Here is a 144179-nt window from a genome sequence, read left to right on the forward strand (position 1 = left end):
TTGTGTAAGTGTTGATGTGCATTAAAGTACTTTTTCTATTGGAGAAATTGCCATCAAGCATTCAGAAATGAAGAAGTGCTGGAAAACTCTCCTCCTTATCTCTGGCACTGTAATTTAAATAGAAATCATAGAAATCCTATAGCACAGAAAGAGGCCATTCAGCCCATCGAGTCTGCACTGACCACAATCCCACCCAGGCCCCACCCCATATCCCTACATATTTACCCACTAATCCCTCTAACCTACACATTTCAGGACACTAAGGGCAATTTTAGCATGGCCAATCAACCTAACCCGCACATCTTTGGACTGTGGGAGGAAACCAGAGCACCCAGAGGAAACCCATGCAGACACGAGGAGAACATGCAAACTCCACACAGACAGTGACCCAAGCTGGGAATTGAACCCAGGTCTCTGGAGCTGTGAAGCAGCAGTGCTGACCACTGTGCTACCGTGCCGCCCCTATACACAGCTTTGACTGGAAAGAAATCCCCTGATTTTGCAAGGTAAAAAAAAAATCCAAGCATCTACTCACCTCCATTTATTGACAAGTAATTGACTTTGAAGTACAGAATACGCTATTTCTTATTTGAATTTTAACCTTTGGACATGGGAAGTTAACGTTTTGATAGCTGTGGCCATTCTGAATGTCATAAATGTGTTCCAAAAGCTGCTGATATATTAACACAGTGGAATAACTGACAATTTCTGGAGGTTGTATTAACATACTTTATACTTGATGTGGTTTCAGAGCACACAGATGATTGTTTCCACCTACAGTGCTGTTAAGGAAGGAGTTCCGGGATTTTGAACCAGTGACAGTGAAGGAATGGCAATATATTTCCAAGTCTGGACAGTGAGTGGTTTGGAGGGGAACTTCTAGCCGGTTGTATTTGCACATATCTGCTGCCCTTGACCCTCTAGATTGCAGCGATTATGGGTTTGAAAGGTGCTGTCGAAGGAGTCTTGGTGAGTTCTTGCAGTGCATCTTGTAGATGGTAAACACTGCTGCCGCTGTGCGCTGGTGGTGGACAGAGAAAACGTTTATGGATGGGGTGCCAATCAAGTGGGCTGCTTTGTCCCGGATGGTGTTGAGTTTCTTGAGTGTTGTTGGAGCTTGTGCCTTGTAGATGGTGAAGTGGCTCTGCGGAGCCAGGAGTTGAGCTACTTGCAACAGGATTCTGAGCCTCTGACCTGCTCTTGTAGCCACAGTATCGATATTGCCAGTGCAGTTCAGTCTGGTCAATGGTAGCCCCCAGGATGTTGATAGTGGCAGATTTAGCGATGCTAATGCCATTGAATGTCATGGGGGAAGGTTGGACCCTCTCTTGTTGAAGATGGTCATTGTGGAGAGATTTTCCCTGATTCTCATTGACTCTAGTTTTGCGAAGGTTCCTTGGTGCCACACCCAGTCCAATGCTGCCTTGATGCCAAGTAGAAATGCAAGGTTCAATATCCAAATATTCCCCTGGCTCTGCATGTCTCCTGGGTCTGTACATGGTGGATATAGGATGAGTGGCGATGGAGGATAAATGGAAGGTATGGAGGGGGCATGGGGGATCTAAGGGCTTTGTATTGGCATGTGGGTGAGTGGGGGATGAGAGGTGTTGGGATAATGTTGGGAGCTGAGCTTCTGTCTCTGAGAACAGAGGTGGGCCTTCTAACAAGCCTGTCTCCGCACCCACACTTCATCGCAGCTCGCACAAGGCACTGCACACCAGAACCCAATGTGGAAAGGCAAAAATCCCGTGAAAATCACAAGTAGGTTGGGTTTGCGTTTTGGAATACAAACAAGTGCCCCAGTCAGGTCCCTCCAAGCCACATGGAAATCTGAGCCCGATGCCAACATGGCCTGACACAATTTTAAATGCAATATACATTATTATTCTATAGTGTATTTGGCAAATCTTCAGAGATTTGGTGAAGGAGAAGAACTTGTTTATCCTGGAGTCAAAAGAGCCAATGTTAAATTGGCTGCTGACTGTTTCCAGAAGGAACATCCCTGGTGTTTCATTGAGTGACTGTGGAGGTAGGAGGGTGGAGAAGTTGTGTCTGTTTATTCATTTATTAGTTTATTTATTAGTGTCACAAGTAGGCTCACATTAACACTGCAATGAAATTACTGTGAAAATCCACCAGTTGCCACCGGATCAGTTGTCCGGTGCCTGTTCGGGTACACTGAGGGAGAATTTAGCATGGCCAATGCACCTAACCCACACGTCTTTCGGACTGAGAGAGGAAACCAGAGTACCCGGAGGAAACCCACGCAGACACGGGGAGAACGTGAAGACTCCACACAGACAGTGACCCAAGCTGGGTCCCTGGCACTGTTAGCCAGCAGTACTAACCACTGTGCCGCCATGCCTTCCCTGGGGGGAGTGGGAAGGATGGAGGTTTGGGCAGGGGTGCCCAATATATCATTTTTAAGGCAAGGATAGAGACATATTTCAACAGTAAAGGAATTAAGGGTTATGGTGAGCGGGCGGGTAAGTGGAGCTGAGTCCATGAAATCATCAGCCATGATCTTATTGAATGGCGGAGCAGGCTCGAGGGGCCAGATGGCCTAGTCCTAGTTCTTATGTTCTTATGTACCCTGCTCCAGCAGGCCACGAGGAAATCATAAACATTAATCCTCTCTTCATTCAGGCCTCTTCAGGCCCTGGTGCTTTTTACAAACAGGTTCGCCTGGCAGCTAATCCAGGTGAAAACTGGTTAAGAGCAGTCAGGTCATGAGGATGTCATTGGAGCCCACTGTTTATATTTAAAGAAGGATTCTGCTGCCTTCAGAAGAACAAACTTAAGATCGCAACCTGCACAAAGACAATAAGAGCAGATAAACAGCATGGATTACTTTAACCCTCCCCTTGACACAGTTTCTGGTAGATGTGCAGTGTTGAAATTGGGCCTGAACCATAGAGCAGGAATTCAACATTTTTCACTGCTCTTTGCTTTTGACTTCTAGTTTTAAAAGTTTATTTATTAGTGTCACAAGTAGGCTTACATTAACACTGCAATGAAATTACTGTGAAAATCCCCTAGTCGCCGCATTCCAGCGCCTGTTCGGGTACACTGAGGGCCAGCACGTCTTTCAGACTGTGGGAGGAAACTGGAGTACCCGGAGGAAACGCACGCAGGCACGGGGAGAACGTGCAGACTCCACACAGACAGTGACCCAAGCTCGGAATCGAACCCGGGTCCCTGGCACCATGAGACAGCAGTGCCAACCACTGTGCTACAGTGCCGTCCATAAAATGTTCTAAACGTAATAAAGAGAATATCGGATGCAAGTGCCTCTGATATAGCTGTAACATGAAGTCTTGTTTGTTAGAGTGTAACCGGTGACAACTTTGCATTCGTTGTAATGTGACCAATGGGGACAAGATGTAAGAGTCAGCTGACCCAGTAAACCATGGAACCAATGACAGAGTGATGCAATAGTCAGCTGATTCACTATAAATAAGAAACCATATAGAATTGCTGAGAGCTTGGAGTGGCCCAGGATGAGGCCTCAAGTTTGGAGTAATGATGTTTCTTTATTAAACCCTTTCTTTGATTTATAAGTTGGAGTACGTTTTGTTGTATTTTCGTTACCTGCACTTCTGAAGAGTTCCTTCTGAAGAAACATTGTTTGTCTTTCAATGATTTGCCCCACAGTGTGGAATGGACCCAAGAGATAAAGGTCCACAACTTCTACTCAGGTTCTACTTTCTGACCTAACTCCGGTCAAAGATCTACAGAAAACACAGGGACTTTTGGAGAAACTCAGGGCCAAATATTCAATGAACGCAGCTTGCAGAGTAGCATCCACTCCTGTGCTGCTGGAATAGTTTTAAGTTGCACCTTGGCTAATCTAATTCAATGGTCACATATTGCAGTGCATTTTAGGCCGCGTTCTAATTCTTACAATCTTTGACAAGGGCGTGTTGTGGGGGGAATTTTCCAGGAGCATATTGAAGAGCTCAATATGTTTTAACCACTTGGAATGAATGTTTGGACGATCTCATGCCTTGCACGCCCCCAAGTCTCCAATGTGCTCACAATGGGTGAGAATTCTTGCTGCGATTAACTGCTCCCTATATTTAATATACCGTTTGGGTTCCGATAGACACATTACATGCTTGCTAGCTTTTACCAAAAATGTTTTTTTGGTGCAGTTCACAATGTTAAGGTCTTTAACGGTTCATGGCGCTGTGACAATTTACAGGCAAAACCTCAATCATGTTGGCTGAAATATTTCACTTCATATTTCATACAGTGATAGTGTGTCGGACAAAATGAAATCGAGAGCATGTCAGTATCCAGCTGGGCAACCCCCTTTCCGCGTGGAGTCTGAAACAGCATGCCAAACGCTCCTTTCTCGTATAATAACCTGGACCACCGAGGGCATATCGGCAAAACCACTGACGTGCATTTTCTTCCTTAAGTCATCTTCTATTTCCTTACGGAACTGGCGAAGCTGCGGAAATCAAACACATTCGTCAAAAATGGCTTAATGTTAGAATTATCCAGTGCATATTAATCTTAAGGTACCAAAATCATAGAATCCCTACAGTGCAGAAGAAGGCCATTCGGCACATCGAGCCTGCACTGCCTCTTATCCAAGCTTACCCCACAACCTCATGTATTAAACCCCACATCTTGGGACACAAAGGGGCAATTTAGCCTTGCCAATCCACCTAACCTGCTCATTGTTGGAGTATAGGGGGAAACCGGAGCACCCGGAGGAAACCCACGCAGACATGGGGAGAACGTGCAGACTCCACACTGACAGTCACCCAAGGCCGGGTCCCTGGCCCTGTGAGGCAGCAGTGTTAACCACTGTGCCACTTAGAGACTTTTGATTTTTAAAACTATCTTTGAGAAACTATAGTGAAGGACTAAAGCCCTTTCTCAAGACCATCGATATTGAAAATAATTAAATAGACAAATAAATCCAGAAGAGAAGTTTTAAAAGAAAAAATAATCTGGAGGAAAATGGTGGGCAGGGGAGGGGAAATAACCAGCTTTATAGTTTGAGCGAGAAAAGGTAAATTCCAAACACAGAAAAGGAAATCAACTTAGAAAAACAGATATTCTCACCAAAGTTAATTCAACAGAAAAAGACTAGATAAATTGCAAGGTGATAGAGTATAAAAGTTGGGGTCTGATGTTGCGGATGTATAGAACGTTGGTTCGGCCGCATCTGGAATACTGCGTCCAGTTCTGGTCGCCACACTACCAGAAAGACGTGGAGGCTTTGGAGAGAGTACAGAGGAGGTTTACTAGGATGTTACCTGGTATGGAGGGGCTTAGTTATGAGGAGAGATTGGGTAAACTGGAGTTGTTCTCCCTGGAAAGACGGAGGATGAGGGGAGACTTAATAGAGGTGTATAAAATTATGAAAGGCATAGATAGGGTGAACGGTGGGAAGCTTTTCCCCAGGTAGGTGGTGACGTTCACGAGGGGTCATAGGTCAAGGTGAAGGGGAGGAGATTTAACACAGATATCAGACGGATATATTTTACACAGAGGGTGGTGGGGGCCTGGAATGCGCTGCCAGGCAAGGTGGTGGAGGCGGACACACTGGGAATGTTTAAGACTTATCTAGATAGCCATATGAATGGAGTGGGAATGGAGGGATACAAAAGAATGGTCTAGTTTGGACCAGGGAGCGGCGCGGCTTGGAGGGCCGAAGGGCCTGTTCCTGTGCTGTATTGTTCTTTGTTCTTTGACAAGCTTTTTTCTTTGATCCTGTCCATGATATGAGAGAAATTATAAAAGATATGATGGAAACAGTGTTCAAGTGCAGTGTGCAGTAGCTCGTTAGATCTTTCTCTGGAGGCTGCTGTATGGGAGTCAGAAGGCAGGTACCTTTCTGTATCTCTGTCCAGAAGGGGTTAAAAGGCTGGAAACATAGCACCCAGGTGAGAATATCTGTTTTTGTGCTAATGGAGCCTGAGTGAGGAAGCACGTCTGTAGGGATATTGCTTACATTGGAACTATTGAGACAGACTGTTAATTGTTAAAAATTATACCTTATCATGTTCAACTGGTAAAAGTTATGCTAATTATTTTTGTTATATTGTAACTGTGTTGTTAAAATAAAGTTTGTTTTAATAAAAGTGTCCTAGTGGGTGAATAGAATCACACCTGGTGTAAAACATCTTATTCTCGCACTAATGCCAAAATAAATAAGAGTTAGGTTCCAGGCTAACTTCATAATACCCCTTGGAGTTTCTGATCTGGACCTGACATTAGTGATCAATAATTGGTACTGCCACATTCTTCGTGTTGACACATCAACTCCATCAGATCCACTAAATTTGAGATGCTCATCATTTGTAATCTGTGTCACAGGGACTGAAGAAACTAGAAGTTTCAAGTGAATTGACTCATCACTGGGGAGAGGAGCAGGACTTCAATAAAGACCAGAGAGAGAGACCAGACTGCGATAAAGGACAGAGAGAGAGAAGTAAGACTTCAAAAAAAAGAGTGACATCACAGGAAAACCAAAGAAGAGTAGCAGCCTTGGTCATTAGGACCTGGTGAATATTTCTATTATTCGCTAAACTAGCAGAAGTAAAAGTTAATGGAGGAATTTGAGGTAAGTTATGGCAGGGTATCTTGGCCATATGGAATGCTCCTCTTGTGCAGTGTAGGAAGTCAGGGACACTCCTGGTGTCCAGAATGACCACTTGTGTAGGAAATGTCTCCAGCCGAGGCTACTCAAAATCCACATTTCGTAGCTATTGCTGTGACTGGAGTCACCGTGGAGCATGTGCAAGGAAGAGATCTTTGTGGATAGCACAGACAGGAAGAAGCGATCACACTGCAGGTAAAGGGTGCCCAGGCAGAAAGGGAATGGATGACCATCACAAGGCAGGTAGTGCAGGATTCCCCAGGTCCATCTCCCTCTCCAGCAGGTTTTTGGTTTTGGATACTGTTGACGGAGGTGGTTTCTCAGGGGAATGCAGCAAGAGCCAAGTCCATGGCAACACGCGCAGGAGAAACAAAAAGAGTGGGAGAGTAGGAGAACAATAGTGATAGAGGATCCGATTGTAAAGGGAACAGTGAGATATTTTTGCAGCCACAGGCGTGACACCAGGATGCTCTGTTGCCTCCCTGGTGCAAGGGTCAAGAACGTCATGGAGCAGCTGCAGGATATTCTGAAGGGGAGAGTGAACATTCAGAGATTCTAGTCCATACTGGTATCAACAAGGTAGGCAAGAGGGATGAGGTCCTGAAATCAGAATATAGGGTGCTAGGATATAAATTAAAAAGCAGGACCTCAGAAGGTAGTAAGATCAGGAAAAGGAGAATAGACCGGCATGGCTGGAGCAACAATTTAGGGAGGAGGGATTTGGGTTCCAGAGGCATTGGGACTGATTCTGGGTGTGTTTCAGTCCCGCGGAACGCGCCATGGACTAAGTGCAGCACCAAGTGCATTTCACAAGATCGGTTGCTCAGTCTTGTTGGATGTTGAGGGGAGGCTCAATCTACTTGATGATGTTGTTGTCCATGGAAGGGACAAAGCAGGACACGATCAAAGGCCATCAGCAGCCCTCCCTCAACTCGTGGGACACAATTTGACAGTCAACAGGGACAAATGCACATTCATGTCACCCAAGATTGACTTCCGAGGATACAGAGACAGCAGCTGGAGTAAAGCCTACACGCAAACAGTAGTGTAAACATTCACACACCTCCAATAGTTTCATTTGAAATAATTGACATTGTTCCTCGGTACTAACAAATTTATCACAAATTCATGCCTCAATATGCAGAGATTGTGGAGCCTCTGTGGAAGCTACTGTATAAAGATGCAATATGGGAAGGGACAATTGCACAGCAAGAAGCATTTGAAATGTTGAAGGTGAAGATACTATCTCTGCCAATCTTCACGCATTTCCAGTCCACAAGCGGACTGTCACAAGTGATGAATTGGAAACTCCAGTTGGAACTGTACTGACTTATGCATCACATCCATTGTCAGAGACAGAACACAAATACTCTACTGGAGAGCAGGAAGCACTAGCCTGCAGATATGCATGTGAATATTGGCACATGTATCTGAAAGCTCACTCTCTGCACTGATCACAAAGTACTGACTACATTGCTAGCTATGTCAGGATCTGATTTATTGACCTCTGTATATTTACAGATGGTCAGATTGTCTTCATCAGGAGGGGGTTGAGTATCTTGCAGATACATGCAACCGAGTAGCTGACATGTTGAGCTGTGCTACTATCGCAGACAGTGCCAGTGATAGCAAAGCAACTTGCAATGTTGAAGACAATGTGATTGTGGTGACTTTGTGCGTGGCTGCGATCTTGTTACGCGAGAGGTGTTGGCAGCTGAATCGGCGACAGAGAGCTTACTGTAGAACGTAAGCATGTACCTTAAAACTGAGCGACCTCGTGAAACAGGGGGAGAACTGATCCCGTATTACAGAGTCGACAGTGAGCTCTCATTGCTTAGTGATGACTGTAACACACACACAACTCCAGCATTTACCTCAAATGCTCCACTGCAACTTATATAGATAGCATCGTGGCACCCGGGTATTGGTAAAATGAAACCTGTGAAGCAGATTGCTGTATAGGAGAGTTCATTAGAAACTGCATAGCTCATACACTCAGTAAAAATCCATGTCCTCCACTTCTACAACCAACTCCATGGCCAACAAAACCATGGCAACAACTGCAAGTTGATATTTTTGGAGGAATGCCAGCAGTCCACAGGAATCAAACATTTTCTGCTTGTTGTTCATGATCTAAACAGCAAATGGCCAGAAACAGCTTCAATGAATTCCACAGCAGCCACTCCAGTCATTGACATTCGAGAGAAATTGTTTACAAGTAGGGATTTGAGGCAACTGTCACTACAGACAATGAACTGCCATTAGTATCAATCAGTTCATGGACTTCCCAGCAAGCTACAGAATTCATCACCATCTGACACTGCGCTACAACCCACAATCAAACGGTGACTTTGAACAATTTGACAGGGTGATAAAGGATACTCTGAACCAGTAGGTCAGAGGGGAAAAGCAATCCAATAACCCAGTCACTTCCAACTTCGCACATATTGATCCGCCCCACGAACCCTGACTAGAAAAAACACCGTCCGAACTTACGATAGATCATAAGGAAATTTGGCATGTCAGCTACGACTCTCACCAACTTTGATAGATGCACCACAGAAAGCATTCTTTCTGGTTGTATCACAGCTTGGTATGGCTCCTGCTCTGCCCAACAGCACAAGAAACTACAAAAGGTCATGAAGGTAGCCCAATTCATCACACAAACCAGCCTCCCATCCATTGACTCTGTCTACACTTCCCGCTGCCTCGGCAAAGCAGCCAGCATAATTAAGGACCCCACGCACCCCGGACATTCTCTCTTCCACCTTCTTCCGTCGGGAAAAAGATACAAAAGTCTGAGGTCACGTACCAACCGATTCAAGAACAGCTTCTTCCCTGCTGCTATCAGACTTTTGAATGGACCTACCTCACATTAAGTTGATCTTTCTCTACACCCTAGCTATGACTGTAACACTACATTTTGCACTCTCTCCTTTCCTTCTCTATGAACGGTATGCTCTGTCTGTATAGCGCGCAAGAAACAATACTTTTCACTGTATACTAATACATGTGATAATAATAGATCAAATCAAATCTAAAATCAAATCAAAGTTTGCATGTCACTGGTCATTCTTAAATTGTTAATACCAGTTAGTAAAACTGAAGGCAGATGAAAATGCGAAGCAACAGGGTCAAGCAAAAGCATTCTTTGACAAATGAACAAACACAAGGGAACCATGACTTGAGGTTAGAGATTGGGTTCAAATCAAACGGCCAGATTGTGACCAAAAACTGGCATAATCTCTATCAGGTCCTAACCAGGTCAAGTGATTGCTCTGGATACCAGTACTTTTCTGTTGGATGAGAACACAAAGTTAAAGGCGAGAACCTTGATCGTGAACAGACCACAATTTTTTGAGAGCAGCAATAATGAGGATGCATGTTCTTTTCCCATGAGTGATGTTGATCATCAGCCTCGTCAAGTTGCTCACTCTGAACCACAACAACAAATTGGTAAATTTAATCACAGATCAAAGAGGCTTTTGTATCTCAAGAGCGATGTACTTAGAGAAACCAGACAGGTTGAACTCTACTCGATATGACTTAATGTTTGTTGTTTGCAAAGATATAATTCAAAAGAAGGTCTTTAGTTAAAAAAGGGGAGAGATCTTGGGTGGAATTTTCCCGTCCCACCCGCCATGAGAATCGTAGCGGGCGAGACACGGACCACGCAAAGATCTGTTGACCTCGGAAGGGATTTTCTGGCCTTGGGGGTGAGCGTGGCCAGAAAATCCTAACTGTTGTGTTCAGTGGATTTTTGTTATCTGTGGTTGATTATGTTAGTCTAGTAACTCATCCTTGTATACCTGTTTGATTACGCAAGTCTGTGGGTGGAGCGACAGAGTTGAGAAATCAGAGAATGCTCCAAAATATCAGCGTACAGAAAGATGCAAAGACCGTGTTTATTGGAAATTCAGTTAGTTTTGAGATGTTTCGATGTTCTGTAAATAAACTGCATAGAATTAGAACTAGAATCATCTCTGCAATATTCGGGGATTAGATACAGTGACCCAATGAATACATAACAAGGAGGTATTGGATAGGCTGTCCATACGTAAAAAGTTGATTAGGTGCCAGGATCAGATTAAATGAATCCAAGGATACTGAAGGAAGTGAGAATGGAAATTGCAGAGGCACTAATCATAATTTTCCAATCTTCCTTCGACTCAGGGGTGGTGCCAGAGATCTGGAACATTGCAAAGTTGTTCAAAAAAGGGTGTAAAGATAAGCCCAGCAACCACAGGCCAGACAATTTAACGGTGGTGGTGCGAACGTTTTACGAATGCTAATTTAGGACAAAATTAATAGTCACATGCAAGTTAAATTAAGACCACCATGGGTTTGTTAAGGAAAAATCAGGTTTAACTAACATGGATATGACATAGGCTGAGCGTTAGGAAAAAAAAGGAGTCGTAGTAAATTGTTGTGTCTCAGACTGGAGACCATAAGACATAGGAGCTGAATTAGGCCACTCGGCCCATCGAGTCTGCTCCACCATTCAATCATGGCTGATATTTTTCTCATCTCTATTCTCCTGCCTTTTCCCCATAACCGCTGATCCCATTATTAATCAAGAACCTATCTATCTCTGTCTTAAAGACACTCAATGACCTGGCCTCCACAGCCTTCTGCGGCAAAGAGTTCCACAGATTCACCATTCTCTGGCTGAAGAAATTCCTCCTCATCTCTGTTTTAAAGGATCGTCCCTTTAGCCTGAGGTTGTGCCCTCTGGTTCTAGTTTTTCCTACTGGTGGAAACATCCTCTCCACGTCCACTCTATCCAGGCCTCGCAGTATCCTGTAAGTTTCAATAAGATCCTCCCTCATCCTTCTAAACTCCAATGAGTACAGACCCACAGTCCTCAACCGTTCCTCATACGACAAGCTCTTCATTCCAGGGATCATTCTTGTGAACCTCCTCTGGACCCTTTCAAAGGCCAGCACATCCTTCCTTAGATATGGGGCCCAAAACTGCTCACAATATTCCAAACGGGTCTGATCAGAGTCTGATACAGTCTCAGAAGTGCATCCTTGCTCTTGTATTCTAGCCCTCTTGACATGAATGCTAACATTGCATTTGCCGTCCTAACTGCTGACTGAACCTGCACATTAACCTTAAGAGGATCTTGAACAATGACTCCCAAGTGCCTTTGTGTTTCTGATTTCCTAAGTATTTTCCCATTTAGAAAATAGTCTATGCCTCCATTCCTCCGTCCAAAGTGCATAACCTCACACTTTTCCACATTGTATTCCATCTGCCACTTCTTTGCCCACTCTCCTAACCTGTCCAGGTCCTTCTGCAGCACCCCCGCTTCCTCAATACTACCTGTCCCTCTACATAGCTTTGTATCATCTGCAAACTTAGCAACAGTGCCTTCATAGCGCAGTTTCAGTGGGATTGGTGTTAGATCTCTTGTTTCGCCTGATATTTATTAATGACCACGACCTTGGTGTACACATAGCACAATTCCAAAATTTTCAGAGGAGCCAAACCTTGAAAGTATTGTGAGCCATGGGGAGGATAGTACACAACCTCAAAAAGATGTGGACAGTTTGGTGGGGTGGGCAGACAAGTGGCAGATAGAAGTTAATGAAGAAAAGTGTGAGGTGATTCATTTGGTAAGAAGAACGCAAAGAGACAGTATAATTTAAGAGGTACAATTCTAATGGTGGTGCAGGAGTAGAAGTACTTGACAGATATTTGCATAAATCATTGAAGGTGGCAGGAGAGGTTGAGAGAAGAGTTAATGAAGCATAAGAAATCACGGACTTTATCAAGAGGGACATAGAGTACAAAAACAAGGAGGTTATGTAAAACCTGTATGAAACATTCGATCGGAGAAACATGTCCAGTTCTGGGCTCCACACTTTAGGAAGGATGTGAAGGCATTGGAGAGAGAGCAGAAAAGATTCACAAGAATGGTTCCAAAGATGAGGAACTTCAGTTACGTAGGAAGATTGGAGAATTTGGGACTGTTTACTTTCGGGAAGAGAAGTTTGAGAAGAGATTTGAAAGAGGTATTCAAAATAAAGAGAAGAGAAGAAAGAAGAATCCCTACAGTGCAGAAGGCGGCCACTCGGCCCATCAAAACTGCACCAACAACAATCCCATCTATCTCCATAACCCCATGTATTTTACCCTGCTAATCCTCCTGACACTAAGGGGCAATTTAGCATGGCCAATTCACCTAACCAGCACGTCTTTCGACTGTAGGAGGAAACCAGAGCACCCACGCAGACACGGGGAGAACGTGCAAACTCCACACTGACAGTGACCCAAGCTGGGAATTGAACCCGGGTCCCTGGCGCTTTGAGGCAGCAGTGCTAACCACTGTGCCACCGTCCCACCCTGAAATGTGCAACCTGAGAGTGTGGTGGGGATAGGGTCAATTGAGGCTTTCAAAAGGGGGAAAGGATAAACTTGCAGAGCTACGGGGAAAAGGCAGGAGAATGGTACTAGGTGAGTTGTTCCTTCAGAGAGGCCAGCAATGGGCTGAATGACCTCCTCTGAACTGTAACCATTGACATGATTCCAAGTGACTGAATTATTTACATTTGTTTCCAAGTTTACGAACCTCTTCTGCATTTGCCGCCAGCTCCTCAGACTCAAACTGCACGAGATTCGGTAACAATTGGTGATGAATTCTTGGTTTCCTCACCGCCTCACAAGCATCATCTCCAAACCAAAGGGCATTGATTATAACCTGTTGAACAAGAAACACATCATTCAACAACTCCAAAGGACCCCAACTTCATCATTTGCCAGTCGTGTTAAGTAGTGTCATAAAATGAGCTTTTAATAATTTCTGTTTGGAGATGATACGGACAGAAATGGTTGGTGGAATCAGAATCAATAATAGCTTTCAAAAGGAAACTGAAATCACACTTGAAACTTAACTATGGGCAGGGCTATGAGGAAAGATTAATTGGCATAGCTGCAATGGCCCTCTTCCTAGGTTGTAAGTTCATATGATATTAGCCCAGATCTCCTGCTCAGTGGGATACGAGGATATCACCCCTAACTCTGAAGATCATAGAATCCCTACAGTGCAGAAGGAGGCCATTCGGCCCTTCGAGTCTGCACCGACCACAATCCCACCCATGCCCTATCACTGTAACCCCATGTATTTACCCTTGCTAGTCCCCCTGACACTAAGGGGAAATTTAGCATGGCCAATCCACCTAACCCTTTGGACCATGGGAGGAAACCGGAGCACCCAGAGGAAACCCACGCAGACACGGGGAGAACGCGCAAACTCCACACAGACAGTGACCCAAGGCCGGAATCGAACACAGGTCCCTGGAGCTGTGAGGCAGCAGTGCTAACCACTGTGCCACCATGCCACCCCTAGATAACTGTGATAACTGTGCCCTGAGCTTTTTTGTGCCCTTGCAGCCAGGTCTTCCTGTCCCATCTGTAGCAGTGATTCCCCAGTGCAGACATCCATGAGGAACAATGGCAAAGGGGAGCAGCGGAGAGGCCACGTCCCTCTAAGACATCAGCTGCCATGTTCAGGTAAGCTTTTAAAAGGTCTAAAGGAGTTTCATTGGGTTAGTGAGTGAGGGGTGTGTTTGAGAGTGGGTGAATGGGAGGCTGAGTATGTGAATGAGGGTGAATAGATGAATGGGTGGGTGATTGTATGACAGACTGGGTGGATGTGTAAGTGGGTGACTGTATGTTTGGAGGGGTGGGAAGTAGGCAGTTGTCAGGTTCCAGCCTACACTGCAATGGAAGCTGTGATATTGGCCACCAGACACTACATCATGTGTGGGTCCACGAGTACTGTTGTGGAAATGGCTACCACAGTGGAAAGAACTGGGAATGGGTGAATCATAGGAACCCCACAGTGCAGAAGGTGGCCATTTGGCCCATTGAGTCTGCACTGATAACAATCCCACCCAGGTCCTATCCCTGTCACCCCACCTATTTACTCCGCTTATCCCTCTAACCTATGCATCCCAGGACACTAAGGGGCAATTTAGCATGGCCAATCAACCGAACCCGCACATCTTTGGAGTGCGGGAGGAAACATGAGCAGCCGGAGGAAACCCACGCAGACACGGGAAGAGTGTGCAAGCTCCACACAGACAGTGACCCAAGCCGGGAATTGAACCCAGGTCCCTGGAGCTGTGAGGCAGCGGTGCTAACCACTGTGCCACCGTGCCGCCTGCAAAAATGAGGGGATTCTTTTCACACCACAAACCATAATAATCTGGACTGTGTTAACGGAAAGAGTGATGGAATCAGATTCAATAGCAACTTTCAAAAGATAATTTGATGTATATTTGAAAGGGAAAAGGCCACAAGGCCACGGGGAAAGAGCACGGAGTGAGACTAATTGGATAGTTCTTTCAAAGAGCTAGTACACACGATGAATTTGAATTCTGTAAAAACCTGTAATTAAAAGTCTAACGACGACCATTGTTGTGAAATCCCATCTTACTCAGGGAGGGAAATCTGCCACCCTATATGTGACTCCAAACCCACAGCAGGGAAGAAGCTGTTCTTGAGTCGGTTGGTACGTGACCTCAGACTTTTGTATCTGACCTCTGACCTTTGAAATGGTCAAGCAAAGGCAATTGGAGATAGGCAATAAACCCTGAGCTTGCCAGCGACGTCCATGTCCAATGAATGAATGGAAAGTGCAGCTCCCCTTTAAGAGGAGCAGTCTGCCTCAAGACATGCCGACACTATAGTTATAAAAACCCACCAATGCCTCTACTTTCTCAGGAGACTAAGGAAATTTGATATGTCGGCTACGACTCTCACCAACTTTTACAGATGCACCATAGAAAGCATTCTTTCTGGTTGTATCACAGCTTGGTATGGCTCCTGCTCTGCACAAGACTGCAAGAAACTACAAAGGGTCGTGAACAAAGCCCAGTCCATCATGTAAACCAGCCTCCCATCCATTGACTCTGTCTACATTTCCTGCTGCCGTGGAAAAGCAGCCAGCATAATTAAGGACCCCATGCACCCCAGACATTCTCTCTTCCATCTTCTTCCGTTGGGAAAAAGATACAAAAGTCTGAAGTCACCTACCAACCAACTCAAGAACAGCTTCTCCCTTGCTGCCGTCAGACTTTTGAATGGACCTACCTCGCATTAAGTTGATCTTTTTCTACATCCTCGCTATGACTGTAACACTACAATCTGCACTCTCTCCTTTCCTTCTCTATGAATGGTATGCTTTGTCTGTATAATGGGCAGGAAACAATACAAGGCTTATTTTACCATTTTGATTCTGAGTGCTGGGCGGACTTGAAACTGGGAGTGTTTCAGATCCGACTTTTAGACCCGTTCTCAGGCGCCCCCGTACACACTCTGCCTGAAAAAGTATCAGTGATTCCAAATCACGCTGCAGGAGCCTGTGGGCGGGGCTTAACGTGCCTGAAATCCTGCAGCTCCGATCGGAGCCTCCAACTGCGCATGTGCAGAAAAAAAATGACAGAATGCGGCTCCCCTGTCACGTCGTTCCCGGGCTGGATAATGCCTCCCCCTGGACCCCACAGACATTGCCCCACCCCCACAACATTACTGACCACCTTATCCCCCACCCCCTCCGCCACCCAGACTTATCTCAGGCAGAGTGGCAGCGGACTCCCCCTTTCCCCTCACTGATCTTAGGCAGAGTGGTACCGGACCCCGCCCTTCCCCCTCACTGATCACAGGCAGCGTGGCAGCGGACCCCCCCTTCCCCCTCACCGATCTCAGGCAGAGTGGCAGCGGACCTCCCCTTCCCCCTCACTGATCTCAGGCAGAGTGGCAGCGGATCCGCCCTTTCCCCTCACTGATCTCAGGCAGAGTGGCTGCAGACCCCCTCTTCCCCCCCACTGATCTCAGGCAGAGTGGCAGCGGACCTCCCCTTCCCCCTCACTGATCTCAGGCAGAGTGGCAGCGGATCCGCCCTTTCCCTCGCCCCACTGATCTCAAGCAGAGAGCCATCGGATGCTCGGCACTCACCTCCTCACTGACTGGAGTGCCCGAATGGGACTTTTGTGGAGCATGTCTGTTTTGCGCTGATTTTGGACGGGCGAACGCGGTGGTAAAGGGGGAAGTGCCGGTAAGTTTGGGTGTGCAGCCCATTAAGTCAATTTAAATGCATGCCCGTTTCGGGCATGGTCCCGATTGCGGCCATTTTCGAGCCTTGTTAAAGGAGGACCAATGCGGAGACGGGTGCGGATCATGTTACTCACCTCACGCCCGACTTTACCAAGTTTTCGCACCCGAAAATGGGCGCAACGCGATGGTAAAAATCAGGCCCTACTCTTCACTGTATACCAATACATGTGACAATAATAAATCAAATCAAAAGGAGCTAACTGATAGATGCATTATTCACACAGGCTGCAAGTTGGTGTGTTCGCAGTCCCGATCCGAACTCATTCAAATGAGTCTTTGAGCTTTAATGGTACTTGGTGTGGAGTAATCCTGGAGAGAGAAGTTTGGGGTTTTTCCCTCCTCTACACTCTTACAGCACGGAAGGTGGCCACTCGGTCCATCATGCGTACTAGCTCTTTGAAAGAACTATCCAATTAGTCTCACTCCGTGCTCTTTCCCCGTGGCTCTGCAGCCTTTTCCATTTTCAAATATACATCAAATGATCTTTTGAAAGTTACTGTTGAATCTGGATCCACCGCCCTTCTAGTTAACACAGTCCAGATCATTATAGCCCGTGAAATAAAAAGAATTCCATCATTTTCACCCATTCCCAGTTCTTTTTGCCAACGTTTTTGGTTTTCGATCATGTGGGTGGAAAGGCTATTTTCAGCCAAATCTCTGTGTGGGAAAAGAGTTTGGAGGATTGTACAACATTTGGAAAACAACTAAAATTGCCTGCTGCTTTCCCTATTTGTCTAAGTATTCAATATGGTACAGCAATGCTCATTTCCAAAGCTGCTACCTCTGCTCTCAAAATAGATAATAGGCAGTGCTGCTATTTATGGAGAAATATTTTAGCTACCTTAACAATACAAAATTCTGAATAACAGTAATAAAAGTCTAACTAGTTCAATTACCTTCCTCCAATGCCGGTATGTAATTTAAAAATCACTCCTTATTTAAAAGACAGGAATATCATTGCTGTTTCAATGTTATTATTCCACAGGCTCAGAACAGAGACTGATACTCCAATTACAGGACGATATAAAAGGAAATCAAAGCCACCCCAGGGAGTGAAGATTTGCCACAGCTTACAAAGGATATGCAGATATTGCAGCATGGACCAGAAGAGGAATAAAATTAGCTGTGGAAGGGCATAGTGCTGAGAATTCGCTTCGCTTTTGATCCTCATCAAAAAACTATCAATCCGTAGCCAGGCAAAAATGTTCAACACCACCCTGTGATCATTTGAACAGAGCAAACCTTTCTGGGGATCACTGCTTCTTAGTCACAGAGAACATGGAGGAGAAAGATTCCTGTGATTAAGTAAGATTGGCTGTTGCATCCAGATGGCCCAGATGACACTTGGGACAAATTAAGGAAACCAATTGAAAGTTTATTTATTAGTGTCACAAGTAGGCTTACATTAACACTGCAATGAAGTTACTGCAGTCAAGAAATTGACTAGAGAACCATGAGGCCCGAAGATATAGGAGCAGAATTAGGCCATTTGGCCCATCGAGTCTGCCCCACCAATCATGGCTGATTTTTCTTTTTATTCATTCATGGGACATGGGCGTCGCTGGCTGGCCAGCATTTATTGCCCATCCCTAGTTGCCTGAAGGCAGCTGAGAGTCAATCACATTGCTGTGGCTCTGGAGTCATATGTAAGCCAGAGCAAGTAAGGACGGTAGGTTTCCTTCCCTAAAAAACATTAGTGAACCAGATGGGTTTTTCCAACAATTGACAATGGTTTCACGGTCATCAGTAGATTCCTAATTCCAGATTTTTTTAAATTGAATTCAAATTCCACCATCTGCTGTGACAGGATTCGAACCTGGGTCCCCAGAATATTAGCTGAGTTTCTGGATTAACAGTCTCGCGATAATGCCACTGGGCCATCGCCTCCCCAAGTTTCTCAACTTGATAAATTTCTCAACCCCGCCTTTTCCCCATAGCCTTTGATCCCCTTACCAATCAAGAATCTATCTATCTCTTTCTTAAGTGCACTCAATGACGTGGCCTCCATAGCCTTCTGTGGCAATGAATTCCACAGATTCACCACCCTCTGGCTGAAGAAATTCCTCCTCGGAGGATGATGGTTGGGTGTGATTACTGACCATCTGATTGAAAGTCACCTTTGGGCGCATATAAAATGGTAAATGTGTAAAGCTGAATGTTTTGCAGAGCAAGAAGGATCAGATAGCCCCTCTTCCCTCTGATATGTGACTCTCTGTGGGCAGCAAGTGATGGATGGTAAGTGATGGGCAATGGGGTGATGGACGATTACGAGCGATGGGCTTGCTCTGCCCACTTGCCACCTGATCAAAATGCTGCCTGAAAGGTTATCGCTTTGTCTACAATCGACACATTACAGAATGCAAGTTTGCTGCTAACTATTTGCTGTCATCCTGTGTCATCTCGGCCCTTCAGCCATGACAGGTCAGTTAAAAAGAGACATTGGTATTAAGAGTTACACTTTGATACACTTGAAGGGGAGAGAGAAATTGTGTTGATTAATTTGAAATTTTCTTTGTGGTCAGTTATCTTCTGAACAGCCATCCCCACAACCCCAATCATAAGTTTTTTAGTAAGAAGTTTCACAACACCAGGTTAAAGTCCAACTTCACCTGATGAAGGAGCAGCGCTCCGAAGGCTTGTGATTCCAAATAAAACTGTTGGACTTTAACCTGGTGTTGTCATTCTTCTTACTGTGCCCACCCCAGTCCAACGCTGGCATCTCCACATCATAATATTTTTTAGAGCCGAGAAGGTTAAGGAGGGACATGATTGAGGTGTATACGATTATGAGGGGTGTGGACAGGGTGAGTGGGGAGCAGCCGTTCCCCTTGGTCGAGGGGTCAATCACGAGGGGGCAGAGTTTTAGGGTGAGGGGCAGGAGATTCAGAGGCGATTTGAGAAAAAACTTTTTCACTCAGAGGGTGGTGAGAATCTGGAATACACTACCTGGGAGGCCTGTAACCTTACAACCTTTAAAAAGTATTTGGATGAGCACTTGAAATATCATAACATTCAAAGGATATGGGACAAGTGCAGGAAAATGGGACCAGCACGCCTTTAGTGGTAGTTATTGTCGATGCAGACTCGATGGGCCAAAGGGTCTTTTCTGCACTGTATGACTGTATGAATCCCCCAAGTATGTTTATTGGGTTGGGAAGAATTGGAAACATTCATCCCTCATGGATGTGTTCATCTCTTCTAGAGGAATGGATTTGCTGATCTGACCAGCTATTTCTTGATCGATAGTTCTATACGTGCGACTTGAGTTTTCTTCAGCCCACATTGATTGTGTTTGATTTTATTTCCTGTTCTATATTCAGTACACACCAGAGCAGTTGCTGTGATGATCCTTGAACTACCTGAAGCTCCAACCACCATTTTCACTTTTTTATCTTTGTCCAGTATAATCACAGGGGACATCGCGGAGAAAGGTCTTCGGCCTAGTGGAAAATTGGGGATATCAATAACATTAATCAAGTCATTTTATTGCTAATTTATTCCATTCTCTCTGCTCAGAGTTAGAAATAATTACTGCCTAAAATGTAATAAACTTACGGGATTACTTGTTATTTAGGGACTATATATATTCAATGGGGTTATCTCTTCCCTTTATCTCAAGTTTATGATTTATTTATTCATTATTATTGTCACAAGTAGGCTTACATTAACACTGCAATGAAGTTACTGTGAAAATCCCCCAGTCGCCACACTCCGGCACCTGTTCGGGTACACTGAGGGAGAATTTAACATGGCCAATGCACCTAACCAGCACGTCTTTTGGACTGTGGGAGGAAACCGGAGCACCCGGAGGAAATCCATGCAGACTCTGCACAGACAGTGACCCAAGCCGGGAATCAAACCCGGGTCCCTGGCATTGTGAGGCAGCAGTGCTAACTACTGTGCCATCTTGCCGCTGGAAGATCTTGAATGTTAATCATATCAGCCATTCTGAACCATTTTCCGAAATGTATGATCTCACTAGACAGTAAGGGCATTCCAAGAGATGAAGTACAGACAATTATAGAAAGGGCTTGTAAATCTGCCAAGTTGTTCCCTCCCAGAGCTAAATGGGTCAATTAATAAATCCCCTATTTCATATTGGAATGTTCTTAGGCACAACTTGTCCATTCAAGCCTCAGGGTGCACAGCCAAGTGGTCCCAAGCTTTAGACATTCCACAATCTTCAGTTTAAGCGTGTGTGCCTGCAATTTTGATATATTGGGCGGGATTCTCCGGCCGCGCTCGTCTGAAAACCGGAGATTCCCGCCCAAGTTCAATGGATCTTTACATGCTTTCCCCCTCCCCCTCACCCGCTCGAATTCCAGTGATGGGCGGGGTAGGATAATTCCGGTTATTTTCTCCCACAGGCATCAAGCAATGAAGCAGTGCTCAAACTGTCCATGTGGCCTTTCGAGGCAGCTCATACTACACTGGAATCATAGAATCATAGAAACCCTACAGTGCAGAAGGAGGCCATTCGGCCCATCGAGTCTGCACCGACCACAATCCCACCCAGGCCCTACCCCCACATATTTTACCCGCTAATCCCTCTAACCTACACATCCCAGAACACTAAGGGACAATTTTTTTTACCTGGCCAATCAACCTACCCGCATATCTTTGGACTGTGGGAGGAAACCGGAGCACCCGGAGGAAACCCACGCAGACACGAGGAGAATGTGCAAACTCCATGCAGACAGTGACCCGAGCCGGGAGTCGAACCCGGGACCCTGGAGCTGTGAAGCAGCAGTGCTAACCACTGTGCTACCGTGCCGCCCTCTCGCCTCTCTGGGAGAAGATTGTTTGGCTAGAAAGAAGAATTGCAAGACTTTATCTTTAAACACCTGGGCATGGGGACTTTTAGGTGCACAGGTGCGCCCTTATTCTGGTGTTGTGTTTGACGCTGTGAAATTCACCCCACTATCCTAACGGAACAGATTCCACCGCGGCAGGTGTTCCAGCGTGTTCCAAAACTACTGTTCCTCAAAGCAGCTCTGTGACATTAAGGGAGCATAAGCTTTCACGGAATGTGTTATTTCATTAGCAAAATGGAAATTAAGTTCACTGGCATATGTGTTAAATTACATAATTAGAGCAAGAAGTTTAAATTGATGTCAGGAAAAAAAAAATTAAATTTTATTTACCAACAATCATCATGTGGCCGCCCCCTCAAAAAGTATAGATTAAAAAAAAATCACAGAACGTACCAGGTTGCACGTAGTTTTCAGAACATGGCGGTAGATTGTCGTCCTCTCCATATTGTGAGAAGTCAGCCATCTGATTATTGAATATTATCCCAGTCACATTGGAACGAACAAATGATCCAAAACTGAAAAAAAGACAAAATGCAAGTCAGAAGGAAGGATTCACTGTGCGGGCGCAGACATTAGTTTTCACTGCGTAGTATCTTTGGAAAGTGGCAGGCTATGCGATTGATTGTTGATAGTTTACTAATCAATTTACTTTCTTCAGTTGAGGTTGCAAGAGCTGAACTTTCAACATTCTGTTGCTAATGATTTTCTCCGTTTTCCCTTGTGGGGGGCGGGGAGCTCTGTGGAATTAAAATAGCTGCAAAGTCAATTGTTAAAAGGTACCTTTCCCCCATAAAACAAAATGTAGGTGATCCCACTGAATTTAACCATGAGCGATAAACTTGCTTGTTTTGCAACCCTTTCCTCACAGACCTCACAGAGCTCTGTCCGCTCAGGCTGGTGAATGAGCACTCAATCATTCTATCAGGGACAATCTCAAACACATTTAGAACAAAGAAAGGAACAAAGAGCCAGTCCAAAGATGTGTGGGTTAGGTGGACTGGCCATGCTAAAATTGCCCTTTAGTGTCAGGGGGGCTAGATAGGGTAAATGCATGGGGTTTTGGGGGATTGTGCTCGGTGCAGACTCAATGGGCCAAATGGCCTCCTTCTGCACTGTAGGGATTCTATGGTCTATGATCTATAAAAGTGCAGCACAGGAACAGGCCCTTCGGCCCTCCGTGCCGATCATGATGCCCTGACTAAACTAAAACAAAACCTTTTGCCCTTACTCGGACCGTGTCCCTCTATTTCCCCCCTATTCACAAATTTAAAAGATAGATTTTTGCTAATGGTCTGGAAAATCGGCCATAAGGACAGGCAGCATCTTTCTGATTTCCTGACTTGTTCAAGTTGGTGGGCAAAGTTCACTGAAATTTTAAAAAATTCAGGAGGGTTGTAAAATTGGCTGCTAATCCCGTTTTACTCGAGTACACCCGGTCAAAAGCAACCCCGCGGAGTTGAAAAGTTGTCTCGCTGGTAGACCCATCTCAGGCTGCCTCTATTTTAGGATGGCACAGATCCATCCCAGCATTCCATCTCTATCAGGTTTGGGTTTTGCGGGTGATCCCTGTAAATGCCATCCACCTTTCCCAAATAAACACAGGAATTCATCCTCTATTCTGGAATACGGGATGGAATTCATGGCAGCAGGCATTGAGTGGCACGGTGGCACAGTGGTTAGCACTGCTGCCCTCACGGCGCCAGGGACCCTGGTTCGATTCCAGCCTTGGGTGTCTGTCTAGGTGGAATTCTCCTGTCCTGCCTGCCACAGGAATTGTAGTGGGTAGGGGCGGACCATGCAAAGGTACATTGACCTTGGGCGGGAATTTTCGGCATTGGGGCGAGCGTGGCTGGAAAATCCCACCCTCTGTGTGGAGTTTGCACATTCTCCCCTTGTCTGTATGGGTTTCGTCCGGTTTCCTCCCCCAGTCCGAAAGATATGTTGGTTAGGTGGATTGGCTGTGCTAAATTGCTCCGTAGCGTCCCAAGATGTGTGGGTTGGGGGATTAGTGGGGTAAATATGTGGGGTTACAGGGTTAGGGCCTGTGCAAGATATTCCCTCGGAGAGTCAGTATAGACTCGATGGACTGAATGGCCTCCTTCTGCACTGCAGAGATTCTATGTTTCCTTCCTTTGCTCTTCTCGTGACAGAGAAGGTGCCACTGGTCCCACACCCACTGAAGAATTGTTTTCTTTTAAAGGAGAGGATTCCCTTCAAACCAACTGAAATAAAACAGGGCAAATAGGTTCTGGTGACATTGGACAGACAAAGCAACATGGCAACGGTGTTCCATAAAAGGCAGGAACACATTTTATAACCTTCAATTGAAACAAATAGTCATTAGAGTGTGGCCTGGAGGGTTTCCTGTAATCAATATACATCTGGGCCCAAAGGAGAAAACAGTTCCTGATTGATTAATATACTCTGCATTAGGACTTCACTCACAGCACAGGCTTAAATAAAGTAAAATGGTCTGTCAAGTTTGCAGAGTGGAATCTCTTCCTGGGATTTGATATAAGTGGCTAGTTTTCACTCAGTCAAAATTTCTTTTCCATCACATCCATCTCATTCTCTCCATGTTCACATAGCTCTTTAACTGTTCCTTCTCACACACCATACTGAATACATCAGCTTATTCCCCATGTTTTGTCCTTTACATTGCCTCATGGTTTAGACCATAAGACCATAAGACATAGGAGCAAAATTAGGCCACTCGGCCCATCGAGTCTGCTCTGCCATTCAATCATGGTTGATATCTTTCTCATCCCCATTCTCTTGCTTTTTCCCATCACCCCTGATCTCCTTATTAATCAAGAACCTATCTATCTCTGTCTTAAAGACACTCAATGACCTGGCCTCCACAGCGGCAAAGAGTTCCACAGATTCACCACTCTCTGGCTGAAGAAATCCCTCCTCATCTCTGTTTTAAAGGATCGTCCCTTTAGCCTGAGGTTGTACCCTCTGGTTCTGGTTTTTGCTACTAGTGGAAACATCTTCTCCACGTCTACTCTATCCAGGCCTCGCAGTATCCTGTAAGTTTCAATAAGATCCTCCCTCATTCTTCTAAACTCCAACGAGTACAGACCCAGAGTCCTCAACCGTTTCTCATACGACAAGCTCTTCATTCCAGGGATCATTCTTGTGAACCTCCTCTGGACCCTTTCCAAGGTCAGCACATCCTTCCTTAGATCCCTTGAATCACTCATCTCCCTCATCCCCATGCATCAAATCCATGTCACATTACAATTTGTTCAGCTCTCAAGTTGAGGCCTCAAATGGACTATTGTGGACAATTCTGGCCACCACATTGCAAGAAAGGCACAAAATCTGAGGAAAGATACAAAGAACAATACAGCACACAACAGGCCTTCTCCGATTCATAATCCCTATTTAGACCCACTACTTATTGCCCATACGCGGTTACGATCTCTCTGTTCGCCTCCGTTCAAGATGCACCTTGAACGAGGACACAGGTTTAAGGTGCTGGGGGGTAGGTACAGGGGAAATGTTAGGGGGAAGTTTTTCACACTGAGGGTGGTGGGCGAATGGAATCGGCTGCTGTCAATGGTGGTGGAGGCAAACTCAATAGGGTCTTTTAAGAGACTCCTGGATGAGTACATGGGACTTAATAGGATGGAGGGTTATAGGTAGGCCTAAAAGATAGGGATATGTCCGGCACAACTTGTGGGGCCGAAGGGCCTATTTTGTGCTGTAGATTTCTATGTTTCGATGTTGCTAACGTGCCTGCTTCCACCAACTCCACTGGCAGCGTGTTCCAGGCATCCACTGCCCTCTGTGTGAAAAACTTTCTCCGCACGTCACTCCTAAACTTTCCCCCTCTCAGCTTGAACCCATGCACTTTTGTAGTTGACCTTTCCACCCTGGGAAAAAGCCTGACTATCTACCCTATCTATGCCTCTCATAATTTTGTAGACCTCTATCGGGTTGCCCCCCTCAGCCTCTGTCTTTCCAGTGAAAACAATCCGAGTTTATCCAACCTCTCCTCATACCTAAAACCCTCCAGACCAGGCAACATCCTGGTAAACCACATTTGCACCCCCTCCAAAGCATCCACGTCCTTCTGGTAGTGTGGCGACCAGAACTGCACGCAATATTCCAAATGCAGCCTAACCAAGGTTTTATATAGCTGCAACACAACTTGCCAACACTTATACTCAATGCCCTGACCGATGAAGGCAAGCATGCTGTCTGCCTTCTTGACCACCTTATCCACCTGTGTTACCACTTTCAGGGGTCTGTGGACCTGTACGCCCAGATTCCTCTGTATGTCAATGCTCCTAAGCGTTCTGCCATTTACTGTATAATTTGCATCTGAATTTGACCTTCCAAAATGCATCACCTTGCATTTGTCCTGATTAAACTCCATCTGCCATTTCTGTGCCCAAGTCTGCAATCTATCTATATCCTGCTGTATTCTTTTGACAATCCTCGTCATTGTCTGCGACTCCACCAATTTTTGTGTCACCCGCAAACATACTAATCAGACCATTTCCAATTTTGACCAGATCATTTATATATATTACAAACAACAAAGGTCCCAGCACTGATCCCTGTGGAATACTGATCTCCATACTGAGAAGCACTATCATTATCACGAAAGAGGTAGTGTTGGGCAAGCTAATGGGGCCAAAGGTAGACAAGTCTCCTGGCCCCGATGGAATGCATCCCAGGGTACTAAAAGAGATGGCGGGGGAAATAGCAAATGCACTGGTGGTAATTTACCAAAATTCGCTGGACTCTGGGGTGGCTCCCGCAGATTGGAAAACAGCAAATGTGATGCCAGTGTTTAAAAAAGGACAAAAGATGGGTAACTATAGGCCGGTTAGCTTAACTTCTGTAGTAGGGAAAATGCTTGAATCTATCATCAAGGAGGAAATAATGAGACATCTGGATATAAATTGTCCCTTTAGGAAAACACAGCATGGGTTCATGAAAGGCAGATCATGTTTGACTAATTTGATGGAACTCTTTGAGAACATTGTGTGCAGTGGACAACGGGGAAACTATGGACGTGGTGTATCTGGATTTCCAGAAGGCATTTGACAAGGTGCCGCACCAAAATAAAGGTGCACAGTATTACGGGTAATGAATTAGCATGGATAGAGGATTGGATAACTAACAGAAAACAAAGAGTGGGGATAAATGGGTGTTTTTCTGGTTGGCGATCAGTGACTAGTGGTGTGCCTCAGGGATCAGTGTTGGGACCACAGTTGTTTGCAATTTACGTAGATGATTTGGAGTTGGGGACCAAGTGTAGTGTGTCAAAGTTCACAGATGACATCAAGGTGAGTGGCAGAGCAAAGTGTGCGGAGGACACTGAAAGTCTGCAAAGGGATACAGACAGTCTAAGTGAGTGGGCAAGGATCTGGCAGATGGAGTACAATGTTGGTAAATGTGAGGTCATCCATTTTGGTAGGAATAACAGCAAAATGGACTATTTTTCAAATGGTAAAAAATTGCAGCATGCTGCTGTGAGAGGGACCTGGGTGTCCTTGTGCATTAATTGCAAAAAGTTGGGTTGCAAGTGTAGCAGGTAATTAAGAAGGCAAATGGAATTTTGTCCTTCATTGCTAGAGGGATAGAGTTTAAAAACGGGGAGGTTATGTTGCAGCTGTATAAGGTGCTGGTGAGGCGACACCTGGAGTAATGTGTACAGTTTTGGTCTCCTTACTTGAGAAAGGATATACTGGCGTTGGTGGGGGTGCAGAGGAGATTCACTAGGTTGATTCTGGAGTTGAGAGGGTTGGTTTATGAGGAGAGACTGAGTAGACTGGGAGTATACTCAATGGAATTCAGAAGAATGAGGGGAGATCTTGTAGAAACATATAAGATTATGAAGGGAATAGATAAGATAGAAGCAGGGAAGTTGTTTCCACTAGCAGGTGAAACTAGAACTAGGGGGCATGGCCTCAAAAGAAGGGGGAGCAAATTTAGGACTGAGTTGAGGAGGAACTTCTTCACACAAGGGGTTGTGAATCTGTGAAATTCCCTGCCCAGTGAAGCAGTTGAGGCTACCTCATTAAATGTTTTTAAGGCAAGGATAGATAAATTTTTGAACAGTAAAGGAATTAAGGGTTATGGTGAGCAGGTAGGTAGGTGGAGCTGAGTCCATGAAACGATCAGCCATGATCTTACTGAATGGCGGAGGAGGCCCGAGGGGCCAAATGGCCTCCTCCTGCTCCTAGTTCTTATGTTCTTGTGTTCCACCACTACTCGCAGTCTTCTATGACCAAGCCAGTTCTGTATCCATCTAGCTAGTCCACCCCGGATCCCATGAGACTTTACTTTTTGCACCAGCCTGTCATGTGGGACCTTGTCAAATACAGAGGAGGTTTACTCGAATGTTAACAGAGATGAGGAAGAGTTTGAAAAGTTTGGGCTCGTTCTCGTTGGAGGTTAAGAGTTGACCTAGTTAAGGTTTTGAAGATTCTGTTGAGGTTTTCTGAGAGACAGAAAATCTATTCCCTTTGGCAAATGGGTCAATAGCCTGGAGAATTAGATTTGGAATCATTGGTAAAAGATCTAAAGGGGAGAGGGAAAGAAATGTTTTCACTCCAGCAGATAGTGAGATCTGGAATGCTTTACCTGAAATGCTGGTCAGAGCTGATTCAATAAATAAAAGTGAGCATCTTGAGGATGCGGATCGTACAGAGTTATGGACAAAAGATAGGTTGTAGCTGAAGCATGGCTGCTCTTTCAAAGAGCCAGAACAGAAAGGATGGCCTGAATGGCCTCTTTCTTCAATAATTTCAGGTTTCACTCTGCTATGCATCCCATCTTGGGTTGGCACCAACCAGAGTCCTTTAATTACCAGCAAAAACATCAAAATAATGTTTGAGGCTGAGGACTGGTAGTCACTGACGGCATGGCGGTACAGTGGTTAGCTCTGCTGCCTCACAACTCCAGGGATCCAGGTTCAATTCTGGCCTTGGGTCACTGTCTGTGTGGAGTTTGCACATTGTCCCGTGTCTGCGGGGGTTTCCTCTGGGTGCTCCGGTTTCCTCCCACGCTCCAAAGATGCGCAGGTTAGGTTGATTGGCCATGCTAAATTGACCATTCGTGTCAGGGGGATTAGCAGGGCAAACAAATGGGGTTACAGGGATAGGGAATGGGTGGGATTGTTGTCGGTGCAGGCTCGATGGGCCGAATGGCCTCCTTCTGCATTGCAGGGATTCTATGATTCTATGATTAATAAACACTTACCGACCATTTATAGTGCTGGTGACAGACACTGCACTGCCATCTTGTGCTACAACAGCCAGATGGGATGTTCCATCCTGCCCAGGTAAAAAGCACTTTATCCCATAATACTCAATCTTTTCATTGGTGTGATTGTCACTAATCTTTTCTCTAATATCATTCGCTTTTGCGATCATCTCGTTGACCTGTTTGATAATTGAAGCAAAAAAGAATTGGAACAAATGAACACAATTGGCACCTCTTAGACATACACACACAAATCTCTTTATAAAAAATATATATTTGGAGCATACATTGTACTTCATATATCACCTCTCAAAGTGTCCAAAACATGTTAAAAAAACATTAATTTCTTAACACAAACCTTCCAATCTGCAAGCTTCCCTTACGAAGCAGCAATTAAACTCTCAATGACCCAACACTATTGCCATTTACAAGATCTCCCTTGGTGATATCAACTGCATGTATGTGGTCAATTTATAAATTTTTATTTTTTTATTCCTTCATGGGACATGGGCATTGGTGGCAAGTCCAGCATTTATTGCCTATCATTAATTACCCTTGCGCTGAGTGGCTTACTAGGCCTTTCCTGAGGGCTGTTGAAAGCCAGCCACATTGCTGTGGACTTGAATTCACTCCAACAGAAAGAGAATCAAATAAATCTTACAGTGCAGAAGGAGGCCGTTCGGCCCATCGAGTCTGCACCGACAACAATCCCACTCCAAGGCCTACCTACTGTCATCTATATGGACTTTAGTAAAGCGTTTGACAAAGTCCCTCATGGTAGGTTGGTGCAAAAGGTTGGATCTTATGGGATAAAGGGGGAGGTGGCTAGATGGGTGGAGAACTGGCTTGGTCACAGAAGACAGAGGGTGGTAGTGGAAGGGTCTTTTTCCGGCTGGAGGCTTGTGACTAGTGGTGTTCCACAGGGCTCTGTAATGGGACCTCTGCTGTTTGTGATTTATATAAACGATCTGGAAGAAGGTGTAACTGGGGTGATCAGTAAGTTTGCGGACGACACAAAAATGGCTGGACTTGCAGATAGTGAGGAACATTGTCAGAGGCTACAGAAGGATATAGATAGGCTGGAAATTTGGGCAAAGAAATGGCAGATGGAGTTCAATCCAGATAAATGCGAAGTGATGCATTTTGGTAGAACTAACGTAGGGGGGAGCTATACGATAAATGGCAGAACCATAAAGGGTGTAGATACGCAGAGGGACCTGGGTGTGCAAGTCCACAGATCCTTGAAGGTGACGGCACAGGTGGAGAAGGTAGTGAAGAAGGCATATGGCATGCTTGCCTTTATAGGATGTAAGAAGTCTCACAACACCAGGTTAAAGTCCAACAGGTTTATTTGGTAGCAAATACCATAAGCTTTCGGAGCAATGCTCCTTCGTCAGATGGAGTGGTCTCTGTTCTCAAACAGGGCACAGACACAGAAATCAAATTACAGAATACTGATTAGAATGCAAATCTCTACAGCCAGCCAGGTCTTAAATGTACAGACAATGTGGGTGGAGGGAGCATTCAACACAGGTTAAAGAGATGTGTATTGTCTCCAGACAGTACAGCTTGTGAAATTGTGCAAGTCCAGGAGGCAAGCTGTGGGGGTTACTGATAATGTGACATAAATCCAACATCCCGGTTTAGACCATCCTCATGCGTGCGGAACTTGGCTATCAGTTTCTGCTCAGTGACTCTGCGCTGTCGTGTGTCGTGAAGGCCGCCTTGGAGAACGCTTACCTGAAGATCCAAGGCTGAATGCCCGTGACTGCTGAAGTGCTCCCCCACAGGAAGAGAACAGTCTTGCCTGGTGATTGTCGAGCGGTGTTCATTCATCCATTGTCGTAGTGTCTGCATGGTTTCCCCAATGTACCATGCCTCGCGACATCCTTTCTTGCAGCGTATCAGGTAGACAACGTTGGCCGAGTTGCAAGAGTAGGTACCGTGTACCTGGTAGATGGTGTTCTCACGTGAGATGATGGCATCCGTGTTGATGATCCGGCACGTCTTGCAGAGGTTGCTGTGGCAGGGTTGTGTGGTGTCATGGTCACTGTTCTCCTGAAGGCTGGGTAGTTTGCTGCGGACAATGGTCTGTTTGAGGTTGCGTGGTTGTTTGAAGGCAAGAAGTGGGGGTGTGGGGATGGCCTTGGCGAGATGTTCGTCTTCATCAATGACATGTTGAAGGCTCCGGAGGAGATGCCATCGCTTCTCCGCTCCGGGGAAGTACTGGACGACGAAGGGTACTCTGTCCACCGTGTCCCGTGTTTGTCTTCTGAGGAAGTCGGTGCGGTTTTTCGCTGTGGCGCGTCGGAACTGTTGATCGATGAGTCGAGCGCCATATCCTGTTCTTATGAGGGCATCTTTCAGCGTCTTTATAGGATGTGGCATAGAGTATAAAAGTTGGGGTCTGATGTTGCGGTTGTATAGAACGTTGGTTCGGCCACATTTGGAATACTGCACCCAGTTCTGGTCGCCACACTACCAGAAGGATGTGGAGGCTTTAGAGAGAGTGCAGAGGAGGTTTACCAGGATGTTGCCTGGTATGGAAGGGCTTAGTTATGAGGAGAGATTGGGTAAACTGGGGTTGTTCTCACTGGAAAGACGGAGGATGAGGCGTGACCTAATTGAGGTGTATAAAATTATGAAAGGCATAGATAGGGTGAACAGTGGGAAGCTTTTTCCCAGGTTGGTGGTCACGTTCACGAGGAGTCATAGGTTCAAGGTGAAGGGGGGGAGGTTTAACACGGATATCAGAAGGACGTATTTTACACAGAGGGTGGTGGGGGCCTGGAATGCGCTGCCGGGCAAGGTGGTGGAGGCGGACACACTGGGAACGTTTAAGACTTATCTAGATAGCCACATGAACAGAGTGGGAATGGAGGGATACAAAAGAATGGTCTAGTTTGGACCAGGGAGCGGCGCGGGCTTGGAGGGCCGAAGGGCCTGTTCCTGTGCTGTATTGTTCTTTGTTCTTTACCCCCACACATTCACCACACAAATCCTTCTAACCTACACATCCCAGAACACTAAGGGACAGAGATAGATAGGTTCTTGATTGGTAAGGGGATCAGAGGTTACAGGGAGAAGGCAGGAGAATGGGGATGAGAAAAATATCAGCCATGATTGAATGGCGGAACAGACTCGATGGGCCGAGTGGCCTAATTCTGCTCCTATGTCTTATGGTCTAATTTAACATGGCCAATCAACCTAACCCACGCATCTTTGGACTGTGGGAGGAAACCGGAGCATCCGGAGGAAACCCACGCAGACATGGGGAGAACGTGCAAACTCCACACAGACAATGACCCAAGCCGGGAATCGAGCCCAGGTCCCTGGAGCTGTGAGGCAGCAGTGCTAACCACTGTGCTACCCCAGATAGCAGATTTCCTTTTCTAAAGTGAACCAGATGGCTTTCAATTCCAGATTTTACTTATTGAATTTAAATTCCCTTAGCTGCCACGGTGGGATTTGAACTCGTTCTCAGAGCATGAGGGTCTCTGGGTTACTGATCCAGTGACATATTACCACTCTGCGACCATCACCCCAAATCTAATCCTCAGCGTATGTTTATATCCCGGCAACATGCAGCTTTATTTTTTCACCAATTCCTTTTACCCAATTGCAATCTCCTCCAACCCCCTCACAACTCCCCGCGGGAGAGGCGGCTTGCCATTGGCTGCTGGCAGGATCTTCTGCATGGCTCGTCTGCCCCGCTACCAAGGAACCTGTGGCGGGAATCGACTTTGGCAGAACTGGATAGTGCCACTGGCGGGCAAGTCTGGAAAATCCCACCCATTGTGGTCAGAATGTAGATGCAGAGGTCAGTCTTTGACATCACAGACTTACCTTCCTGTGGTCACTGGATGTTGGATATTCTAGCTTGCTCCTCTCTGCAAATGCAAATTTGAAGGATTCGATGATTCGATGGTATGTTAAGACTTTCTTTTCCCGAGTGGAAACACTTTCTCTGGAAAAGTGATACCCTAAATGAGATCAGAAAAGTAATTAGATGATGAAAAGATGGTGCAAGCAGTTTCAATATCCTACAGAAGAGAACTGGATAAATATTTGTAAAGGAGAGGATTGCAGGGTTATTGGGAAAGAGTAGGGAGTGCGATTAGTTGAATGGCTCCTTCAAAGAGCCACTTTTTTGCCAACTGGCGCCAAACTAAGCAAAATTGCACAGATTCATTTAATGCAGGATCTTTACATTTATCAGAGACTTCCATGATTTGATTTATTTATTCGTTCATTAGTATCACAAGTAGGTTTACATGAAGTTATTGTGAAAATCCCCTAGTCGCCACACTCTGGCACCTGTTCGGATACACTGAGGGAGAATTTACAATGGCCAGTGCACCTAACCAGCACGTCTTTCAGACTGTGGGAGGAAACTGGAAATCATGAGGAAATCATGTCTTACAAATTTAATTGAGTTTTTTGAAGGGGTAACCAAGAAGGTAGATGAGGGCAGTGCAGTTGATGTTGTCTGCATGGACTTTAGCAAGGCCTTTGACAAGATACCGCATGGTAGGTTGTTGCATAAAGTTAAATCTCACAGGATCCAGGGTGAGGTATCTAAATGGATACAAAATTAGCTTCTTGACAGAAGCCAGAGGTGGCTGTAGAGAATTGTTTTTCAAACTGGAGGCCTGTGACCAGCGGTGTGCCTCAGGGATCAGTGCTGGGCCCACTGTTATTTGTCATTTATATTAATGACTTGGATGACAATATAGGGGGCATGGTTAGTAAGTCTGCAGATGACACCAAGATAGGTGACATAGTGGACAGTGAAGAAAGTTATCTCCAATTGCAACGGGATCTTGATCAATTGGGCCAGTGGGCTGATGAATGGCAGATGGAGTTTAATTTAGACAAATGCGAGGTAATGCATTTTGGTAGATTGAACCAGGGCAGGACTTACTCAGTTAATGGTAGGGCGTTGGGGAGAGTTACAGAACAAAGAGATCTAGGGGTACATGTTCATAGCTCCTTGAAAGTGGAGTCATAGGTGGACAGAGTGGTGAAGAAGGCATTCGGCATGCTTGGTTTCATCGGTCAGAACATTGAATACAGGAGTTGGGACGTCTTGTTGAAGTTGTACAAGACATTGGTAAGGCCAAACTTGGAATACTGTGTGCAATTCTGGTCACCCTATTATAGAAAAGATATTATTAAACTAGAAAGAGTGCAGAAAAGATTTACTAAGATGCTACTGGGACTTGATGGATTGAGTTATAAGGAGAGGCTGAATAGACTGGGACGTTTTTCTTTGGAGCGTAGGAGGCTGAGGGGTGACCTTATAGAGGTCTATAAAATAATGAGGGGCATAGACAAGGTAGATAGTCAATATCTTTTCCCAAAGGTAGGGGAGTCTAAAACTAGAGGTTTAAGGTGAGAGGGGAGAGATACAAAACGGTCCAGAGAGGCAATTTTTTCACACAGAGGGTGGTGAGTGTCTGCAACAAGCTGCCAGAGGTAGTAGTAGAGGCGGGTACAATTTTATCTTTTAAAACGCATTTAGATAGTTACATGGGTATGATGGGTATAGAGGGATATGGGCCAAACGCGGGCAATTGGGATTAGTTTAGGGTTTTTTTTTAAAAAAAGGGCGGCATAGACAAGTTGGGCCGAAGGGCTTGTTTCCATGCTGTAAACCTCTATGACTCTATGACACCCGGAGGAAACCCATACAGACACGGGGAGAACGTGCAGACTCCGCACAGACAGTGGCCCAAGCCGGGAATTGAACCTGGGTCCCTGGCGCTATGAGGCAGCAGTGCTAACCATTCTGCCACTGTGCCGCCGATTGTGACAGCATCTCCCAAATCTATGACCTCTATCACCCACATGGACAAGGTCAGCAGGTGCAGTGCAACATCATTACCTCCACATTCCAACCCTCCAAAACACATATCATCCTGATTTAGACACACATCACCATTCCTCCATCATTGCTGAGTCTAAATCCTGAAGCTCTCTATCTAACAGCACTGAGGGTGTCTCCTCCATCACTCGAACCAGCCCAACATCACTCTCTTAAGCAGCAATTAGATATGGATAATAATGTCCGTCCAGTCACACACACATCCCAAGTCTTGGTTGGATTCAAACCCAGGTCCAGAAGATAAAAATACGGCAAACCAATCATCTGCACCACACTTTCATTTCATTTTAATATGGTTGTACAAAATTATACAAATATCATTGAATCCATAGAGTGCAGAAGGAGGCCATTCGGCCCATCGTGACTGCACTGACAATCCCACCCAGGCCCTATCCCCGTAACCCCATGTCTTTGGCCACTTTCTCTAGCCATCGGTTTATTCAAATCAGAAGAAGCTTGGCTGGAAGGTCTTTAAAGACTAAAGAAGAAAAGGTTTCAGAGCAGAATGTGGAGCCTCAAAGTTACCTTCAAGGATTTTCAGAATGAGGGCAAGCACTGGTCCACCAGATGGGGCACCTGGAACATACATTGTATATTCACCTAGAGTCACGTTTATCGGGGTCTCCTCGTTTGCCTTGTACTGTTTCAGGTCGTCTCGGGAAATTAATCCACCTAAAGAGGAAAGAGATAGGGAGGAAAGTGCACCAATCCAACTCAAGCTTATAAACCATTAGCCAATTGAACAAAATGAACTCCTTTTACTGAGAAGAAGAGGCCTACAATATCCCCATGGAAAAAAAAATAGGAATAATTCAGGGTGACACTCCTAATGCTACAGCTGTCTGAGGTACTGTCTTTTGGATGAGGTGTTAAACCAAGGCCCTTGGGTGGGCAAGAAAGATCCCACAACATCATTTTGAAGTGTTGGGGAATTCTCCCTGGTGTTGTGGCTAACTTTGGTCCTTCAATCAACATCAGTAAAACACATTATCTGGCCGTATATCTCATTGGTGTTAGTGGGATCTTCATAGAAATCATAGAAACCCTACAGTACAGAAAGAGGCCATTTGGCCCATCGAGTCTGCACCGACCACAATCCCACCCAGGCCCTACCCCCATATCCCTACATATTTTACCCGCTAATCCCTCTAATCTACACATCCCAGGACACTAAGGGGCAATTTTAGCATGGCCAATCAACCTAACCCGCACATCTTTGGACTGTGGGAGGAAACCGGAGCACCCGGAGGAAACCCACGCAGACATGAGGAGAATGTGCAAACTCCACACAGACAGTGACCCAAGCCGGGAATCGAACCCAGGTCCCTGGAGCTGTGAAGCAGCAGTGCTAACCACTGTGCTACCGTGCCGCCCAGGATCTGGATCTGGATTAGTTACATGGGTACGATGGGTATAGAGGGATATGGGCCAAATGCGGGCAATTGGGATTAGTTTAGGGTTTTTTTTTAAAAAAAGGGCGGCATCGACAAGTTGGGCCGAAGGGCTTGTTTCCATGCTATAAACCTCTATGACTCTATGACACCCTGAGGAAACCCATACAGACATGGGGAGAACGGGGATCTGTTCCTGGATCTTGCTGTGTACTTCTGTATTTCCTGTATTACAGCAGCGATTGTCAGTTGAATTTTAATGTCAAAGGAAAGGGCAGGTTTTGGGGTTTAGGTCATGTGGGCTGGGGGAAGAGAGCTTAAAGTCAGGAATCTTTTTCCCAATACAAACCCTTCTCCTACTTGTCCTTTTCAAGCTTCTGTGAGGCTTGTAGATAGGTGGACAACCAAACTTAGCCCGAGGAGGTGGATTGCAGCTTGAACGACAATGATGAGGCTGCCAGGCCTAACTGCCATGCAGCTTTTGAACTGGTTTTCTGAGCATTAGATACCCCGGCAGCTTCCTCAAGGTAGGGGATTGGTGGATTGAGGCTGAAAGTGCCTTGAGCCTGGCTCCTGGATCCAAGTGTCTGCCTGAGGGGCCTCTGCAGTCGAGGCTCCCACACAGCAGCCTTCCACACCAGGCCCCAATCCCCCCGCCACCACCAGACTCAGGGTGAATGCGACTCATGTGAAAAGAAGAATTATGAGACTGAAGGGCAGCGGACAGTTCTGTAAAAGGGGGGGGGGGGGGGGAGGGGGGGGAATGACAGCTAGAATTTGATGAATAGAAACATAGGACACAGAAGCAGGAGGAGGCCATTCGGCCCTTTGAGCCTGCTCCACCATTCATTTTGATCATGGTTGATCATCGAATTCAATATCCTGATTCCCCCCTTCCCCCATATCCCTGATCCCTTTAGCCCTAGAGCCATATCTAATATCTTCTTGAAATCAGACAAGGTCAATACACACGATCAAAAGCTAGATACTTTTCGAATGGACACTTCACAGATGTGTTGGGCAGAACCAGGAGGGAAGTGGATGCTCTGGTTTCCTCCAAAAATATGCAGGTTGGGTGGATTGGCCATGTGAAGTTGCCCCTTAGTGTCCAAAGATGGGCAGGTTGGGTGGATTAGCCATGCTAAATGTGCAAGGTTAAGGGGATCGGGCGGAGGGTCTGGGTGAGATGCTCTTTTGGAGAGTCAGTGCAGACTCAATGGGCTGAATGGCCTCTTGCTGCATGATGTGGAGATGCCAGCGTTGGACTGGGGTAAACACAGTAAGAAGTTTAACAACACCAGGTTAAAGTCCAACAGGTTCATTTGGTAGCAAAAGCCACAAGCTTTTGGAGCCTTAAGCTCCTTCTTCAGGTGAGTGGGAATTCTGTTCACAAACAGGGCATATAAAGAACAAACTCAATTTACAGAATAATGGTTGGAATGCGAATACTTACAGCTAATCAAGTCTTAAAGGTACAAACTATGTGAGTGGAGAGAGCATTAAGACAGGTTAAAGAGATGTGTATTGTCTGCAGACAGGACAGCCAGTGAGACTCTGCAGGTCCAGGCAAGCTGTGGGGATTACAGATAGTGTGACATGAACCCAATATCGTCGTGTGACAGCGCAGTGTCGCTGAGCAGAAACTGATAGCCAAGTTCCGCACACATGAGGTCGGCCTAAACCGGGATATTGGGAAAAATCAACAGATGGGAGGCTGGTTTGTGTGATGGATTGGGCTACATTCACAACCCTTTGTAATTTCTTGCAGTCTTGGGCAGAGCAGGAGCCATACCAAGCTGTGACACAACCAGAAAGAATGCTTTCTGTTGGGGGTAGATAAAACTGTGGAGTTGATGCTCCAATCAGATGAACCATGGTCTTACGGAATGACGGAACAGGCTCGAGGGGCTGAGTGGCCTCCTTCCGCTCTGAATTCACATGTTCGTCTGTAAACAATCCTCTTTCCGAATTGGAAACTGAGTGATTAATTCCAAACTGAGTGATTAATTAGCAGGGTTTACATGAGCTGTCAGCTTTACTTTTGACAATTTTACTCAAGTTGCCTCTACTCCATGGCAGCAGCAGTGTGGCTGCAGTATGCACAATCTACAGGATGCACTGCAGCAATTTACCAAACTCAGTTCAGCAGTATCTCCCTCCTTTGTACCCTCCACCACCCAGCAAGATAAGGGTGGCAATATCATGGGAACACCATCAACCAAAAGTTCCCTTACTGCGACTCACACCCTATCCTGACATAGATTTGGATTCTTTATTGTTCCTGGGTCCAAACCTTTGCAAGTTCTGGCTAACACCAGCATGTTGGGCAGCAATGGTTCAAAGAAGGATCAACCCCGTGGACAACTACAATAGAGGGACAACATGTGCTGTCGTGCCAACATCACCCACATCTCAGAAGCAGGGGCGGCACGGGAGCACAGTGGTTAGCACTGCTGCTTCACAGCTCCAGGGTCCCGGGTTCGATTCCCGGCTCGGGTCACTGTCTGTGTGGAGTTTGCACATTCTCCTCGTGTCTGCGTGGGTTTCCTCCGGGTGCTCCGGTTTCCTCCCACAGTCCAAAGATGTGCGGGTTAGGTTGATTGGCCAGGTTAAAAATTGCCCCCGAGATGCGTAGGTTAGTGGGATTAGCGGGTAAATATGTGGGGGTGGGGCCTGGGTGGGATTGTGGTCGGTGCAGACTCGATGGGCCGAATGGCCTCCTTCTGCACTGTAGGGTTTCTATGAGAGGAAAGGAGACTGGATGGAATTCTCTTGTAAGACCATAAAATGTAAGGGCAGAAGTAGGCCATTTGGCCCATTGAATCTGCTCTGCCATTGAATGAGATCAGATCTGATAATCCTCAACTCCACTTTCCCCATAACCCTTGATTCACTTACAGATTAACAATCTGTGCATCTCAGCCTCAAACATACTTTACGTCCCAGCTATCTGTGGTAAAGAATTCCACAGATTCACTACCCTCAGATAAGAAATTACCCTTCATCTCTGTCTTAAATGGGCGACCCCTTGCTCTGAGACTATGCCCTCTGGTCTTAGACTCTCCCACAAGGGGAAACAACCTCTCAGCATCTACCCTGTTAAACCCCTTGAGAATCCGATATGTCTCAATAAGGTGGACTTTGCATTCCTCTAAACTTCAATGCGTACTGGCCCAACCTACCTAACCTCTCCTGATAAGAAAATCTACACGGTATTGAAGGCGGGATACAGAGTGTATCCACTCCGAAGTGAGAAACAGAAAATAAAACACTGAAAACGCGTTGATTCAAGAAGCGAACTTGCATTTGATAAAACGGAATATCAACTCTCCAGTAATAATATGAGATATATCCCGGTGGTGGGGTATCGGGTACTTACCCGACTGACTGACATAATGAACAATGTCCTCTGCAATGGGTCCATCATAGAATGCATTTGGTCCTTTATCTGCTATCATCTGCAGTGTATCCGCTAATTGTGGAAAATATATCATCTCATTCTCGCTCAGGATTTGGCGGCTGTTTTTCTTACAGAACACATCACTGCGGAAATGAAAATGTTTTTAGCGATTATCAAAGAGCAATTTTCTTCATTGTTAACAATGGGGCAAGTTCAAATATAAAAGTAGAGAATGTTGTTGCAATTGTATTGGGTGTTGGTGAGACCACATCTACAGTTGAAAAATAGTTATTTTATTTATTAGTCACAGTAAGGCTTATGTTAACATCGCAATGAAGTTACTGTGAAATTCCCCTCGTCACCATCATCTGGAGTATTGTGTCCAGTTTTGGTCTCCTTATTTGAGGAAGGATGTTGCGGCATTGGAGGCAGTTCAGAGGAGGTTCACCTGATTGATTCCGGGGATGAAAGGGTTGGCGTATGAGGAGAGATTAAACAGTTTGGGTTTGTACTCGCTGGAGTTTAGAAGGATGAGAGGGGATCCGATCGAGGTATATAAAATTTTAAAAGGGATTGATAAATTAAATGTAGATCAAATGTTTCCCCTTGTGGGTCAATCTAAAACAAGAGGTCACAGGGTATAGGTCGAGAGGCGGGAGATTTAAAACTGAGATGAGGAGGAACGACTTCTTACAGAGGGTGGTGAATTTGTGGAACTCGCTCCCCCATAGCGCGGGGGAGTCTGAATCGTTGAATGGTTTCAAGAAGGAGATTGATATATTTCTAATGAAAAAGGGGATAAAGGGATATGGGAAGAGGTGAGGAGATGGATTTGAGACCAGGGAGCGATCAGCCAGGATCTGATTGAATGACGGAGCAGCCTCGAAGGGCTGAATTAGCCGACTTCTGCTCCTTGTTCCGATGTTCCTGTGTACAACAGGAATCCCTGCTCCAAGCGATTGTAGGTGATAGAATTACATCGTCGCCCAAAGCCATCCTGAGAATATAGGATTGGTGACTATCTCATCACATGGATGTTTTTATAATTCAGTAGCATCCATAAAAATATATGCTGTTGTAAATTGATGAAAATACATTCGCAACATCACTGTCAAAATCTGTACAAAGGATTTCTTCATTATTATTTCAAAATAAATCATCAAATGACGCAAAAAGTAAAAAATGTATCACCCAATAATTTTAGAAATTGTATCATAAGAGCCTTTTCCACCAGATTTTTAGTCAGTTTCTGCATTGGAAAGTAACCTGATGGATAATTAGTAGTGATGAGAAAGTCATTAATTAATCAATTGCTTTAAGTAACAGTGTGAACTTCAGAGTTCGATTACAATCCTGATACCTCTCCTGAGATTGGGGTGAATCCATACCAGAAGGCCGGGTTGTATTTAATATTCCCTGCAGGGTATCGGAGTTTGAGATAGGCTCGATCTCGTTCTAATAAGGCACAAGTTCTTGTGGCTAGTGGTTTGTTCTCAATCAGAATCAGGCACTTTCCTTATCCCCAAAACCTACTGGGTGGGATTTTTCAGCCGCGTTGGCCCCAGAACCGGAAAATCCTGCCCGAGGTCAACGGACCTTCCCATGGCCCGCCCCTCACCAGCTCCGATTCCCGTGGCAGGCAGGATGGTAAAATTTGTCCCCGTCTCTGGACAGGAAAGAGGCAGGTTCAGGTCAGTCCCTCATTTCATACCCATCCAATTTTGACTTCAATGAAAAGCGAGTTAAAATAGGTAGCGGCCTAAAAACTGTCAACTTGCTGTCAGTCAAGCAGTGTTGGTTACCCTGAGTCTATTTACCCGGTATGTGGTATGGAGACTCATGGGGTATTTTTTGAGATGTTGTATCATTGGGTGGTGTTCTCTGGCTGTTCATGCCAGCGGGACTCCCTGGTCCTGCTGCAGTGAACGGAGATTTGGCTGGGCACCAAATTCTCCGTCCTCGTTGCCAGTGGCGACAGGGCTGAACAGTTGGACAATTCCAGCCACTAGTTCTACCTACAGTTCAGCAAAAGTTAGCACTTTAACTGAGTAACCTTGTTCCAAGAAAGCCGGTGTCGGAAACATAGAATCGAATAATTGAAGATAGGAATAATCCAGGGTGGCACTAGTTGAACAAATAGTTGAACAAAACTTTTGTATAAGTGGGATTGGGTCACAAAACCCTCTGGGTATGATGGTGCAAGTCTATCCCACAAGCAATCCTCGTGAATTGCCTGGGAGTTAATCCCACTGCCTTATATCTATGTGTAAGAAAGTGGGACCTGGGAATGTAGTGTAGAGTAAAGGGTTGACACCAGAAGCACATGCTACTGATGTAAGGATGATGCACCACCATATCATTGAGTAAACTTGTGCAGAGGTCCCAATATGTGTATAGCGGCTGTAATTAAAGAGAATTGCTTTTAACAAACAGCAGTCTCAATCAAGCAACTTCCTTTGGGAGAATAGACAAGCCAAGATCCCTGTTACGAAATCCCACTTACCTTAAAGTTGAGAGTGGAGGTCAGGAACCTCAGGGCCCAACGAACCTCGGGAGTTTTCATGTTGAGTGGGAATTTGAACAATTCAGCATTTTAAGTTCTTTGGGCTGAAGGTGGGCCCAGTGCAACTGTGCAAAAAGGGGCGCAAGAACTCACTTCTATGGCTGAGAGAGGAAAGCCATTTCAGACAAGTGTCCCAGAGAGGGGACAGAGATATGTACCAGTTAACTTATGGGGAGAAAGAAAAAGAGATGAGCAGAAAAAGGGGTTGCAATCAGAGAAAGTGGCAGACTAAGTTGCGGGCAGCATGGTGGCACTGCTGCCTCACAGCCCCAGGCACCTGGGTTCGATTTCTGGCATGGGTCACTGTCTGTGTGGAGTTTGCATGTTCTCCCCGTGTCTGCGTGGGTTTTCTCCGGGTGCTCTGGTTTCCTCCCACGGTCCAAAGATGTGTGGGTTAGGTGGATTGGCCGTGCTAAATTCTCCCTTAATGTCAGGCGAACTAAGTGGGTAAATGCATGGGGTTATGGAGATAGGGCCTGGGTGGGATTGTGGTCGTTGTAGACTTGATGGGCCGAATGGCCTCCTTCTGTGCTGTAGGGATTGTGTGATTCCATTCTATGGATTCTATGGGCCTGATTCTCCCATCGTGACCTGCAACTTTTCTGGCGGGTCCGGTGAGGACAATCGCACCGTCGTCCTTTTTCCGGGATTTGTGCATGCGCCGGGAATGCATGCACATCTCCCAGAGCCGGAGAACAGTCGCTGGTCAGACCAGGCTGGAAACCGGCGGGAAGACAGGTGAGTAATTTGAATCTTTTTAAAATGTAGTTTAAATATGTTTTGCATGTCATTATTGGGCCCGGCATGCAACTTGCCGGGCCCGGTAGAATCTCCCACTCCACCAGGAGTACTTCATTCCAGCAGGGTTTAGAGTAGCTCCACACTTTCGGGGAACTAGCGGGAGAATCCGCCGGAATGAAGGGGAGGCAATTGGGGGCCCCCGGGTGAGGTGGCGGGGGATGGTACCCCATGGGCACCTTGGCATTGCTTACCGGGCATTGGGCAGTGCCAAGGGGGCAGGGCCTATTGTGGGTGGGGCTGAGGGACGATTGGTGTGGTTGGGGGGGGGTCCCGCTGCCACTCTGCATTGGGATCGGTCGGGGCTGGAGGAGGTCTGCCTCCCGGGGGGGGTCAGGGGGGGAGGGGGTCTGTTGGGGTGAGGGGAGTGGGGGGGGGGGGGGGAGTGGGATGGACATCGGGGCGCTCCAGGGCGGAGGGGGGGTCAGGGCTGGCCCGGGAATTGTTGTGGGGGCCGTGATTGGGCCGGGGGGGGGGGGGGGGGAAGCTGGAGGGGCAGTACTGTGGGGGTCCCGGGCTGGCCAGCGATCGAGCTGGCAGTAAACGGGGAGACTGACAGATCGGGGCCACTGCGCATGCGCAGCGTTCCGGAGCTGTCAAACTCTGGCGTGAATCGACCCCGTCCCCCTGGGTTTTTAATGAGATTCCCGATTGTGACCTCTGCAGTTCACAGAGTGCGGAGATTTGAGTCTGAAGCTGCCCTGAAAAAACAGTCATGCTCTAGAACAGTTTTCCCACCAACTCAGCACTTTTGGGAGAATCGCCCCCTATGTTTCTGTGCGAGTGCCCTGGAGGAGCCATGGGGACCTAAGAAGGCATCAGAAAGTTGGTAACTCTGTGCTCTGGGTCACTGGGGAAAAGGTACCGGTTGGGAACAGTAATGCTCTGTCTGTTGCAGCCGGAAAGCTGTTGGTGGTGCTTCTGAGTTGGTGTTTGGCTGCATATTCGGGAATCCAGCAGAATGGAATCTCGGAAAACACAACTGAGGTCCCGACGAAGTGGGCTGTCATTGATTCAATCTGAGTTGGCGCTCCATGTGGGAGAGAATTCCAAGATGTGGTACTGGAAGGCGATGACTGGAATCCCACGAGAGAGGCAGTTTCAATGGGGGATAGGATGATTCAGTGTTTACTGACAGCTGGGTGGATTGCGGAGAAATCCATGGAATCTGCCTTGGTCACATGTGTCATTTACTGTGCAGTGTGATGTGTTCATAAGAATATAGGAACCAGGAGCAGGAGGAGGCCATTTGGCCCCTCGAGCCTGCTCCGCCATTCAGTAAGATCGTGGCTGATCTTTTCGTGGACTCAGCTCCGCCCGCTCACCATAACCCTTAATTCCTTTACTGTTCAAAAATTTATCAACTACAGTTTGCCTGTCAATTCACAAGTATCTTATATTATCCCTGAATGTAAGAGTATAGGATAGATATTGTAAATAGTTATATCTTTCTGACCTTGTGTAATAAAATGTATTTTTATTTGTTGAAAACCCATGGAATCTTGTGACTTCATTCTCTCAATAAATGTGATTGGATCTCAAACTTTGTCTACTTAAACAAAATGTTACTGTTCCCTGAACGGATCTTATCAAAAGTTTGGAAATCTGGTTTAGGATCATAAGACTATAAGACATAGGAGCAAAATTAGGCCACTCGGCCCATCTGCTCCACCATTCAATCATGGCTGATACTTTTCTCATCCCCATTCTCCTGCCTTTTCCCCATAACCCCCGATCCCCTTATTAATCAAGAACCTATCTGTCTCTGTCTTAAAGACACTCAATGACCCAGCGTCCATAGCCTTCTGCAGCAAAGAGTTCCACAGATTCACCACTCTCTGGCTGAAGAAATTCCTCCTCATCTCTGTTTAGGATCATAACAATCCAAACACAGAATGAAAAATGGCAGCAGTGGACAGTTAATAAAAGACACAGAAAAAACTCCAAGAACTACCTATGTAGACTTGGCAAGTCAGGAGAATAAGGACAAAAGGAACAGATTCAAAATTCATCAAGAAACTGGAACATCACGGATGCAGCAGGAACAAACTGAGACACAGACCCAAAGTCCGGACAGCAGTGAGCACAGATCAGAATCAACAGCAGTGAAGCAACCACTATTCCAGAGCTTGGTACAAGAATTGAATTTATACTACCATTCCCAGAACCAATCTGCAACAGGCTCACCCCTGAGACAACTGGAAATTGGATTTTCCAGATATAGAACTGCTTCTTGTGTACACAATACAAGAACAAAAGCATCAGGTCAGTACATTACTGTATGCAGTTGGAGCTATTGACAATGATGTAATAGCAAGGCAGAAAGGCTATGATATTCCAGCATTTTATGATGAGGTCCTCCAGGGATTTAAGCATTCACAAAAAAAATGCAGAAAGGGTAATGTTTAATGAGCAAAAACAAAAACCAGGCAAGAGCATGGATTCATTAATCAACTATCTATACAGGCTGGCAGTAAACTGAGTGAAGAACTGATTTACAACACAGCTCCCCCGCAACACAGCTCCCCCCCATAACACAGCTCCCCCGCAACACAGCTCCCCCCGCAACACAGCTCCCCCCGCAACACAGCTCCCCCCGCAACACAGCTCCCCCCGCAACACAGCTCCCCCCGCAACACAGCTCCCCCCGCAACACAGCTCCCCCAGCAACACAGCTCCCCCTCAATACAGCTCCCCCCGCAGCACAGCTCCCCCCGCAGCACAGCTCCCCCCGCAACACAGCTCCCCCAGCAACACAGCTCCCCCCCCGCAACACAGCTCCTCCTGCAACACAGCTCCCCCCGCAACACAGCTCCCCCTCAATACAGCTCCCCCCGCAGCACAGCTCCCCCCGCAACACAGCTCCCCCCGCAACACAGCTCCCCCTCAACACAGCTCCCCCCGCAACACAGCTCCCCCCGCAACACAGCTCCCCCAGCAACACAGCTCCCCCCCGCAACACAGCTCCCCCTCAATACAGCTCCCCCCGCAGCACAGCTCCCCCCGCAATACAGCTCCACCCCGCAACACAGCTCCCCCCCGCAACACAGCTCGCCCCCGCAACACAGCTCCCCCCCGCAACACAGCTCCCCCCGCAACACAGCTCCCCCCGCAACACAGCTCCCCCCGCAACACAGCTCCCCCCGCAACACAGCTCCCCCCCGCAACACAGCTCCCCCCCGCAACACAGCTCCCCCCCGCAACACAGCTCCCCCCCGCAACACAGCTCCTCCTGCAACACAGCTCCCCCTCAATACAGCTCCCCCCGCAGCACAGCTCCCCCCGCTGCACAGCTCCCCCGCAACACAGCTCCCCCCGCAACACAGCTCCCCCCGCAACACAGCTCCCCCCGCAACACAGCTCCCCCCGCAACACAGCTCCCCCTCAATACAGCTCCCCCCGCAGCACAGCTCCCCCCGCAATACAGCTCCCCCTGCAACACAGCTCCCCCCGCAACACAGCTCCCCCTCAATACAGCTCCCCCCGCAGCACAGCTCCCCCCGCTGCACAGCTCCCCCGCAACACAGCTCCCCCCGCAACACAGCTCCCCCCGCAACACAGCTCCCCCCGCAACACAGCTCCCCCCGCAACACAGCTCCCCCCGCAACACAGCTCCTCCTGCAACACAGCTCCCCCCATAACACAGCTCCCCCCGCAACACAGCTCCCCCCGCAACACAGCTCCCCCCGCAACACAGCTCCCCCCGCAACACAGCTCCCCCCGCAACACAGCTCCTCCTGCAACACAGCTCCCCCTCAATACAACTCCCCCCGCAACACAGCTCCCCCTGCAACACAGCTCCCCCGCAACACAGCTCCTCCTGCAACACTGCTCCCCCTCAATACAGCTGACTGCCCTCACAGTGCAGCTGTTTGCAAAAGCCTTTTCCCTCACGTCCCTGACTCTTGTCTTCATCGCTCTGATCACAGACAGAGACAGAAGGACATTCTGACATATTGGCTGCAAGTTACTATTACCAACTCCAGTAATGAATTGTTTATTATTTAATCTCTAGAGAATCAAATTCCTTTTTGAACAAGAATCGCAATTCATTTTTCAAACTTGTGATAAACTATTTGCATCAATCACTTCCTCTGGCAGTGAGCTCTACATTCTCACCACTGGCTGGTACAGAGGTTTCTTCGGAATTCCCTGTTGGATTTCTTGGTGACTCTCGGCAGTATTTTGCTTTTATCCAATAATGATCACCTCGAGTTATGCCCTTCACCACCTGAGGATAATTTTAAAAACCTTCAACACTCCTCAACCTTCCTTTTTTCAAGGGAAAAGAGACCCTGGGCTGGACTTTCCCTCCTGAGGTCAACGGACCTTTGCCATAAGACCCGAAGACATAGGAGCAGAATTAGGCCACTCGGCCCATTGTGTCCGCTCCACCATTCTATCATGGCTGATAGTTTTCTCATCCCCATTCTCTTGCCTTTTCCCCATAACCCCGATCCCCTTATAAATCAAGAACCTATCTATCCCTGTCTTAAAGACACTCAATGCCCTGGCCTCCACAGCCTTCTGCGGCAAAGAGTTCCACAGATTCACCACTCTCTGGCTGAAGAAATTCCTCCTCATCTCTGTTTTAAAGGTTCGTACCTTTAGCCTGAGGTTGTGCCTTCTGGTTCTAGTTTTTCCTACGAGTGGAAACATCCTCCCCACGACCACTCTATCCAGGCCTCGCAGTATCCTGTAAGTTTCAATAAGATCCCCCCTTATCCTTCTAAACTCCAACGAGTACAGACCCAGAGTCCTCAATCATTCCTCATACGATACCTTTGCATGGTTTGTGTCACGCTTGTGGTGGGCGGGATGGGAAAATTCTGCCCCCTGTCTGTCAATCCTCTCCTGGTATGCACACCCACACATTTCTGATATTATCCTCGCAAAACTTTACTGCACCCTCTCCAGTGCCTTTTGTATTCTGAGGTTTCCAGATGGGTTATTTCTTGATGTCTAATTTTTGTTTCTCTTTGTTCATGTGATGTGGGTCCATCCCTGAGTCAACTACATTGCTGTGGGTCTGGAGTAGACCAGCGCAGGTAAGGATGGCAGATTTCCTTCCCGACAGGACATTGATGAACCAGATGGGTTTTTGCGACAATGGTTTCATGATCAACATTAAACTCTAAATTCCAGATTTTTATTGAATTCATATTTCACCATCTGCCGTCCCTCTCGAGCCAATTTAAGGCTGTGTTTACAGTTTTGATGACAGCTCTACAGTAGACAATCTGCCGTGGTGGGATTTGAACCCGGGTCCCCCAGAGTATTACCCTGGGTCTCTGGATTACTAGTCCAGCAACAATACCATTACGCCACTGCCTCCCCTAGGTAGGCTGATTGTTGCTGCCATTATTTAATCACAGGGTGGAATTTTACCGGCACATCCACCCGAGGTTCGTACGGTCCCGCCTGAGGCCAACAGAGATTGCTGTTCTCTGATCCGCGCCTGCCCCCAGAATCGGCGCAGTCATACCGATAAAATTCCAGCCTCAGAGTAACATCTTCCAGTTCCCACGTTGAGAATTTTGTGGCTCATTTCCCTCACGCCCTCGGAATGGTTGCGTCGGATTTGATTTGATTTGTGTCACTGTCTAACCTTTCCAATTCCCATTGTGAAGCAGATTCCAAGGCACCAGCAGCAGTCGAGACGTATCTGCATGTGAACAGTTCTTTAAAAGCCATGATTCGGGGATTTTGATATTCTGGCTACAGCCTTTCCCACGGCCAGAGGAAACAATGGGGGTGGCACGGTGGCACAGTGGTTAGCACTGCTGCCTCACAGCACCAGGAACCCAGGTCCGATTCCCGGCTTGGGTCACTCTCTTGTGCGGAGTCTGCACGTTCTCCCCGTGTCTGCGTGGGTTTCCTCCGGGTGCTCCGGTTTCCTCCCAAAGTCCGAAAGACATGCGGATTAGGCGTATTGGCCTTGCTAAATTCTCCCTCAGTGTACCCGAACAGGTGCCGGAGTGTGGCGAATAGGGGATCTTCACAGTAACTTCATTGCAGTGAAGTTACTTGTGACACTAATAAATAAACTTTAAACAATGTGGGCCTAAAAATATGTCAGCCAGAAAACTGGTGGCACCATGCAAGGAAAGTGCACTTCTCAAGGTGGCATCCTGTGCCAATATAAGCACTAGACCTGCCTCTTGTCTACTGTAGAACTGTCATCAAAACTGTAAACACAGCATTAAATTGGCTCGAGAGGGAAGGATTCTGATGGTTGGCTGTGTAATCGCCCTGGCATCCACCAAATTGAATTTCTTTCCTCAGATTGCAGTGTGTTAATCAGATATTCATGGAGATCAGAAAAAATAATTTGGGGCTGAAACTCGAATTAAATCGTTCACCTTTAGAGACTGGAGTTTAATTTTTGCTTTTGCTGTGTGTGCAGGCTACCAGATCGCACTGTTTCCAGTGAAAGCAATCGCATGGGAGCTCGGAAAACCTGTTCACAATAAAATTATGTACACTTGTCTTCCTTTCTTTCATGAACAATATCTCACTATGTTCCATGAATGAGGCTTTGAAATGCTCGTTGCTATGAATTGAGTTGGCTTGCTGTGTCTGACATTTATTTCAGCGGGGTCCAACTCAGATCTACAGCAACTGCAAGAATAGGACAAAGGCTCCCCAGGTCTCAACCATAACACTTTCAGTCTTATGTGAATATCTTTGGAAACTATGGGCCAAATCCTCTGTGGAGTGGCAATCACTGCTGGATTCTTACTCCCCCTCCTTGTTACTGGACTGGACCTGCACATTTTTCACTTGGACTTCCGACCCAGGCTGGTTGAGAAACGTACAATACGGTTGCTCCGGGAATCTGTGTACTGCAGGAGTATTGGTGGAAGTGAAGCCACACCCCTTTTTACAGCACTTGAAGGGCGGCACGGTGGCACAGTGGTTAGCACTGCTGCCTCACTGTGCCAGGGACCCAGGTTCAATTCTAGCCTCGGGTCACTGTCTGTGTGGAGTTTGCACATTCTCCCCGTGTCTGCATGGGTTTCCTCCGGGTGGTCCGGTTTCCTCCCACAGTCCAAAGATATGCGGGTTAGGTTGATTGGCCATGCTAAATTAATCCTAGTCTCAGGGTGATTAACAGGGTAAATGTGAGGGGTAATGGGAATAGGGCATGGGTGGGAATGTGGTTGTTGCAGACTCGATGACCGAATGGCCTGCTTCTGCACTGTAGGGATTCTGTGACTCTATGAAGTAACTCCTCAGAGGCCGTTGCCCCTTCACCAAATTCCCTTTATTTACAAACTCACTTCCACTCCTAGAATGCTTCAGGTACACAGTCAGAATCCGGAGTGGCAGTAGCCCTGACACTCTGCAATATATACACAGGTGACTCCCTGATTGGGCAGGCAATCATTACCTCAATCAGGGAGCTCATACTCCAAGAGGCCAATCTCAAGGGCCTTGTTGGAGTCATTACATCACTAGCTGCCATAAAGTGCTAAGTTTAAATGTTCTAAAAATTTTGACGACGGAAAATGTATAAAGTAAGTGGGTGAGGCTTGAGGTCAGTTGTTCAGGGAGTGGGGAATAGTCAGGTTGTTGCAGGTGGGAGATAGTTGGTTGGTGGAAGGACTCAGAAGGACAAATCGGGCTTGGCGGCAGCAGTGGGGGTGGGGACATTGAGAGGGTGTTTTGGGGAGGTAGGGGTTAATCAGAGGATTCATTGAAGGAGTTGGCCAGTAGTACAGAAACCCAGAAGTTAGAGCTGGTTTTAATCCTAACTTCCCTGGGTGGTTGTTGAAAGGATGTTTCCCCCCTCCCTGCTGTGGGAGCTCCAGGAGTAGGGAACACAGTTTAAAAATAAGGGGTCACCCATTTAAGAGGGAGATGAGAGTTGTTTTCTCCGCGGGCCATGAGTCTGTGGAACTCTCTCCTTCAGTGGGCGGAAACAGGACAGCTGAGTATTTTTAAAGGCCAAGTTAGATACATATTTGAGGGGGTCAAAGGATATGGGGGTAGAGAGGAAAGTGGAGTTGAGGCCATTTTCAGATCAACCATAATATTATTGAAGAATGGGGCAGGCTCAAGGGGCTGAATGGCCTTCTCCTACTTTGTGCGTATACATACCATTCTTGGTGGCAACTCCTGCGCGGTCATTTACAAACAGGCTAAGATTGAAAACATGTTGCCAATAATATCCACAGGGTCAATGTGAGCAGAAGGTTATCTTGGATTGCAATGGGATCTTGATCAATTGGGCCAGCGAGCTGATGAATGGCAGATGGAGTTTAATTTAGATAAATGTGAGGTGATGCATTTTGGTACATTGAACCAGGGCAGGACTTACTCAGTTAATGGTAGGGCGTTGGGTAGAGTTACAGAACAAAGAGATCTAGGGGTACAGGTTCATAGCTCCTTGAAAGTGGAAGTACAGATGGACAGAGTGGCGAAGACAGACAGACAGACAGACAGACAGAAGGACAGAACATTGAATACAGGAGTTGGGACTTCTTGTTGAAGTTGTTCAAGAAATTGGTAAGGCCACACTTGGAAGACTGTGTACAGTTCTGGTCACCCTATTATAGAAAGGATATTATTAAACTAGAAAGGGTGCAGAAAAGATTTACTAGGATGCTACTGGGACTTGATGGTTTGAGTTATAAAGAGAGGCTGGATAGACTGGGACTTTTTTCTTTGGAGCGTCGGAGGCTGAGGGGCGATCTTATAGAGGTCTATAAAATAATGAGGGGCACAGATCAGCTAGATAGTCAATATCTTTTCCCAAGGGTAAGGGCGTCTAAGACGAGAGGGCATAGGTTTCAAGTGAGAGGGAAGAGATACAAAAGGGTCCAGAGGGGCAATTTTTTCACACAGAGGGTGGTGAGTGACTAGATCAAGCTGCCAGAGGTAGTTGTAGAGGCGGGTACAATTTTGTCCTTTAAAAAGCGTTTAGACATTTACATGGGTGAGATGGGTATAGAGGGATATGGGCCAAATGCAGGCAATTTGGACTAGCTTAGAGGTTTAAAAAAGAAGGGTGGCATGGACAAGTTAGGCCGAAGGGCCTGTTTCCATGCTGTAAACCTCTATGACTCGATGAGCTAATTCATCCATTACTTCATATTTGGGAACAAATTGTTCTAACAGGGAATTATTGCCATCTTTATTTTCAAATCAAAGCACGATACTTCCACATCCAAACCGCACTTTGAATTCTAGTTTAGCTTAGTCGAAATATTAGCCAACAATAATAAACGTTTTTTTAAACTGTAGGTAAACTCATTCTCACCATAATGAAGCACTTGCTTCGATTTGGGCTTTACTTGTCTCAAGGGCTACGGCAAGACTCTTACCAACCGGAAAGCCCTTTCTTGCGAGTTTAATGGATGGCTCAAACAACTGTTTCCATGGTAACCGGCCATGCCGTTGGTGGGCAAGTGCATACCCTCTGATTTCACCTGGAACAGCAATCGAGGTCCCCCCTGCAACACAGGAAACATCAGAGAAATGGTGCGATTCTGGGACAGAACTGCAGTGTTCTAAACTTCCCTGACCAAATAAGTCAACAAATAATGCAGCTATGAAGAAATCTTTATCCGGTCAATCTCATCCCATAGACATTGACTTGCAAGTGTATTTTGATGGCCATTAACTCACTGTCTTTTCAGTCACAGTCCTCCATATCTAGATTGCCATCAATCCCATTCCTAAACCGGTTGGGATGTGTGGAGGAGGGGAGGGACATCGGCAAATATTGACACGTTGCCAGCCCCAGGTCTGTAGATATCGGCACGTTCTCAGCTCCCTTGCAATTGGTGCATTCCCAACTTTCTTATTTTCAGGAGGATTTTGATAAAGTCCCACAGGGCCGGACGGACTGGATGCAGGGATGTTCCTTCATCTGGCTTGGGGGGGTCCAGAACAAGGGGTCACAGTCTCAGGATACGGGGTAGACCATTTAGGATTGAGGTGAAGAGAAACTTCTTCACTCAGAAGGTGGTGAATCTATGGAATTCTTCACCACAGAAAGCTGTGGACGTCACGTCATTGAATATATTTAAGAAGGAGCTAAATAAATTTCTAGTCTAATGGCAATACAGGTATGGAGAGAGAGCATTGAGATAGAGGATAAGCCATGATCAGATTGAATGTCGTCGGAACAGGCTTGAGGGGCCGAATGGCTCCTATTTCTATGTTTTTATGTTACCCTTTAAACACAGGCATTCCCACAACACTGACTGCAAATGTTGACACATTCAGTATTCCTACGGAATATACAGTCTCCATCACCACCTACAGTTTACCCCGAACCCCCACCCCCAGCTCCACCATCCACAGTAGAGCCTTGCATTAGTCATGATCAGTGGAGACAAGCCCCTCACTGTCAATGTCCCCTTCAATGGAATCTTCAGGCATCAATTCTATGGTCAGCTGCTGGCAAAAGAACAAGAGGTGCTGAATGGACAACGTTACACAGATCTTGTTGGCATAAAGAATTTTGATTCTCAACCACAAGGGCCTGAACTGTGGGTCCACTGGGGGTGGGCAAGCAGAGGGTTTGGGAGTAGATGCATCTGCCACAATCGACCCCAGAATACGATTTCATGCTGAATGACCAATGAATGGGCAGCCAGTGTGAAACTGGTGCCGGGAGAGGCTCAGCACTGCCAGGGACGGCGTGAATGAGGGGGGCGGGGGGGGGGGGGGGGGGGTGGTGGTAAGGCTGACGCATCCCCCGGAGAGAGAGCTCCTGCAGACCTGTTCCGAAATAAAACCGGATGGAAAAACACTGCAACTAGTGCCGAGGCAGCACATTCACACACAAAACCTCAGTCCCCAGACACCTTGTTAAATTTTATTTCAGCCCTCACAGTTCATCCTGCCCTGGGTCACTGTCTGTGTGGAGTCTGCATGTTCTCCCAGTGTCTGAGTGGGTTTCCTCCGGATGCTCCGGTTTCCTCCCACAGTCCGAAAGACGTGCTGGTTAGAGTGCATTGGCCGTGCTAAAGTCTCCCTCAGCGTACCCGAACAGGCGCCGGAGTGTGGCAACTTGGGGATCTTCACAGTAACTTCATTGCAGTGTTAATGTAAGCCTACTTGTGACACTAATAAATAAACTTAAACCCTAAAACTTTAAGAGTTGATGGGCCATGTAAGAATGCCTTCAATTAGCCCCTTTAATGGGCGAAGTCACCTGTTTGATTGTTGGCGGGAGTGCTTCTGACTTTCAAGCCTGTCCGCCAACCAAAACTTTACGTGAGTGAGTGAAGACAACCGGGACACAGGTGCGATTTCACACACTCCTGGGTCGGACACATACCCGCCTGAACAAGGTAAAATTCTGGCTAAGGGCCTGTGGCTCTTGTTGATTTGACTTGGAGTAAATCCATAAAACACCTGTAAATATTTCAGTTGTGGAGCGGCACCTTAATTGCACTGACACTGGGTAGTGTGTCAACAAGTGAAGCACTTATCTCTAGGATGGATTATTTGAGGAGTTCTTGTTTTTGCTGCTTGCAGTACCCAGTATTTTCAATTTGGTTACTGCTGACTGTTCCTACAGGCAACGGGGGATAGGCGTCCCAGAATAACTGATATACGCAACTCAGGACACAGTAGGAATGGCAGATGGAGGATGCATCTGAGCCCAGAAACCTTTGGGATAAGTAAAGGACAGTCCAAAATGGAATTTCTAATGGTGACACCATTATCACTGACAAAGGGGAACTCTCTCCCTAAAAAACTGCAGAGGCTGGGTGTTAATTGAAAGTTTCAGAAGTGGAATTAACTGATTTTGGTTTAGCAAGGGTGTCAAAGTTTACAGAACAAAGGATGGCAGATGGTATCAATTTGATTTGATTTGATTTATTCTTGTCACATGTATTAACATACAGTGAGAAGTATTGTTTCTTGCGCACTATACAAAACGTACCATTCATAGAGAAGGAAAGGAGAGAGTGCAGAATGTAGTGTTACAGTCATTGCTAGGGTGGAGAGAAAGATCAACTTAATGCAAGGCAAGTCCATTCAAAAGTCTGACGGCAGCAGGGAAGAAACTGTTCTTGAGTCGGTTGGTACCTGACCTCAGACTTTTGTATCTTTTTCCCGAAGGAAAAAGGTGGAAGAGAGAATGTCCGGGGTGCGTGGGGTCCTTAATTATGCTGGCTGCTTTGCCGGGGCGGCAGGAAGTGTAGACAGAGTCAATGGATGGGAGGCTGGTTTGCGTGATGGATTGGGCTGCATTCACGACCTTTTGTAGTTCCTTGCATTTATTGGTGCTTGTACAGTCCTACAGGCTAACTGTTCAAGATGAAAGTCAACTAGGATCTAATTGAATGGTGGAACAGGCTTGAGGGGCTGAATAGCCTTCTTCTGATCCTATGTTTCTGTGCTTCATATTTGAAGAAAAAATAACACAATCACTGGCACTGGGACACATCACCAAAGAAGCTATCAGTAATAAACTGACACAAAATGAAATTTCCAGTGACAGTTTCCACCAGTTTCTTGACAACAATTGATAAGCGATACCATCGACTTATTGAAGCGGTCTGTCGCCCTGGCAACAATGACTAGGATAATGACATGACCGAAAAACTGGATCAGAAAGTGGATTTTGCTACTTCCGGAGATGTCGGCTCAGTCACCCATGACTGAAGAGTGGGAAGAGCGGAAGGACTGGTGTCAAGGAGCGGTTAAGCCTGAAAAATGACATTAGTGCTTCCCGCCCTCCTCCTCGAACTGAAGAAAAGGCAATGAGCAGAACCTGTAGGGCAGTTAGCCTGGAGGAACGTACAAGCACCAACAAATGCAAGGTAGAGTTAAGGTATTGGAATAAGTTGGAGTATCTTGCCTCACAATGTGTGGGCAAGCCAGTGCTGGCTTTTCTCGAGAACTTCACAATTCAAAATGTGATTCCCCCGCCGGGAAAAAGATACAAAAGTCTGAGGTCACGTACCAACTGACTCAAGATCAGCTTCTTCCCATAAAGTTGATCTTTCTCTACACCCTAGCTATGACTGCGACACTACATTCTGCACCCTCTCCTTTAGCACAGTGGTTAGCACTGCTGCCTCACAGCACCAGGGGCCCGCGTTCAATTCCCAGCTTGGCTCACTGTCTGTGTGGAGTCTGCACGTTCTCCCCGTGTCTGCATGGGTTTCCTCCGGGTGCTCCCGTTTCCTTCCACATTCTGAAAGATGTGCTGGTTAGGGTGCATTGACCCGAACAGGCGCTGGACTGTGGAATTTCACAGTAACTTCATTGCAGTGTTAATGTAAGCCTTACTTGTGGCTAATAAATAAACTTTACTTTTTTCCTTCTCGATGAACGGTATGCTTTGTCTGTATAGCGCGCAAGAAACAATACTTTTCACTGTAAATACATGTGACAATAATAAATCAAATCAATTATGTTTCAATCCAAAGACGTCTGTACCTTGCACCTGAACAGAAAGACAATGGGTTCAATCTCATGGTTTACCTGTTTCCAGGCTCCTGCTGAATTCTTGCTCTGGAGCCACCTCTCTTGAGTTAATAACCTCAACCTGTCCTGAAGAGAAACATGAAATCGTTAGAAATCAAATTCAATCTCTCCTGGGTTTGATCATTTTTCTATATTTTATGCTCTCTCTCCATTTCCTGATTGTGATCCCTTTACTTCGCTCCTTGTCACCTAACTTCTTCCATTGACTGGGAGAGTCAAACAGTCCGGGTTTTTGTCATTTAAACTATTGACTTTTTACCAATGCTCCATAATCAAGGTGATATACAGGGGCTGGGGAAACCACATAAACCCCTTTGGAATGTATACTTAACATGAAAGGTAAAGTCGCCATTGTCCCAGATGACCATGGGCTGCTCTCCCTTTGAAGGGGAGAGCTGACTGGTGGTGATTTAACCTGAGGGTCACCACACCTCAGGCAAGGGGCAAGGTTGAGAAAGCAGGGCCTTCACGAATCACCTCAGTGGAAACGGGAATTGAACCCACACTGTTGGTGTCGCTCTGCATCACTAACCAGCCATCCAGCCAACACTGAGCTAAACCGACCCTCAATTTGAAGTGTAAATGTACATTGTAAATATGACCTGTAATGGCGAGGATAGCGAGGCAACTTGTGAATTGAAAGAAACCAATGTGTATTGCACTTTACATGGTGTCAAATTTGAACTTGTGCAATGCACCTTCACAATGAAGTATCAGAAATACTTGACTTAATAGAAGGCCTTCAACGTAATGGTTGTGGGGTATTTCTGTTTGTCCACGGAACCACTGCACTTCATTCAACACAATTCCTGGCGAGCTGGGACAAGGTACAACACGAAGAACAGTACAGCACAGGAACAGGCCATTTGGCCCACCAAGCTTGCGCCGACATCTGACGCCTTTCTAAACTAAAGGTGCATTTTTATAAAATGCGCCACCAGACCTGTGCAATCAATTGTTGAAGAGGAGATTAGCTCAAGGGCCAAAGTTAAGACCCTGATCCCAATAGGCAAAACTCTAACTGGTGTGAAGTTTGTGGAGTTACTCCATCCTGGTGGGTGAAGAGACATTGCTCCCTTTCTGTTGTACTGTGGACAGAAAGGCAGGAAATATAGAGCAGAAGGCAAGAAAGAAAGCGAAGAAGTTAAAAACAGAGCTATCACTATGCTCCTCCAATTCAAATTTTATTCCACTTCAATATGTTCAGATCAACTTAAAATGTTATCACAATTGTGAATAAAAACACACAAGGAAATGTTTGAAGTGGGTTCACCTGTTGATGCGTTATAGATGGTGAGGATCAAACCTCCTCCAATCCCCATACTGTGAGCATTCACCAGTCCGATACAAAGCAGCGCTGCAATGGCTGCATCCACCACTGATCCATTCCACTTCATGATGTCCCTGGAAGAAATCAAAGTTTCAGTTTTTAAAGTTTATTTATTATTGACACAAGTAGGCTTACATTAACGCTGCAACGAAGTTACTGTGAAAATCCCCTAGTTGCCACACTCCTGTTCGGGTACACTGAGGGGGAATTTAGCATGGCCAATGTACCCTAACCAGCACGTCTTTCGGACTGTGGGAAGAAACCGGAGCACCCGGAGGAAACCCACGCAGACACGGGGAGAACGTGCAGACTCCGCACAGACAGTCACCCAAGCCGGGAATTGAACCCGGCTCCCTGGCGCTGTGAGGCAGCAGTGCTAACCACTGTGCCACAGTGCTGCCAAAGCCCCAAACTATCGAAATGGGAATGTCCAAGAGCAGACACGTGGAATGGGAGAAAGGATGGGGCCTCATTAAATTACACAGATTAGGATCGTACGACACACATAGGATCGGGTCATTACAGTACTGGTAGTACAGATTCATTTTGCAGTTTCACTAAGTTTATGATGCCACAGCTAGCTAGAAGCTAGAGAAAGAATTGGGGCTCATTTTCACATCAAATTTCAAATTGATGTAAAGTGATTTTAACATAACAACTTCCCTAAACGGGAGACCTGAAGGTATAGGAGCAGAATTAGGCCATTCGGCCCATCGATTCTGCTCCACCATTCGATCACGTCTGATGAGTTTCTCAACCCCATTCTCCCACCTTTTCCCCCCATAATCTTTGATCCTCTTACCAATCAAGAACCTATCTATCTCTGTCTTAAAGACACTCAATGACCTGGACTCCACAGCCTTCTGTGACAATGGATTCCACAGATTCACGACCCTCTGGCTGAAGAAATTCCTCCTCACCTCAATTCTAAAGGGTCGCCCCTTTATTCTGAGGCTGTGCCCTCGGATTCTAGTCTCTCCGACTAATGGAAAAACCTTCCCCACGTCCGCTCTATCCAGGCCTTTCTGTATTCTGTAAGTTTCAATGAGATCCTCTCTCATCCTTCTAAACTCCATCAAGTACAGACCCAGAGTCCTCAAACTTGTACAACCTAAATTAGATTCAAAGATTCACACTAACTCCAAAGAGAAACCTATGCAGTTAATTCCAGTTGGGTCAAGTCTGCTCTGGAGTTGATGATCCACCCTGACCAGATCTGCACCGTACCCAACAGGATGATCTCTGAGAGTCTCGCCCTACTCAGGGATCACCTATATTCAGAACAGGGGACTGGACACCTCTCTCATCAGCCTGGGCCAGAAAGCCTTTGACCGAACATTGCAAATCTACATGATGGTCATGCTCTCCAGAATGGGGTTTGGGGAGGGAATTGCCCAGTGGCCCAAAATGCTCTGCACAGAAGTCAGTGACTCAGGGGGCGATTCTCCCATCACGACTCGCAACTTTTCTGGCGGGTCGGGCTGGGAGATGCGTGTCGCCAGCCTTGTTCCAGGATTTGCGCATGCGCCGGGAATGCATACGCATCTCCCAGAGCCAGGGAACAGTCGGAGTCCAGACCACGCTTGAAACCGGCGGGAAGGCAGGTAAGTCACTTGAATCTTTTTTTAATGTAGTTTAAATATGTTTAGCATTTCATTATCGGGAACTTGCCGGTCCCGATTGAATCTCCCACCCTGCCAGGAGTACCTCATTCCGGCAGGGTTTAGAGTAGCTCCCCACATTCGGGGAGACCCTGCCGGAATGAAGGGGAGGCAATCGGGGCCCCCCAGAGGGTTGGGCTGCGCCCCCCGCGCCCCCTGGCACTGCCCAAGGGGCAAGTGCCTATGCCCAGGCAACACCTTGGCACTGCCCACTGGGCATCAGGCAGTGCCAAGGGGGCGGGGCCTATTGTGGGTGGGGCCTAGGGGCAATCGGTGGGGGGTGGGGTGGTCCCGCTGCCACTCTGTATGGGGATCGATCTGGGATTGAGGGAGGCTAGCGATCGGGGCAGGGAGGGGGGAAGGTGGTCTGCCGGGGGGGGGTGGGCCTGCCTCCCGGGCTGAGGTCTGACCCCGGGGGGGGGTCAGCGGTGGGGGAGTCTGCCAGGGTGAGGGGGGGGGGTGTCGGGATCACCACTGCTGAGTGCGGGGGGGCAGGACATCGGGGTGCTCTGGGTTGAGGGGGGGGTCAGGGCTGGCCTGGGAATTGTTGTGGGGGCTGCGACTGGACCTTGGGGGGGGCTGGAGGGGCAGCACTGTGGGGGTCCCAGTTGCCAGCGATCGAGCTGGCCAGCAAACGGGGAGCCTGACAGATCGGGGCCACTGCGCATGCGCAGAGTTCCGGAACTGTCAGACTCCGGTGTGAATAGGCCCCCCCCGCCCTGGGTTTTTAATGGGATTCACGATTGTGACCTCTGCATTGCACAGAGTGCGGAGATTCGAGTGTGAAATTGAACTGAGAAAACAGTCGTGATCTAGATCCGTTTTCCCACCAATTCAGCCCTTTTGGGAGAATCGCCCCCTCAGATTCAATCAATGGTTGGGAATTGGGAAGTTTTCCAATTAAATCAGTACTCGGACAGGGCTGCCCTCTCTCCTCTGTCCCGCTTGAGTGTTGTATTGAACCTTCAGCAGGGTCAATCAGGATAATGTGGGTATAAGAGGATTGACAACCCCAGGCAGTTGAGGCATACAAGTGAAAGTCTCCCTACACATGAACAACATCATCATCTTCCATTCGGATCTGCTGTGGCTGCACAGATTGATGAGTGTCTGCGATTAGTTTGTACTGGGCCTGGGAGCCAAGGTAATATCATAGCCCCATGAGAAGCTGGCAATTGAGCTGTTGGGGAAGCGGCGAGATTGATGGGACAGGGCAGACTACAGTTTACTTGGCTCTAGACTTTCATCATGGTATCCCTAGTAGCAGTTGATGGTCAGTAGCTTTCTTAGCTTTTATCGTACATTAAATCCTTGAGGATTATGCTCATTTTTTCTTAGTTTATCATTCCAGCAGCGGGAGGTCTGAGGACGATGAAGTCGAAAATAATGAGGAGGAGGAGGAACAGGGAAAAAATATTTTCATTCTTGACTTGCTGAGAATGAAGTTGATGAGGCCACATAAAAAGCTCTGGGAAACAAGAATCCCCATACACCTTGATCACAACCTTCTCAATATATAGGCATGGAGTCAGTTGCTACCTTCTTACCTTGCACCAGCTCAGGGACTAGGGGACATAACGTAAAGATTAGAGGCAGGTCTTTCAGCTGTGAAATTTAACACACTCCTACCCACAATAAGTGGTAGAAGTTTGAAATTCTTCCACAAATGACAACGGCTGCAGGATCAAGATTAATAGATTTCTGTTATTTGTGGGTACTAAGGATATGGGACAAAGGTGGGTATGAGGAGTTCACTCAAGATTGACCGCGATCTCACTGAATGGTAGAACAGATGGTTCCTGTCTCTCTATATTTGTCCAGCGAGATCCATTCTGTCAGGACGCTGGATTCAAACTGAAGAGAAACATAAAAATTAGAAGCAGAAGGAGGCCATTTGGCCCTTTTAGTCTGCTCCGCCATTCATTTTGATCAAGGTTGGTCATAGAATCATGCAGCGCAGAAGAGGCCCTTCGGCCCATCGAGTCTGCACCGACACATTAGAAACACCTGAACTCCCACCTAATCCCATCTGCCAGCATTTGGCCCATAGCCCCGAATGTTATGATGTGCCAAGTTCTCATCCAGATACTTTTTAAAGGATGTGAGGCAGCCCGCCTCCATCACCCTCCCAGGCAGCGCATTCCAAACTGTCACCATCCTCTGGGTAAAAACATTTTTCCTCAAATACCCCCATCAAATTCAACGCCCTGATCCTGCCTCCCCCCCCCCATATCCCTTGATCCTTTTAGCCCCAATATAAGAACATAAGAACTAGGAGCAGGAGTAGGCCATCTGGCCCCTCGAGCCTGCCCCGCCATTCAATAAGATCATGGCTGATCTTTTTGTGGAATCAACTCCACTTACCCGCCCGCTCACCATAACCCTTAATTCCTTCACTGTTCAAAAATTTGTCTATCCTTGCCTTAAAAACATTCAACGAGGTATCCTCAACTGCTTCACTGGGCAGGGAATTCCACAGATTCACAACCCTTTGAGTGAAGAAGTTCCTCCTCAACTCAGTCCTAAATCTGCTCCTCTATTTTGAGGCCCCCTAGTTCTAGTTTCACCTGCCAGTGGAAACAACGCCCTGCATCTATCTTATCTATTCCCTTCATAATTTTATATATTTCTATAAGATTTCCCCTCATTCTTCTGAATTCCAATGAGTATAGTCCCAGTCTACTCAGTCTCTCCTCATAAGCCAATCCTCTCCACTCCGGAATCAACCCAAGAGCCATATCTAATTTCTGCTTGAAATCACACAATGTTTTGGCCTCAGAGGGAGCTGCAGAGGTAGGGAATGGGTAGGAATGAACCAGATTCCCAGCTTGGGGACGCGCACACAACTATTGGTTGAGAAATGACGCAACTCCGATCTCTTGGCAGCTCCTCCAACAGAAAAACCAACAGCTGAGTGATGCGCGATTAATTCACTCGGGGGGCTAGGACGTACCCGGGAATAAAGGCTTTTATTCACAACAAGAATAGAGCATACTGCTTAACAATATTATCCAAGACTAAGGGCCACTAGGAAGTATCAGTGACCTTTATACTCCTGTAAGAAGGCAGAGCCAAACGGAACAATGCTAACAGGTGGAACACCCCAACCCTAACCCCAACAGTAACAAGAGTAACATATGTACAAGTACCCATAGTGGTAACCATCTATGGTTCACCACACTGAGCACAATGGCACCGATGGACGTACAGCCACATCCGTAGGCCAACTGATAGAGGTGACAGAGGTGCAAAACACCCCTCGGAGCGTATTTTATGAAAGATTGCTAGGACACTTCTTGGGTTTTGAAGATGTTAGCAGCTCAAGGATTTCAATACATTTTAAATAAACGTCTTTCTAAAATTCATAAAGTAATCTTGTGGTTTACCTGCCAATTTTGGAACAAGGTGCTGCATCTGACGCTACACCGGTGTTCTTGTGAAACACACAGGCACTACATCTCCGCAGCAGATGCGTAATTGCTCCGATACTAATAATAAGAATGATAATCAGAAGAATCCCAGTGACACAGCACATCTTCTTTCTGAAATAAAAACTCAAGTTTCATGGATTAGCTTGCAGTAAATCAGAATCAATAATCAGATCTAATAAAGCAAGATCTTGTGATGAAGATAATTACGTATCAAAAAAAGTTTAAAGTTTATTTATTAGTGTCACAAGTAGACTTACATTAACACTGTAATGAAGTTACTGTGAAAATCCCCTAGTCGCCACACTCCGGCGCCTGTCCGGGTACACTGAGGGAGAATTTAGCATGGTTAATGCACCTAACCAGCACGTCTTTCGGACTGTAGGAGGAAACCGGAGCACCCGCAGGCAACCCATGCAGACATGGGGAGAATGTGCAGACTCCGCACAGACAGTGACCCGAGCCAGGAATCGAACATGTGTCCCTGGTGCTGTGAGGCAGCAGTGCTAACCAGTGTGCCACCGTAGTTACTTTTTGGCAATCTTATGGCTGTAACCAAACATTTCTAAGCATGTATGAGCATGGTTCCATTTGGTACAACTGCAGAGGTCTACTTGGGCGTGAACTTCCCCCAAAAAAAACCATCAGAAAAAGTTTGCCAATTTTTAAAAAAGCCTCGATGAAATATTAAAGTTTGTCTCTTAAGTTATCCTGAAAATACAGACTCTTGTTTAAACTTCAGCCAGTGTCTTCTAGTTTGGATCAATCGTAAACATATCAGAGTTCAATTTATCTGAAGGAGCTAAGGAGTTCCGTTCTAGTCAATATTTGTCCTTCAAACAACATAAGTAAAACAGCCCAGAGAAGCTAGTCATTATCACATAGAAACATAGAAGATTTTTATTTAATCAGTCATGAGTAAGACTTAAATTAACACTGCAATGAAGTTACTGAGAAATTCCCCGAGTCGCCACAGTCCAGCGCCTATTCGGGTCAATGCACCTAACCAGCATGTCTTTCAGAATGTGGGAGGAAACTGGAGCACCCGGAGGAAACCCTCACAGACACGGGGAGAATGTGCAGACTCCACACAGACAGTGACCCAAGCCAGGAATTGAACCCGGGACCCTGGCACTGTGAAGCAGCAGTGCTAACCACTGTGCTACCGCGCTGCCCCGTGCAGCAATTAGATACGAGTAAGAGGAGGCCATTTGGCCCTTCGAGCCGGCTCCGCCATTTATTACGGTCATGGCTGATCATTCTACTCAAGAGCCTGCTTTTTCCCCATAATCTTTGATCCCGTTCGCCCCAAGTGCTATATCCAGCCGCCTCTTGAATACATTCAATGTTTTGGCATCAACTACTTCCTGTGGTAATGAATTCCACAGGCTCACCACTCTTTGGGTGAAGAAATGTCTCCTCACCTCCGTCCTAAATGGTCTACCCCGAATCCTCAGACTGTGGGACCTGGTTGCTGCCACATTTTTTCATTATTATAGTGATGACACCTCTAAAGGATTGTATTTCATTGGCTGTAAAGAGCTTTAAGATATTCTTCAAAGTCCTTCTTTAAAGTTAAATCAAGTGATTTAAAAAAAAATATTGGATTAAAGAAGTAATAAGCCAGCAATCTCTGACAACAGAAACAGAAGATGCTGGAAAATCTCAGCAGGTTCAACAATATCCGTGGAGAGAGAATAGAGCCAACATTTCAAGTCTGGATGACTCTTTGTCATCTGCCTTGGCAAGTACATGCACTGACTATTGAGATTTACCAATCTAGGAATGTTCCAGAACCATTCCTGGTCTCTACTATTCTGAATGATCACAGCTGGGCCAGTAGCAGGGGATCTAAATCCCTCATTTGACACTTAAGTCTTCCGACTCACAGGTGAAGACCAATCACTTGCACACAATCATTGTTTTTTGCGACAAGAGGGAATCCTAGAACAGAGAGGTCCAGCACGGCACAGAAGGAGACCATTCAGCCCACTGTGCCTGTGCCACTCTTAATCCCATTGCTCCTGCCCTTTTTGTGACGCCCTGTAAATGTCTTCTTCTCCAAGTTCTTATCCAATTCCCTTTTGAAACTTATTATTGAACCTGCTTCCGTCACCCTCTCCGATGGGTCATTCCAGGCCGTAGGAACAAGAGGAAGAGAAAAATAGAATTACCTGTTTTTTAACTTTCCAGGGTCACTCCTGACAGCATTGTCCACGTCATCCTGTTTAATTCCAGATTGGAGCGGGATTGTGTTTGAACCATCCTCAGTAAGTACCCCGAGTTCAGTCGGATTTTCCTCAACCATTTTTGTGTCTGTTCAATAAGTTCGGCGCAGATTTTTTTCTGACTGAAGTCTTCACTTCACATGAACAGTAGCTCCTTTCTCTCAATTGACAACAATCGCTTGTGATTCTTCCCTCAAATCACCATGGCGATTGCCTTGCAACAGTTGCTGTTGAAATAAAAGTTGATGTTCCAGTGGGATTGAAAGGAAAAGATTTCTGGTTGTGATGTTCATGTCAACAGCCTACCTAACTGCAACATTGGCTATTATTGGATTAACACTTAGCCAATTAGAAACAGCATTGTGAACACTGTACAGATAATTGTGGGGGAGGGTAAGCTTAATGCACTAACAGAATCATAATCATGCTTCCGAATATGTGAGAGGGATTGAGTGTGGGTGACCCAGACCGTTACGATATTCTGTTAAAGCATAAACAAAAAGAACTGCAAATGCTGGGAAGCTGAAACACAAAACAGCAAATGCTGGAAACACACAGTGGATCCGTCAGCCACTGTAACAAGAAAAGAAAGAGGTTAGTGTTTTGAATATATGTTACACATGAAACCTCTCACTTGACTTCTCTCCCCAGATATTGGTCGATTTGCATTGCTTGACAACACTTCAAGATTATTTTATTGGCTAAAAATGCTCTGGGATTTTTTTTCAAGTATATTAATAAATTGCCCTTAATTTTAGTTGCATTATTTTATTTTTCTTTCCTGCAACACTCACCGTCAGAGGCAAGGATTGTACACTCGAAAAGCTCCCCCGTGGAATTTCAATAACTATTTTTAGAACCCTTTGCCGTTGGGCAATTTGTCATTCTAAGTTTCTATAAATTCAGACACACATTCCATCAGTGTTGTATATATGTGTCAGGACATGAATGAAGCTTTTTCATCCGCTCACTAGGTATTAGAAAGAAAGAAATTGCATTTATATAGCAGCTTTCACCTCCTCAGGGCCTCACCCAAAACTGCTTTATGGCCAATTAAGTTCTCTTTTCGAAGTGTACTCACTGTTGCAACATGGGAGAATCTTCGTGACATTGTGAGCAGCGAGGTTCCCCTTGTGTTTCATTTTTACTAATCAGTGTCAATCTTCCCACCTAGCTCGTAATGTTGCCTGTGAATAGTAACCACACAAAACCTTCCTTCAACACCAGGGTGTGTTTTCAACTGGAAGCCCATTCAGTGAGCAGAAGGATAGTGAATTCCAACAAGTAAAACAGATTATCTTCTGTAACCCATTAGAGGATAGATTAGCCCTAGGTAAAGGAGAAAGGAACCAAAGAGACAAGTTACTTTGCAGTTTGCCTGTGGGGTTAAGCTGCATAATGGTTTCCTGGTCTCACGATTACTAAGCAGAGGTGTAATTTTCCATTCTTGCACTTTGAGGGGAAGTGATGGCCAGTGATATTATCGCTAGACTATTGATCCAGAAACTCAGCTAATGTTCTAGGGACTTGGGTTCGAATCCTGCCACGGCAGATGGTGGAATTTGAATTCAATTTTAAAAATCTGGAATTAAGAATCTACTGATGACCATGAAACCACTGTCGGAAAAACACATCTGGTTCACTCATGCCCTTTAGGGAAGGAAATCATAGAAACCCTACAGTACAGAAAAAGGCCATTCGGCCCATCGAGTCTGCACCGCCCACAATCCTACCCCATATCCCTACATATTTTACCCGCTAATCCCTCTAATCTACGCATCCCAGGACACTAAGGGGCAATTTTAGCATGGCCAATCAACCTAACCCGCACATCTTTGGACTGTGGGAGGAAACCGGAGCACCCGGAGGAAACCCACGCAGACACGAGGAGAATGTGCAAACTCCACACACACAGTGACCCAAGCCGGGAATCGAACCCAGGTCCCTGGAGCTGTGAAGCAGCAGTGCTAACCACTGTGCCACCGTGCCATCCTTACCTGGTCTGGCCTACATGCGACTCCAAAGTCACAGCAATGTGGTTGACTCTCAACTGCCCTCCCTCTGAATAAGATCAACTGGGGATGGGCATCAAAACTGGGCAGCCAGCAACACCCATGTCCCATTAAAAAAAATAATTAAAAGGAGGGGAAAGGGGAAATGGGATTGGTTTTGGTCTAGCTTCTCAATCCTGAAACTTTAAACTCATCCTCTCCTGGGAGTAAAAATTAAGACCATTTGGCCATTTTTCATAGAATCTTCAGATCAGGTTGTTAGAGCTCCTGGATGAGGTTAAAATTCTTACACAAAGGTACAGCTTTGCAAATTAATTTTTAAAAGCAGATCAGTCGCTATCTAAAAAATAAACATTGATCAAAATCAGAATTTAGTTTGGACTGTCCAGCCTTGCCTTTCTCCTCCAGGGTTTCCAACATTTCCAGCTTTTCCGTTTCTTTCTGCTTTATAAAAATCCTGTGACGAGGATGTCAGAATTCCCACAGGACTCAAAGGCCACGACCTCCTCAGGGAACGCTGTAGATCCACTTTACACTCCGACCATGGCACAAAGCCAATGGGAGTGAGGATTGCAGAGTCTTCGCCACATTGTGCTAAGTCATATATCTGTGACCAATCAGGCGAGCCTGGGGTGTATAGTGCATTTACAATGTTGTTTAAGCTTAATGACCTTGTCACAGTTCCTTAATTCTGTTGCAGCACAGCACAGGCCACAACTGTTATTGTCTCGATATTTTGTAACTCCATTATTCTTGGCATGAGCTCAGTGAATGCTTGAAAGAAAAAGAGAGGATCAGCAGAATCAGAACAAACCCTTCAATGTAAAGAGCTCAGTAACAGCAACCATACAGCTTCACAGCTCAATACTTTCCTCCCAGAGATATTAACAACATGAACTAGGTTTATATAGCACCATTAACTAGGTTTATATAGCACCATTAACTAGGTTTATACAGCACCATTAACTAGGTTTCCTAGCACTGTTAACCAGGTTTATACAGCACCATTAACTAGGTGTATGCAGCACAGTTAATGAGGTTTACGTAGCACCATTAACTAGGTTTATATAACACCATTAACATGAACTAGGTTTACAAAGCACCATTAACTAGGTTTATGCAGCACTGTTAACAAAGTAAAATCTCTTCAGTGTGCTTCACAGATTTGCGATGGAATTTTCCTTTTTTCAAGCACAGTACAGCAGCGGCGAGAGAAAGCGGTGTTGAAGCCACCAGCCCCAATGGCAGCTTTCTCTATTGTATTGCTTGGAATTCAGGATACTGCGAGGCCTCGATAGAGTGGACGTGGAGAGGATGTTTCCACTCGTAGGAAAAACTAAAGCCAGGGGGCACAACCTCAGGCTAAAGGGGCGATCCTTTAAAACAGATGAGGAGGAATTTCTTCAGCCAGAGAGTGGTGGATCTGTGGAACTCTTTGCCGCAGAAGGCTGTAGAGGCCAGGTCATTGAGTGTCTTTAAGACAGTGATAGATAGGTTCTTGATTGATAAGGAGGTCAGGGGTTATGGGGAAAAAGCAGGAGAATGGGGATGAGAAAAATATGAGCCATGAGTGTGACAGTTGGTGTCTCAGTGAGGGAGTGTTGCTCGGGCTGCAGTGGAGAGTGACAGTTGGGGAAGTGTGGGGAAGTTTTTTGTTTTCTTTTTTTCTTGCTGGTAATGGCTTCAGGGATGGCAGTTCAGGCAGTATGCTGCATCTCCTGTGGGATGTATGTGGTGAGGAAATCCAGTAGTGTTTCAGGAGATTTTAGTTGTAAGAAGTGCATTAGATTGCAGCTTCTGGAGGAGCGTGTAAAGGAGCTGGAGGGGGAGGTAGAGGAACTCCGCATAATTCGGGAGGCGGAGGTGGAAGTTGATAGGAGTTATAGAGAAATAGTAACTCCTAGAAATGAGGCTTGGGTCAATGCCAGGAGGAGGGGTAAGAAGCAATCGGGAAGACAATCCCCTGGGGCGGTTCCCCTCCATAATAGGTTTTCGGTGCTGGAGGCTACAGTTGAGGAGGAATCAACTGAGCATAGAGAGCAGATCTCTGGGGGTGAGCCGAGTGAGAAAGCTCAGGTGGTTAGGGGCTGTAAAAGACTGGGCCTTGTGATTGGGGACTCCACAATTAAGGAGACAGATAGGAGGGTCGGAACTAAAGGTAGGGACTCAGGGTTGGTGTGTTGCCTACCAGGGGCTGGGGTCCGGGATGTGTCTGACAGGGTATTCAGGACTCTTAGGGGGGAGGGAGATAAACCACAAGTTATTGTACATGTGGGGACACACGACATAGGGAGGATAGGGGAAGGGGATATTAGGCAGGGATTTATGGAGTTGGGGTGGAAACTAAAGGCCAAGACTGACAGAGTGGTTATCTCTGGACTCTTGCCTGTACCACGGGATAGTTTAGAGAGGAATAGGGAGAGGGAAGGTTTGAATTCATGGCTGAGGGGATGGTGCAGGAGGGAGGGGTTCAGGTACTTAAGCAATTGGGGCTCGTACTGGGGAAGGTGTGACCTCTATGAGAAGGATGGTCTACACCTTAATCAGAAGGGGACCAATATCCTGGGGGGTAAATTTGCTAAGGCCATGCAGGGAGGTTTAAACTGATTCGGGGGGGGGGAGGGATCCTGAGTAGTGGGGCTGAAAGTGAGGGATGCATGGATGGGGACTGCAATGCACGGCATTGCAGAGGTGGGGTGGAGCAGGGTTTGAAATGTGTATACTTCAATGCCAGGAGTATTCGCAATAAAGTGGGTGAACTTGCAGCGTGGATCAGTACCTGGGACTTCGATGTTGTGGCTATTTCAGAGACATGGATAGAGCAGGGGCAGGAATGGATGCTGCAGGTCCCGGGGTTCAAATGTTTTAGTCGAAGTAGGGAAGGAGGTAGAAGAGGGGGAGGGGTAGCATTATTGGTCAGAGATTGTATCACAGTGTCAGAGAGGAGGTTTGATGAGGACTTATCTGTTGAGGTAGTATGGGCGGAGATTAGAAATAGGAGAGGAGAGGTCACCCTGTTGGGAGTCTTTTATAGACCTCCTAAAAGTTCTAGAGAGGTTGAGGAAAGGATTGCGGAGTCAATCCTGCTTAGGAGTGAAAGTAATAGGGCAATTGTTATGGGGGATTTTAACTTGACTAATATTGACTGGAATTGTTATAGCTCTAGCTCGTTAGAGGGGTCAGTTTTTGTTCAAAGCGTGCAGGAAGGTTTTTTGACTCAGTATGTAGACAGGCCAACTAGAGGTGAGGCTATATTGGATCTGGTGCTGGGAAATGAGCCAGACCAGGTGCTAGACTTGGAAGTTGGTGTGCATTTTGGTGATAGTGACCACAATTCGGTTACGTTCACCTTAGTGATGGAAAGGGATAGGCATGAACCTCGGGCCAATGGTTTTAGCTGGGGGAAGGGTAATTATGAGGCTATTAGGAGAGAATTAGGAAACATAGGTTGGACTAGGAGATTACAGGGACTGGGAACGTCCGACATGTGGAGTTTTTTCAAGGAGCAGCTACTGCGAGTCTGTGATAGGTATGTCCCTGTCAGGCAAGGAGGAATTGGTAGGGCTAGGGAACCGTGGTGCACCAAAAAAGTTTCTTTGTTGGTTAAAAAGAAAAAGGAGGCTTATGTTCGGATGAGACGTGAGCACTCGGGTAGTGCACTAGAAAGCTTTAGATTGGCTAAGAGGGAGTTGAAGAGCGAGCTTAGAAGGGCTAAAAGGGGACATGAGAAGACTTTGGCGGATAGGGTTAAAGAGAATCCTAAGGCGTTCTATAGGTATGTCAAGAACAGAAGGTTGGTTAGGGCAAGTTTAGGGCCAGTTATAGATGGCAGAGGGAAGTTATGTGTGGAACCGGAGGAGATTGGTGAAGCATTGAACCAATATTTCTCTTCGGTGTTCACGCAAGGGGACATGAATATAGCTGAGGAGGACACTGGGTTGCAAGGGAGTAGAATAGACAGTATTACAGTTGATAAGGAGGATGTGCAGGATATTCTGGAGGGTCTGAAAATAGATAAATCCCCTGGTCCGGATGGGATTTATCCAAGGATTCTCTGGGAGGCAAGAGAAGTGATTGCAGAGCCTCTGGCTCTGATCTTCAGGTCGTCGTTGGCCTCTGGTATAGTACCAGAAGATTGGAGGTTAGCGAATGTTGTCCCATTGTTTAAGAAGGGGAACAGAGACTTCCCCGGGAATTATAGACCGGTGAGTCTCACTTCTGTTGTCGGCAAGATGTTGGAAAAAATTATAAGGGATAGGATTTATAGTTATTTGGAGAGTAATGAATTGATAGGTGATAGTCAGCATGGTTTTGTGGCAGGTAGGTCGTGCCTTACTAACCTTATTGAGTTTTTTGAGAAAGTGACCAAGGAGGTGGATGGGGGCAAGGCAGTGGACGTGGTATATATGGATTTTAGTAAGGCGTTTGATAAGGTTCACCATGGTAGGCTTCTGCAGAAAATGCAGATGTATGGGATTGGGGGTGATCTAGGAAATTGGATCAGGAATTGGCTAGCGGATAGGAAACAGAGGGTGGTGGTTGATAGTAAATATTCATCATGGAGTGCGGTTACAAGTGGTGTACCTCAGGGATCTGTTTTGGGGCCACTGCTGTTTGTAATATTTATTAATGATCTGGATGAGGGTATAGTTGGGTGGATTAGCAAATTTGCTGATGACACCAAAGTCGGTGGTGTGGTAGACAGTGAGGAAGGGTGTCGTAGTTTGCAGGAAGACTTAGACAGGTTGCAAAGTTGGGCCGAGAGGTGGCGGATGGAGTTTAATGCGGAGAAGTGTGAGGTAATTCACTTTGGTAGGAATAACAGATGTGTTGAGTATAGGGCTAACGGGAGGACTTTGAATAGTGTGGAGGAGCAGAGGGATCTAGGTGTATGTGTGCATAGATCCCTGAAAGTTGGGAATCAAGTAGATAAGGTTGTTAAGAAGGCATATGGTGTCTTGGCGTTTATTGGTAGGGGGATTGAATTTAGGAGTCGTAGCGTTATGTTGCAACTGTACACAACTCTGGTGCGGCCGCACTTGGAGTACTGTGTGCAGTTCTGGTCCCCACATTACAGGAAGGATGTGGAGGCTTTGGAGAGGGTGCAGAGGAGGTTTACCAGGATGTTGCCTGGTATGGAGGGGAGATCCTATGAGGAGAGGCTGAGGGATTTGGGATTGTTTTCGCTGGAAAGGCGGCGGCTAAGAGGGGATCTTATTGAAACATATAAGATGATTAGAGGTTTAGATAGGGTGGATAGTGATAGCCTTTTTCCTCTGATGGAGAAATCCAGCACGAGGGGGCATGGCTTTAAATTGAGGGGGGGTAGTTATAGAACCGATGTCAGGGGTAGGTTCTTTACCCAGAGGGTGGTGAGGGATTGGAATGCCCTGCCAGCATCAGTAGTAAATGCGCCTAGTTTGGGGGCGTTTAAGAGATCCGTAGATAGGTTCATGGACGAAAAGAAATTGGTTTAGGTTGGAGGGTCACAGTTTTTTTTTTAACTGGTCGGTGCAACATCGTGGGCCGAAGGGCCTGTTCTGCGCTGTAATGTTCTATGTTCTATGTTCTATGATTGAATGGCAGAGCAGACTCGATGGGCCGAGTGGCCTAATTCTGCTCCTATGTCTTATGGTCTTATGATAAGGAGCTGGTCATTCAGGATTCATGGGAAAATTATGTTTTCACTGAGGAAGTTGTAAATATTTGGAAATCTTGACCCTAGAAAGCTGTGGGGGCTCAACCATTGAATATATTCAAGGCTGAGATTTATAGATTTCTGGACAAGAAGGTTTCAGGGCCTTTGCGGATAGGACAGGAAAGTTAAAGTAGATATTGGCATAATTGCTGCTCCCATTGCATGTATTCTTATATAAACTAAAAACAGAGAATGCCAGAAAGTCTTCAGAGATCTGACAGCATCTGTGGAGAGACAAACAGAGACCAGGATATTCTGCCTCCTCTCCCCCATTGGGTTTGCCCCGGCGGTGTGGCTGGAAAGCCATGGAAAATGCCATCGCCTTTGGTGGAACCACAAGATCCTGCTGCCGGCCAATGGCAGGCTGCCTCCGCCATGGGAAAACCTGCCGCGGGGGAGAGGGGATGGAAAATTCCAGTCAGGATGAACATTGTTGCCAGAACTCTACCACCCCCCACCACCCCGCCCCCACCCCCCCGCCCCCCCCTCCCCCCCAACCCCCCGCCATGGAATCGGAGCGGGCGAGAGGCAGACGATGGAAATCTCCGTTGACCTTGGGTGGGGATTTCTGACCTCGCTCGAGCGAGAGCGTAAAATCCTGCCCTTTGAGTCTGTACGACTCTGCTCCAGAGCTGTAGCAGAGACATATTGTACTTGAAACGTTAACTCTGCTTCTCTGTCCACAGGCACCTACTGAGTTTTTCCGGCGTTTACTGTTTTTCAAACTCTTTTGATGTTGTGGCAATCTAATCCAAACCATCAAGATGGCGAAAACATGCTTCCTACTAAATAATTCAATTAAAGCAATCATTATCATTCAAGGGCAAGGCGGCCCAGAAGAAAAAGTTGCTATTTTGTGAAAAAATCTCTTTTTGTTGCTTCTCGGTCTTCTCTGAACAACAACAACAATAACAAGTTACATTTGTAAAGTTCCTTTAGCACCAAGGTGACATAAGACAAAGATAAGCTAAGAAGTAGAGGGGTTTGGAGTGAAAATTCCAGTGCATGGGGCTCAAGTGGCTGAAGGCAGATGTGCCGATGGTAGCTTGAAGGGAAATGGGATGCAAAAGGCTAGAGTTAGAACATTAGAAATAGGAGAAGATCATTCGGCCCCTCAAGCCATTCAATACAATCATGGCTGATTTTCTGCCATTTCCGCATATAGAATCATAGAATCCTACAGTGCAGAAGGAGGCCATTTGGCCCATCGAGTCTGCAGCAATCGCAATCCCACCCAGGCCCTTACCCCATGCATTTACCATTTACACTAAGGGTCAATTCAGCATGGCCAATCCACCTAACCCGCGCATCTTTGGACTGTGGGAGGAAACCGGAGCACCCAGAGGAAACCCACAAGGAGAATCACTTGATTCTCCGAGAGTCCAAAAACATGTCTCAGTTTTAAATATAGAATCATGGAATCCCTACATGCCTGCCAACTATCAAGAAGCCAATCTGAATGAATTAAACAGCAGTAGACTGGAACTGTACGTTGCCCTTTTGTTTTTACAGTTGGCGTGTGGGCTGGTTGGCCAGGCGGCCTTTACATTTTAGCTGCAACCTGGATCCAGGCAGGATGAGCTGTCAGGGCTGAAATAAAATTAATCAATGTGCCTGGGGATTGAGGTCTGTGTGTGAATGTGCTGCCCACACACTCGTGGCATCGCTTTACACATCAGTGGCTCTGCAGGGACTGTCCCCCTGAGGGAGCACATTGAAAGCACCGGCCCCCATGCTCCCTTCTCTCGGCACCTGCCCTTCTCCCCCCCACCCCCCCCTCCCCCCCCCCCCCCCCCCCCCCCCCCGCCCTCCCCCACAGCGCTCAGTCTTTCACGGAGCGCATTTCACGCTGACCGGCTGTTAACTGGCCACCCTTTGTAATATCACGTTAACAACATGGGTTTCACACCCACTTCCGCCAAGTTTGGGAACGTCCTCTACGTACAATTCAGGCTGGGAAATGTTTTTCCCTCCCTCTGAGTAAAGGATGGCTCACAGTGGCAGAAATACCATAAGACCATAAGACACAGGAGCAGAATTAGGCCACTCGGCCCATCGAGTCTGTTCCGCCATTCAATCATGGCTCATATTTTTCTCATCCCCATTTTCCTGCCTTTTCCCCATCACCCCTGATCCCCTTATCAATCAAGAACCTATCTCTGCCTTAAAGACACTCAATGACCTGGCTTCCACAGCCTTCTGCGGCAAAGAGTTCCACACATTCACCACTCTCTGGCTGAAGAAATTCCTCCTCACCTCTGTTTTAAAGGATTGTCCCTTTAGCCTGAGGTTGTGCCCTCTGGTTCTAGTTTTTCCAACCAATGGAAACATCCTCTCCATGTCCACTTTACCCAGACCTCGCAGTACCCTGTAAGTTACAATAAGATCCCCCTCATCCTTCTAAACTCCAATGAGTACAGACCCAGAGTCCTCAACCGTTCCTCATACGACAAGCTCTTCATTCCAGGGATCATTCTTGTGAACCTCCTCTGGACCCTTTCCAAGGCCAGCACATCCTCCCTTAGATATGGGGCCCAAAACTGCTCACAATACTTTAAATGGGGTCTGACCAGAGCCTTATACAGCTTCAGAAGTACATCCCTGCTCTTGTATTCTAGCCCTCTCGACATGAATGCTAACATTGCATTTGCCTTCCTAACTGCTGACTGAACCGGCACATTAACCTTAAGAGAATCTTGAACAAGGATTCCCAAGTCCCTTTGTGTTTCTGATTTCCTAAGCATTTTCCTCCTATGCCTCCATCCCTCCTTCCAAAGTGCATAACCTCACACTTTTCCACATTGTATTCCATCTGCCACTTCTTTGGAATTTGATAAGGGGGCGGCACAGTAGCACAATGGTTAGCATTGCTGCTTCACAGTGCCAGGGACCTGGGTTCGATTCCTGGCTTGGGTCACTGTCTGTGTGGAGTTTGCACATTCTCCTCGTGTCCGGGTGCTCCGGTTTCCTCCCACAGTCCAAAGATGCACGGGTTAGGTTGATTGGCCATGCTAAAATTGCCACTTAGTGTCCTGAGATGTGTAGGTTAGAGGGATTAGTGGGTAAGTATGTAGGGATATGGGGGTAGGGCCTGGGTGGGATTGTGGTTGGTGCAGACTCGATGGGCCAAATGGCCTCTTTCTGCACTGTAGGGTTTCTATGATTCTATGATTCACTCTCCTAACCTGTCCAAGTCCTTCTGCAGCCCCCCCGGCTTCCTCAATACTACCTGTCCCTCTACATATCTTTGTATCATCTGCAAACTTAGCAACAGTGCCTTCAGATCCTTCCTCCAAATCATTAATGTATATTGTGAGAAGTTGTAGTCCCAGCACCGACCCCTGAGGCACTCCACATCACGGCTGTGGAACATTCAGAAATCTCTTACACAATAATCGTGTGAAAAGAACATTTAGTATTCAAAAGAAAAAACACAATCAGGCTTGCTGAAGATCTGTTTGGCAACTTAATGCTGAAGAAGAAAATCTTCAGCATCAAGATTTAGTTCTCTGCGAAATATCACACTCTCCTGGTTGTTACAGTCCACCTTTCCAATGTTGAACAGCAAGATAGCCCTGATAATTACAGCAGAACTCCACTGCCATGAGATTCGTGCTCGCAATATCATCATGCTGAACATCAAAGTTTTCCATTTCCAATAGATTCTGATTCTAAACTGAACCAATTTAAAAACCATTTGCTGCTCTGGATTCTCCAGCACTTTGAAGGCAAGATTCATCGTTAAACATGAAATAAAAACTGAAAATATTCAGCAGTTGAGGCACCGCTTGCAGAGCTAGAAACAGAGTTAATGGACGGGATTTTCCAGATCACTCACACCGGGTTTTCCCGCAGCAGAGGTGACTCGCCATTGGCAGCCAGTGGGAATTTCCAGTCTCGCTGAAGACTGCGGGGTCTCACGTGGCTTAACCCATCCTGCCGCTGGGGAATCCATGGGGTCAACTTTGGGAGGACCAGAAGATCCCGCCCAATGTTTCAGGTCGGTGACCTAGCATCAGAACTGGAAAAAGTGACAGATCGAACAGGTTATAAGCAGTAGGTGTCAAGGCAGTGGGATGGGCAGGAACAAAAAAAACAAAAGGAGAAAATTTGTAACAAAAAGAGGAAGTTCTGTCGGAGCTAAAAAGATATTCGGACAGTGTTCGCAAGCGATAGAACCTTTACTGCCTTCTTATCGGTAAGGAGAGGATAACTGGAGAATTCCTAAGGCTTCTTCAATCTGCTCTGCTCAACTGTGTTCAGTCAGCTATTTTATAGGGCACAGCGTCTAGTGAAGATAATTGTTTCTAGTCATGCACACACCAGTAAATTATTTACATATGATACAAAGAGGTAGGCCTGAAACAATAGCTTTTTAATTGTGTCCCATCGGTAATGTCATAATCTTTAGTGGTAGATGGATGGAATATCCGTTCAGGCAATGGTCACTTAATCATATCATTATTACAATTTTGGTGCTGTTAGGAAGGGCATTCAGCTATGTCCTGTTGATAAATTATGGTGAAACATCTACCTTTTGTCTGCGCTGTCTATTTCATGTATATGCAGAAACAGTCAGTCTACAGGGTTCTCCTGATTTTCCTGGCTGACCCCCTTCTGAGCTCAGTTCTCCTCTCCCACGGTTATTAAATAACAAAAAGGATGATGGGATCAAACACGAGAAGGGAAAAAGAAAGCAAGGTAAAACAAAAAAATAGAAAATGGGAGATGAGTGGATCTACTTCATTGGGAAGATGGTGGTATAGCGGTAATGTCACTAGTAATCCAGAGGCCCAGACAATACTCTGGCAACAGCGGTTCAAATCCCACAATAGCAGTTGATGGAATTTATTCCTTTTTTAAATTGTCATAAAAACCCATCTGGATTGTTACAGTGATTCGCACTGCTGCCTCGCAGCGCCAGGGACCCAGGTTCAATTCCCAGCTTGGGTCACCGTCTGTGTGGAGTTGCACGTTCTCCCCGTGTCTGCGTGGGTATCCTCCGGGTGCTCCGGTTTCCTCCCACAATCTGAAAGAAGTGCTGGTTAGGCACATTGGCCGTGCTAAATTCTCCCTCAGTGTACCCGAACAGGTGCCGGATTTTCACAGTAACTTCATTGCAGTGTTAATGTAAGCCTGCTTGTGACTAATAAAACTTTAACTTTAGTCCCCTTTAAAGAAGGAAATCTGCCGTCCTTACTTGGTCTGGCCTACGTGTGACTCTAGATCCATCGCAATGTGGTTGATTCTAAACTGCCCATCCGAAATGACCAAGCGAGCCACCCAGTTCAAGGAGAATAAATGCTGTCCTTGTTGCTGATGCCCATGTCCAATGAAGGAATTTAACAAAAGGTGGGCAGTCCTGGAATACAAGATGGCAGTGACAGACATGCAAACAAATACGTAACAAAACTTTGTGGAGTTGCGAACAAAGCGACTTCACTGGTAAATTCAGGAGTTGGGAGAGACCGCGCTAAGGTTGCTGCAGATTATCTTGGAATTATAAGAGATTGACTCGACATGCCATCTTCATTCAAAAAGGTAATAAAACCTCAGAATAAATTATTAGGAACAATATTGAAGTGGAGATGTGTTGAAGAGACATTTCTGGATAAAGAAATACTCACAGAACATGTGACTGGGCTAGTAGAAAGCAGATGATGACTGAGAAAAGAAAATACTCTTTTAAACCTTATTTTATTTTATTTATTTAGCTTCTGTTTATTCCTGAGAAGTTCCTTTCAGGTGCAACTCTATTTTTGTCCTTAAACATAGAAAATGCTGATTTTAACTTGGCTCCAAGTTAAAATGTAGGTGGCAATCTGTTCAGCCTATCATTGCAAACTTTAGTTCAGGAGGGTTAATCACATGATTCGCTATCTCCAGCCGTCCTGCTCCCACACTCCATTGGTGTGTCCACCCTCAGAGCACGTCACCTTCCTCTGCTCATGATAAAATAAACAAGATCTTCATTGGGCGGCACAGTGGCAAGCACTGCTGCCTCACAGCGCCAGGGACCCGGGTTCGATTCCGGCCTTGGGTCACTGTGTGGAGTTTGTACATTCTCCCGTGTCTGCGTGGGTTTCCTTTGGGTGCTCCAGTTTCCTGCCACAGTCCAAAGATGTGCAGATTAGGTGGATTGGCCATGATAAACTGCCCGTTAGTGTACCAAGATATATAGGTTAGGGGAAATTAGTGGGGTAAATATATGGGATTACAAGGATAGGGCCTGGATGGGATGCACTAGCAGAGAGCCAGTGCAGACTTGATGGGCCGAATGGCCTCCTTCTGCACTGTAGGGATTCTATGATTTTCCAACTAGGTGATTCTTAACTCCAAACAAAACTGTTTTTCCTATTCCTTATATTTTGATAACTGATAAAGTGTTTAACAATTTTTTTTTATGAAGCACTTTTCAAAAATAATACTTTCAAAACCTTTTCTGGCGTTTGCTTGCAGCAGGATCTCAGTGTCTGGATACTGCAGGAGAAACCTGGAGACTTGGCAACCCAGCTTTAATCCTCCTCCCCTCAGTGAGAGGCTCAATTTAAATCCCAGGCCTCACTTTAATTTCTCCGCGTCAACCCCTGTCCAAAAACCAGTGGGATGGGCTTGTTGGGGGGGCGCGGGGGGATTGTGAGTGGGGGACAGATATCATTTGGCTGCAGATCACAATCAAGCATCAAAGACACTGTTACTAGCAAGGGGAGGGTTTGAAGAGTCTGACAGCCACAGTCAGGAGGGATGGGGTTAGGTCCATGCTGGAGAAGGCCCAAAGTTCCTGTTGGGGCCAGGAAGGGCATTCCCAATCCTCCTGGCCCACGGGGGAAATGTTAAAATATCGACTTGCCAGGACCTCTCCTGGTCTCTTTTTGCCACCTCCTAGTTATGGTAGCTCCAAAACTGTGCATGGACTATACATCGCAGTGTTAAACTGTGGTCAGGGTTAAACCTTTATGAGGCTCCCCACAGGACCAAGCCTTGTTCCCGGGCACACTGGAGTTTGATGGCGTGGGGTTTGATATCTGAGGACCCACAATGACAGTGGCAATTTTAAACATCGACACACACCACTCTGCCTTGCGGGCAGGGTCTAAATACACATTAAGCATTCAGTTTTGAGACTTGCTGACCAGACCCCCTCCGGTGCCTGGAGCCAAAGTTGTCATCGACGGGGAAATGTGTGATTTGTGATCAAAAAGAAAGAGAGATTGTGGATCAATTGAGAAAGCTGGAGAAATGTCAAGACTGTTCTGATTTTCAAACCAAACGGATGAGTCAGTTTCAATCCAAACGAGCGAGGGTTGACAGATACCTTCCCTCAAAATCCTTCCTTTAACAATGGAACAAATGCTTCATACATTAAAAACCACCAAACCTTTAACCATTTATTGCCTTTGATTATAGATATAGAAACCCTGAGGTGTAGAAGGAGGCCATTTGGCCTATCGAGTCTGCACCAACAAGACTTCCACCTGGGCCCTATCCCTGTCAACCCATATATTTACCCGAGCTAGTCTTCCTGACACTAAGGGGCAATTTAGCATGGTCAATCAACCTAACCTGCAAATCTTTGGATACTAAGGAGCAATTTAGCATGGCCAATCAACCTAAACCACACGTATTTCTGTGGGAGGAAACCGGAGCACCCGGAGGAAACCCACGCAGACACAGGGAGAATGTGCAAACTTGGCACAGACGGTGACCCGAGGCCGGAATTGAACCCGGGTCCCTGGCGCTGTGAGGCAGCAGTGCTAACCACTGTGCCACCGTGCCGCCCATTATCACAGTCAGGAATAAATTCACAGTTGGAAGAAACAATTATAACAACAGGGGTTGGTATAGGACTGCAGGATGCCTAACCTTTGAACTATCGCATCACAGGGCGACATTCAGAATCTGCTGGGTTTGCGTGTTTGTTTGAACAATGGAAAGATGAAAATGATTTGCTGTTAGATTCTCAAAGGGTAAGTGCAGGCTTTTCAAATCCCACTCACTCTCAATGATAGTCACTCACTTTAGTGCAAAAATGTGTGGCATTTTGATGTATAACACTCAAAAAAATAAACACAGTCCCACATGTTTGAATGGGTTCGCAATCTGGTGTCAGTTTTGTTGATCGTTAATCTCACTGCTAATATTTCCCTGCTGTAACAACCCTGAAAGTCGCTCATATGCCCAAGGAACATAAAATACTGAGAAAGAGAATGCATAACACCACATGAATTATATTAATTGCATCCAACCAATAGTATTCACTATGCTGAACTTAAAACAAACCTTTAATTTGGTGAAGGGTTAAAAAGAAAATGTGCCAAAAATCAAGACATTTTCTTTTTAAAGTCCAATTTTGGTCCATAATTTTTAAATTAAAAGTGTCTGAATTTTGCCTGCACACTCGACAAGCCTGGAACTGGGCGCAAAGCAGGCTTCCGACCGATGTAGGCCCCGGAACACGATTTCACACCAGCTGGCCAATTAGCTGTGCGCTTGCCTGAGCGATGGAAAATTCTGGAATGCACAGCTGATTAAGAGTTTGTAATCCTCTTTGCCCCCCCCCCCCCCCCCCAAATCCCTTTGCGATCTTGCCCCTCACTATCTTTGTAGCCTCTGATAGGCCTGCAACCATAAGGGATAGATCACTGTCCCCGCCGCCCCCCCCCCCCCCCCCCCCAACTATGGCCACTTATGCACCCCCTGCCCCCTTTTCTGCGCCCCCCGACCCTACCCAGTTGAACCAATCTGTGGCCCAGTGTCAAACTTACTTTGATAATTTTCCTGTGAAACGCCTCGAGATATAATTCACGCAATATTTATAAAAACTAACCACCTGGCAAGAATCGCACAATCTTACTTGAGAGCAACATTTGGGGAAAGAATAGAAAATGATTTAAGTGAGACAGATAAGGAGAGGACACAAAGGAAAGAGGATTCCGATTGAGACAGATTGCAGCGTCGAATGTGGTCAGTGCATGGGCACCGGGTCAGATACCGAGGGGAACCTACAGTAACCAGCATCAACCAATAGGCGGAACCTGCAGAACTTGAAAGTAGGGAGATATTTTTGCACCTTCTCCAGTGCCTCTATCCTTGTTCATAATGTCTTAGAATTATAGAATGGGTGGCACGGTGGCACAGAATTATAGAGTGGGCAGCACGGTGGTTAGCACTGCTGCCTTACAGTGCCAGGGACCCGGGTTCGATTCCCAGTTTGGGTCACTGTCAGTGTGGAGTTTGCATGTTCTCCCCATGTCTGCGTGGGTTTCCTCCGGGTGCTCTGGTTTCCTCCCACAGTCCAAAGATGTGCGGGTTAGGTTGATTGGGCATGCTAAATTAATCTTTAGTGTCCCGGGATGTGATAGGTTAGAAGGGTTAGCGGGGTGGCTAAAGCAGGGATAGGACCTGGGTGGGATTGGTGTTGGTGCAGAATCGATGGGCTGAATGGCCTCCTTCTGCACTGTAGGGGTTCCATGATTCTATGAGTGGTTATAGCACAGAAGGAGGCCATCTGACCCATCATGTCCATGCTGGCTCTTCATAAGAGCAACTCAGCTAGTCCGGCTCCCTTGCCTTTTTGCCATAGCCCTGGAAATATATTTCTTCCGAATCTCATCCAGCTGCTGATCTGCAGCCTTTGGAGACAAGCACTGTGCACAGTATGCCAAGTGTGGTCTAACTAAGGTTCTATTAACATAGCTCGGAGAATGTTATCCCCCCAGCAGGTATAGGAGGGGGTCTGAGGACGTTGCTGTCAAGTTGTTGAAATTGGTAAACCTGATCGCAACCAGCTACAAATGTGCTTATTTCCGGTTTGCCCAGGATAGGTTGTGGAGTTGGAAGGATGACTTGCTCTCAAGGGTTGGATTGGTAATTATAAAATGTTAACCAGGCTGCATGCTTTTGGCAATCGTTTGGAGCCAATTGCTGTGCGTCACATTTCCCAGGGCATGGGAAAGCTAATGAGAGGCAGGGACTGCTGGCTGGTTAAGTACTTTTCCAGCACTGCTTGTGGGCCAAGCGGTATCGGAGAGCATTACCCCCAAACACCCTCCCCGCCCCCCACGTTAACCTGCTGTGATCCACATCCCTCCCTGTGATCGGCCAACACCCCTCCTTCCCCCATCACCGCCCATGATCTCCAGACTCCCTGCAGTTTCTCCTCCAGTCCGTGATCTATCGCTCTAGAAATGGACCCCTTTCTTTTGTTTAAAATAGCCTTATTAAGCTGTTTAGGAATCTGAGCAGAGTCATTGCTTAACATGTCCAACAAACCCAGAGCAGAAATCTGCAAAATCAGTTCATGTTAAATTCAATTGCCAAAACAGAAAGTCAGAAGTGGTCGTTACCAAACTGTGTCATGCTTTGACTGGAAGGCATCCTTGACTGCCACGTGTAGTTCTGGTCACTTAGGGAAAAGAGGCGATTCGGAGGCCGGAGGTGATGGAGGGACAAGCCTTGAAGAAGCTCGCTAGGAACATAGGAATTCAGAGCAGAAGTAGGCAATTCCTTGGGGCCTGCTCCGCCATTCCATCAGATCATGGCTGATCTCTTCCTGGTCTCAAATCCATCTCCCCACCTGTTCCCCATTTCCCTTTCACCCATTTTACATCAGAAATGTATCTATCTCCTGCTTGAAACCATTCAATGATTTGGGGAGGCACGGTGGCACTGTGGTTAGCGCTGCTGCCCCACAGCGCCAGGGACCTTGGTTCAATTCCTGGCTTGGTCACTGTCTGTGTGGAGTCTGCACGTTCTCCCCGTGTCTGCATGGGTTTCCTCCAGGCGCGCTGGTTTCCTCCCACAACCCAAAGATGTGCGGGTGGATTGGCCGTGCTAAATTTCCCCTTAGTGTCAGAGTGATTAGCTAGGGTAAATGTATGGGTTATGGGGATAGGTCCTGGGTAGGATTGTGGTCGGTGCAGACTCGATGGGCTGAATGGCCTCCTTCTGCACTGTAGGATTCTATGATCTATGATTCAGACTATGGGGCAGTGAGTTCCACAAATTCACCATCCTCTGCGAGAAGTAGTTCCTCTTCATCTCAGTTTTACCGCCTCTCAACCTAAACCTGTGACCTCTTGTTTGAGATTGCCCCACAAGAGGAAACATCTGGTCTACATTTAGAATCATAGAAACCCTGCAGTGCAGAAGGAGGCCATTCGGCCCATTGAGTCTGCACCGACCGCAATTCCACCCAGGCCCTATCCCCATAACCCCACATATTTACCCTGCTAATCCCCCCTGACACTCGGGTCAATTTACTTTATCAATTCCTTTTAAAATTTTATATACCTCGATCAGATCCCCTCTCATCCTTCTAAACTCCAGTGAGTACAAGCCCAAACTGTTTAATCTCTCCTCATTCATCAACCTTTTCATCCCTGGAATCAATCTGGTGAATCGCCTCTGAACTGCCTCCAATGCCACCACATCCTTCCTCAAATAAGGAGACCAAAACTGGACACAATACTCCAGATGTGGTCTCACCAACACCCTATACAATCGCAACAACACTTCTCTACTTTTATACTCCAGTCCTTTTGCAATAAATGCCAACATCCCATTTGCCTTTTTTATTACTTGCTGTACCTGCGTACCGACTCTCTGTGATTCATGAGCACAGACACCCAGATCCCTCTGCCCGGATGCATTTTGAATCTGCTTTCCGCTTGGGTAATAATTTGCCTTTTTATTTTTTCTGCCAAAATGGATAAACTCACACTTATCCACATTAAACTCCATCTGCCGCATTTTGGCCCATTTTCCAAGGCAATCTATATCCATCTGTAAAATCTTTATATCCTTTTCACAATCTGCTTTCCCATCTATTTTACTATCATCCATCAATTTTGCTATGTTACACTTTGTCCTTGCTTGCAATTCATTTATATAGATTGTAAACAGTTGAAGTCCAAGGACTGACCCCTGTGGCACCCCGTTAGCTACAGTTCACCAGCCAGAGAAGGACCCATTTATCTCAACCCTCTGCTTTCTGTCAGTCAGCCAATGCTCAATCCAATCTAGTACGCTACCCCCAATCCCCTGCGATCCCACCTTCTGGATCAGTCTTTTCTGTGACACCTTGCCAAATGCCTTCTGGAAGTCCAGATACACTACATCCACAGGTACCCCATTATCCACCTTGCTGGTTATGTCCTCAAAAAACTCTAGCAAGTTTGTCAAGCACGACTTGCCCTTCATAAAACCATGCCGACAATAGTGGATTGAGCTTTGCCTTTCCAAATACTCAGTGATCTCCTCCTTAATGATTGATTAGCAACTTTCCCACCAGAAGTCAAGCTAACCAGCTTATAGTTTCCTACTTTTTGCCTCTCTCCCTTTTCGAATATGGGCATCATATTAGTGTGTTTCCAATCCATCGGGACCTTTCCAGAATCCAAGGAATTTTGAAAATCGCAATCAATGCATCCACCATCTCTGTTTCCACCTCATTTAAGACCCTAGGATGCAGACCATCAGGTCCTGGAGATTTATCTTTAATCCCAATACTTTATTCAATACCTTCTCCCTAGTGATTACTGTTGCACCAAGTTACTCTGCATTAAAGATTATTTATTAGTGTCATAAATTGGCTTATATTAACACTGCAATGACGTTACTGTGAAAATCCCCTAGTCGCTACACTCTGGCACCTGTTCGGGTACACAGAGTGAGAATTTAGCATGGCCAATGCACCTAACCAGCACGTTTTTCAGTCTGTGGGAGGAAACCCACACAGACATGGGGAGAACGTGCAGACTCCGCACAGACAGTGACCTAAGCGGGAATCGAACCCAGGTCCCTGGCACTGCGAGGCAGCAGTGCTAACCACTGTGCCATTGTGCCGCCCATTAATTACAGTTTTTGGAAATTTTTCATTACTCTCTACTGTGAAAACAGAGGCAAAATATTTCCGACTCACATCACAAAATAATGCAAGGCCATTTGGCCCATCTATATCAATTGTAGCTTATTTGGTATAGCACTTACCTCCGAGTCAACATTATTGGCTCAGGCTCCAATCCATAGATCTGAGCACACGATTTAGGTTGGTGTTCCAGGCCCGTACTGAGGGAGTGCTGTATTGGTCAGCGGTGATACCAAACTGAAGCACTATCTGTCCTCTCAGGTAAATGTAAAGGGATAAAAAATATTTTTTTCTGAATCATGAACGCAACATTCTCGGATAAATTAGATGTTGCAAGAGGGATTTTAGGATCTCACACTTAACTACATCTGATCCTATTGGATTATCATTCTATTCCTTTCTCCCTCATTTGTTTATCTAGCTTCCCTCTTGAATGAAATATTACAATTCGTCTCAACTCTCTGGGGTAGTGAGCTCCATATCGTCGCCACTCTCTGGGCAAAGCAGTTTCCCTCTTCAAATTACCTTTCTGTTCCCAATATCCCAGCCAGTTGCTTTCGCAAATTAATCCCGCTTCCTACACGATCCAACACTTTGCCACCGGACTCATTTTAGCCATCCATTAACAGGCATTACCATAACAACCACATGCTCAGTGACAGGGAACCTGCTGACTCAATCAGTTTGGATATTAACCAGTCTTAAGCAGGGTGCAGAATGCAGCTGTCAGTAATTTAATTCAATTGGTCTTCAAACAACCGCACACAAACTAAGAGGGACTAAAATGTTACTTGTGCTTAAAACCAGCAGAGATTGTTGTGCTTGCATTAAAAGAAAGATGAAAAAAAGTCAGCTCCGTCAATGCTGGTGTGTTTGAGCGAGAGTGTTATGTTTATCTCTGGGCACTGCATTTTACAAAAGATGTCAAGGCCTTGCAGAGGGTCCAGATGCCATTTATTAGCATGGTACGAGAGGCAGGAAACAGGCATTATGTGCAAATAGACAAGCTGGGATTGTTCTCCTCAGAACAGAGGAGGCTAAGGGATTTCATCAAGATGCTTAGAGTTGTGAGGGGTTTTGATTGCGTTCCTTGTTTGTTTATTTATTAGTGTCACCAGGAGGCTTACGTTAACACTGCAATGAAGTTACTGTGAAAATCCCCTAGTCGTAGGGTGGCCATTTCCAAATTTCCAAAAAGGAGGACAAAGATGGCAGTCGCGCGTGCGCACTGCTGCACGTGGCCCCACGAAAGATGGCCACAGCTCATGCACACTGCTGCATATCGCATCCAATTAAGATGGCAGCCGTTAATGCGGAGCTGAACATTGGAGCTGTGGCCTGGCTCGGTGCAAACATGACCTTGTTTTTTTTTCAAAACAGGAAGTAGGCCCAGCAGCAGCCTGGGAAGGTTTTGGAGGGTTTAAAAGTGCTTACCTTGGAGGTTTCAGCCTCATTGTTCCACAGGAGCAGGCTGAGGGTAAGGGAGCTTGTTTGTGCATTATATTTATTTATTTATTTTTCTGTTAAATTTGTGAAAAAAATTGGAGGTTTTTTTTCAAAACAGGAAGTAGGCCCAGCAGCAGCCTGGGAAGGTTTTGGAGAGTTTAAAAAGCAGGCCGCACTTTTGAGCGGGCAGCGTCGTTAGCGGGCAGCAGAGTGAGCAGGGGGCAGAGTGAGAGCTGAAGGGCTTTGGCTCAAAACGGGCTTCGGCGAGAACAGGCAGAGGCGAGAGTAGGTTTTTCTTTTTCAGAAAGTTTATTCCTGTTTTTCCCCAGAGTAAAAAAAAATACCAGGCAAGATGTTGGAATGCTCCTCTTGCAGGATGTGGGAGATCAGGGAGACCTCCAGTATCCCTGACGACAGCACCTGCAAAAGATGCATTCAGCTGCAGCTGCTAGCTAAGCGTGTTAGGGAACTGGAGAAGGAGCTTGATGACCTCCATCTAATTCGGGAGAATGAGAAGTATATAGACAGTAGCTTTAGGGAGATAGTTACACCTAAGCAGCAGAGCACAGGAAATTGGGTTACTGTAAGGAGAGGAAATGGCAGTGTGAAAGGACAGGCAGAGCAGGGTTCCCCTGTGGCCATACCCCTCCACAACAGGTATACTGAATTGGATACTGTTGTGGGAGGTGCTTTACCTGGGACAAGCTGCGACAGCCGGAACTCTGATACTGAGTCTGGTTCTACAGCGCAAAAGGGTGGGATGAAGAAGAGGAGAGCAGTAGTGATAGGGGACTCAATGGTCAGAGGTACGGACAGGAGGTTCTGTGGTCGGGACAGAGACTCCCGCATGGTTTGTTGCCTCCCAGGTGCCAAGGTCAGCGATGTCTCTGATCGCGTGCACAGCATTCTAAAGTGGGAAGGTGATCAGCCAGATGTCGTGGTACACATCGGTACAAATGACGTGGGAAGGAAGAGTGAGGAGGTCGTAAAGAGTGAGTACAAAGAGCTTGGAAGGAAGTTAAAAAGCAGGACCCCGAGGGTAGTAATCTCAGGATTGCTACCTGAGCCACATGCCAGTGAGGGCAGGAGTAGGATGCTTGGGCGGATGAACACGTGGCTGAGGAACTGGTGCAGGGGGCAGGGTTTCCAATTCTTGGATCATTGGGACCTCTTCTGGGGCAGGTGGGACCTGTACAAGAGAGACGGGTTACACCTAAACTACAAGGGGACCAATATACTTGCAGGGAGATTTGCTCGTGTTATTGGGGAGCGTTTAAACTAGATTTGCAGGGGGATGGGAACCAGAGTGCCAGAGCGGATAGTGGAGCAGGGGTAAAAAGACAGGTTAGTTCAAGCAAAATCACAAATGGAAGGGTTGAGTGTGGTGGAAATAATCTTTTGAGGTGTGTCTATTTCAACGCCAGGAGTATTGTGGGGAAGGCAGATGAGCTGAAGGCGTGGATAGACACATGGAAATATGACATTATAGCCATTAGTGAAACTTGGCTACAGGAGGGGCAGGACTGGCAGCTCAATGTTCCAGGGTTCCAATGTTTCAGGCGGGATAGAGGCAGAGGGATAAAAGGTGGGGGGGTGGCATTGTTGGTCAGGGAAAATGTTACAGCGGTACTCAGGCAGGATAGATTAGGGAGCTTGTCTACAGAGGCCCTATGGGTGGAGCTGAGAAACAGGAAAGGTCTGACCACGTTAATGGGGTTGTATTATAGACCACCCAATAGTCAGCGAGAATTGGAGGAGCAAATCAGCGGAGAGATAGCTGACAACTGCAAGAAATACAAAGTTGTGATAGTAGGGGATTTTAATTTTCCACATATAGATTGTGACTTGCATACTGTTAAAGGTTTAGACGGGGTAGAGTTTGTAAAATGTGTTCAGGAGAATTTTCTACATCAGTATATAGAGGTGCCAACTAGAGAGGATGCGATATTGGATCTCCTATTGGGAAATGAGTTCGGGCAGGTGATGGATGTGAGTGTGAGGGAACACTTTGGATCCAGTGATCATAATGCCATTAGTTTCAACCTGATCGTGGATAAGGATAGATCTGGTCCTCGGGTTGAAGTTTTGAACTGGAAAAAGGCCAAATTTGATGAAATGAGAAGGGATCTGGGAAGTGTGGATTGGCACAGGCTGTTCTCTGGTAAGGATGTAAATGGAAAGTGGGAGGCCTTCAAAGGAGAAATTTTGAGAGTGCAGAGTTTGTATGTTCCTGTCAGGATTAAAGGCAAAGTAAATAGGAATAAGGAACCTTGGTTCTCGAGGGAGATTGTAACACTGATTAAGAGGAAGAGAGAGTTGAATGAAATGTACAGGCAGCAAGGAACAGATCAGATGCTCGAGGAGTATAAAAAGTGCAAGAAGCTATTTAAGAGGGAAATCAGGAGGGCTAAAAGAAGACATGAGGTTGCTTTGGCAGACAGAGTGAAGGAAAATCCAAAGAGCTTCTATCGGTATGTGAGGAGCAAAAGGATAGTGAGGGATAAAATTGGTCCTCTTGAAGACCAGAGTGGTAGACTGTGTATGGAACCAAAAGAGATGGGGGAGATACTAAATGGTTTTTTTGCATCCGTATTTACTGAGGAAATGGGCATGGAGTCTACGGAAATAGGGCAAACAGGTAGGGAGGTCATGGAACCTTTACAGATTAAAGGGGAGGAGGTGCTCGCTGTCTTGAGGCAAATCAGAGTGGATAAATCCCCAGGACCGGACAGGGTATTCCCATGGACCTTGAGGGAAGCTATTGTTGAACTTGCAGGGGCCCTGGCAGACATATTTAAAATGTCAGTATTCACGGGGGAGGTGCCGGATGATTGGAGGGTGGCTCATGTTGTTCCGTTGTTTAAAAAAGGTTCCAAAAGAAATCCGGGAAATTATAGGCCAGTAAGTTTGATGTCGGTGGTGGGCAAGTTATTGGAAGGTGTGATAAGGGATAGGATCTACAAATATTTGGATAGACAGGGACTTATTAGGGAGAGTCAACATGGCTTTGTGCGTGGTAGGTCATGTTTGATCAATCTATTAGAGTTTTTCGAGGAGGTTACCAGGAAAGTGGATGAAGGGAAGGCGGTGGATTTGTCTACCTGGATTTCAGCAAGGCCTTTGACAAGGTCCCTCATGGGAGGTTAGTTAGGAAGGTTCATTCGCTAGGTATACATGGGGAGGTAGTAAATTGGATTAGACACTGGCTCAATGGAAGAAGCCAGAGAGTGGTTGTGGAGGATTGCTTCTCTGAGTGGAGGCCTGTGACGAGTGGTGTGCCGCAGGGATCGGTGTTGGGTCCATTGTTGTTTGTCATCTATATCAATGATCTGGATGATAATGTGGTAAATTGGATCAGCAAGTTTGCTGATGATACAAAGATTGGAGGTGTAGTGGACAATGAGGAAGGTTTTCAAAGCTTGCAGAGGGATTTGGACCAACTAGAAAAATGGGCTGAAAAATGGCAAATGGAATTTAACGCAGACAAGTGTGAGATATTGCACATTGGAAGGACAAACCAAAGTAGAACGTACAGGGTAAATGGTAGGACTCTGAAGAGTGCAGTTGAACAGAGGGATCTGGGAATACAGGTACAGAATTCCCTAAAAGTGACGTCACAGGTGGATAGGGTCGTAAAGAGTGCCTTTGGTACATTGGCCTTTATAAATCGGAGTATCGAGTATAAAAGTTGGAGTGTTATGGTAAGGTTATATAAGGCATTGGTGAGGCCGAATTTGGAGTATTGTGTACAGTTTTGGTCACCTAGTTACAGGAAGGCAGTAAATAAGGTTGAAAGAGTGCAGAGAAGGTTCACAAGGATGTTGCCCGGACTTGAGAAGCTGAGTTACAGAGAGAGATTGAATAGGTTGGGACTTTATTCCCCGGAGCGTAGAAGATTGAGGGGAGATTTGATAGAGGTGTATAAGATTTTGATGGGTATAGATAGAGTGAATGCAAGCAGGTTTTTCCCGCTGAGGCTAGGGGAGAAAAAAACCAGAGGGCATGGGTTAAGGGTGAAAGGAGAAAAGTTTAAAGGGAATATCAGGGGGGGCTTCTTCACGCAGAGAGTGGTGGGAGTGTGGAATGAGCTGCCGGATAAAGTGGTAAATTTTAACATTTAAGAAAAACTTGGACGGGTTCATGGATGAGAGGGGTGTGGAGGGATATGTTCCAAGTGCAGGTCAGTGGGACTAGGCAAAAAATGGTTCGGCACAGACAAGAAGGGCCAAAAGGCCTGTTTCTGAGCTGTAATTATCTATGGTTCTATGGTTCTATGACATCGGGAAACTCTTTTTCGGGGTTTGGGCTTGTACAACATGCTTATAAAGCCTTCCTCATCACCCTCCAGATTCACCGCTCCCTGATCTCCGCCATTTTTCTCTTGCCGTTTGTCAATAAACCCTGATCTGCCTCCCCATGACTCGCGCTGCGCATGCTTAAATCGACGCGCAGCTCCGCCTTCCCTCATTCGATCCGATTGGCAGTCCCACTCCTCTTCCTATTGGCCCGGTGCTGCCGTCAATCAGTACCCAGGCATTGTGATCCAAAAAAGGAGGACAAATTAACGTCCGGCTCGAGGTGGCGCCAGACGGAGGACAGAGTGCTCAAAAGCCAGACTGTCCGGCCTTCCTACCTAGTCGCCAAACTCCGGCGCCTGTTCGGGTGCACTGAGGGAGAATTTAGCCAATGCACCTAATCAGCACACCTTTCGGACTGCGGGAGGAAACCGGAGCACCCGGGGGAAACCCACGCAGACACGGGGAGAACGTGCAGACTCCACACAGACAGTGACCCAAGCCGGGAATCGAACCCGGGTCCCTGGCGCTGTGAGGCAGCAGTGCTAACCGCTGTGCCACCGTGCCGCCCACTGTAGAGATAAACTGCTTCCATTGTTTGGAGGGTGGAGAGCCAGCCTGGCAAAAACCCCTGTGGGGAGATTGAAGAGAAATACAAAGGTGATTGTTGTGAATGGGAATGCACTAAGGTGGTGGAAACAGACTCAACTGTCACTTCCAAGAAAGAATTGGATATATACTTAAAAAGAAAAAATGTGTAGGGCAAGGGGAAAGATTGGGAGAGTGGGACTAATGGGATAGCCTTTTGAAAGAGGGTGCCCAGGAACAACGGGCTGAATGGCCTCCTTCTGTGCTATATGATGTCATGATTCTATGAAATATATTGGGTCCTCAATTAAGAGTGATACAGCGTAAGTATTTTCCAGCTTGTCTTTAAATAGAAGTCTTACACAGATGCAAATGTTCCTTGCTCTTCCTGTCTTTAATTCTATGATTTAACTACAGTGGCACAATGGTTAGCACTGCTGCCACACAGCGCCAGGGACCGGGATTTGATTCCCGCCTTGAGTGACCATCTGTATGGAGTTTGCACCTTCTCTCTGTGTCTATGTGGGGTTCCTCCAGATTTCCTTCCACAGTCCAAGGATCTGTGGGCTACATGCATTGGCCATGCTAAATAGCTCTTTAGTGTCCAAAGAAGTGTAGGTTAGGGGGATTAGCCGTGGTAAATGCACAGGGTTACAGGGGTGGGGATGGGGATGGGAGGGTGGCGGAGCGGGCTTGGGTAAGATGCTCTTCTGGAGAGTTGGTGCAGACTTGATGGGCTGAATGGCCTCCTTCTGCACTGTGGGGATTTTATGACTCTATGAACATAAAATGGGACTCAATAAAAAGTGATTATTTTTCATAATATGGTTTCTCTTAATATTTCGCAACCTCGTTCTCTTAATGGCACTTGCGCCAGTTGTCAGTTGTAGCAACCTACTTTGAACCAGTTCTCTGTCAATCCCCTATCCCAAATAAATGTTTATTTTTGAAATGCTTGCCTGTATCCTTTCTGAACCAGTTCTAATAGTTGATTCTGGCACAGTAACCCATGCCCTAACAGCCCTCCGCAAAAAATATTCTCCTGACCTTTCCTTCGATCCATTAATGATTATCATTAACCAGCTATTGACTTACTGGTCAGTCAGGGTCCTTAGGGAAAAAGGGCAGAGAAACTAAAAGAGTCTGGGAGTTCTCTGGAATTCTCTCCCCAAGCCTCACTTCTGTCATATTATTATAATAATATAATGCGTTGAGCTTATATACTACACTGTTCTCTCTGGAGCGGAGGAGGTTGAGGGGAGACTTAATAGAGGTTTATAAAATGATGAAGGGTATAGATAGAGTGAACGTTCAAAGACTATTTCCTCGGGTGGATGGAGCTATTACAAGGCGGCATAACTATAGGGTTCGTGGTGGGAGATACAGGAAGGATATCAGAGGTAGGTTCTTTACACAGAGAGTGGTTGGGGTGTGGAATGGACTGCCTGCAGTGATAGTGGAGTCAGACACTTTAGGAACATTTAAGCGGTTATTGGATAGGCACATGGAGCACACCAGGATGATAGGGAGTGGGATAGTTTGATCTTGGTTTCAGATCAAGCTCGGCACAACATCGTGGGCCGAAGGGCCTGTTCTGTGCTGTACTGTTCTATGTTCTATGTACACAAGACACCATTTGCTCATAAGGGAATGGTAAATACATTGTGGGTTCATTTATTCAGACTAGGCACATGAGAATAGTTATAGGTATGAATCTTGAAGACATTCGAGCTGTGCATATGTGCTCTGCTCAAAGCAAAGGTGAAACCAAGACTGGATCAATGAGGAGGAATCATATGGACTTGAACCAATGGGTGGGATTTTCCGGCCGTGGTCACCCTGAAACCGGAAAATCTTTCCCAAGGTCAATGGACCATTCATGGTCCACCCCTCGCCTGCTCCGATTCCCGTGGCAGGTGGAACGGGAAGATTCGCCTCATTAACTCCCACCTTATATCTCCTTCCTTGGTCCAATGCCAATTTGTCTGATTAAACTGCTGTGAAGCACCTTTGGACATTTTGGAAAAGCTGGACTCTAATACATGCTATAGTCTATCTATGGAATGCTGAGGAAACCATTAAAACTGCCACAAATTGTCAGGAAAGGCGAGATGAAATCACTTCAGTTTTCCTCCTGGCTTATAACCTATTACAGTCTTTTATCACATTTTGAGAAAATATTGGGACATGTTTATTCCAAATGTTGTTTGTTTCCTAGGATACTTGCCTGTTCAGACACCATCACTGGCACAGATTTGAGAACAGTCCATCCATCTTATGAACAGCGCTAGGCGTGTGCAAGAACAGGCATGGAAGACTCTCCAATTTACCAAATCCCACCCTAATCATTCCCCCATTGTCCCCTCCCCATCACTACCTTGCTTAGAACTCAAGCAATGACCCCATTTCTGACCGTCTGTGTCCAATGTTTGAGTTAGGGTTGCATTTCTGTCTGCGTGAAGTCTGCACGTTCTCCCCGTGTCTGCGTGGGTTTCCTCCGGGTGCTCCGGTTTCCTCCCTCAGTCCAAAGGTGCGCGGGTTAGGTGGATTGGTCATGCTAAATTGCCTCTTGGTGTCAGGTGGATAAGCAAGTTGAATGCATGGGATTACGGGGATAGGGCCTGGGTGGGATTGTTGTCAGTACAGGTTCAATGGGCCAAATGGCCTCCTTCTGCACTGTAGGGATTCTATGGTTACTCGATTGGTTTTTCACTGATTCTGAAGTTCCTTTTCCATTTGAGAATTCTAACCAGCCGTGCAGTCATTGTTATCTTGCGTAAAAAGAAAACACAATGAGAGCTATTACAAAATGCTTTCATTGACTTTATAATATAATAGTCACTTGTGCTTTTAGACAGATTAGATTCCTGGATCTCTCAGCTCTTTGATAGGCTACTTAAATGGATAGTTGAAATTTCTATTTAAAAAAAGTTCCTCGATGTCTACTTGACTTGCTTTTGGAAATGGTCCATTCTGCACTGATTGCCATCATGGGGAATTTTATTGATAGTTTCAAAGATGCAATTTTGAAGCAATCACTTTGGTAAGCCCTTGCGCTGAGAAGATTTAGACTATATTTCTCAAAGTGGTTTTCAAACGTCATTATTATCAGCATTAATGTAAATAGCATTGACGTCTTTAAACGGGGGCAAGGAAGCATTACAAGCCAACACATTGATCCTTCTCTGAATAGCAGCTTCATTGGAAGCCACATTCTCATTGTCAGAAACCCTATCTCAGGACTCTTGTACATTTTATACATCTCTCAAAGCAATACAGAGATGACACGACTTTCTAAGTGTGTGAAAGGTCATATTTACAGTTCTTTAAGATCTCTGCGATCACAAAATGGCAGCACCATGTTTCTCCCAGCTCCATCTTCTTGTATCTCCGGCTTACTTATCTCTGAGTTAACACCCTGACTTAACCAATCAAGCACTGTGAGCATGGATCAGTTACCAGACTGATGTAATCAAATACGGAACAATGCTGGACTCAAGATTAACTCCACCTTTCATGTAATTTCCTGTATAAATCTCTCCAAGCAGGATTCGAATCCGGCCTTGGGCCACTGTCTGTGCACAGTTTGCACGTTCTCCCTGTGTGGGTTTTCTCTGGATGCTCCTGTTTCCTCCAAAGATGTGCAGGTTAGGTGGATAGGCCATGCTAAATTGCCCCTTTGTGTCGCAAGATGTGTAGGTTACGGGGATTAGCGGGGTTACGGGGATAGGGCCTGCGTGAGATAGAGAGATGTTTCAGTGCAGGCTCGATGGGCAAACTTCTACACTCCTTCTTGGGATTCTGTGATTCTGTAACTACAGCCCTATTCAAAGTCTCAAATTAGATTTTCTTTAACTGTAAAGTGCTATCCCTCCCCCTCCTCCTCCGAATCCTCAGTCTCACTGCAGCCTGTTGGGTATAACAGTCTCCTTGCTCAGCTCTATGGCACTGCCCTAGGTTAATTCCGGCTTTGCCTTTGTGATTGTAGCCTTTCCTTAATTGCATCTCCTCCGGCTGCTTCATCATTCCCTTCCGACTCCCTCAATAACTGATCCCTGTCCATTCTCCCTCCTCATCAACAGGCAGTCTCTCGCCAACATCGTCCTGAGATCTCGGGGTCAGCTTTCACATTACAGAATGTAATGTCTGTGTGGAGAATACCACAGTGCAGAAGAGGCCCTTCGGCCCATCGAGTCTGCACCGACGCATGAAAGCCCCTGACCTGCCCACCTAATCCCACTTGCCAGCACTTGGCCCATAGCCTTGAATGTTATGGCGTGCCAAGTATTCATCCAGGTACTTTTTAAAGGATGTGAGGCATCCCACCTCCACCATCCTCCCGGGCAGCGCATTCCAGACCATCACCACCCTCTGGGGAAAAAAGCTTTTCCTCACATCCCCCCAAACCTCCCACCCCCCACTTTTAACTTGCGTCCCCTCGTAACTGACCCTGCAACTAAGGGGAACAGCTGCTCGCTATCCACCCTGTCCATGCCCCTCATAATCTTGAACACCTCAATCAGGTCACCTGCTCCAGAGAAGACAATCCAAGCCGATCCAACCTCTTTTTATTACTTAAATGTTCCATCCAGGCAGCATCCTGGTGAATCTCCTCGGCACCACCGCCAGTGCGTTCACATCCTTCCTATAATGTGGCGAACAAAACTGCACACAGTGCTCTAGCTGTGGCCTCACCAACGTTTTATACAACTCCATCATTACACTAATGATATTCACGGCACGGTGGCCCAGTGGTTAGCACCGCTGCCTCACAGCGCCAGGGACCTGGGTTCGATCCCCGGCTTGGGTCACTGGCTGTGTGGAGTCTGCATGTTCTCCCCGTGTCTGTATGGGTTTCCTCCGGGTGTTCCGGTTTCCTCCCACAGTCCGAAAGACGTGTGGGTTAGGTGCATTGACCCGACTAGGAGAATTTCACAGTAAATTCATTGCAGTGTAAATGTAAGCCTGTTTGTGACTAATAAACAAACTTTAACTTAAAAAAAAAATCTCTCTCGCCACCAGATCTTTGGACGCCATGCACAGCCGTGGTCAGACTGCTGGTCCGATAATTAATCTTGGCCCAGCTGCAATATTGTCAATTTAAAATTCGGATGCCCAGGGCTGTTATCTATTACCTGTGATAAATTCCATATCCTTGACACTGATTCCATCTGCTCTTCAATCACTGTTGTAAGCTCAGGCTCCAATTCAACACCAATTTGAATTTCTGATCCTATTTCCCCCCTGTTGTGTTTTTGTTCTCTTGTGTTTAATTAGTGGATAAACATCAAGATGCCAACCACAGGGAAGGGACTGGGTATCACAAAAACATGTAAATTTATTTATTAAGGACTTTTTTTTATTCATTCATGGAACATGGTCTTCATTGGCTGGCCATCATTTATTTCCCATCCCTAGTTGCCCTTGGCTATGCCATTTCATTGACTCTGTCCACACTTCCCACTGCCTCGGTAAAGCAGCCAGCATAATCAAGGACCCCACACACCCCGGACATTCTCTCTTCCACCTTCTTCCATCAGGAAAAAGATACAAAAGTCTGAGGTCACGTACCAACCGACTCAAGAACAGCTTCTTCCCTGCTGCTGTCAGACTTTTGAATGGACCTACCTCGCACTAAGTTGATCTTTCTCTACACCGTAGCTATGACTGTAACACCACATTCTGCACTCTCTCCTTTCCTTCTCTATGAACGGTATGCTTTGTCTGTATAGCATGCAACAAACAATACTTTTCACTGTATACTAATATATCTTGATGTGGAGATGCTGGCGTTGGACTGGGGTGAACATAGTAAGAAGTCTCACAACACCAGGTTAAAGTCCAACAGGTTTATTTGGTAGCAAATACCATTATGCTACCAAATAAACCTGTTGGACTTTAACCTGGTGTTGTGAGACTTCTTACTGTACTAATATATCTGACAGTAATAAATCAAATCAACTCAAAAAGAATCATAGATGCAGAAGAGGCCCTTTGGCCCATTGAGTCTGCATCGACTGCAAGTCAGAGGGCAGTTGAGAGTCAACCACATTGCCATGGCTCTGGAGTCACATGTAGGCCAGACCAGGTAAGGACGGCAGATTTCCTTCCTTAAAGGACATTAGTGAAACAGATGGGTTTTTCCGACAATGGTTTCATGGTCATCAATAGATTCTTAATTCCAGATGTTTTTTTTATTGAATTCAAATTCCACCATCTGCTGTGGCGGGATTCGAACCCGGGTCCCCAGGACATTAGTTGAGGTTCTGGATGAATAGTCTAGCGATAATACCACTAGGCCATCGCCTCCCCAAAGTTGATAGCAGTATTCCACAGTTGGAAAACTCATAGGCATGTCTGAGTAGCTTCCTCAGAACAAACTGAGGCTAAGCCCAGAATTTTCATCCTCAAGGCTGTTAGCAGGAGCCAGGAAAATTCCCAACCACCTTGGGAGAAAGTCCCTGCAAAGGTGGGATCTTCATTACTAGGGTGGCTGGTGTGAGCTGGAGTCAGGCCAGCTGACTCAAGAAAGAGGTCCGAGGCAGGGACAGTGGCTAACAGATGTAGACGGGGCTATTTAAATAGTCTACCCCAGTGCTGTGGGACTTCATTCCAGGTTAAATAAAAACATAAAAGCCCTTCAGCCCTCCCGCCTCACATCCTCTCAACCCCCACCCACTCCCGATGCCCCCTCTGCCAAGCTGTGGCATTTCCATGCCCATGGGCCCGCTATATACTGCATAGAACTAATTAACCTAATAGTGACAGTAGGATGTGTTAAAAAAAGCTTGAAGAAAAGTAATTCATTCATAATTTTCCACTTTGTTAAAAAAAATACATTTCACAACAAGGCAGTAAAAGTGTCAATCACCCAGACCCTTTAAAGCGTCAATAAGAAAAACCACAAGCCCTTGAAATCACTTTGCCTTGTGTCGCTAAACATTGACCACAGAGATCAGAGAACAGAATTGTCAATTAAGCAAGGTTTTCTCTGGGGCACAGCTGTTTCAACAAGAGTAATGGATGACTGGGTTCTCAGTCAAGCATCATTATGTATGCTTTGCCACTTTGCCCCACCATGCCACATGAAGCTTCAGTCTGGGCCCGGGAGAAGTGGGTTACAAATTATGTTAATTATTGTGACCCATGCCTTTGGGGGTCCCAGGCTCAGGCAGCACTGCGCCTGTCTTAAGTGCCCTACTCAGCCACAATGTGCTCATAAACAAGCACATAGTGGACGTTCCACTCTGGGACAAAGTTCAGCACTCAAGATTTGATTGTCTTGGATCAACAGAGTCCAAATCCATGTGACCATTGGCTTTGACAGCCAGGGTGCATTCTGTTTGATGCAGTCCATGTCCATGCTTGGCCACACTCTCACCACCACAACTAACCTCCCCCCCCCCCGCCCCACCACGGCCCCCCCCACCCCACCCCAAGCTGGTGTCAGGCCCTGAAGGAGTCCCTCTGCTGTTATCAAAGCATGCTCTCCACCGTCCGCAATTGGAGTGGACAATATAAATGATGTGTTAAATTGCCCTTTAGAGTCCCAAGATGTGTAGGTTGGGGGGGGTTAGCAGAGTAAATAAGTTGGGTTATGGGGATAGGGTAGTGGGTGGGCCTAGGTAGGATGCTCTGTCAGAGGGTCGGTGAAGACTCAATTGGCTGAATAGTCTCCTTCTAGGGATTCTATGAATGCCAGGAGACAACAGTTTGCTGCATTTTTAGATAGAGGGATGACATTGAGTGAGTTGGTAAAAAGGGCGAATTACTTAATTGAATCCTATTGGTCTTGTAGATAGAGACTATATTAGTTGCAAACCATAGCAAAGTATTCTATAAAATCCTGACTAACCCCATCTGTATTCTGTAAATTCTGGAGAAAAAGAATGGGAATATTATCATTACTATAGTAACCATCATCGTCTACATCACTGCTGAGTTTATCAGTAACCTTTACAGGCACAGTAGATTCTACAAACCGTAAAGCGAAAATATGACAAGAACATGTTTTTTAAATACACTAAGATTGTTAATAAGACGTTTAGAATTCTACTTTTCAATAATTTCAAAGAAAGTTACACAGCAAATCTTTGGACACCCACTACAGTAAAAACACTTAGGTTTCTTTCTTCCTGGGATAAGTTAACAAGGTATTTTGCATTGCAACCTGTGACCATTGTGTAAATTCAGATACTAAAACATTATCTTATTTTGAAACATTCATCTTATTTTGGTTGCTTGGTGCAAATTCATCCCTCACAACCGTTTAATCCTGACTTTGCCTTGTAATGTGTCAGCTCCTTGTACTGAGCCACTGATCCACAACTGAATGGCTTTGTACAGTTCTCTTACTTGGGCTTTACAATGCTTAGCTATGAATCAGTAAGTACAGGAAACCATTTTCTTTTTTTTTCGCATAATGATAAGCACAGCTTGTAGCAAAATCTGTTCGCAGCTTAAGATGTCTGGGAAGCTCAATATTGAAGAGGACTAATCCTGGGCATCTTGAGGACAATTCTACCCAGTTGCTGATCTGAGACACATGGATGTTCCAGACCCTCGCAACACTGAGGAGCGACAATTGGAAGAAACATTGGACAGGTAGAGGCAGGCCATACTGCCCATCGAATCTGTCTCACCTTTCGATGAGATTATGGCTGATCTGTAGCTTTAGTCTATCCATTTGCCTTGGTTTCATTTCTTGTTATACTCTTGGGTAACTCCAAACATCTGTCAGTCTCAGATTTTAAATAATTAGTTGGATCATACTGCTTTTTGTCCCAAACCTCTACCTGCGTGACCTCACCTAAATAGCCTGGATCTGATTTTAAGGTTATGTCCCCTTGTCCTTGACATCCCCACCACCAGAAAGCATTCCTCTCTAATTACTCTATCCATTCCTTGTGAAATTCCAAAACCCTCAACCACAACCTCCAATAACCTTCTGTATTCCAGGGAATACAAGACAATTCTTTCTCATAATCGAATCTTTGGGCCTTGGTAATATTCCAGTGAATCTGCGCGACACTGGGCAGCATGGCGGAACAGTGGTTAGCACGGCTGCCTCACACACCAGGGATCCGGGTTCGATTCCGACATTGGGTGACTGTCTGTGTGGAGTCTGCACATTCTCCTCATGTCTGCATGGGTTTCCTCCAGGTGCTCCGGTTTCCTCACACAGCCCAAAGATGTGTAGGTTAGGGGGATTGGCCATGGTAAATGCGTAGGCTGGAATCTTACCGTCATTCACACTGGCTGGATTTTCTCATCCCATCGCAGTGAATGGAGATTTGGCTGGCTGCCAAATTCTCCGACTATGCTGCAGTGGGAGCACGGCGTGAACAGCCAGTAAGATTGCGCACGGTGAGTTATAGGGATAGGGCCTGAGTAAGATGCTCTGACGGAGAGTCAGTCCAGATCCAATGGGTTTACAGATGCACGATAGAAAGCATTCTTTCTGGTTGTATCACAGCTTGGTATGGGCTCCAGCTCTGCCCAAGACTGCAAGAAACTACAAAAGGTCGTGAATGTAGCCCAATCCATCACGCAAACCAGTCTCCCATCCAGTGACTCTACACTTCCCGCTGCGTCGGCAAAGCAGCCAGCATAATTAAGGACCCCACGCACCCCGGACATTCTCTCTTCCATCTTCTTCCGTCGGGAAAAAGATACAAAAGTCTGAGGTCACGTATCGACCGACACAAGAACAGCTTGTTCCTTGATGCCATCAGACTTTCGAATGGACCTAACTCGCACTAAGTTGATCTTTCTCTACATGACTGGATCATACTGCTCTATGACTGTATGACTGTATGACTGTAATACTATATTCTGCACTCTCTCCTTTCCTTCTCTATGAACTGTATGCTTTGTCTGTATAGCGTGCAAGAAACAATGCTTTTCACTGTATGTTAATACATGTGACAATAATAAATCAAATCAAATTAAATCAAATCAAATCAAAGAATGGCCTCCTTCTGCATTACAGGTATTCTGTGATTCCATGATTATTTCCAGGACCAGGACAAAGATCCTGCCTAAGGTAGAGAGTCCAGAACACAGCACAATACTCCAAGGTGTGATCTAACCTGGGCTCCTTAATGCTGTAATAATGCATTCTCCCACTTTATATACTGAAAAGAAACACATCTGGAGAAAGGGGTATCTGACCTCAGGACCAGACAAAGGAACCTTTGACACCCATATGAGGGTGGGTCTCACATTTGGCATTTTCAAACCTTCCAGCATTTCCGTGGAATGTCCAGGAATTAAAGAAAATCTCCCAGAAAATGCTGGTGGGAAACCATCGGAGGGAGTGTTGAAGAGAAATGTGTTTTAGCTTTATTTTGTCTTAAACGCTTTTGTTTATTGGTTACTGGAGATGGAAAAGGGAGGCAGGAGGCCATCACCAGTGATTTGTCCAATCAGAGCTCTTGACTTGACTTGCACTCATTGTTTTGGGAGTGGAGATGAGGATGATGGAAGACGGACATTTAAATGTAAATGAAAGGCAAGATGTCCAAAAGGAGCTCGTACTCAGAGGGATACCGATTTTTGGTGCAAAAGATATAAAGAACAAAGAACAAAGAAAATTACAGCACAGGAACAGGCCCTTCGGCCCTCCAAGCCTGCACCGACCATGCTGTCCGACTTAACTAAAACCCCCTACCCTTCCGGGGACCATATCAGTCTATTCCCATCTCATTCATGTACTTGTCAAGACGCCCTTAAAAGTCACTACCGTATCCGCTTCCACTACCTCCCCCAGCAACGAGTTCCAGGCATCCACCACTCTCTGTGTAAAAACCTGCCTCGTACATCTCTTTTAAAACTTGCCCCTCGCATCTTAAACCTATGCCCCCTAGTAATTGACTCTTCCACCCTGGGAAAAAGCTTCTGACTATCCACTCTATCCATGCCTCTCATAACCTTGTAGACTTCTATCAGGTCGCCCCTCAACCTCCGTCGCTCCAGTGAGAACAAACCAAGTTTCTCCAACCTCCCCTCATAGCTAACGCCCTCCATTATGGTAAATCTTTTCTGTACCCTCTCCAAAGCCTCCACATCCTTCTGGTAGTGTGGCGACCAGAATTGAACACTATATTCCAAGTGCGGCCTAACTAAGGTTCTATAAAGCTGCAACATGACTTGCCAATTTTTAAACTCAATACCCCGACTGATGAAGGCAAGCATGCCGTATGCCTTCTTGACTACCTTCTCCACCTGCATTGCCACTTTCGGTGACCAGATCCCTTTGCCTATCAATACTCCTAGGGTTCTGCCATTTACTATCTATTTCCTATCTGTATTAGACCTTCCAAAATGCATTACCTCACACTTGGCCGGATTAAACTCCATCTGCCATCTCTCCGCCCAAGTCTCCAACTGATCTATATCCTGCTGTATCCTCTGATGGTCCTCATCGCTATCCGCAAATCCACCTACCTTTGTGTCATCCGCAAACTTACTAATCAATCCAGTTACATTTTCCTCCAAATCATTTATATATATTACAAACAGCAAAGGTCCCAGCACTGATCCCTGAGGAACACCACTTGTCACAGCTCTCCATTCAGAAACGCACCCTTCCACTGCTACCCTCTGTCTTCTTTGACCGAGCCAGTTTTGTATCCACCTTGCCAGCTCATCTCTGATCCCATGCGACTTCACCTTCTGCACCAGTCTACCATGAGGGACCTTGTCAAAGGCCTTACTGAAGTCCATGTAGGCAACATCCATTGCCCTACCCTCATCAATCATCTTCGTCACTTCCTCAAAAAACTCGATCAAGTTCGTGAGGCACGACCTCCCCTTCACAAAATGATGTTGCCTTTCACTAATACGTCCACTTATTTCCAAGTGGGAATAAATCCTGTTTTGAAGAATCCTCTCCAATAATTTCCCTACCACTGATGTAAGGCTCACCGGCCTGTAATTACCTGGATTATTCTTGCTACCTTTCTTAAACAAAGGAACAACATTGGCCATTCTCCAATCCTCTGGGACCTCCCCTGTGGCCAGTGAGGATACAAAGATTTCTCTCAAGGCCCCAGCAATTTCCTCTCTTGCCTCTCTCAGTATTCTGGGGTATATCCCATCAGGCCCTGGAGACTTGTCTACTTTGACGTTTCTCAAGAACCCCAATACCTCCTCCTTTTTGATCTCAACATGACTCAAACTATCTACACATCCTTTCCCAGACTCATCATCCACCAAGTCCTTGTTCCAAGCAGTCACTGCTCTTTCCTTTTGAAGGTAAAAGTCCATTACTTCACACTTGTACAGAAAAAGAAAATTGATACATTAGTAGCAAGGTCTTTATTTGACCAGACTGTTGATAACTAAGGAAAAAATGTTTTCAACAACAACAAACAGAAGTACTACTTAGGAACTAACTGATAAATATTCATTTTCCTGTTTCACTTTTTTCAAACTATGCTTTCCATCAGCTATTTTCATTAAGAATCCACTCCAGGATTTTCAACTATCCTTTCAAACAAAGCCTCCGCTCCACTTTTAACAATGGTCCAGCACCAGGTTTTCCAACTCTCCTTTCATGCTTCCTTTGTCTTAAATTGCACCATGCATCCAACATTCCTCACAAACCCAAGTACTCAGTCTCAAACAGAATATTATTGCCTCAAGAACTGGAAATAAGGACACCAAATTGTATGATTGCTTCACACATGTGTTTTGTCTGCAGCCAACCTCATCAGCTCTTCTCTTCCCAGGTCTAACTTTGACTTCCATGAACAGTATCCTGTTCTCAAGGCAGTTCTTCTTTGATTCTTTTTTACCTCAATGTTCCTGCAGCTTCTTTTCCATTCCCTGGTTTCTCGAATTGACTGTCCTTTAGTTCCTCTGGAGCTTGCATCCATGCACATTACTCCATTGTGTGGCTGTACTGCTTCTCGCGGATGTGAGAACTCTTCACCCTCTCACTTCCTGGATACAACAGCTATAAATTCAGCTAAAGCTAAACTCGGAAAACATTCCTAACCTAAATATGCCCCTGGTTGCTAAGCAATGACTTTACGCTTCTCCCAGCTTGTTTACTTTTCACGCTGTAACCCTCTCTAAGCACAATAGAAGCACAGTTCTGACCAAACCCCCACACATACAAGCACCCTTGTCTAGCATGAATATAACTAGAGTTTTACCCTACCTTACACATAAATACTAAATGAAACCCACTTAAAACTATACCTTTTTTCTAATATTTAACAATACAAATATAGCTCATCTAAAACTACCACTGCTTTCCTGACAGAATGGCCTCCATTTTCAATCGGTTATGGGAAGAACAAGGTATGGTGAAGCTTGCTATGATCCAGGCAAATTGAAAGGCGGATGATGGCATCAGTTGTGTGTCAGGTGTAGTCAAGTCTGTGGCCAGGTGTTCAAGGTGTGGAAGTGGGGTAAATACCAGGGAATAAAATGGAAGGGAAATGATGAAAGGTATGCTAGGAAGGCAGAAGGAAGCAAGATCTACAGCTGATTATCAGTGACAATGCTGTCTGGACGGTCAGAGGAGTATGGGCGAGAAGTCACAGGGCACATTGGGAAGGAAGTTGGAGAGATGTTACATCCAGAGATAAAGATGGAGAGTTTGCAGGAAGAGCGATGTTGGTTATATGGGTGATGAGTTGGAGCCAGCCATATCATATTTATTCCAACATACCTTTAAACTAAATTCAGAATAGAGTGTTGTGTTTCTCAGTTGGAATTTCTCCATTATCCCACATCACTCATCTTTAACCTCGCATCAGTGAAGTTGGCAACAGATTAATGCACAGGAAGGTGCCACAAACATCAAATGATAATGACCAGATAATTCATTTTGGTGAATTGTGTTGAGGGATAAACATTGGCCAGATTACTCTCCCATGCTCTTCCTCAAACAGCACCATGGGACTGTTATCTTCGCCTAGTGCGTGATGAATAGGACCTCAGTTTAAGGTCACAACTGGAAGCTGACACTTCCCACACTGCTGCACTCCCTCAGTGCTGGCACTGGAGTGATTTTATAAACGTTGTGCTCATGTCTCTGGAGTGGAACTTGGACCCATTTAATCTTTTGACTCAGAGACAAGTGTCCGGCCAACTGAGCCACTGCTGATGTCGGAGAGAATAATGTGTCAAATGGTGTGTGGATAAAGTCACCCATTAATCTGTGACTGGCTTAAATATCCATCTCTAATTAATCACCAGCGTAAAACTTGGGCAGTAAGTGTGGCAGAGATTCCACTTACATGTGGAATTTTGTTACTGGGGTGGGTGCAATTGTGAGGAAATTCCCAGCCATTATTACACAAATAGAGTCACAAAGCAGGATTTTACGGCCCCGCTTGTCCCAAAACTGTAAAATCCCGGCCGAGGTCAACGAACCTTCCCATTGTCCGCCCCTCGCCTACTCCAATTCTGTCCATAGAATCATAGAGATATGCAGCACAGAAACAGGACCTTCAGCCCAACTCACCCATGTCAACCAGGTTTCCTGAACTGATCTAGTCCCATTTGCCTGCGTTTGGCCCATATCCCTCTAAACATTTCTATCCATGTACCTGTCCAAATGTCTTTTAAATGTTGTAACTGTACCCGCCTCTACCACATCCTCTGGCTCATTTCATATCCGTGCCACCCTTTGCATGAAGTTGTTCCTCTCGTCCCTTTGAAATCTTAGCTCTCTCACCTTAAACCCTCTAGTTTTGGACTCCCCCTACCCTGGGGAAAAGACCTTTGCTATTCACCTTATCTATGCCCCTCATGATTTTCTAAACCTCTATATGGTCACCCCCTCATATCTCCAGGGAAAAAGGTTCCAGCCTATCCAGCCTCTCCTTTGAATTCAAACCTTCCAATCCCAGTAAAATCCTTGGAAATCTTTTTTTGCAATGGGTTGAGAGGGTGCACTGAGCTAAATTTATATTCTCAATGGACAATTTAGGTGGGCTGAATAGCTACACTTGACTGTATCTGATTTGTCCTCTTCAGTGAGGGAATCTGAAGTGTCCATGTGGTCCCAGTTGTCCAAGTTCAGTCACAATAAATCCTCTCATTCAATGTCTTAGTGACAAGAGCTTCATTCAAACAGTTTATAATGCTAAGTCCTGCAAAGTGTTGTAAGAAGCATCAGGTTACCAGTCACATTACAGGTCTTGATGTAAACAAGTGTAAATGTATTGATCGTGCGGTGAGGGAATGTATTTGTCGCAGAATAACAGCCTGATGCAGACAGCAGCTGTAATGAAACCAAGGGTTCTAACACTATTGTTACTGATACAATTGGAGCCTGAGACAAATGCAGCTATCTGTTATATATACCGGAACAAGTGTGGTCTTACGTTTAATGAAAGACTGCTTCAGTGCGTTGCGCACTGAAGTGTGAGGATTGGGCACGATATCCAAATGTACCATGGCACTATTCCCACAAAGGCACAGCTACCTTCCTCTCTGCCAATGGGCCTTACAGTCATCGACCCTCCAGGATTGCCCTGGGTTCTCCTGAAGGTTAATCCCCTCGACGCTGTTGTGAACAGTGCAGGAGGAAAATCACAGCGGCAGTCAAAAAACGACTTTCATCGTTTTCTAATATACTTTGACTTTTGTTTATGAATATAAAATATTTAGAAATGGGATGCTTGTCCAAGTAGGGTTGGGAGACATGAGTTCTTTTAGTAACAGCTCCAGGGATACGTTGTTGTGAAGTTGAGTTTGAGAAGTGTGGTCCCCTTTAAAAGCTGGTTTTGTGTTCAGTGCTTGGATGTTTAAAATGCGGGCACACAGGGTACACAGATTGCAACATTTGCAACAAGGACCAAGCATCAGGGTTGCTTTGGTAACAGGCTTTGCAGGCTTTTGAATTTTGACAGCCTATCAGTATAAAGAAGATGCTCAGCTATCAGAAACCTGTCAAATTTGAATTTGCTGTTGTTGACAACATCAGACCAATCCTGGTGTAGGAAAATTGATAGGTCATCATAGTTATCAAGAGATTAACTGCCTGCCCGCAGTTCAGTTTGTTCAACTGAAGAGCTGCCACCTCTAAACACCTGGAGAGGGCAAGAGTGGCTCCCTGCCAGCTTAGAATATCTCTTAAGAGAACTCTCCATCTATCTAACAAAGGGTACCAAAATCAGAAAGAGCTTACAGACAGTGGAATTGACAGAAGAACTCCAAAGGTTTTCCAAAGCCAAGACACCGAGTTGTATAGTTTTTGAGAGTGACTAAATTTTGGGGGTATTTTGGGTAATGACTGGACCTTGTATTTATTTGAACAGCATTCCAGAAGTCTCTTACTTTAATCCAATGTTACTTGCTTAACTAAAATTCCCAGTTGTTAATTGTTCACTTAAAGTGAGTGTCAGATATTTCTGCTAATGGACCTCTAAGCGTGAATGAAGAACAGTTAACACAGCTTCCCAAATTCTTCTAACAGATTACGAAGTGAGGTGTTCCTCTTTGGGGGAGTTTGGTTTGGCTTCTCAAAAAGGGATCAATCTCTGTGTCATAACAACATCCAATCAAAGATGGCGGCCATACTGTCCAATCAGTGGTTTAATTCAGGGTTTAATTCTTGCTGTCCTGTGCACACCTCCCAGGCATAAGTCAGGTGGTGTCATTATAGAATCATAGAAACCCTTTAGTACAGAAGGAGGCCATTTGGTCCATCAAGTCTGTACCAACCACAATCCCACCCAGGCCCTATTCCCGTAACCCCATGCACTTACCCTCTAATCCCCCTGACACTAGGGGCAATTTAGAATAGCCAATCAACCTAACCCACACATCTTTGGACTGTGGAAGGAAACCAGAGCACCCGGAGGAAACCCACGCAGACACAGGGAGAATGTGCAGACTCCACACAGACAGTCACCCAAGCCGGGAATTGAACCCGGGTCTCTAGCGCTGTGAGGCAGCAGTGCTAACCCACTGTGCCACCATGCCACCCTTATGCTCCCGTTCCAATGCTAAAGAATCTGCTCCTGTTGCATACAGCGGAGGGTTACAGCATCATAACGTACCCATAACTTTCCAAAACTACTGCAATGTAAATGGGCCACAGCATTGCCCAGACATTGAGATAAATGGCAGAGTACAGGAGAATACTTCAAAGGAATGGCAGAAATACACTTTCACTCCAGACTTTACATCAGTTCCATTCAGCCTCCACTTACTCATTTTCTTCAGGATCTTGTGTTGGAAGCACATAGTTTTTCAATGACTTCCTTCCAATTGGAGGTTTCCATTTTCCAAACTCAGTGGCAGAACCAGGTGTCCACCAGGTCCGAGTGTCCTCTGCTTCAGCAGACATTTGATTTTGCTTTCAGCAAACACAATCTATTATTATTTGAGTGTGGAATTCATCGCTCTAAATCCTGCCGGCTCATCGGGTACACCACGCTTTGAATATTTCTACATTGTGTGGTATTTTCGATCTAGATGTCCCTTGACACTGTGCAAATCTTTCCTTGGTTCGATTTACAAATATTAATAAGCGTGCCCTTCCTCTGGCTATGCCTGGAGCTGCAAAGCTATATCACAGAATATTAAATATGAATGAATATTTTATGGAAGATTCTGAAACAATCATTCTCTGCGTGTGTGCTTAGCTAAGACTGCCAAAAAATTTCTTTCTAACTCCATTACTTACAAGGGGGAGGTAACTCCTCATGTGATAAAGGTCGTCCTTAATGGGTTGACAAAAGTAAAAACTGATATAAAGTTCAATTATCCAATTTTCTAATTCCTTGTGTCTTTGTACCATGTGGAGTATTTGAACTTGCAATGATATTGTGGTATTGTCACTGAACTAGTAATGCAGAGACAAAGGGTAATACTCTGGGGACCAGGGGTTCAAATCCCACCATGGCTACAGGGAGGCTGTGGCAAAACGGTGTTGTCACTAGACTAGTAATGCAGAGACCCAGAGTAACTTTCTGGGGACTCGAGTGCGAATCCCATCAAGGCAGATGGTGAAATCTGAATTCAATAAAAAAAACTCTAGCGATGACCATGAAACCATTGTCGATTCTTGTAAAAAACCCATGGAATAGTTGAGGTGAGTAACATTGTTGCATTTGAGGGGAATTAATTTCACAGAGCACTGGAGGGAGAAAGCAGTAGAAAGGTTATGTTGATGGGCTTTGGTGTAGTAGAGTAAAAGGAGGCTTGTGTGAGCGGCACAGTGGTTAGCACTACTGCCTCACAGCGCCAGGGACCTGGGTTCGATTCCCGGCTTGGGTCACTGTCTCTGTGGAGTTTGCATGTTCTCCCCGTGTCTGCGTGGGTTTCCTCTGGGTGCTCTGGCTTCCTCTAACAGTCCAAAGATGTGTGGGTTAGGTTGATTGGCCATGCTAAATTTCTCCTTAGTGTCAGGAGATTAGCAAGATAAATATGTGGGGTTACAAGAATAGGGTCTGGGTGGGATTGTTGTCAGTGCAGACTCGATGAGCCGAATGGCCTCCTTCTGCACTGTAGGGATTCTATGGATTCTATGAATGAACAGTTGGGCTGAATGGCCTTACTCTCTGCTGTACATTCTGGACGGGACCTTTCGGTTGCGCCCGCCCCGAGACTGGACGTTCCCAGCTGATGATTCCTGTGGCAGGTGGGACTGAAAGACTTACCGTTCTGTGTGTGATATGTATGCGTTGTAAGACATTTTGGTAAGGGAGCTATATAGAGGTTCCACATTTTAAACCTTGAATCTTTTTAACTCTGTAATTCAGCCTCTGGGTGGTAACTTGGACAAGCATTTTGATCATTGTGGAACCCACTCGATTTTCATCCTACTGATTGCAATGGGGTGAACTCACTTGTGGTTTTAACAGATGATCAATCCACCCCGCTAGATTATAACCAAAGCACAGGAGATGGAAATTACCCTGATTCTGCCCAGTTCTGTACTAATTCAGAACAAGTAGAGATTACCCAAGTGACGGCCGATAGGATGTAACAATCTCAGAATATTTCACCCTCCTTTCATAAACCTCTCACATGTTCCAGTAGGTGAAAATTGGACGGATAGACCACAAACTTCATGACTGCTGGTGTCACACATTGATCTGATGCATTTACTGGGATGGCCAAAATGATAAATAATTCTCTCCATACACAGCCTCACCAAGAGACTTATACAGGAGAAAAGACTTGTCAGGCGTATGGTGCCTTTTATGACCTCAGGGCATCCCAAAGCACTTTACAACCAATGAAATATCTTTGAAGTGCAGTCACCGCGTCTAATGTAGGCAATGCAGCAGCCAATTTTCACACAGCAAATTCCCACAAACAGCAATGTGATAATGACTTGATAATCTGACGCAGAGCTGATAAACTGTAATTCTGTCACAGGAACTTCCATTACTGTTGCAATATTAATGCCCTAATATTCTTACGGACAAGCATCCATCTCTTTTGAAAACTTGAATACACAGCAGCAAAGTGGCTGACACACCTTCCGTCAGCAAGGTCTGAATCTTTTATCCTGATCTGTCTGCTGTCATTGGGAGAGTGCAGCTGAATTTCTTGTGTGCCTTGTGCTGTAGCAAATCGAACATATATGCCCTCAAATATGTTTACTAGTTTTGGCTCCAAACAGAAAAATTTTGGCGAAAACAATTTCGCAGGATTTATAATTCCTCAACTGTGACTGATGATGAAATTGCATCTTTACCAAGCACATACGATGTGATTACAACACACACGACCATTTATTCATATCTGATGCTGTACATCGTGTGTATCGGAATTCCGAAGAATTCCGAAGGAGAATGATATTGGACTGGAAGCATAGGGCGTGATCTTACCGGCCATTCACGCCCCATTGCCACTGCAGTGATGTCGGAAAATCGGTGGCAAGATTCCGGCTGTTGTCTCTGTTTCTCTCTCCACAGACTCTGCCAAACCAGCTGCCTTCCTCCATAATTTTCTGTTTTGATTGTACATATCTATGTTGGCTGTAAACTGGGTAAGCTCTGAGGCTGTCAAACCAAAAGGGCTACTCCTTCAGAGACAGCTGAGAAGTGAAAATTATGGAGGAGCTGATAGTTTGGGAGCTGGAGTGTCAGTTAACATTGGACTCTCAGTGATAGAAAGAGTAGATAATCTGCTTTTCTGATGTTGACTGAGAGATAAATATTGACCAGAACATTGATTCGATTTGATTTATTATTGTCACATGCACTAGTATACAATGAAAAGTATTGTTTCTTGCGCACTGTACTGACAAAACATACTGTTCATAGAGTACATAGGGGAGAAGGAAAGGAGAGGGTGCAGAATGTACTGTTACAGTCATAGCTAGGGTGTAAAGAAAGATCAACTTAATATAAGGTAGGTTCATTTAAAAGTCCGATGGCAGCAGGGAAGAAGCTGTTCTTGAGTCAGTTGGTACGTGACCTCAGACTCTTTCTCCCAATGGAAGAAGGTGGTAAGAGAAAATTCTGGGGTGTGTGGGGTCCTTAATTATGCTGGGTGCTTTTCCAAGGCAGCGGGAAGTGTAGATAGAGTCAATGGATGGAAGGCTGGTTTGCGTTACGGACTGAGCTACGTTCATGACCCTTGGTAGTTTCTTGCAGTCTTGGGCAGAGCAGGAGCCATACCAAGCTGTGATACATCCAGAAAGGATGCTTTCTATGGTGCATCTGTAAAAATTGGTGAGAGTCACTAGGGAAAATACCTCGGCTGGAATTCTCCAATATCATACATCACGCACACCGCTGCCAATGAGAACAGATAATGTGGCGCTCAGCCAGATCTCTGTTCACTGCAGCGGGACCGGAGAATCCTGACCGCGGACGAGGTTGGAGAATCCTGACCTTCTACTCTTCTTCGACTAGTGAAGATGTGCGTGCAGCTGAGTGGCCAGAAGCAGCCTCAGTATCCCGTCTCATCTGTAAAATAGCTCTTTCAACAGTGCAGCTCTCCTTCAATGCGTTGCAGGATTGAAAGCTGAATAAAGAGTCTGTTTGCCGTAGATAACCCCTTTCTACTCCAGGCTCCAGCTGCTAATGGATGTGCAGTAACAGCATTCAGTGTCAATGTAATCTGACGGTTACTATTCCAAGGGGATGCTTAATTGGAAAGATCCCATTGATAATTGGCTGGAAAGGCCATTTGAGAGATGAACTGGGTTGTCCAAACAAAGCTGAAGAAACACCATCCATTTCAATTCTTGTCAATCGCCTCCTCAGCTGGAAGTACAGGAGTCTGGAAATGTTGGTTCACAACACAGAATGCAGAAATAATGTCATTAACTGAAGTAATCAGTTACACAAATATTACATGAAACAGACATCCCACTAATTGAATCATTATCATGGTTATTCTGCACAGTTACACAACCTGTACTTTTAAGCAAAAACAATGTTAGTAGAAAATAAAATCAATGCATAAACTGTAACTGACGACAGAAATCATTCACATAACTTTAAAAATAATAAACGGGATGCACTTTCTCGGAAATGAGTCACGTTTTGCAAGGATTATAACAGCATCCTTTCAAAAAAGACTCAGATATTCCCCTCTCTCCGGCCGCAGGAATTGTGGCTGGCCCGGGGGGGATTCAATTTCGTGTGAATGAAAAAGTCAGCTTCCAGCTGGCGGGAAATTGGTTTGGAATTTTGTTCTCCTGACTTTGATGGCTGGTTAGAAGTGATGATGTGGAGATGCCGGCGTTGGACTGGGGTGAACACAGTAAGAGTTTTAACAACACCAGGTTAAAGTCCAACAGGTTTGTTTGGTAGCAAATACCATGACTTTAACCTGGTGTTGTTAAAACTCTTACTGTGGTTAGAAGTGGTCAGGATTCCCGTGTCGGGAACCCCAATTGCATTCATTACATCTCATGAATGCGCATTAAAAGGCCCACTTGCTGGAATAGAGTCCCGACAGTGAGGAAGGGTGCCATTCGGCCCATGGAATCTGCACCAACTTTCCGACAGAGAATCCCACCCAGACGCTATCTCCATAGGTTAGGATTGTTTTTCCTGGAGTTCAGATGAATGAGGAGGGATCTCATAGAGACTTATAAAATTCTAACAGGACTAGACAGGGTGGATGCAGGGAGGATGTTCCCGATGGTGGGAGAGTCCAGAACCAGGGGTCACAGTCTGAGGATATGGGGTAGACCATTTAGTAAGAAGTTTAACAACACCAGGTTAAAGTCCAACAGGTTTATTTGGTAGCAAAAGCCACACAAGCTTTCGAGGCTCTAAGCCCCTTCTTCAGGTGAGTGGGAATTCTGTTCACAAACAGAATTTATAAAGACACAGACTCAATTTACATGAATAATGGTTGGAATGCGAATACTTACAACTAATCCAGTCTTTAAGAAACAAAGCAATGGGAGTGGAGAGAGCATCAAGACAGGCTAAAAAGATGTGTATTGTCTCCAGACAAGACAGCCAGTGAAACTCTGCAGGTCCACGCAACTGTGGGAGTTACAAATAGTGTGACATAAACCCAATATCCCGGTTGAGGAATTTGGCTATCAGTTTCTGCTCAGCGACTCTGCGCTGTCGTGTGTCGCGAAGGCCGCCTTGGAGAACGCTTACCCGAATATCAGAGGCCGAATGCCCGTGACCGCTGAAGTGCTCCCCAACAGGAAGAGAACAGTCTTGCCTGGTGATTGTCGAGTGGTGTTCATTCATCCGTTGTCGCAGCGTCTGCATAGTTTCCCCAATGTACCATGCCTCGGGACATCCTTTCTTGCAGCGTATCAGGTAGACAACGTTGGCCGAGTTGCAAGAGTATGTACCGTGTACCTGGTGGATGGTGTTCTCACGTGAGATGATGGCATCTGTGTCGATGATCCGGCACGTCTTGCAGAGGTTGCTGTGGCAGGGTTGTGTGGTGTCTTGGTCACTGTTCTCCGTACTCCCCGCGTTGGAGATCTCTACTGCCTCCCGAAGATATACAAGGCAAACACACCCGGCCGTCCCATCGTATCGGGCAATGGGACCCTGTGCGAGAACCTCTCCGGCTATGTCGAGGGCATCCTGAAACCCATTGTACAAAGAACCCCCAGCTTTTGTCGCGACACGACGGACTTCCTACAGAAACTCGGCACACATGGAGCAGTTGAACCAGGAGCGCTCCTCGTCACAATGGATGTCTCAGCACTCTACACCAGCATCCCCCATGACGATGGCATTACTGCAACGGCCTCAGTGCTCAGCGCCAACAACTGCCAGTTTCCAGATGCAATTTTACATCTCATCCGCTTCATCCTGGACCACAATATCTTCACCTTCAACAACCAGTTCTTCATCCAGACACACGGAACAGCCATGGGGACCAAATTTGCACCTCAATATGCCAACATCTTCATGCACAGGTTTGAACAAGACTTCTTCACCGCACGGGACCTTCAACCGATGCTATACACTAGATACATCGATGACATTTTCTTCCTTTGGACTCATGGTGAACAATCACTGAAACAACTCTATGATGACATCAACAAGTTCCATCCCACCATCAGGCTCACCATAGACTACTCTCCGGAATCGGTTGCATTCTTGGACACGTGCATCTCCATTAAGGACGGTCACCTCAGCACCTCACTGTACCGCAAGCCCACGGATAACCTCACGATGCTCCACTTCTCCAGCTTCCACCCTAAACACGTTAAAGAAGCCATCCCCTACGGACAAGCCCTCCGTATACACAGGATCTGCTCGGATGAGGAGGATCGCAACAGACACCTCCAGACGCTGAAAGATGCCCTCATAAGAACAGGATATGGCGCTCGACTCATTGATCAACAGTTCCAACGCGCCACAGCGAAAAACCGCACCGACCTCCTCAGAAGACAAACACGGGACACAGTGGACAGAGTACCCTTCGTTGTCCAGTACTTCCCCGGAGTGGAGAAGCTACGGCATCTCCTCCGGAGCCTTCAACATGTCATTGATGAAGACGAACATCTCGCCAAGGCCATCCCCACACCCCCACTTCTTGCCTTCAAACAACCGCACAACCTCAAACAGACCATTGTCCGCAGCAAACTACCCAGCCTTCAGGAGAACAGTGACCAAGACACCACACAACCCTGCCGCAGCAACCTCTGCAAGACGTGCCGGATCATCGACACAGATGCCATCATCTCACGTGAGAACACCATCCACCAGGTACACGGTACATACTCTTGCAACTCGGCCAACGTTGTCTACCTGATACGCTGCAAGAAAGGATGTCCCGAGGCATGGTACATTGGGGAAACTATGCAGACGCTGCGACAACGGATGAATGAACACCGCTCGACAATCACAGGCAAGACTGTTCTCTTCCTGTTGGGGAGCACTTCAGCGGTCACGGGCATTCGGCCTCTGATATTCGGGTAAGCGTTCTCCAAGGCGGCCTTCGCGACACACGACAGCGCAGAGTCGCTGAGCAGAAACTGATAGCCAAGTTCCGCACACACAAGGACGGCCTCAACCGGGATATTGGGTTTATGTCACACTATTTGTAACTCCCACAGTTGCGTGGACCTGCAGAGTTTCACTGGCTGTCTTGTCTGGAGACAATACACATCTTTTTAGCCTGTCTTGATGCTCTCTCCACTCCCATTGTTTTGTTTCTTAAAGACTGGATTAGTTGTAAGTATTCGCATTCCAACCATTATTCATGTAAATTGAGTCTGTGTCTTTATAAATTCTGTTTGTGAACAGAATTCCCACTCACCTGAAGAAGGGGCTTAGAGCCTCGAAAGCTTGTGTGGCTTTTGCTACCAAATAAACCTGTTGGACTTTAACCTGGTGTTGTTAAACTTCTTACTGTGTTTACCCCAGTCCAACGCCGGCATCTCCACATCATAGACCATTTAGGACAGAGGTAAGGAGACATTTCTTCACCCGAAAAGTGGTGAGCCTGTGGAATTCATTACCATAGGAAGTAGTTGATGCCAAAACATTCAATGTATTCAGGAGTCGACTAGATATAGCATTTGGGGTGAACGGGATCAAAGGCTATGGGGAGAAAGCAGGATTAGGCTATTGAGTTGGGTGATCAGCCATGATCGTAATGAATAGCGGAGCAGGCTCGAAGGGCCAAATGGCCTCCTCCTGCTCTTATCTTCTATGTTTCTATGTTCCCAGGTATTTGCCCCACTAGTCCCCCAAAGCTACACATCTTGGGACACTGAGGGGCAATTTTAGCATGGCCAATCTATCTAACCTGCACATCTTTGGACTGTGGAAGGAAAACACCCACGCAAACGTGGGGAGAACGTGTGAACCCCACATAGGCAGTGACCTGAACTGGAATCAAACCCGGGTCCCTAGTGCTCTGAGACAGCAGTGCTAACCACTGTGCTGCCGTGCTGCCCGAATCATGTTCCTTCCCTAAATGAAGGGCCTCCGTCAGCCGATAATTAGAATGGTCTGTTTCATGTCTGCACCTGGTGAGCTTCACTTCACCCACAACTTGGAGGTCAGTAGATGCTGCTTTCAACTACTTCTCGCATCATAAATGTTAAATATCGGGGTGCCTGTAACATAGACTGCACCAAGGCTGGGGACGGGGTACACGACTGGGGGAGGGGTGAGATGGAAATATGTCTTGGGGAGGGCGGGGTGAAGGAGCAGAGTGGAAGAATAAAAGGACGGCACGGTGGCACAGTGGTTAGCACTGCTGCCTCACAGCGCCAGAGACCCGGGTTCAATTCCCGGCTTGGGTCACTGTCTGTGTGGAGTCTACACATTCTCCCCGTGTCTGCGCAGGTTTCCTCCCACACTCCGAAAGACGTGCTGGTTAGGTGCATTGGCCATGCTAAATTCTCCCTCGGTGTACCCGAACATGCACCGGAGTGTGGCGACTCAGGGATTTTCACAGAAGCTTCATTGCAGTGTTAATGTAAGCCTACTTGTGACACTAACAAATTAACTTAACTTAAACGATTGTCCAGGTGCAAAAGTTAAAAGACTGCCCAGGAGCTGAGGGCACTGTGTTGGGGGTACATTTCAGACACTGTCTTGGGGCTATACAGGTCATGTTAAAGAGCTCTGCATGGCAGGCATGTCTCAGTCCCGGTTTTGGGCAGGGAAAGGCCTCTCTGGCCAGGGGCTGTTTGTGCACAGGATGATGCATAGGGTGTGGTCAGTCAGCCAAGGCATTTGGTCCTGGAGGCAGAGTCATGGTATTGGGAGACAGGACAGTCAGAGAAGGCAACTGCATTCGATATGTCAGCAGCTGGAATGTTGGGGGGTTGGGTTTGGAGGGTGTACTGGGTAGTCTCATGGGCGGGGGAGGTTCCAAAAGGTAAGTGAGCGTGTGGTCTCGAGAAGGGAAAGGGGGTCAGGTCGACAAAAGTTACGGGGACATTCCATAGTTCCAAATAAACCTGGTGTGGTGAGACTTCTTACTGCGCCCACCCCAGTCCAATGCCAGTCTCTCCACATTGGGGGGCACATCAACACTAAATGGTTCAGGGAGGTGAACAGAAATATCCACATAGACAATGATGGAGTCAAGGATAAGAGGGGAGGCCGGGTAGTTCCATGAGGAATGGGAATGAGGAGAGAGCGCTGCTGGAGGCGGATGGGATGAACTTGCTGGGTGAAAGGGAGAGGCTGGAAGCTGATCTCACTCACTAAAGTGATCAGCACCATGTTTGTCAGTCGTAAAAGCAAGCTTGAGCCAACTCGATCGGGGAGGCGGTCACAAGGTGTGTGGAAGGAGTTAGGCACAACATATTTTGGGCCGATTAATCTGGGCGGATTATAAATGTCCTGGTCAAAGCCTGGAGGGCATGGTTCAACTGAGTGCTGGACTCCAGGGTTCAATGCACAATGAACGAGATTTGCTTCTATACTCATGGCGCAGATTCAGGCAAGAATCCGTTAGGTTTCGCTGCTGCAGGACAGGTGGTCTTAATGATCCTCACAGAGACATCCGAATTGGGAAGGAATATCAAACGATCAAGAGCTTGGCTGCTGCACAGAAGATAAGTGGCTGGGTATCGATAGTTATTCTCCAGGCTACTGGAGGGGTACTGACAAGAGCCTGACTAAGGTTTGTACCACATGCTTCTGTTGAGCTTGGCGAAGACTCTCATTATGAATGTGCAGTCATGTCTGCGGGGTGGGGGGGGGAGGGGGGGGGAGGGGCGGATACTCAATAACCTGTCAACCTCCAGATGTAATCATCTTGCAAGGGGAGCCTGAGGTTGCCATGTACAGACTGAGGGGTGGTTGAAGGCTTGAGACTGGATTCCTGACTGGATTATGGAGGAAGACCATTCAAAAGGAACTATCATTGATTAGTTAATTATATCCGTTCACAGATACAAGTTGGAATGGAGAATGCAGGCTGCAGGCAATGCTGTCTTATTGATAACTTTGATTAGAATGAGGAGTAGAATGGCCCATTGTAGATTTTGCACAGCTCAGCGAAGACCATCGCCTTGAGTCACAAGAGGCAACGGGCCCCCAGCAAGTTCCAGGTACTCCTGAGGAGGGGCAACATTCACAAAGATAGTTTGGCGTGACAAAGAGTCTACTGAAGATGCAGCTTCAAACATGGAGATGAGCGAAGGACAGTGCCAAATGTGCTCTTGTCTAGGGATGAGCTAGTTCACATTTGTACCTTCTCCATGAGGATCTCACACCGCACAAACTCAGAGGGCAGCCAATGCCAGTTGCTCTGAAGGTTACCGTTGCACTGAACTGTTTTGCCAGTGGATCTTTCTAGGGTTCTTTTGGGGACCTATGTGGAATCTCACAATCGGCGGCACACAAATGCATTAGGGAAGTGACAGGTACCCCTTTCAGAATAGCTCACTGTTATGTGTAGTTCCACATGGGTGACATAAGCCAGGCTGCCAGGGATGTGGGATGAGCCGCGATCTCGGGTTTCCTACAAGTATAAGGGTGCCATCAACTGCACGCTTGTGGCCTTGAGAGCTCCCTGGCAGCAGACAGTGAGGTTCATTAATGGAAAAGGTTTTCACTCTCTAATCGATCAACTAATTTGTGATGATTAAAAGCAGATCCAGCATGTTTGTGCTGGGGACCCAGGGAGTTTACTTGACTCTTACATCTTGAGTCACTCACAACTGCCGCAAATCTTTGTGGGAATTTGGGGCTTAGAGGATTGGCTCCTTAGTGACAAAGGATACCCAGAGAAGACATAGCAAATGCGCTCATTCGTCAGCTAGAGCACATCTGCGGAGAGATGCTGCACATTCCATCAGAGGGTCCGTAATAGAGTAAACTAGTGGCCTCCTGAAGATACCTTTCCAATGTTGGACTGGTCAAGTGGGGCTTGGCAATACTCATCAGAGAGAGCGTCCTGAATCGTCACTGTTAGCTGCGCTCTGTAAAGCCTTGCGCTGCAAAGGGACGATGGGCGGAATTTTACCGGCATGTCCGTTCAAGGTTTGTACGAACCCACCCAAGGCCAACGGAGAATTCCATTCTCCGAGCCTTGCCTGCCCCTGGGATCGGGGCGGGCGTGCCGACAAAATTCCGGCCAATGTGTTGCCAGAGTCAGACATTGAGGAGCTAAATACTTCCTTGAATGAAGGGGACGAACATGAAGACCGTGAGGATTCAGATGGGCCACATGAGGATGCCTTTGTACGGGCACAGTGTGCCAGACGTGCCCATGCCAACCTCATAGCTACAAGATTCCAGGAGGAGTAAAGTGAGGACTCATTTTCATAATTGAATGAAGGGAACACAACAACACCTTCATTCTCAGCTTGAAGATCTCAAGAAAGGGCAGAAATCGCACAATGAGATCGGAAGCAACATTAGTCATCTTCTTCCCGAGCGATGGAAGGCATCGTCGCCTTGCAACATATGGCCGCAGTGGAATGTGATTAGCACTCCCCTAGTGCACGTCCTTAAGCAAGTACACAGAGTACAGTCCCTTCAAACCATGGTGTGATCAAGTTAGTCTGTCTGGCAGTTTTCACTTGGCTGAAAAGTCAGTTCACACACGGAGGCACTCATGTCAGAATGACAACCGCTTAGTAAGGCAGCCGGACACAAAAAACATTCTTCAATCGTTCGCGTTTGGACATTTAAAGAGGGAACAGCATCCAATGAACTCCATTTCTCCCATCACTCTCTCTCACAAATGCATAATCAGGGGCACCATGTTGCTACTGACCACCACTCAGAATGCAGTGATCTCTAACTCTATACCATGCACCCAAAGCTGCCAGCTTTGTTCGCTTGTTCCTCATAGAGGGCAATACTTTGATTAGTTTCTAACACTCAGGATTTTGCAATGTCAGAAGGCTGACAAACTCCTGTCCTGGGTGACCTTTGCGTCAGAGAGAAAGGTGGGCCAGTCAGTGTTGGCATGGCAGCCAATGACAACTGCATCCCTTCTCATACCCCGCTGAGCATTTAGAAGATGGGCAAAGGTATCGCTTTCAGAGCATGATAGTCCTTGACAATGTCCAGCTCACAAAGGCTAATCCTTCCTGTACACCCTAAAGCCGGAATTCTCCAAACTTACACGCCCAGCTACCATTGCCAGTGAAAACAAAGAATTTGGCACTTAGCCAAATCTCCGTTCACTGCAGCGGGACCGGAATATCCCAGCTGTGGGCCAAGTTGGAGAATTCCGGCCTATGTCAATGAGTGCACTGTCCACCGTCCCTGTGGGGTCAATCTCTTATACCACCTTATACTGAGGACAGCACGGTGGCACAGTGGTTAGCATTGCTGCCTCACAGCGCCAGGGATCTGGGTTCAATTCCCGGCTTGGTCACTGCGTGTGGAGTTTGCATGTTCTCCCCGTGTCTGCGTGGGTTTCCTCCGGGTTCTCCGGTTTCATCCCACAGTCCAAAGACAAGCTGGTTCGGTGCATTGGCTATGCTAAATTCTCTCTCAGTGTACTCAAACAGGTGCCAGAGTGTGGCAACTAAGGGATTTTCACAGTAACTTCATTGCAGTGTTAATGTAAGCCTACTTGTGACTAATAAATAAATGAACTTTACTACCCGATACCCTGAAGGCAGCATGAGTTTGGAGTGAAGAGAATGTTCACTTACCACGTCAGAGCGTTCATCCTTTTCCTGCACTGCAGGGTGATCTTTCCTGTTGGCCATTGGCGCTGACCTTCCTGGTGGCCTCCTCACAGGCCAATGGAGTCAGATTGGAGGACCACCAGCTCTTAGGCCGAGGGAGGAGGACCTCCTGTCTTTCCTGGACAGCATGGAGGAGAATCCCCAGGGAGGCCGCACTGATCTGTGGAGCAGAGTGTTGTCCTTTTGGGCTCCATGGTGAAGCTGACCTTAATAACACACCTGACTTGCAGTGAGTGAAAGTCTGTGAAGGTGCCCAATCCATCACGCAAACCAGCCTCCTATCCATTGACTCTGTCTACACTTCCCGCTGCCTCGGCAAAGCAGCCAGCATAATTAAGGACCTCACGCACCCCGGACATTCTCTCTTCTACCTTCTTCTGTCGGGAAAAAGATACAAAAGTCTGAGGTCACGTACCAATCGATTCAAGAACAGCTTCTTCCCTGCTGCTGTCAGCCTTTGGAATGGACCTACCTCGCATTAAGTTGAATTTTCTCTATGCCCTATGTATGACTGTAATGCTACATTCGCACCCTCTCATTTCCTTCTCTATGAACGGTATGCTTTGTCTGTATAGCGCGCAAGAAACAATACTTTTCACTGTATCCCAATACGTGTGAGAATAATAAATCAATCAAATCATATAATTTAAATATGGCGCCAGGACCTCAACCCCATGAGGCAACACAGGGACGGACGAATCCCTGCCCACACTGCCACAAGCTTCGATGAGCATCACATTGATGCAAAATTAATGAGCTGAGAGGTGGAAAATCAGGTGGATTAATCTGACATGGTGCCAACGGGAATCTTGCTGACTTTCCTACCTGCCACCGCACTCGGTCTCCAGAATGGAAAATTCCACCTGAGTGTGAAAAGCAATTTTTATTTCGATGACGCTATGAGAAAATGAGTCCGTGCCTTCCTCTAATCCACTTTATAAAACTCAATAGCAAGAGCCTTCGCTCTTTGTAGGAACGTTGCTTACCGCAGTTTCAAAAGGTGGCCGAAATCTTTCCAAACATGCACAGAGTGTTAGTTCAGGTGAGAAAGCCAGTGTGAAGCTTGCAGGCTGCATAGCCAGCTCATCACGTCGGACTGGACAGCAACTTCAAAGGGGACGTGAGATTCACGCAGCCAGCTGGAGGGGCGGAGCTGAAGGAAGCCCAAATCTCCAAATTAAATAAAAGGCAGGCCCCCCCCCTACCATGGACACCGAGATCCCCATCCCAGTGAAGAAGGGCAGCTCCCCCCTCCCCCACTGATAAGGGAAATCCCTTCAATGGAGCTGCTCAGAGCTCCCCCCCCCACCACTGTGATGCCTCCATGACAGTGCCCCCCGGCAACCAGGTCACACTGTTAGAATGTCAGGGGGCAGTGTCCAGACATGCCCCTCACCATCCGGGGCTATTACTTATCTGTGCGCCCCGGGTGTGGTCACCTTGCCTGCTTTTCGTTTTTGAAAACCCAGTTGTGGTTCGGGCTGGAGTGATGTCAGATTGGGTGGGTGGGAAGTTAGAACGAGGGTGGGAGTAATGGCGTCAAGCCTCCTAATGTGATGTGGGGCAAATCAGACTCGTGCCCCTCCTGAGTGTGAGCTCGGTCACACTACTGACAGGGGAGTTGGGGATCTTGCCAGCGCAAATCCCGTTTTAGACCTCTCATGAGATTTAGCGACCGTTACTGGATTTGCATCCATGGCTAATACAGTCAATAGATCATGGCCGGTAACTTCTTTTATATGAATTCTTGAAGGTCCCATGTCCCAGTAAAGCTCCAACCCGCTGCTGTCCTGGACAGTCCACTTTAAGGTGGTTTGATTATGAATGAGAGGTTCTTACTGGCAAAGCAGAAACCTCGTCTGTCGCTGAAGCTTTAATTCAGGCTGTCAGCTGTGAGAGTTTGATTTCTCAAGGTGGCAAGCCCGTCTCTCAGTGACATTTAGTGTTGGGTTCATAAACCAATTAAATCAAACAGTGGATAGAAGCACTCACCTGATGTTAACCTATGCAGATTGAAAGATAACACAATGGACAATTCTAACCAGTCTGAATGCTAAGCTAATGTACGGAGAGCGATTCAATGTCTAGAATTTAACACCGCCCCCTACTAGACCTAAGATCCATTAGACTGTGTCAGTTTATTGATGTCAGTGAAATAGCCAAATTAGGAATATGCATAAATTATAATGCTGAATGTTCAGTCTCTGTTTTGGAAAGGGATTTGAAGCCTTTGAGTTTACTGGAATTCCCATTTCTGTAATACCTGATTACATCTTGGATATCTTCCAGAGACTGGCTATCTGGAAATAATATCATGGTGCTCAGAGAAAGCTCTGCAAAGACACTCGGAAAGCTTCACTGAGAGCTTTCGATATCCGCTTTGAGCCGAGGGGAAATCTTTTTTTTTAATTCATTCGTGGGACGTGGGCATCGCTGGCTGGGCCAGCATTTATTGCCCATCCCTAATTTCCCTCAGAGGGCAGTTGAGAGTCAACCACATTGCTCTTGCTCTGGAATCACATGTAGGCCAGACCAGGTAAGGACGGCAGATTTCCTTCCCTAAAGGACATCAGTGAATCAGATGTGTTTTGCCGACAATCGACAATAGTTTCATGGTCATCAGTGGATTCTTAATTCCAGATATTTTTTATTGAATTCAAATTTCACTATCTGCCGTGGCGGGATTCGAACCCGGGTCCCCGGAACATTCGCTGAGTTTCTGGATTAATAGTCTAGCGATAATACCACGAGGCCATCCCCTCGTCAGGATAACCGCACCCAATGCAACCAAATGAAAACAGTGCGGCCTCTTTCAGAAGGAAACACAAGGTGAGGAAATCCTGAGCCATCTGCAAGGCCAAAACTCAATCATCTGCAATTTCCTGTCCCATTTGCAGCAGAACATTACAGGTGAAGATCGGCCTTAGCAAATACCCGCACACCCAGAGCAACACCACCAATCACCTGATAGACAGTTTCAACACTCATCACTGGTATCCCACTGGTAGGTCTCCTCAACACCCTCGCCAAGGCCTTGTTATCATGTGTGTGTGTGTGTACCTGGGCATTCATCTGTCTGCTCGTGCATATATGTACGTATCTCCGCACGTGCATGCCTACTTGTTCACTGATGTCTAAGTGCGTGTGTTTATGCTTATGTGAGTGTGGTTGCATGTGTGTCCATGTTTGTACATGTGTGTGCCTTCATGTGTGCGAGGTATGTCTCTCTTTGTGTGTGTTATTCAGGCTTACAAGTGCATGCATGTGTGCTTTTGTAGCATCTGTGTAAGTGCGCATGGATGCTTGTGCGCATATGCACGGATGTGGGAACCTGCGTGCATGTGTGAGCATGTTTGTATGAATGCGTGCATATGTTTGCATGTATATGCATGTTGACAGGATCAAATTTGCCTTTGATATCCGGCCTCACTAATCAACCTATCGAGACTCATCAACTAGATTTATACATGATGGTCGAATGAGGTATTGGAAAGATGCCAACTTGCACGGAACCAGAGGAACCACAAACTGCAGGATTAAAACCGAGGGATAAAGACCTCCTGACAGTGAGACTCTGCCTTTAATGCAGCAATGATTCGAAACAACCATCCCTCCCTCCCAGACAGAAGAAAAAACAAGAATGCAATAGAACAAAAGCAGTACAGTATATATTTAAAAATTAAAATAACATGCAGTTGCCTAGCAGATGATAATTAATGGCTGTAGTTTTATCTGAAGGTTTATCCTTTAATTACAAACTGCAGCGTTCCCATGCGTCTATTATATTGCCTAATTAAATGACAGGCTTGTAATAACCATTCTGGCCGACCTCACAGTTCTGTGGTATAACATCTGAACGCGGCAGACATTGCCAGTTTTTTAAAACCATTAAAGATTGGCTAACAATATGGGTGCTGACAACGGTATAGGATAAAATCCAACAACATATCATGAAAGAAAAACGTTCAAAAGGTCAAACAAGTGCATTTACTGGAGTGTACAAAAGAATTCTGGTGCCTAATTATAAGTTCCAGGCGGTCTGGTGGCAGAGTGGGGAACATCCCTGAGTCAGAGTTCTGCTCTACGTTCAGGTCCCACCCCAAGACTTGATGGTCAAGCAAAGTTCAGACGCAATGCAAAACAGGTCAAGCACCAGCCTGTAAATTCTTCCAATGCACTATGCCAATGGTAGGCGGCAAGAGTGGGAGAGATTCCTGGTCAGCTGTGTGATGGAGAGAAAATCTGGGCCTCCCAACCATCTCCAATCATGATGTGGAGATGCCGGCATTGGACTGGGGTACACATAGTAAGAAGTCTCACAACACCAGGTTTAAGTCCAACAGGTTTATTTGGAATCACAAACCTTTGGAGCGCTGCTCCTCCCTTGGGTGAGTGAAGTTCACTCTGCTCACCTGATGAAGGAGCAGCGCTCCAAAAGCTCGTGATTTCAAATAAACCTGTTGGACTTTAACCTGGTGTTGTGAGACTTCTTACTGTCTCCAATCATAGCTCCAGACTACAACATGCATGTAAAGGTGTACGTTGCCACAACAACTTGGACTCCTCGAGCTGGTGGTTGAGTTGTCCGGACAGCTGGTGTGGATTAAGTTGGTGCCAAGCATGAGATCAGGTGTAATACCTGTTCTTGTCGGCTTGGATCAGGTAGTCCCTTGACTGGGGGCCTTGAATTTAAATTAACGTTAAGAACTAGGAGCAGCAGTGGGTAATTCAGCCCCTCGAGCCTGCTCTGCCATTCAATACGATCATTTAGTTTTAGAATCCTTACAGTGCAAAAGGAGGCCATTCGGCCCATCGAATCTGCATTGACTCTCTGACAGAGCATCTTACCCAGGCTCTTCACCCTATCTTTGTAACTTCACGCGGTTACCCAACTAACCCCCCTAACCTACACATCTGGGGACACTAAGGGGCAACCAAGCATGGTCACTCCATCTAACCCGCACATCTTTGGAGTGTGGGAGGAAACCGGAGCACCCAGAGGAAACCCACACAGACATGGGGAGAATGTGCAAACCCCACACAGACAGTCACCCAAGGCAGGAATTGAACCTGGGTCCCTGGAGCTGTGAGGCAGCAACGCTAACCACTGTGCCACCGTGCTGCCCAGGGTTGACCTCATCTCTGCCTCATCTTCTACACCTTCTGCTCACTCCCCATAAACCTTCATCCAGCTACTAATTAAAATCCTAACTATCTCCTGTTTAAATGTGTTTAGGGTTTCAGTGTCCCCTGCACTCTGGGCTAGAGAATTCCACAGATTCACCACCCTCTGTGTGAAGTAATTCCTCCTCATTTCTGTTTTAAATCTGCTACCCCTTAGTTTAAAACTACGGCCTCTCATTCTAGGATGTTCAACAAGGGGAAACATCCTCTCTACGTCTATCCTGTCAAGCCCCTTTAGCATCTTACATACCTCCATGTGATCTCCTCCCATTCTTCTGAACTCCAGCGAGTATAGGCCCCAACTGCTCAATCTCCCTTCATAAGACAAGTCCTTCATCCCTGGAACCGATCTAGTGAACCTTCTCTGAATTAGGTTGAGTTGGTTTTGGAGCAAGCAAGGAGATGGGTGAGGGGCTTGTCCTGACCACTGAGGGCACTGGCTTAGTCACTCTGAGGAAGGAATTCATTACATTAAAAAAAAATAACATGGGGGTTCGATCCCAGTTCTGCCTCAACACTCTGTGTGTGGTGGAGACTGTGGCGCTATGGGTCAGACGTGCCTCTGGGCAGAAGACTGAATAAGTAGAGTTATAATATAGTCAAGGACGTTAAATCTGTCCCCAGCAAGATTCGCATTCTGATTCTAGCCGGGTCTCAGCTGTGGCTATTGAGAACTCTTCCCTCTGTGCCAGAGATTTGCGGGTCCAGTAGTTGAACGCATAGTCTTGGCCACTGCTTCAGTGTGGTACTGAAGGAATGCTGCACTGCCGCAGGTGCTGTTTTCAGCTGAGACATTAACCTGATGGCCTTTCTGCCCTGGGTTTAACAGTGCAGTGCTCCCTGTTACGGAAGAAAGATTCTGTGTAGGAACCTGAAATAAAAACAGAAAATTCTGTAAATATCTGATTGATCTTGGGAGAGAGAAAAAGAGCAAATTATACTCCGCACAAATGGGTACGATTTGAGTTAAGACCATGATGCACGTCAATTGAACTCAAGACACGAGGCTTCGGTAACTGAAGGCTTTTATTGCCTAACAATGGAACTACTAGAACGTAAGTACACCACCCCAGACTGACGAGGTCCCGCCCGAGCAGGGGGTCTTATACCTCTCCCAGGAGGCGGAGCCCGACTGGGATGTGCCACAACAGTAACAACCACAGGTGTATTAATCCCACCCTAGCCCAACAACAACATTAGAACAATCCCACAGTGTGAACACCCTAACCCAACAACAACATTAGAACAACCCCACAGTGTGAACACCCTAACCCAACAACAACATTAGAACAACCCCACAGTGGGAACCAACGATGGTTCACCACAGACCATAAGGCAATAAGATATACAAGCAGAATTAGGCCATTCAGCCCATCGAGTCTGTTCCGCCATTCAATCATGGCTGATATGATTCTCATCCCCATTCTCCTGCCTTCTTCCCTTGATCCCCTTATTGATTAAGAAGATATCTATCTGTTCGGATAACAGTCATGAATCAACCAATTGCATAACGAGGAATCTGATTGCTTGGTTGGGTGGCCGCGAGGATGGGCATGTTGTTAAATTAATGTTGGGGGCACGGGGGTGATGAAACCTTCAAGAATGCACCCATGTGGCGTTGGCAACCCTGGCTCGCATGCAGCGATTTGTAAAATTTGGGATTTTGGCATTCTTGTTGAAGCAGCCCTGATTGTCCACCTGTTGTAGCACCCTTTATCTTATTTTCTATTCATTTGTGGGACTTGGGCGTCACTGGCTGGCCAGCATTTGTTGTCCATCCTTAGTTGCCCATGTTCATAAGGCAGTTGAGAGTCAACCACATTACTGTGGCTCTAGAGTCACATGTTGGCCAGACCAGGTAAAGACGGTAGATTTCCTTCCCTAAGGGACATTAGTGAACCTGATGAGTTTTTCCGACAATCGACAATGGTTTCGTGGTCATCAGTAAATTCTTAGTTCCAGATTTTCTTTATTGAATTCAAATTCCACCATCTGCCGCAGCAGGATTTGAACCCGGGTCCCCAGAACATTAGCTGAGTTTCTGGATTAATAGTCCGCCGATAATACCACTTGGCCAACGCCTCCCCGTAAGTGGTGACACATGGTGACATAAAGGGCGAGATTTTCCAGCCGCGCTCGCCAAAAGACCGGAAAAATCCCGCCTGAGGTCAACGCACCTTTGCGTTGTCCAACCCCGCCGGCCCGCTGCGATTCCCGTGGCAGACGGGACGGGAAAATTCCTCCCAAAGACACAGCAACTTGCTAAAAGGAGGCAGCCATGTTTTTTGATCCTCTGCTTGCTGAGTGGCTGAATGATGTGTGTGCTTTCTGTACAACCAGCAAAACAGTTCTTTTCCTGCTCATTCTCCCCTCTCCGACACCGTGGCTAAAGTCACAACCATCAATATTGATTGGCTGCTTGAGCAACCATTCCACAATAATAAACAGGCCAGTTTCTAAAGCAACAAGAACTGAAGCCGGGCAGTTAGAGCAGCCTCAGGGAGCAGGTTTGCCATATGGGTGGGTTGTGAAATTTCAAGGCTACTAAAAGCACAAGCCCTGATTTTATCGGCACCCCCGTCCCGAAATCAAGGCGGGGGAGGCTCGCAGAACGGCATTCTCTGTTGGCCTTGGGCGCGATCTTACGAGCCTCAGGTGGGTGTGCCTGTAAAATTCCGACCACAATACCAGCAGGGAAAAAAGATTTCTGTTCCCGCAAGAGACGATTTGGATGATTTTTTTCTTAACTGTTCATCGAGTAGGTCGACCTGAGTACGTTGCTTCAAATTCCGAGCATGCAAGAAGCAGACGGCAAATGGGTAGGAATAATTTATGGATACAATCCAAAGCTCCAAAATTGAGTTCAGTATTCATTTTAGAATCAAGGAGCATATTTTGCTTTTAATAAATGTTTCCCTAATCATGAGGTAATTTCCTCTTCACTTTCCTATCGATGACATCCCACTCAGCGCTATGTGTTTTGACCTGCATTTGTACGCTCTGCGGATATAGATCAGTTTATAATCTCCTTGTCAGCAGTTTATGAATTTGACTACACACCCTAGGCTGGCATTACTTGATTTGATTTGATTTGATTTATCATTGTCACATGCATTAACATGATGTGGAAATGCCGGCATTGGACTGGGGTAAACACAGTAAGGAGTCTAGCAACACCAGGTTAAAGTCCAACAGGTTTATTTGGTAGCAAACGTCACTAGCTTTCGGAGCGCTACTCCTTCGTCAGATGGAGTTGAAATCTGCTCTCAAACAGGGCATACAGAGACACAAAATCAAGTTACAGAATACTAATTAGAATGCGAATCTCTACAGCCAACCAGGTCTTAAAGATACAGACAATGTGAGTGGAGGGAGCATTAAGCACAGGTTAAAAGATGTGTATTGTCTCCAGACAGGACAGCCAGTGAGATTCTGCAAGTCCAGCAGGCAAGCTGTCTCTGTGTCCTGTTTGAGAGCAGATTTCCACTCCATCTGACGAAGGAGCAGCACTCCGAAAGCTAGTGGCGTTTGCTACCAAAAAACCTGTTGGACTTTAACCTGGTGTTGTTAGACTCCTTAATGCATTAACATACAGTGAAAAGTATTGTTTCTTGTGCGCTATACAGACAAAACATACCGTTCATAGAGAAGGAAACAAGAGAGTGCAGAATGTAGTGTTACAGTCATAGCTAGGGTGGAGAGAAAGATCAACTTAATGCGAGGTAAGTCCATTCAAAAGTCTGACAGCAGCAGGGAAGAAGTTGTTCTTGAGTCGGTTGGTACGTGAGCTCAGACTTTTGTATCTTTTTCCCGACGGAGGAAGGTAGAAGAGAGAATGTCCGGGGTGCGTGGGGTCCTTAATTATGCTGGCTGCTTTGCCGAGAAGTGTAGACAGAGTCAATGGATGGGAGGCTGGTTTGCGTGATGGACTGGGCTACATTCACGACCTTTTGTAGTTTCTTGCGGTCTTGGGAAGAGCAGGAGCCATACCAAGCTGTGATACAACCAGAAAGAATGCTTTCTACGGTGCATCTGTAAAAGTTGGTGAGAGTCGTAGCTGACATGCCAAATTTCCTTAGTCTTCTGAGAAAGTAGAGGCGATGGTGGGCTTTCTTAACTATAGTGTTGGCATGGGGGGACCAGGTTGTTGGTGATCTGGACACCTAAAAACTTGAAGCTCTCGACCCTTTCTACTTTGTCCCTGTTGATGCGCACAGGGGCATGTTCTCCTTTACCCTTACTGAAGTCAATGACAATATCCTTCATTTTGTTGACATTGAGGGAGAGATTACAGTACTGAGGGAACTCTGCATTATCGAAGGTGAAGACGTATGGAAGCGACATTAAACAGAGAATCCACTGAATTGTTGACGTCCCATGACAGATTTTGAAGAATGATTTGATAGTCCTTCCAGAACCAATATGGTCCAACCTAATTGTGGTCAATGATTTTGACAAACAACCACTACTGCACCAAAGGAAAATAGATTCAATGCTCATTCATCCCATTACTGCTTGCGACATATTAGTCTGAACAACAACAGCTGAACTTAAAACCGGGGGGAGGCAATGACCTCGTGGTGTTATTGCTAGACTATTAATCCAGAAACTCAGCTAATGTCCTGGGGACCCAGGTTCGAATCCCGCCATGGCAGCTGGTGGAATTTGAATTCAGTAAAAAATATCTGGAATTAAGAATCTACTGATGACCATAAAACCATTGCCGATTGTCGGAAAAACCCACCTGGTTCACTTCCCTTTAGGGAAGGAAATCTGCCATCCTTACCTGCTCTGGCCTACACAGAAACATAGAAACATAGAACATAGAACATAGAACATTACAGCGCAGAACAGGCCCTTCGGCCCACGATGTTGCACCGACCAGTTAAAAAAAAAAACTGTGACCCTCCAACCTAAACCAATTTCTTTTCGTCCATGAACCTATCTACGGATCTCTTAAACGCCCCCAAACTAGGCGCATTTACTACTGATGCTGGCAGGGCATTCCAATCCCTCACCACCCTCTGGGTAAAGAACCTACCCCTGACATCGGTTCTATAACTACCCCCCCTCAATTTAAAGCCATGCCCCCTCGTGCTGGATTTCTCCATCAGAGGAAAAAGGCTATCACTATCCACCCTATCTAAACCTCTAATCATCTTATATGTTTCAATAAGATCCCCTCTTAGCCGCCGCCTTTCCAGCGAAAACAATCCCAAATCCCTCAGCCTCTCCTCATAGGATCTCCCCTCCATACCAGGCAACATCCTGGTAAACCTCCTCTGCACCCTCTCCAAAGCCTCCACATCCTTCCTGTAATGTGGGGACCAGAACTGCACACAGTACTCCAAGTGCGGCCGCACCAGAGTTGTGTACAGTTGCAACATAACGCTACGACTCCTAAATTCAATCCCCCTACCAATAAACGCCAAGACACCATATGCCTTCTTAACAACCTTATCTACTTGATTCCCAACTTTCAGGGATCTATGCACACATACACCTAGATCCCTCTGCTCCTCCACACTATTCAAAGTCCTCCCGTTAGCCCTATACTCAACACATCTGTTATTCCTACCAAAGTGAATTACCTCACACTTCTCCGCATTAAACTCCATCCGCCACCTCTCGGCCCAACTTTGCAACCTGTCTAAGTCTTCCTGCAAACTACGACACCCTTCCTCACTGTCTACCACACCACCGACTTTGGTGTCATCAGCAAATTTGCTAATCCACCCAACTATACCCTCATCCAGATCATTAATAAATATTACAAACAGCAGTGGCCCCAAAACAGATCCCTGAGGTACACCACTTGTAACCGCACTCCATGATGAATATTTACTATCAACCACCACCCTCTGTTTCCTATCCGCTAGCCAATTCCTGATCCAATTTCCTAGATCACCCCCAATCCCATACATCTGCATTTTCTGCAGAAGCCTACCATGGTGAACCTTATCAAACGCCTTACTAAAATCCATATATACCACGTCCACTGCCTTGCCCCCATCCACCTCCTTGGTCACTTTCTCAAAAAACTCAATAAGGTTAGTAAGGCACGACCTACCTGCCACAAAACCATGCTGACTATCACCTATCAATTCATTACTCTCCAAATAACTATAAATCCTATCCCTTATAATTTTTTCCAACATCTTGCCGACAACAGAAGTGAGACTCACCGGTCTATAATTCCCGGGGAAGTCTCTGTTCCCCTTCTTAAACAATGGGACAACATTCGCTAACCTCCAATCTTCTGGTACTATACCAGAGGCCAACGACGACCTGAAGATCAGAGCCAGAGGCTCTGCAATCACTTCTCTTGCCTCCCAGAGAATCCTTGGATAAATCCCATCCGGACCAGGGGATTTATCTATTTTCAGACCCTCCAGAATATCCTGCACATCCTCCTTATCAACTGTAATACTGTCTATTCTACTCCCTTGCAACCCAGTGTCCTCCTCAGCTATATTCATGTCCCCTTGCGTGAACACCGAAGAGAAATATAAGACATAGAACACTACAGCACAAAACAGGCCCTTCGACCCCACAAGTTGTGCCGAACATATCCCTACCTTCTCGGCCTACCGATAACCCGCCATCCTATTAAGTCCCATGTACTCATCCAGGAGTCTCTTAAAAGACCCTATTGAGTTTGCCTCCACCACCACTGATGGCAGCTGATTCCACTCGCCCACTACCCTCTGCGTGAAAAACTTCCCCCTAACATTTCCCCTGTACCTACCCCCCAGCACCTTAAACCTGTGTCCTCTCATAGCAGCCATTTCCACCCTGGGAAAAACCCTCTGAGAGTCCACCCGATCTATGCCTCTCAACATCTTATATACCTCTATTAGGTCTCCTCTCATCCTACGTCTCTCCAAGGAGGAAAGACCGAACTCCCTCAGCCTATCCTCATAAGGCATGCCACTCAATCCAGGCAACATCCTTGTAAATCTCCTCTGCACCCTTTCAATCTTTTCCACATCCTTCCTGTAATGAGGCGACCAGAACTGAGCACAGTACTCCAAGTGGGGTCTGACGAGGGTCTTATATAGCTGCATCATTATCCCCGGACTCCTAAACTCAATCCCTCGATTGATAAAGGCCAGCACACCATACGCCTTCTTAACCACCTCCTCCACCTGCGGGGCCGATTTTAGAGTCCTATGGACCTGGACCCCAAGGTCCTTCTGATCCTCCACAGTACTAAGAGTCTTTCCCTTTATATTGTACTCCTTCATCCCATTTGACCTGCCAAAATGGACCACTACGCATTTATTTGGGTTGAAGTCCATCTACATGTGATTCCAGAGCCACAGTGATATGCTTGACTCTCAACTGCCTTCCAAGGGCAACTAGGGATGGGCAATAAATGCTGACCAGCCAGCGACGCCCATGACCCATGAATGAATAACAAGAAACTTAAAACCAATTAATTTGAAAGGACAAAGTTCGATGTAAATGCAGCTATTTCTTCCTTCACTTTCACTTGTGTGACTCCACAGCTGGCTGGACAGCCAGTCAGGATGGAAGTTGACGCTGGGGCAGCAGTCTCGCTGGTGCTGGAGAAGCTTAAACCCATTCCCTTAAGGCCATTGAGGATAATGCTGAAGATGTACACAGGTGAAGTGGTTCCACTGAAGGGCTGCATTGAAGTAATTATGCACCTTAATGGGCAAACATTTGTCTCTACATGTAATAAAGGGCAACTATCCAGCATTGGTGGGTTGTACATGGCTGGAGAAGATTCGGCTGAACTGGGCCAAAGTCAACTGTCAATTCCACAAACAAGTCCTCAGTGTGGGCTGATGGGTATTCTGCACATAACACTGGATTAATGGTGACCTCGAAGTCTCCGCAATTCCTCATGGATCCATCCTGTTGATGACTGGAACTATTGGTCTGGCCCAATCACTAAGATTGACATGTTCCAAGACTCCAGTGATGGCCAATGGAGAATCAGGCCTCACAAAGATTCTAAAGAAGCACACAGTTGTTTTTGATGTAGAATTAGGGAGCATGAAAGATATTACTGTTAAACCGAAAATAAAAGAAGTAAGCCAAGCAAAATGCTCGGAGGTAAGGTCTGCATCATATGTTATTAGGCCAAAAGATGGAAGCTGACTTGGAACGACTTGTGAAGACCAGAGTCTTGGAACATGTCAGCCTTAGTGATTGGGCCACATCGATAGTTCCAGTCATCAAGATTATGGGTCCATGAGGAATTGCGGAGACTTTAAGGTCACCATTAATCCAGTGTTATGTGCGGAACAATACCCGTTAGCCCACACTGAAGACTTGTTTGTGGAATTGACAGGAGGCCAACGTTTCAGTAGTGTTCCTTCCAAGGATATTTGAATTATTGCAGAAGAATTGTTCCAAACTTGCCAACCATTCTGAAGCCATTACATAACCTCTTGCGTCAGAATGAGAAGTGGAAGTGGTCGGATCAATACAATATCGCTTTCGTCTATCATAGAATCATAGAATTCTACAGTGCAGAAGGAGGCCATTTGGCCCATTGAGCCTGCAACAACCACAATCCCATCCAGGTCCTAGCCCCATAACCCCATGCATTTACCCTAGCCAGCTCCCCCTGACACTAAGGGGCAATTTGGCATGGCCAATCCACCTACCCCGCACATCTTTGGACTGTGGGAGGAAACCGGAGCACCCGGAGGAAACCCACGCAGACACGGGGAGAACGTGCAAACTCCACACAGACAAGTGACCGAAGCCGCAAATCAATCCTGGGTCCCTGGTGCTGTGAGGCAGCAGTGCCAACCACTGTGCCACCGTGCCGCCGCCCCTTTGTAAGACAAAGAAATATTACTTAAATCTGAAGTTCTTGCACATTTTGATCCTACTTTACAAAAAACTTGTACGAGGCAGGTTTTTTACACAGAGGGTGGTGGGTGCCTGGAACTCGCTGCCAGGGGAGGCACTGGAAGCAGACACGATGGTGACTTTTAAGGGGCGTCTGGATAAATATATGAATAGGGTGGGAATAGAGGGATATGGTCCCCAAAAGATGCTCCTTATCTTGTAGGAGCTGTGGTCCCTCACGTCCTGCCATTAGGTGAAGAAAGGCCCATTGCTTTAGTACCTCGAATCTTGAGCAAGGCTGAAAGTAACAATGTAGAGATTGAAAGGGAAGCATTACGGATCGTCTTTGGAATAAAGAAATTCCATTAGCTCCTCCGTGGGAGAGAATTTACATTGTTGATAGACCACCACCCACTAACTATCATTTTTGGACCACACACAGGAATTCTGTCACTAGCAGCAAGTAGAATGCAAAGATGGTCATTACTTTTCACTGCATCTACTTGCGCCATTAAGTAGCAAATATTGTAGACCGTAATGTGGATGGACTTTCAAGATTGCCACTGCCAGTTAGTTTGTCAGAATGCTCAAGCGGGAATAGCTTCTACTTTGAACGAATACACAACCCACCTACCACTACATGGCAAGTGAGAGAACACACTCGGAGTGATGGGTATGGTTTTATGAGGAAAGTCTTCGGAACTAGCACCTAGCCTGAAATCCAACTCCTCAAGGAGATTGGAGCATCAGTACAGTCAGGATGTCTCCTATAAGGGCTCACAGTGAATATTTCACCACCACTGAGAAAGCGGGTGTTAGAGAATCTAAATGAAGGCCATTGCAGAGTCGCACTCATGATGGAAATCATAGAATCCCTTCAGTGCATAAAGAGGCCATTCAGCCCATCACGTCTGCACCGACCACAATCCCACCCAGGCCTATCCCCATAACCCTACTTATTTACCCTACTAACTCCCTGACACTGAGGGAGAATTTAGCATGGCCAATCCATCTACCCGCACATCTCCGGAGGAAACCGGAGCACCCGGAGGAAACCCACGCAGACACGGGGAGAATGTGCAAACTCCACACAGACAGTGACCCAAGCCCGGGAATCGAACCTGGAGCCCTGGTGTTGTGAGGCGGCAGTGCTAACCACTGTGCCACCGTGCTACCCCTAAGTAGCGAGGAGTTATTTCCAGTAGCCTAGATTGGATGTGGAAATTGGGCAGAAAGCCAGAACATGTTCTTCCTGTGCGAAGATCAGAAACCTGCTTCCTTAGCACCGCAGCATCCATGGAAATGGCCTGAAGAGTCTTGACAATGAGTGCTCATGGACTTTGCAGGGTGTTTTGAAGGATATATGTTCTTAGTAACAGTCGATGCTCACACTAAGTGGCCAGAAGTCACGGTGATGAAGTCTACTTCATCAGAGCAGACTATTGAGAAACTAGGAAAGGTATTTATTCATTTTGGATTCCCTGAACAACTGATAAGTGACAACGGACCTCAATTTGCTTCGCAAAAATTTGAACGTTTCTTACAAGGGAATGGTATTCAACATATTAGATCCACACAATATCATCCTGCTACTAATGGACTAGCAGAACATTTCGTCCAAATCATAAAACATGCACTGAGAGCAGGGAACAAGATTCACTGATCAAACACCTTGACACATTCCTACTTGTGTATAGGAATATCGCACATTCCACGGCCAAGAGCTTTCCTGCATAACTAATGATGAAGAGACAACTACGATCGGCAATCAACCTGTTGAAACCTCCGAAAACTAAAGAGAAGGTACAGCAGCACCAACAAGGACAAACAGAATGATGGGAAAGCAGAGCAAAGCACAGAGGTTTCCACCCAGGACAAGGAGTTGTGGTGAGGAATTACTCCACAGGAGAGAAATGGGTTCCGACCACAATCCTTGCACAGACTGGACCTGCCTCTTATACTGTCCACGCCAGAGATGAAATTATCTGGAGGAGACATGCGGACCAGCTGTTGGCTGGGAGAACAGATCCATTGGAATCGGAACCTGTGGAGAATCCAGATTCAACTGTACAAAGTCCTGATCTGAACCTCCCTAAAACCCCATGACTAACAGACACTGTTGAGGAAAGGAACATCTCATCGACAGAACAGACACCGAGGCAAGCTCTAGTTCCTCCGTCAACACCAGACAAACCAACCACCGATGAGGTTAGCGGAAAGATGGGAAAGCCAGAGGTTACCACCAGTCAAGAAGAAGGTGCCAGTGATTCTGTCAACGTTTCCAAGAGCGATGACTTCCAGACTGTCTGACCTCTTAATAGTGACCGAGTAATTGATTATTGCTCATGTTGAATTTGTTCAGAGCTTGTTGGGGATGTTCAATTTAAGGGGGGAGAAAATGTTATGTATTTGGATTATGTATTCTCTTACTGAGCTCTGCTGTAGTAATGTATTCACCGGAAATGATGTCACAAGTCCCTAGCGCGGGAAATAGGCAGAGAAGAAGCAGCAAGGTGAGGGAACACACACACACTTGTAAATAACGTTCTGTTGTTCTAAGCCCTCCATGCTCCTTACCGTCATTCTCCAATATACAACAATGTTCAGCTCAGTTTTTGTTCTCAATTAAGTGATTCACACTTGTAGTTCCCTAATTATATGTGTGAGGCTCCGTCAGCTGCTGTTTAATGCATAAAAGGGGCTGGAGAGGTGGAGCACATTCCTGTGTGAGGCATCTCTGTCATCTGCTGCTTTATTAATTAAATAGTTACAGCATCGAGCCCTAGAGTCACTTAAAGATCCTGCCAGTGCTTCCCGATGCTGCCAAAGCTGAATAATTCATGGCTCATTATTGCCTGCGCTGCGTACTTTTACCAGTCAATCTGCAGCAGGATGTTATGAGAAAAGCCATTGAATTTTCACAGGAAAAGGCCCCTAACCTCCCAACGGGACTGGAGGCTGCATTTGTAATGTGGCATCTGCACCATTTACATGTAGCAGCCATTTTGGGTGACTCATGTATCTGTTCAACAACAGTAACGTTCGCTGATGCAGCACCTGGGACATTGTAAAACACCCCAAGCTGCATCAACGGAGTGATTATCAAACAGCATTTGACATCCAGCCACATAAACGGACATTAGGATGGGTAAGGAGATGAGTTTTAAGGCGCATCTTAAAGGTGGAGACAGAGGTGGAGGCGGAATTTAGAGATGAAAGTTTCAAAGTTCAGGGGCTAAGCTAATGCGAGGTTTCCAGCACTCCTTACCTTGCACTGGGTGTCCTCTCAGAGTATCATTCCATCTCGTTAAATCTAGAAGCAAAGATACCACTCCCAGAGCTATAACTGTTACAGGGGCATCTCCAAAGCGGCTCTCATGCAGAATTAATCACCAACACCTTTAAGTATCCAGTGGAATGGAATACAATTATGAATATCGTTAGAAAATTGGTTGTTTCCTTGCACTTCCTAAAGCGCAGAATCCAATTAATGAATACAATTTCAGATTGTTATTTTAAATCTCAGCTCCCTATTTGGGGAAATATATGTGGGCGATTGGGATCACACTTGCCTAATTAACCTGTGTCAAATATGCTTTAATGGTCTGTGTGGCAGGCAAGAATTTACCATGGGACCACCAATGCCACCAGTCCTGGGTGACTGTCTGTGTGGAGTTAGGGCGGCACGGTGACATAGCGGTCAGCACTGCTAACAGATTGACCCACCACACCGAGGGTGGTGAGTGTCTGGAACAAGCTGCCAGAGGTAGTAGTAGAGGCGGGTGCAATTTTGTCTTTTAAAAAGCGTTTAGACAGTTACATGAGTAAGATGGGTATAGAGGGATATGGGCCAAATGCGGGCAATTGGCACTGGCTTAGGGGTTTAAAAAAAAGGGCGGCATGGATAACTTGGGCCGAAGGGCCTGTTTCCATGCTGTAAACCTCTATGGCTCTATGCTGCCTCACAGCACCAGGGGTCTGGGTTTGATTCCCAGTTTGGGTCACCATCTGTGCGGAGTGTACCCAAACAGGCGGCGGACTGTGGCGACTGGGGGATTTTCACAGTAACTTCATTGCAGTGTTAATGTGAGCCTATTTGTGACACTAATAAAAAAACTTTTTAAACTTTAATCCGTTGATTCTTTCCATTTCCATTTCCATTTCCGTATTCCCAACTTCTGCCACCACTAACTCCAGGTATTTGAAACTACTCATTTCCTCCAAAATCTTTGCATCTTCACCCTGAACCTCTTCCCTGGGGTCAAACTGACACTCCATAAATTGGGTCTCTGGTCTCCTGTCTTGCTCTGTTTTTCTCCAGTTCTCCAGATTCCCTCTTTATGATGTTGTGCATCATTTGGGAAACCGCAGTTATGTTTAATTCAATGTGGAAAATGAAAACCTTGCAGTCGCGGGGTGAGGGCCTCATAAAATAGACATTTCACGGTCAGTGACCAAGACAATAACCAATGATCAGGGACAGACGAAATGTGTCCCATCGCTTTACCCCAACAAATAATTTAGCTTGTGCATTTGTCCCAAAAATCCAACAGGAGCGTAACATTTTCTTCCTGGTGATATCATCACAATTTCTTTAAAGAGCTCTGTCCTTTACGTTAGAATCATAGAACCCCCTACAGTGCAGAAAGAAGCCATTCAGCCCATCGAATCTGCACTGAATTTCCGAAAGCTCATCTTACCCAGGCCCACCCTGTACCCTATCCCCATAACCCCATGCATTTACCCCGCTAATCCCCCTAATCTGCACATTTTTGGACACTAAATTAGAATTTAGCATGGTCAATCCACCTAATGTGGAGATGCCGGCTTTGGACTGGGGTGAACACAGTAAGAAGTCTCACAACACCAGATTAAAGTCCAACGGGTTTATTTGGTAGCAAATACCATAAGCTTTCGGAGCGCTGCTCCTTCGTCAGATGGAGTGGAAATGTGCTCTCAAACAGTGCACAGCAACACAACATCAAGTTACAGAATACTGTAAGGAGGTGTGGGATAGAGGGAAAGTTGGCCGATTGGATAGGTAACTGGCTGTCTGATTGAGGACAGAGGGTGGTGGTGGATGGAAAATTTTCGGATTGGAGGCTGGTTGCTAGCAGAGTGCCACAGGGATCAGTGCTTGCTCCTCTGCTCTTTGTGATTTTTATTAATGACTTAGAGGAGGGGGCTGAAGGGTGGATCAGTAAATTTGCTGATGACACCAAGATTGGTGGAGTAGTGGATGAGGTGGAGGGCTGTTGTAGGCTGCAAAGAGACATAGATAGGATGCAAAGCTGGGCTGAAAAATGGGAAATGGAGTTTAACCCTGATAAATGTGAGGTGCTTCATTTTGGTAGGACTAATTTAAATGTGGATACAGGGTCAAAGGTAGGGTTCTGAAGACTGTGGAGGAACAGAGAGATCTTGGGGTCCATATCCACAGATCTCTAAAGGTTGCCACTCAAGTGGATAGAGCTGTGAAGAAGGCCTATAGTGTGTTAGCTTTTATTAACAGGGGGTTGGAGTTCTATGTTCTAATACTGATTAGAATGCGAATCCCTAAAGCCAGCCAGGTCTTAAAGGTACAGACAATGTGGATGGAGGGAGCATTAAACACAGGTTAAAGAGATGTGTATTGTCTCCAGACAGAACAGCTAGTGAGATTCTGCAAGCCCAGGAGGCAAGCTGTGGGGGTTACTGATAACATGGGAACAGGAGGAGGCCTTCCAGATCTATCAGCCTGTTCCAATATCCAATCAGTTCATGGCTGATCTGACTAACACAGTAAGAAGTCTCACGACATCAGGTGAGTGAAGAGCTGTGTTCACAAACAGGGCATATATAGACACAAACTCAATTTACAAGATGATGATTGGAATGCGAGTCCAACATACACATGGCTTAGATGTGTCATTGCTGGGGTAAAAGTGATAATCTGACCCAATCACATCTGGTAGGAAATGGGATTAATTCATTGTGAACACAGCTCTTCACTCACCTGACGAAGGAGCAGGGCTCTGAAAGCTCGTGATTCCAAATAAACCTGTTGGACTTCAACCTGGTGTCGTGAGACTTCTTACTGTGTTAGTCAGATCAGCCATGAACTGATTGGATATTGGATATTCGAACAGGCTGATAGATCTGGAAGGCCTCCTCCTGTTCCTATGTCCCTGTGCTGGGAACTAGATTGACAAATTCTGTACTTACCGAATCCACAGTTCTGGATGGAGATCAGAACGAGGAGAATTCTGGCCAATTACGGAGTAGGAAATAGGATTAAAAGTTGCTGAGGCCAGACGTCTACAATGGACCAGATGCACCCCAAGCAATAACAACAACAACTTACGTTAATATAGCGCCTTTCACACAAGATAAATGTCGCCAAGATGCTCCAGAGGAGCATTATAAAACAAAATATAGCACAAAGCCAACTGAGGAGATATTGGTCAGGTGAGCAAAAACTTGGTTAAAGAGGTAGATTTTAAGGAGTGTCTTCAAGGAGGAAAATGATGTCAAGATGCAGAGAGATGGAATGGTGCGAGCACTGAGGGCCCAGGCGATTATCACCATGGGAACGGAAGCTGTGCTTCTTAAGCCGCATTGACATTAATCAGCCGCCTTAAACAAAATGGCTTCTGTGTCTGATTTAGAAATAGACGCTGAAGGACAGAAAGTTTTACAGGTTAAAAATAAAACCCCCTGAGCTGTAAGCATTCTATGCAGATGGAGCAGATAGTTCCAGTCGAACACTGATGGACACAAGTGTGTGTGTTTGACTAGGGCGGCATGGTGGTACAGTGGTTAGCACTGCTTCCATCCGAGTTCGATTCCCGGCTTGGGTCACTGTCTGTGTGGGGTTTACATTTTCTCCTCTGTGTCTGTGTGGGTTTTCTCTGGATGCACCGGTTTCCCCCCACACGCCAAAGATGTGTGGGTTAGGTTGATTGGCCATGCTAAATTGCCACTTATTGTCAGGGGGATTAGCAGGGTAAATATGTGGAGCAATGGAATAGGGGCTGGGTGGGATTGTTGTTGGTGCAGACTCGATGGGCCAAATAGCCTCCTTCTGCACTTTAAGGATTCAATAACATTTGTGTGAAGTGTCTGGAGGTGCTTTATAAATGCAAGTTGTTGTTGATTGTTCTTCTTCTGTGCTGTAAGTTGGTTTTCGCCTTGAGACTTCTCCATTTTCAGGCATAAATTGTGTGACTGGAGGACAAAATATCAGCCAACAAAGACCCACGAATGTACCACTGGAGATCTGCCATTTTCTACCTTGGTGAGAACCCGATCAGGGGCAGACAGCACTCCGACTGGCAAGAGGCAGGTCTGGGGGGATGTGGCCATGTTAACGTATGAACTTAGGGGGCCAGTGACTTCCTCAGGGCCCATCCACCATTTATGTCTCTACCTGCGTCGCTGACGTCACTATACCCCCGCTGCAGGCAGTAGCAGTCAGAGAGAAGCCATGTCCAGCCATATTTAAAGGCTTGCTCACTCACGTTCAGCTCTAACAATTTGGGAGGTGGGATCCTAAACATGAGAAAGGAGCTGCAGAGGGAACGGCAGAAGTGGGCATGACTGCAGGAATCCGAACCCTTCCAAAAGACATGTATTCCAGTGTAAATAACCTTCTCACTCCTCCCATGGACATTGGACAGCCGCAGGATGGGTTCTGATGTATCAACCTGAAGCATTAACTGTGTTTCTCTCTCCACGGGCAGATGCTGCCTGACCTGTTGAGTATTTCCAGCAATTTTTGTCTTAATTTCACCATCTGCAGTATTGTATTCCTGTATCAGGACACTTTCTCCTTTAAGCGCTTACCCAGTCCCCTTGTGGAAACCATTATCAAATTTTATTGCGCCACCTTCTCAGACAAGGCATTCCAAACCCGAACCTAATGTTTGTCCTCATGAGGTCTCTGCTTCTCTTGCCAGTCCTGTGTATTAGCAAATAATTTCCCTCTTTATAAACAGTCCGATACCGTCAAGAGTAAGGTTAGTTCACTGCTTGCTACCCCTGAAGCAGAACAACTGTTAGGATGACAGAGATTGGGGCCTTCGATCTGCCATGAAAACATTTAGAAGCCTCACAACACCAGGTTAAAGTCCCACAGGTTTATTTGGAATCACGAGCTTTCGGAGCGCTGCCCCTTCATCAGGTGAGTGGAGAGGTAGGACCTAACTGTCCTGGCTTGAGAAATTCACACCTCTTTAACCTGTGTTTATCCCCCTCTCCACTTGCATTGTCTGTACCTGTAAAGATTCTCATTCCA

General features: G+C 46.2%; 1 protein-coding gene across 1 annotated transcript; it reads right to left on the minus strand.

Annotated features, from left to right (window-relative positions):
• Positions 1-3516: 3516 nt before the first annotated feature.
• On the minus strand, positions 3517-65235 carry LOC144509411 (glutathione hydrolase 1 proenzyme-like). Its single transcript, XM_078238256.1, has 13 exons — positions 64879-65235; positions 62663-62818; positions 57559-57689; positions 56283-56351; positions 52090-52282; positions 39443-39606; positions 35198-35344; positions 32632-32768; positions 28783-28964; positions 21952-22073; positions 20072-20184; positions 13197-13325; positions 3517-4456 (listed from the first exon to the last, which is right to left on the minus strand). Exons 1-13 carry the CDS (start codon positions 65010-65012, stop codon positions 4292-4294), a joined length of 1842 nt encoding a protein of 613 aa, XP_078094382.1. The 5' UTR covers positions 65013-65235; the 3' UTR covers positions 3517-4291.
• Between the last annotated feature and the right edge of the window lie 78944 nt (positions 65236-144179).

Source organism: Mustelus asterias, chromosome 21 (assembly GCF_964213995.1).
Source record: "Mustelus asterias chromosome 21, sMusAst1.hap1.1, whole genome shotgun sequence".
In the NCBI taxonomy this organism is placed as follows: domain Eukaryota; kingdom Metazoa; phylum Chordata; class Chondrichthyes; order Carcharhiniformes; family Triakidae; genus Mustelus; species Mustelus asterias.

Excerpts from the sequence above, each read along its gene's own strand:
- LOC144509411 (XM_078238256.1), bottom strand. The coding sequence starts at position 65,012 with ATGGTTGAGGAAAATCCGACTGAACTCGGGGTACTTACTGAGGATGGT. Across the intron at positions 52,283-56,282 it reads CAGCAGGAGCCTGGAAACAG|GGGGGACCTCGATTGCTGTT; the intron begins GTAAACCATGAG and ends CCTGTGTTGCAG. Across the intron at positions 32,769-35,197 it reads CATTCTGAAAATCCTTGAAG|GGTATCACTTTTCCAGAGAA; the intron begins GTAACTTTGAGG and ends GATCTCATTTAG.